At 33.4% G+C, this 144,179-nt stretch overlaps 4 protein-coding genes and 3 pseudogenes across 7 annotated transcripts; 3 read left to right on the forward strand and 4 right to left on the reverse strand.

Moving 5' to 3' along the window:
- Positions 1-49,915: 49,915 nt before the first annotated feature.
- LOC308658238 (ubiquitin carboxyl-terminal hydrolase isozyme L5-like) lies at positions 49,916-51,066 on the forward strand (annotated as a pseudogene). Its single transcript has 2 exons — positions 49,916-50,752; positions 50,922-51,066. The product of its transcript is annotated as a ubiquitin carboxyl-terminal hydrolase isozyme L5-like (transcript).
- Positions 51,067-53,746: 2,680 nt separating this feature from the next.
- On the reverse strand, positions 53,747-54,685 carry LOC308658830 (olfactory receptor 6C3-like; the record flags this gene model as incomplete). Its single annotated transcript, XM_081311749.1, has 1 exon — positions 53,747-54,685. The coding sequence occupies one exon, from the start codon at positions 54,683-54,685 to the stop codon at positions 53,747-53,749; it is 939 nt and encodes a 312-aa protein (XP_081167875.1).
- Positions 54,686-77,035: 22,350 nt separating this feature from the next.
- Positions 77,036-101,709, forward strand: LOC308658239 (olfactory receptor 6C6-like; the record flags this gene model as incomplete). The annotated part of the gene is made up of 2 exons (XM_081310833.1): positions 77,036-77,175; positions 100,905-101,709. 2 exons carry the CDS (start codon positions 77,036-77,038, stop codon positions 101,707-101,709), a joined length of 945 nt encoding a protein of 314 aa, XP_081166959.1.
- On the forward strand, positions 77,400-78,029 carry LOC308659038 (olfactory receptor 6C1-like; annotated as a pseudogene). Its single transcript has one exon. The product of its transcript is annotated as an olfactory receptor 6C1-like (transcript).
- Positions 101,710-110,544: 8,835 nt separating the features above from the next.
- On the reverse strand, positions 110,545-111,504 carry LOC308658806 (olfactory receptor 6C6-like; the record flags this gene model as incomplete). Its single annotated transcript, XM_081311728.1, has 1 exon — positions 110,545-111,504. One exon carries the CDS (start codon positions 111,502-111,504, stop codon positions 110,545-110,547), a length of 960 nt encoding a protein of 319 aa, XP_081167854.1.
- Positions 111,505-123,560: 12,056 nt separating this feature from the next.
- On the reverse strand, positions 123,561-124,533 carry LOC308658240 (olfactory receptor 6C3-like; annotated as a pseudogene). The gene has a single exon. The product of its transcript is annotated as an olfactory receptor 6C3-like (transcript).
- Positions 124,534-138,076: 13,543 nt separating this feature from the next.
- On the reverse strand, positions 138,077-139,015 carry LOC308658829 (olfactory receptor 6C3-like; the record flags this gene model as incomplete). Its single annotated transcript, XM_081311748.1, has 1 exon — positions 138,077-139,015. One exon carries the CDS (start codon positions 139,013-139,015, stop codon positions 138,077-138,079), a length of 939 nt encoding a protein of 312 aa, XP_081167874.1.
- Between the last annotated feature and the right edge of the window lie 5,164 nt (positions 139,016-144,179).

Here is a 144,179-nt window from a genome sequence, read left to right on the forward strand (position 1 = left end):
TCTACTTTTATTGTTTTTTTTGAAATATTCTCTACAATATAATATTTTATTAGTTTTATCAATTTTTTGTATTTTTTAAATTTAAGTGAATATTCCTTTACCAGCAATAGGAAAAAGATGATAAAATTGCATAAATTATATATATATATATATATATATATTTTTTTTTTTTTAAGGCTCATATTTTATTTTATTTTAGAAGAGAGAGAGAGAGAGAGAATTTTTTAGTGTTTATTTTTTTTTTTTAGTTCTCGGCAGACACAACATCTTTGTTTGTATGTGGTGCTGAGGATCGAACCCGGGCCGCACGCATGCGAGGCGAGCGTGCTACCGCTTGAGCCACATCCCCAGCCCCAAATTATATATTTTAATAAACAATATTTTGTCCTATTTTTAGACAATATTATTTATTTATTTATTTTTCAGTTGTAGTGGGACACAATATCTTTATTTTATTTATTTATTTTTATGTGGTGCTGTGGATTGGAACCCAGGGCCTCATATGTGCTAAGCGAGCGCTCTACTGCTGAGCCACAGCCACAGCCCTAGATAATCTTTTGAAACATCCTCTTTTACATATTTATATGATTTGGGCACTTTGTTTTACTTCCACCATATTATTTACAACACTTTTGAATATGAAGAAGAGAATAATATTTCTTAACCTTTTTACATATAGGAATTCTATTTAATTCTATATTATTCTATTCTTCTGTTTGATTAAATATGTCCATCTACTTTATTATATGCATCATTTGTAGACTTTTAAAAGAAATGGGTTACTAAAATCCTGTGTTTTATCTTTATTTTTTTTTGCCTTTGTTTTATTACTATTGCTTTTCTTTCCATGTATCAACATTGCTTTTCTTTTATAGACTAATATGGACAAAACACTAGTATTTTTCATGCATGATGTTATTTTCTGAAACAGATATTAATGAGTAGTTTTAATAATTTTTCATAAAAACTAAACACCTGTATTCTTCACCAACTAAGTGGTCACAGACTTTTACCAAAATATTGCATATTTCTGTCATTGCTATATCTAGGATTCCCATTTTTGCCCTGTTCTGATTTTCAAGCTTTTCTAGGAGTTAGTCCAATAATTTCTGAAACACGTTGGTCTAATAGAGTGTTCTAGATCCATGCCATGTCAAATTCTAAGGAAGAATTGCTCCATGTTTTTTCCTACATCACTTCATTCATTAAAAAGGTCAGAGAAAGAAAATAAAACAGAATCAACACTATGTGAATAAAATAGATATTACTTGTCAGTATATAAAGTTGGGAGTTAACCCTTATTCATTTGCTTTGCCTTCTGATTTTGAAAATAAGTTAAAATTATAGTGGACTTACCTTTATTGAGCTACAGTTCAGTTTGAGCTAAAATTCATTCCCTTCTGTGACAATTAAATTTGTTTATATAATAATATTTTATTATCCAATAAGATTTATTACCAATGATTTCTGTGGAAAGAAGCAAAGTAAAGAATTTCCACCTTTCCTCAAAATCACATGCATTTGGAAACTTGGGAGTTTGCTGCCAATAATTTTAAGAAGCACTTAGCTTCCCTTCCAGATATGCTGAACTTTTGAAATTTTGTTCTTATAATTGAGATTGCTATTATTCAAAACCTCAATTGGATACATGCTCTTTGAAATGAAATAAAAACTGGAAAATGAAATACAAAATCACTGTTGGAATATAAATAATTCTTCCAAGAAAGAGATACAAATGTTACAGTCACATCATTTTCTACTTACTACAAACTCCAGGGAATCTCTTAAAATAAAACAAAAACAAACTCTTCTCTGGGGACCAGTGTTACAAAAGTACTCATTATTGTCAATAAAATGCCCCCAGTAGTTTAAGTAAAAAATGAAGAGAAAGTATCCCTGAGGAGTATCATAAATGATTAGAAAAAATCAACAAAATATTTAACAGGAACACCAAAAATTCACTGTCTGGGGCAACTATGGAAAATCCCAAAGTAATTTACACATACAATTGAATGAAATACCCACAATTAAAAGCATGAATGGATCTTGAAACTAGTATACTGAATGAAAAAAAACAGACATAAATTAGTTTTATAATCATACAAATATAATTCCATTTATATTATTCTGGAAAAGACTGAACTATTAGGACAGAAATATAATTAGGGAGTAGTTCCTTGGGCTGAAGGTAGGAATTGTCTAGAAAAGTATCATGAAAGAACATCTTGAGGTGACAGAAATATTTTCTATTTTGATTTTGGCAGTGGTTGCATAATTTCATGTTTGTCAAAGTTCATCCAACCATATACCTACAAAAGATGAAACTTATCATTAATTCAAACTCAATCATCTTTCCAACAAAATCATTTATATGTAATATATCTCTTTATTTTATTTTATTTTATCTTATTTGTGATGCTAAGGACTGAACCCAGTGCCTCACACATGCTAGGCAAACACTCTGCCACTGAGCCACAACCCCAGCTCTTAATATGTCTTATTTTTAACCTGGTGTTTGAAAGACAACTTAGGACAATACTGCCTAGAAAATGAGCTACTAGCCATTTTTGGAAGGATATGTATTTTTAATTCAAGTTAAATATTCAGTTTCTAAGTCATACCAACGACATTTCAACTAATAAATATATACAGTAACAATAAAAATGTAATTGGAATTTTGATAGGGTTACATCAACTTTGTAAATCATGATGGCTTTGTATGGACATTTTAACTATAACAAATTAACTAATCCATGGACTTGGGATGTCTTCCATTTACTTATATTCCTAACTTTGTTTTATCAATGGTTTAAAGTTTTCAGTGCAAATGGCTATCAACTTTTATTCATTTTATTATTATGAATACATTTCTTTCTTAATTTCCTTTTCATATTTATCTTTTGTATTTTTATCCCAGCCCAAAGATATTTTTATTGAGAAATTTATTTACACTAGATTGCATAACATGATCAACATCATCAGATTAATTCATTTTTGATGTCTCATTGTAAAAGACAAAGATGCATGTTGTTAACTTTCCTTTTCTGTGACCAAAGTACCCTACACAAACAAATTACAGGAGGGAATTGTTTGAGGCTCATGGTTTCAGAAGCCTTGGACTACACATGGACAATTCCATTGCTCTCATAGGAGAAGAGCACAGGGGAGGAAAGTTTCTCAGATCATAACAGGGTTAGGAAGCAGGAGAGGGTTGCATAATGAAAATGCACACTTCCAAGGCCTGCCTCCAGTGACCCATCCTTTCCAGTCACACACAACCTGCCTACAATAGCCACCCAGTCCATTCAAACTAAGATTGTTACAGCTCTTACAATCCAATCATTTCACCTCTGAAAATTTCAGTAATTCCAATAATAAATGTTGAAATTATATCTTCTCAAATAATGAAAAATTAGCCATCCCTTTGAACATTTTTAGCTATATGTTTTTCATTGAGAAAATTAAATTTTGGAGAATCTAATGTTTAATTTATTACTGAATGATCTATGTTCAGGTTTAAGAGACAATATTACATGTTTTCATTCAAAGATAAGAATATTTTTATGTATTAAGTCTACTAATAATAACATCACCATTTTTATTTTAAAAAAAATAGTATATAAAAGATATGATCAAAATACTAAATGTTTTTTATTTAAAAACCCTATTTGAATATACGATTACAAGACAAGTGTAATTCTACATGACATATAGCCAGAAGAATGAGAAGTTATACTCCATTTATAGATGTTGTATCAAAATTCAATCTACTGGGGTTGGGATTGTGACTCATTGGCAGAGCGCTTGCCTCGCACTTATGAAGCACTGGGTTCGATTCTCAGCATCACATAAAAATAAATAAATAATAAAAGTATTGGGTTCATCTACAACTAAAAAAAAAAAACAATTAACAAGTGCAATCTACCATCATATATAACTAATTAGAACAAATTAATACTGAAATGATAGTAATCCATGAGTAAAAATGATCTCCTTGAGCATACAGGAATTTTATCAGGATGCCAGAGGACTATCATATTTTTAAATAGAATCCTTCCCTAGGTCTTGCATTTCGAACACACTCGCAGTTGTTGCCAATGCTGATGAGCTATACTACACTCCTGATAGCAAGTTTATTGGCAACACTTAAGAATTCCTGTAGGTCCATTTCTGATTAAAAAATTGACAATTTCTTTTATAGAAATCCTTGGAAATGAAAAATAAAACATACAAAATAAAAGTTAAATTTCTGTGGTGTTCAAACCCATAAGTGATTATTCACATATAGGGAACATTTTCTTCCAGTTATTTTTGTTTAGGTATAGTTAAATAAGTCAGTGAGTTAAACATCTTACTTGTTGCTTGCCAAAAACTATGGGCATTTTTACCATGTATCAATTACTTTTTCTAAATTTTTGAAAAAAAATATGTTTGATCAACATGTATTAATTGTGGGGTTCAGAATCATACTTTAACACATGCATGCAGTGTTTGCTAATCACAGCCGGACTCCTTTTCTCACTCTCCGTGTACACCAACCCTTGCCAGCCTCTGCTAATCACTGTTCTGCATTCAAGTTAACTTTCTTGATTTCTACATCTGAGAGAGAACATAACATCCATTATTTACATCCATTTTTCTGTAAAGCACAAGATTCCATCCTTTTTATGCCCAAGTAATATTTGATTATGAATATACCATGTTTTCTTTGTCTATTGATCACCTGATTAGCAACTTAGTTGATTCTATATCTTAGATATTGTGAGTAGTACCACAATAGACTTGGGAGTGTGCATGTCTCTTTCCTGTGCCAATTTTATTTCCTTTGAATACATAACCAGGAGTGTGAAGAAGTGTGACAACTGGACTGTATGGCAACATATTTTTAGTCTTTTTGAGGAAACCACCATGCTATTTTCTCAAATTGCTGTACTAATAATGTACAGCCTCACCAACAGTGTATAGGTTTCCCTTTCCTCCATCTTTAACAAAACTTTTTATCATTCATCTTTCATATGACAGGCATTCAAAATTTTGTGAGGTGATATCTTATTGCGGTTTTAACTTGAGTTTCCCTGATGTTTAGAGATGCTTAACATGTTTTCACAAACTTGTTTGCCCTTTGCTTTTCTTCCTTAAAGGAATGCCTGTTCTAATTCTTTGCGAATTTCTTAATCTTATTACTTTTTTTTTTTTTTTGCTCATGAGTTGATTTTGTTCCTTATATATTTCAGATATTCCTCCTTTGTCAAATGCATGATTTGCAGATATTTTCTCCCAGCCCATGGTTGTCTCTTCAGTATTAATTGTCTCCTTGACTAAACAGAATATGGTTAGCTTGTTGTCATCCCATTTGGTCTACTCTTGCTTGTTTTGCCTGTGTTTTGAGAGTCGTTTCCAATAACTCATTGTCCAAAGCAATGCCCTTGCTTTCCTCTAGCAACTCAACAGTTGTAGTTCTTATATTTAAGTCTTTTATCCATTTTGTATAGAGTTTTGTTTAGAAGCCCAACTTTACTGTGTGAGATGAAAATTCAACTTTGCCCTTCATTTTGTGAATATTCAGTGTCTTCAACAGTATTTATTAAAAAGAATGTTATTTCTCTGTTGTGTCTTCATGGAAAATTTGTTAAAAATAAACTGATTTGGGGTTTATATCTGAGCTTTTTATCCTCTTCCATTTGTTGCTGTGTCAGTTTATGTGCCAGTGCCATATTGCTTTGATTATAATAGCTTCATAATGCATTTTGAAATGAGGGAAGTTTAGGCCTCCAGCTTTGTTTGGCTTGTTCAAGATTGCTTTGGCTAGTCAGGCTCTTTTCTTAGTCCATAGGAAATTAAAATTAATTAAAATTAAAATTTAAAATTAATTGTTCTATTTCTGTGAAAAATGACAATAAAATTTTGTTAAGATAAGCATTGAATGTAAGGCAGATGCCTGCACTTTTGATCAGCTTTCTCACATTCAAGCTAGAGAGATGGTTGTCAAATGTTAAGTTCATGTTTTTATTCTCTTCATAGCTTGGGAGACTCAGGAATTCTGAACTCTATCAAATCCAAGAAGTCAGTGAGTTAGTAACCAATACATTGGGTGAACATTGAAAATTTGGAACACTAAGTGCTTGCAGAAACTACTTCCAGAGTGAGTTCAAAGATCTGGATTTATTGCTAGAGCAAGCGAGGGAAGAATAAGGTGGTGAGTACCCACTCGCCTGCCTAAATAAGCAGAGGTCTCACATCCTTCTTGTAAGGGGATGCTTCTGGTTTGTGCTTACTGCTAACGCAAACCAGAGAGGAAGGTGAACTTTGTCTTTTGGGAATGTTGAGGTCCCTCTGTCTCCTTTCAGTGAAAAAGTATAGGAATAAATCTCAGGAACAAGCCTGGATAGATAAAGACAGGGGGTACCCCCCTTCCTATTCTCTCTGAAAAAGAATCTCCATCCATGGAGAGATTATACGGCTGTTATTATTCCTGAAGGAAGAAAAAGAAGGAAATGCAGAAATCAAGCAGAAGTCTCACACTCTGGAAGGAAGGGGGGACTTGAGGTAGCACTTTATACTGAAGTAAGCCATGGAAGATGATGTATTGAGCGCCTCCTTTTTCTTTTGAGTCAGGGTAAAGGTACCCTAGTTAACTCTATTGAAAGATCACAAAAATTTATCCCCAGAGTAAGCCAGATTTGAAGGTATGGGAGTGCAATCCCTCCTGTTCTTGGTAGCAGCAGCACTCTCCAAATTCTTTCCATGGGGAGATTTTAGCACTGGAGTTAACATTGGAGAAATCCAGGGAAGAAAGTGCAGGGAGAGCCAAATGTCCCATTTGACTTTTCTTATGGTTTTAATATGAGGTTTCTCCTGAAAATTCCTGTGCTAATGTAGGGTTGTCTGTAGTTGTAATCATTAGATTGTGAGAGGTATAACCTAATCAGTCCATCCTAGTTTGAATAGACTGGTAATAACTGTATGCAGGTGGGGCAGGGCTGGGGGAGGTGGGTCACTGAGGGTATTCCCTGGAAGGATTGTTGTTCCTGTGGCTCTTTTTTCCCCTTCCTCTCTCAGATTCCTTGCAGCTGTGAATGGAAGAGCAGTTCTCCACCATGCTCTTCTGCCATGATGTTCCTCCTTACCTCAGACGCAGTAATGAACTCAGCTGACCATGGACTAAACCTCTGCAACCAAACTAAAGTATTCCTCCTCTAAATTATTCTCTTTTCAGGTATTTTGGTTACAGTAACAAAAAAACAAAGGGTCAAAAAGGCTTATTCTCTATTCACTATGTAGGTACCCAGATACTCCTTTATGAGAGTCCATAGCCACAGGGAACTACTAGATAAGGATGAAGCCAAACCTTTCTATGTTGTATTTGGAAACTGGGCTGATCCCAGAGGTATGGCTTCTAAGACTGCTTTCATGGTTCAGAACTTCTACTTTGTTCTTTTGGGTGTTATCAGAGCCCTCCACTTTTCTGTCCTTGCCATTCCGCAAGAGGGGTTATTTAGGAGCTGAGCTCTTTGGAAAGGACTGTTAGGTAGATAGTAAATGTGTGGTACAAGTCCTTCACTTCTTAGAAAGAAGCTGAGCTTTGGAATTTTCATCCCACTTGCAAGGTGACGTAGGTAAAAACACAAGATTATCTCTGCTTTTCCTACCTGTTTTTTGATATGGCTCTTTTCTCAGTTGTCTGTTCTGTAGGAGTTTTTCAACTGGATTCTGAACACCTGGATTCTTTCTCTTGAACAGAACAGACCTATGTGTAAGTGTTTGCTCAGTGTGTTTGTAGGAGGAGGGAGACACAGGGCCCACCTTTTCCATCATGCTGCTGCTGTCTTAGAGTCTTAGATTGCTTTTAGTGTTCAGAAACTCAAGTGCTTTTTGTATGTTGATTTGTAGCCTACAAATTTACATTTAGCAAAGTTGTGACAATTGTTCTTTTTTTGTTTTAAAATTTTTTGGAATATTTAGGATTTTCTATCTATAAGATTTTCTTATAATTAAACACAGATAATTTTGTTGGCCATGGTGGTCCATATCTGTAATCCCAGCTACTTGAGAGGCTGAGACAAAAGGATTATAAGCGGGGTAATTTAGAGAGACTCTGTCTCAAAATTAAAAAGAAAAAATGTCGTTCAGTAGGAATGTAGCTCAGAGAAAATTAAAAAGAATTTTATATTCTCATATCTGTATTGATTTCTTATTCTTGGCACTGGGTGCACCAGCTAGACTTTATAGTATTATGTCAAATAGATATGTTGATATTGGTGAGAAATTTATTATTCCTGATCTTAGAGAAAAATAAAATTTTTGTTTTTAATCATTAAGTATGATATCATCTGTACAATTCTAAATGTGGACTTTTATGTTGAACTAAATACCATCTGTTTGTATTACTTTAAAGTATTTATTATGAATGGGTTTGGGGGATCTCCATTGGGGAGATCCTGCAATTACATTTTTTCTTTAAGAGGAAGCAGAGAGATATTTGAAAAGAACAGAAGAGTAGATGGGATCCAACATGGCCGCCAGTGAGGAAGCAGCGATTCCAATGTCTCCACATTAACGGGATCAGAAAGACCCATTGGAACAGCGGCAGTCTACCTACTGAGGAACTTCTAGCAAAATTCCGTGAAGAGGGGACCTGCCGGGAATTGGTAGGTTTATTAGAAGTGTCAGTTTGTCTCAGACAAGTGGATCTTGGCCGGTCACGCGGGCGCGGAGGTCCAGTCCCGCAGCCACCAGCCGCTTCAGAAGGAGGCCCAAAGCGGCGCGGTCCGCCCGAACCCGCAGACGGCACCCGCCATCTCGCTGTCCCGGAAGGCCCCGTTCTCGCTCAGCGAACGGCCACTCCACCCGCCCGGATCTTAGCCACGCGGCGGCCTGGCGCAGAGAGAAGTGTCCCCGCCTGGCCCAGCAGACAGCCCGTGCCCTCCCGGCTCTACTAACAGCCCCGCCCCCCCGGCGAACGGCTCCCCACCAGATAGCGTGAAGGGAATCTAACCAACCCTTTACGAAATAGCGAACTGGGAACTAAAACCAGAGATTGTGTCAGACCAGAGACAAGCCAGTTCCACCCCTCCCTTCGGACACTCCGGCAAGGAGCCAGGGGCCCGCCATAGCAGAGAGGGGAAGTCACCAAAGTTCGGCCAAAGAGATTCCTTCCCAGCGGAATCTACTTTAGCAGGTGTGTGACTCCCACCCACACCAGATACAAACAACCGGGAAACTTCAAAATCTCTCCGTGGGCGTGACCGTAAGGGCCAAAGGACTCTCGACCCCCAACTCCCCCTACTGCCAGTGATGAGGGCATGACTGTAGGGGCAGAGGGAAGCAGAGAAGACTCCCCACCCCCAAATCCCCCAACCGCGAAGTGAGAGGATGTGACGGTAGGGGCAGAGGGAAACAGAGGACAATTCAGACCCCCAACTCCGCCTACCGCCAGCAGTGTGGTTGTGACTGTAGGGGCTGAGGGAAGTAGAGGGGATCCTTGACCCCCAACTCCTATTACCACCAGCAACGACACCAATGGTCTTAGCTGCCAGACTCCGAAGGTGTGCCCACCAAAGGGGTCCGGAAAAACTAAACAATTGACTCCCAGACTACAGCTCCACAGCACTGGGGCTTAGATGAATGACAGCGAGAGTGCTCAGTAGTTAGGGAAATAGAGCACTCAGTGGGGCTGAAAGTGTAACCAAATCCTTGGGGAACTGCCTCCGGTGAGCAGGACCTGGCTGGCTGGCAGGAGGAAGGGGAGGAGGGGCCGTAGAAGTGAAACGGCTCTGGAACAACAGGATTGAGAGACTCCCAGGAACCGCCTTACAGGAATTGCTGTTGACATATTGAGGGCAAAACTCAGCCCGGAGGGCACAGCTTTGCCTACAGGAAGAGAAGAAAATGGATCTCTAAGACCTAATTTTATTTCCTATTTCATTTTAATTTTTTCTCTCCCTTTTCCCTCTCTCTCTCCCCTTCCAAGTTTTACTACTCTTTCCATTCTCCTCTATGCTATATATCTCCATCTCCTTCTTTCTTTTCAAGAGCACCTACCTTCCCCTTCCCCCCAACTTTCATTCCCAAGCATTACGTCCTCCATTTCGCGTAACTGTCTAAATACAAATAGGTGTGCACCCTCCCCCCACGCCTGCAAGGTAGCCTGACCTGCAACCCACCAGCAGGTCAGGCCCAGCAACCTGGGAGTGGCAGAGCCGCCCCCACGCGCCTGCAAGGTAGGCGCACCTGCTACCAACCAGCAGAACAGGCCCAGCGGCCTGCCGATGTGGTAGGCACAGTGCCCCAATTGGAGGAGGAGCAGAGCCCCCGCCCGCTCCTGCGCAGGAGACTTTGCAACTATACAAGAGTAATACAAATATATAGGGGGAAAATTCAACAACACAACGTCTCAGTAAGCAGAAAGAAACGCGAACACTATGAAGAGACAAGGAAAGAAAGGACCACAAGCAATGCAGGTCAACTCAACGTTAGAAGAGGTAATATCTGCAGCAGATGGAATGTAAGATAAAGAATTCAGGAGATACATGCTGCAGATGATCTGGAGTCTCAAGGAAGACATTAGACAGCAAAATCAGACAATGAAAGATCTCTTCAACAATGAAATACATAAACAAATCAAGGAAGCAAAAGATCAACTATACAGGGAGATAGAAGTTATAAAAAACAAACAAACAGAAATCCTAGAAAGGCAGGAAGCAATAAACCAACTTAAAAACTCAATTGAGAATACTACCAGCAGAGTAGAACACTTAGAAGATAGAACATCAGACAATGAAGACAAAGTATTTCAACTTGAAAAGAACATAGACAGCTCAGCAAGACAGTTAAGAAACCATGAGCAGAACATCCAAGAGATATGGGATAACATAAAGAGACCAAACTTAAGAGTCATTGGGATACAGGAAGGCATGGAGGTCCATACCAAAGGAATAAACAATCTGTTCAATGAAATAATACGAGAAAACTTCCCAGACTTGAAGAATGAGACAGAATCCCAAATCCTAGAAGCCTACAGGACGCCGAATGTGCATAATCATAAGAGATCCACACCTAGACACATTATAATGAAGATGCCCAACATACAGAATAAGGAGAGAATTTTAAAAGCTACAAGAGAAAGGAAACAGATTACATTTAGGGGTAAACCAATCAGGATAACAGCTGATCTCGCAACACAGACTTTGAAAGCTAGAAGATCCTGGAATAACATATTTCAAACACTGAAAGAAAATGGGTTCCAACCAAGAATTGTGTATCCAGCAAAATTGAGCTTCAAGATGGAAGATGAAATTAAAACCTTCCATGATAAACAAAAGTTAAAAGAATTTGCAGCTAGAAAACCATCTCTCCAAAAAATCCTCAGCAAAACATTACAGGAAGAGGAAATGGAAAATAACAATGAAAACCAACAGTGGGAGGTAGGACAGTAAAGGGGGGAAAATAATCAAAGAGGAAAACAAACCATATTCAGTAACATAAATAAACAAATATGGCTGGAAGGATAACCCATATCTCAATAATAACCCTAAATGTTAATGGCTTAAACTCACCAATTAAGAGACACAGGCTAGTAGAATGGATCACAAAACATGACCCAACAATATGCTGCCTACAGGAGAAGCATTTGATAGGAAAAGACATACATAGACTGAAGGTGAAAGGTTGGGAAAAATCATATCACTCATATGGACTTCGGAAACAAGCAGGAGTGTCCATACTCACATCAAATAAAATACATTTCAAGCCAAAGTTAATCAAAAGGGATAAAGAGGGACACTACATACTGCTCAAGGGAACCATACACCAACAAGACATAACAATCATTAATATATATGCCCCAAACAATGGTGCAGCTATGTTCATCAAACAAACTCTTCTCAAGTTCAAGAGTCTAATAGACCACCATACAATAATCATGGGAGACTTCAACACACCTCTCTCACCACTGGACAGATCTTCCAAACAAAAGTTGAATAAGGAAACTATAGAACTCAATAACACAATTAACAACCTAGACTTAATTGACATATATAGAATATACCACCCAACATCAAGCAGTTACACTTTTTTCTCAGCAGCACATGGATCCTCCTCAAAAATAGATCATATATTATGTCACAGGGCAAGTCTTAGACAATATAAAGGAGTAGAGATAATACCATGCATCTTATCTGACCATAATGGAATGAAACTGAAAATCAACGATAAAAGAAGGAAGGAAAAATCATGCACCACGTGGAGAATGAACAACAGGTTACTGAATGATCAATGGGTTATAGAAGACATTAAGGAGGAAATTAAAAAATTCTTAGAGATAAATGAAAACACAGACACAACATATGGGAATCTATGGGACACATTGAAAGCAGTTCTAAGAGGAAAATTCATTGCATGGAGTTCATTCCTTAAAAAAAGAAAAAACCAACAAATAAATGATCTCATACTTCATCTCAAAATCCTAGAAAAAGAAGAGCAAAATAACAGCAAAAGAAGTAGAAGGCAAGAAATAATTAAAATCAGAGCTGAAATTAATGAAATCGAAACAAAAGAAACAATTGAAAAAATTGATAAAACTAAAAGTTGGTTCTTTGAAAAAATAAATAAGATCGACAGACCCTTAGCCATGATAACAAAGAGAAGAAGAGAGAGAACTCAAATTACTAGCATACAGGATGAAAAAGGCAATATCACAACAGACACTTCAGAAATACAGAAGATAATCAGAAATTATTTTGAATCCTTATACTCCAATAAAATATAAGATAGTGAAGGCATCGATAAATTTCTTAAGTCATATGCTCTGCCCAGATTGAGACAGGAGGATATAGACAACCTAAACAGACCAATATCAATTGAGGAAATAGAAGAAACCATCAAAAGATTACCAACTAAGAAAAGCCCAGGACCAGATGGGTATACAGCAGAGTTTTACAAAACCTTTAAAGAGGAACTAATACCAATACTTTTCAAGCTATTTCAGGAAATAGAAAAAGAGGGAGAACTTCCAAATTCATTCTACCAGGCCAACATCACACTGATTCCTAATCCAGACAAAGATACTTCAAAGAAAGAAAACTACAGACCTATATCTCTAATGAACCTAGACGCAAAAATCCTCAATAAAATTCTGGCGAATTGGATACAAAATCATATCAAAAAAATTGTACACCATGATCAAGTAGGATTCATCCCTGGGATGCAAGGCTCGTTCAATATACGGAAATCAATAAATGTTATCCACCACATCAATAGACTTAAAAATAAGAACCATATGATCATCTCGATAGATGCAGAAAAAGCATTCAACAAAGGACAGCATCCCATTTTGTTCAAAACTCTCGAAAAAATAGGGATAACAGGAACATACCTCAACATTGTAAAAGCAATCTACGCTAAGCCCCAGGCTAGCATCATTCTGAATGGAGAAAAGTTGAAGGCATTCCCTCTAAAATCTGGAACAAGACAGGGATGCCCTCTCTCACCACTTCTGTTCAACATAGTTCTCGAAACACTGGCCAGAGCAATTAGACAGACGAAAGAAATTAAAGGCATAAAAATAGGAAAAGAAGAACTTAAATTATCACTATTTGCAGATGACATGATTCTATACCTAGCAGACCCAAAAGGGTCTACAAAGAAACTATTAGAGCTAATAAATGAATTCAGCAAAGTGGCAGGATATAAAATCAACACGCATAAATCAAAGGCATTCCTGTATATCAGCGACAAACCCTCTGAAATGGAAATGAGGACAACCACTCCATTCACAATATCCTCAAAAACAATAAAATACGTGGGAATCAACCTAACAAAAGAGGTAAAAGACTTATACAATGAAAACTACAGAACCCTAAAGAGAGAAATTGAAGAAGATCTTAGAAGATGGAAAAATATACCCTGTTCATGGATAGGCAGAACTAACATCATCAAAATGGTGATATTACCAAAAGTTCTCTATAGGTTTAATGCAATGCCAATCAAAATCCCAAAGGTATTTCTTGTAGAAATAGATAAAGCAATCATGAAATTCATATGGAAAAATAAAAGACCCAGAATAGCAAAAGCAATTCTAAACAGGAAGTGTGAATCAGGCGGTATAGCGATACCAGATTTCAAACTATATTACAGAGCAATAGTGACAAAAACAGCATGGTACTGGTACCAAAACAGGCGGGGGGACCAATGGTTTAGAATAGAGGACACAGAGACTAATCCACAAAGTTACAACTATCTTATATTTGATAGAGGGGCTAAAAGCATGCAATGGAGGAAGGATAGCATCTTCAACAAATGGTGTTGGGAAAACTGGAAATCCATATGCAACAAAATGAAACTGAATCCCTTTCTCTCACCATGCACAAAAGTTAACTCAAAATGGATCAAGGAGCTTGATAACAAATCAGAGACTCTGCGTCTGACAGAAGAAAAAGTTGGCTCCGATCTACAGATTGTGGGGCCGGGCTCCAAATTCCTTAATAGGACACCCATAGCACAAGAGTTAATAACAAGAATCAACAAATGGGACTTACTTAAACTAAAAAGTTTTTTTCTCAGCAAGAGAAACAATAAGAGAGGTAAATAGGGAGCCTACATCCTGGGAACAAATTTTTACTCCTCACACTTCAGATAGAGCCCTAATATCCAGAGTATACAAAGAACTCAAAAAATTAGGCAATAAGATAACAAATAACCCAATCCACAAATGGGCCAAGGACCTGAACAGACACTTCTCAGAGGAGGATATACAATCAATCAACAAGTACATGAAAAAATGCTCACCATCTCTAGCAGTCAGAGAAATGCAAATCAAAACCACCTTAAGATACCATCTCACTCCAGTAAGATTGGCAGCCACTATGAAGTCAAACAACGACAAGTGCTGGCGAGGATGTGGAGAAAAGGGTACACTTGTACATTGCTGGTGGGACTGCAAATTGGTGCAGCCAATTTGGAAAGCAGTTTGGAGATTCCTGGGAAAGATGGGAATGGAACCACCATTTGACCCTGCTATTGCCCTTCTCACACTATTCCCTGAAGACCTTAAAAGAGCATGCTACAGGGATACTGCCACATCGATGTTCATAGCAGCACAATTCACAATAGCTAGACTGTGGAACCAACCCAGATGCCCTTCAATAGATGAATGGATAAAAAAAAATGTGGCATCTATACACAATGGAGTACTATGCAGCAATAAACAATGACAAAATCATAGAATTTGCAGGGAAATGGATGGCACTAGAGCAGATTATGCTTAGTGAAGCTAGCCAATCCCTAAAAAACAAGTACCAAATGTCTTCTTTGATATAATGAGAGCAACTATGAACAGAGCAGGGAGGAAGAGCAGGAAGAAAAGATTAACATTAAACAGAGACATGAGATGGGAGGGAAAGGGAGAGAAAAGGGAAATTGCATGGAAATGAAGGGAGACCCTCATTGCTATACAAAATTACACATAAGAGGTTGTGAGGGGAATGGGAAAATAAACAAGGAGAGAAATGAATTACAGTAGATGGGGGTAGAGAAAGAAGATGGGAGGGGAGGGGAGGGGGGGATAGTAGGGGATAGGAAAGGTAGCAGAATACAACAATTACTAATAGGGCATAATGTAAAGTTGTGGATGTGTAACCAAGGTGATTCTGCAATCTGCATTTGGGGTAAAATTGGGAGTTCATAACCCACTTCAATCTAATGTATGAAATATGATATATCAAGAGCTTTGTAATGTTGTGAACAACCAATAAAAAAAATAAAACCAGGAAAAAATAAATAAATAAATGTAAAAAAAAGATCTTATCCTTTCAAGAATGTGCAGGGTTATGACAGAGTTCACAGGAGACTTCAGCACAGTCCAAGTATGAAAAAAACAAAGTAACCTTGGATAATGTTGATATGCTGTGAATACTTAATTTGCTTAGGTGCAATAATCAAACGCTGGCCAAGGATGGGAGTAGTGTGTGCGTGTGTGTGTGTGTGTAGTGTTAGTATGGAGGAGGTACATAAAACATGGTTAGAGAGATAGCATAAAGTAGTGAGGGTATAAGAACAAAGAATCATGTACCTAAATGTGCTAGGTACTATACAATCAGGTAATTCCTATTCTAATAATGTTGTTGCTGTTCTTGTGTAATTCTCTTGTGATTAAATGTTTTTGTTACTTTTTTCTAAAATAGCCTGTGCCTCAGGACATCATCCTGATCGCAACAGTATTCAGCTCAGTGATTAGGTAACATTTTCTCCATAGGAATATGTGTATATGACTTCCATTAAATGTTAAGCATTTTTTCCAAATGTGTCACATATATTAACTTATTTAAATCTCACGATTATCAAATGAGATTGATTTGTATTTTAGATAAGTGTATTGAGCACGGAGGAGTAAGTGATTGTAAAACCTAAAAAGTGGACTGGATTCAAACCCAGACATTCCTCCTCTTTTGTATAGAAATATAGCAATAGAATTTAAACTTTACCTCTAAAAAATTAGAACATATTATTTTAAAAATGTATATCAAACTATTAAAGCAAGCTTTCTTGTGTTATGCTTATATAAAGCTTTATCTTAGGGCATCAGCAAATAGTAATAATGATTAATGATGAGGTTTATCATTTCAATTAGAAAGCAAAATAATATGACTATGAATAAAGATCATAAAAAAGATACAAGTAGACTGAAATATGAAATTTTGCAAGAGATTTACATGCAATAAACCTCAGAGTCAAACCTTCCAATGTATGTTGTTTTCTGTTTGTTTCTCCCCTCTATCCCTGACACCTGAGATTGCTCATGGCAATGACATCAGGATTTTTCAACTTCTGATAAGATAATAGCACAAGTTGGAAAAGCCAGTGAGTGGTAGTCAATGTTGGTAGATGGCTAAGGACAAAACAGCCAAATTTTAAAAATTATATGTCTTTACCATTTTTCACAATTCTCAGTGTAATTCAACTATTACAGAAATGGAAATGTCTATAGAGATTGGAGCAGTGTCTTATAGGTGATCCCACTTGGGCAGATATTTTACAGGCACGTATCTGAAAGGTAAGAAGTAACATTTGGAATTAGGTCTGGCTAAAGATCTTGACCCTACCATTTCAAGTTGTGTAATACTAAGTTATTTTCTTATTATTTTAAAATTTATTTTATGTTCATATATTAGTTGTACATGTTAATGAAATTCACTGTGATGTTTCCATAGATGTATATAGCATGCTTTGATCGTATTTAACCACTCTTCTTCTAACCTCCCTCAAACCCACCCCTGCACCATTCCTAATTACTGTTCTTCACTATTTTCTTTTTTAGTTTGTTTGTTTCCACATATGAGAGAGAACATGTGATACTTGTCTTCCTGTGTCTAGCATATTACACTGAAAACAATGCCCTTCATTTCATCCATTTTGCTGCAAGTGATTTCATTCTTCTTTATGGCTGAATAATACTCCGTTGTGTATACATACTATATTTTATTCACTATTCATCTTTTGAAGAGCAGCTAGGCCCTTACTATATTTCTGTGAATTATGCCATAATAAACATGGCATGCAGGTGTATCTTTGATACACTGATTTCACTTCTTTTGAATATATACCCAGTAGTAAGATGGTTGGATCTTTTGTTAGTTCTGTTTTTAGTTTTTGAGCACCTACATGCTATTCTTCATAGTGGCTGTAATAATTTACATTATTTTCAACAGTTTGTAAGTATTCTTTCTCCACATATTATCCTCAGCATTTCCTTGTGTGTGTGTGTATGTGTGTGTGTGTGTGTGTGTGTGTGTGTTTGACAATAACCATTTTAACAGGAGTGAGAAGGAATCACATTGTAGTTTTGACACTAAAGCAGTTTTTAATCTGCTTCAATTAAAGAGTTTTTCATTGTAAATGAGAAGAAATTAAAGGATCCTTGTCATTATCAGGTGGCTTTCCATTTCTCCTGAAGGTGGAAATGGCATATTTCAGCAAAATTCCAGATTTACACTGGGATATTTATTAATCCTCAACTCAAATCTTTTCTTTGTACTTCCTCTTATAAGTTTGAGATCAAGGAGGAGGTTAAAAAAATCCTTAGAGGTGAATGAGAACACAGATACAGCATATCAAAATCTCTGGGACACTATGAGGGCAGGACTAGAGGAAAGTCCATTGCATGGAGTTCATTCCTTAAAAGAAGAAAAAGTCAACATTTAAATGACCTCACACTAGATCTCAAAGTCCTAGATAAAGAAGAACAAATCAGCAGCAAATGCAGTAGAAATAATTAAAATCAGAGCTGAAATCAATGAAATTGAAACAAAAGAAATAACTGAAAAAATTGACAAAAATAAAAGTTAGTTTTCTGAAAAAATGAATTAGATTGACAGACTCTTAGCCATGCTAACAAAAAGAGGAAGAGAGAGAACCCAAATTACTAGCATACAGGATGAAAAAGGCAATATCACAACAGACACTACAGAAATACAGAAGATAATTAGAAATTATTTTGAAACCTTATACTCTAATAAAATAGAAGATTGTGAAGGCATTGATAAATTCCTTAAGTCATATGATCTGCCCAAATTGAGTCAGGAAGATATACACAACTTAAACAGACCAATATCAAGTGAGGAAATAAAGAAGCCATCAAAAGACTACCAACCAAGAAAATCCCAGGACTGAATGGGTATACAGCTGAGTTTTACAAGATCTTTAAAGAAGAACTAATACAAATACTCTCCAATCTATTCAGGAAATAGAAAAAGAAGGAGTACTTCCAAATTCATTCTCCGAGGCCAATATCACCTTGATTCCAAAACCAGACAAAGAAACACCTCAAAGAAAGAAAACTTCAGACCAATATCTCTAATGAATATAGATGCAAAAATACTGAATAAAATTCTGGCAAATCAGATACAAAACCATATAAAAATATCATGCACCATGATCAATTAGGATTCATCCCCAGGATGCAAGGTTGATTCAACATATGGAAATCAATAAATGTAATTCATCACATCAATAGACTTAAAGATACGAAGCATATGATCGTCTCCATAGATGCAGAAAGAACATTTGACAAAATACAGCACCACTTTATGTTCAAAACACTAGAAAATCTAGGGATAACAGGAACTTACCTCAACATTGTAAAACCTATCTATGCTAAGCCTCAGGCCAGCATCATTCTAAATGGAGAACAATTGAAGGTATTCCTTCTAACATCTGGAACAAGACAGGGATGCCCTCTCTCACCACTTCTATTCAACTTAACCTTGAAACACTAGCAATTGCAATTAGACAGTTGAATGAAATTAAAAGAAAAACTATAGGAAAAGAAGAACTTAAACTAGCCCTATTTGCTGATCATATGATTCTATACCTAGAAGACCCAAAAAATTCTACCAAGAAAGTTCTATAACTAGTAAATGAATTCAGCAAAGTGGCAGGATATAAAATCAATACCTACAAATCAAAGGCATTTCTGGATATCAGTGACAAATCCTCTGAAAAGAAAATGAGAAAAACTACCCCATTCACAATATCCTCAAAAAAAAAAAAAAAACAAAAACAAAAAACTTGGGAATCAACTTAACAAAAGAGGTGAAAGATCTATACAATGAATACTATAGAATCCTAAAAAGAGAAATAGAAGAAGACCTTAGACTTCCACGACCTATCTTGCTCATGGATAGGCAAAATTAATATTATTTAAATGACCATACTATCAAAAGCACTCTGCAGGTTCATTGCAATTCTGATCAAAATACCAATGGCATTCCTCATAGAAATAGAAAAAGTAATCATGAAATTCATCTGGAAAAATAAGAGACCCAGAATAGCTAAAGCAATTCTAAGCAGGAAGAGTGAAACAGGTGGTATTGCTATACCAGACCTTAAAGTAATCTACAGAGCAATAGTAACAAAAACAGCATGGTACTGGCACCAAAACAGGTTGGTAGACCAGAATAGAGGACACAGAGACTAACTCACAAAATTATAACTACCTTATATTAGACAAAGGTGCCAAAAGCATGCACTGGAGAAAGGATAGCATCTTCAATAAATGATTCTGGGAAAACTGGAAATCCATATACAACAAATTGAAATTGAATCCCTATCTCTCACAATGCACAAAAGTTAACTCAAAATAGAATTAAAACCAAGACTCTGCATCTAATAGAAGAGAAAGTAGGCCCTAATCTCCATCATGTGGGGCTAGGCCCCAACTTCCTTAATAAGACGCCTATAGCACAAGAATTAAAACCAAGAATCAACAAATGGGATGGATTTAAATTAAAAAGTTTTTTCTCAGCAAGAGAAATAATATGTGAGGTGAATAGGGAGTCTACATCCTGGGAACAAATTTTTCCCCCTCACAAATCAGATAGAGCTCTAATCTCTAGGGTATATAAAGAGCTCAACAAGATAAGCACCAAAAAAACAAATGATCCAATCAATAAATGGGCCAAGGACCTGAACAGACACTTCTTAGAAGAGGATATACAATCAATCAACAAATATATGAAAAAATGCCCATCATCTCTAGCAATCAGAGAAATGCAAATTAAAACTACTCTAAGATACCATCTCACTCCAGTAAGAGTTTCAGCCATTATGAAGACAAACAACAACAAGTGCTGGCGAGAATGCGGGGAAAAAGGTACACTCATACACTGCTGGTGGGACGCAAATTGGTGCAGCCAAGTTGGAAAGCAGTATGGAGATTCCTTGGAAAGCTGGGAATGGAACCACCATTTGACCCAGCTATCCCTCTCCTCTGTCTATACTCAAAGGACTTAAAAACAGCATATTACAGTGATACAGCCACATCAATGTTTATAGCACCACAATTTACAATAGCTAAACTGTGGAGCCAACCTAGATGTCCTTCAGTGGATGAATGGATAAAAAAATGCGGCATTTATACACAATGGATTGTTATTCAGCAAAAAAAAAAAAAAAAAAAAAGAGAATAAGATCATAGCATTTGCAGGGAAATGGATGACATTAGAGCAGATTATGCTAACTGAAGTTAGCCAATCCCCCCCCAAAAAACCAAATGCCGAATTATAGGGCATGATGTAACATGTGGGGCATGTTGTATCAAAAAGGAGGAAACCTAACTTGATGTAGGGCATGCAACATCTAGGGCATGTTGCATCAGAAAAGAGGAAACCTAACTTTCTGGCTGCTACCCACTTCCCAGTCCTGGCTAAGATAGCTCCTGGGGATCAGCAGAAGGCGTTGCCTGGGTTGTGATGAAAAATCAGACCACCTCTAGGATAGGCTCAGAACACTTTCACCCTTGTGGACAGCTCGTGTCTCCCATTACTGCTTGTAGGATGGGTGTACATGTGAATTCTCCCAAACCCTGCTGACCTTTATCCTGATTGACTCCTATACATTATATTAGCTGTGTGTGTTTTCTCATTAAAGGTGATCCTGCTTTGACTGGTCTCCCTGACATGTGTGATGTCCTCTGGCGAGGGAGGGCTGGGTGCTGGTGGTCAGTCGGCCCTTGTCCTGGTTGGGGCGTGCACTCCCCATCTCTCCCGCAGGTCAGGAGGGAACAAGGGCTAAAAACCTGGACACCAAATGTCTACTCTGATATAAGGGGGTGACTCAAAATGGGGTAGGGAGGAAGAGCATAGGAAGAAGATTACCTCTAGATAGGGAGGAGGGGAGGGAGAAAGGGAATTGTATGGATGGTGGAAGGAGACCCTCATCATTGTACAAAATACATGTATGAAGATGTGAATTTGGTGTCAACGTATCTTCTATATAGAGATATGATAAATTGTGGTATAAAGTTGTATTAAGAATTGTAATGCAATAATAATAATAATAATAATAATAATAATAATAATAATAGAGCTCATGTCAAAAATAAATAAAAATTAAAAAAAAGAAATACTTTGTTGACATGTAAATATTTTGATATTCTAATTATTTTCATTAGTTCAACAAATATCAAGATACTTCCTGGGTAAAAACAGAATCACAATTTGGAGATCATGGTGATAGAGAGGGTACCTAATATTGCTCCCCAAGGGTTACCTCTGTTGACTCATTTCTTTCTGCAGCCTGGTTCTGAGACAATCAGGAAGCTAGCTTTATAAGAATTCTCAAAGCTGCTTGGGTGATGGACCTTATTTGAGCCAAAGTCCCAGGAAACTGACATCTCACTCAAATTTTAATTTTACTCCATTGAAAAATTGTGTTTGCAATGTAGAAACCAGCTAACATTCTCAGTAATAGGATGAATTAGCATCAGGTACTTCCTGATATGAGGAACTGAGAAGAACACAACATGGCCTCTGTGATATTCCTGCACAAAGTATATGACCTCAATCCAACCACAAGGAAATGTCAGACAAACTCAAATTGAGAGTCAGGCTGCTACGTAACTGAACTATATACTCTTTTAAAAGATGTCAAAATGAAAAAGGACAAAGAAAAACTGTTCCAGACCAAAATGAACTAAAGATACATGACAACTGAATGTAATATGTGACTCTAGATTGATCCCTGAACATCGTCTTCCAAAATATTTTCATCTGGACAATTGATGGAATAAAGTCTGTAGATCAGATGTTAAAAAAAAGTCCTGTCCCACAGATATGCTGGTGAATATGAGAAGAAAGAAATCTTATAAATTTTAGGTGAGAATATAAATTAGTAATTCTTCTATGGAGAACAGCATGATGGTTCTCAAGAACTAAATTTAGAATTACTAGGTAGTCCAGCTCTCTCTCCTATGTATACGTTTAAATAAAATGAGGTCAGCATGCCAAAGAAATACCCACGTGCCCATATTTTTGTGGCACTGTTCACAAGAGTGAATATAGAATCAGCCTAGGTGTCTGCCTGTAGATGAATGGACAAAGAAAAATGTAGTATATTTATAATGGAGTACTATTCAGCCATAAAGAAAAATAAAATAATTTGCAGCAAAATAGATGGAACTGGAGAACATATGTTAACTGAAATAATATAGACACAGAAATTCATGTACCAAATGTACCCTCTTATATGTGGAAACTAAAAATGTGGACCTGAATGTAGAATACTGACTTCTAGTGACTGGGAGGGACAAAGGGTGAAGGATGGAAGGGGAGGGGAGGATGGAAGAAGGGTGGTTGATCAATGCAAACTATATGCATGTATATAAGATCATACTGAATCCCACTAATATGTATAATTAATATTTATGAATAAAATGTGTTTATAAAGGTAAGAAAAATGCTGGTACTACAAAGAGTGCAATGGTTGACAAGGGTTTGTAACCAGAGTTTTGTGATTCCAATTATTATATCTTACCTTTTAAAAATGTTCCTGCAACAGTTCTTTCCAAATAGAATCACCTTTGAGTCACTGCTCCAATCTGAGTAGACATCTCCTTTTCTAAAAGCATATCAATAATATAATCATCTCAATAATTGCAGAAAAGTTTTTTGATAAAATCCAGCACCCATTCATGTTTAAAATGCTGAAAACCTTGTAACGACTAGATATGGCAAACTCCAAGGCAACATTATACTTAAAGAATAAAAACAAAGAATTTCCTCTAAAATCAGAAACAAGTCAAGGCTCTTCACTCTCATCACTCCTATTCAATATAATCTTGAAACTCTTGTGAGAGCAATCAGGCAAGAAAAAGAAATTAAAGGGGTTCAAATAGGAAAAACAAAGTTAACTTATCTGTTTGCAGACAACATGATCCTATATCTGAAAACCCAAATAAATCTATGAAAAGAATTCTAGAGCTGATAAATCAATTTCCCAGGCAGTAGGATACAAGAACAACTTTCATAAATCAATAGCTTCTGTTTCTGTACTCCAATAGTGATTCTCTTGTGAAAGAAACCAAGAAAACTATCCCGTTTACAATAATTTAAAAACAAAACAAACACCCCCCCAAAAAAACTCAACCAATCCCCCCAAATAAATAAATAAAATAAACAAGCAACAACAATAACAAAAATTGGGATTAATCTAACTAAGGTGTTAGAAGAGGTGTACAATAAAAATTGTAGATCACTGAAGAAAAAAATTGAAGAAGACCTTAGAAAATGGAAAGATCTTCTATGTTCTTGGATAGGCAAAATTAATTTTTCTCAAATGGCCCTATTACCAAAAAGAATACACAGATTCAATGCAATCCCCATCAAAACATCCATGGCATTCTTCACAGAAAAAGAAAAACAGTCTTGACCTTCATTTGGAAGAATAGAGACTCAGAATAACCAAAGCAATCATTAGCACGAAAAGAGGGTGGCTAGAGGCATCACAATACCTGATCTCAAATGATACTCTAGAGCTATATTAATGAGAACATTATGGAATTGGCATAAAAATAAATATGAAGGCAAATGGAATTGACTTAAAGACACAGCAACAAACCTACATACTTACAACTGTGTGATACTTGACAAAGGTGCCCAAATACACAAGATGGAGAAAATAAATATAACCCGTTTCACAAATGGTGCTGGAATAATTGGGCATACATATGGAAAAGAATGAAACTAGATCCCAATCTTTCAAAGTGGATCAAAGACTTAATTTTGGAATTAGACCAAAAAATCTGCAATTACTATAAGAGAACATAGGGTTAATCCTCCAACATATTGTTGCAGCCACCAACTTCCTTAACAAAACACCTAAAACTAAAAAAAAAAAAAAGAAAAAAATTGATATGTGGAATTAAAAGCTTCTACATAGCAAAGGAAATGATTAAGATCATGAATAGAGAGCCTGAATGGGAGAAAATCTTTGCCAGCTTCTCCTGATTGGGGATTAATATCCAGAACATATAAAGAACTCAAAATATTTAACACCAGGAGGTTCTGGGATTGTTCATCATGGATGGCGCATTTGAGCATCTGGGGGGTTGCTCAACTTCTCTGTGTCTGGTCTCTCAACCAGTATGCTTTCTCCTCCACTCTCCCCACCAAACAGAGAAGAAAAGGCTGGGGGGGCGGGGGCGGTTGGTCTGGGAGTTGAGGTTCCAAAAGCTCCAACCAGCCAGGCCTCCAGCATCTAGGATGCGCCCAGGACAGGACCTGTGTGAGCTGCCCTGGATTGGGCCTTTGCTATTTAAAATGGCAGAACTCGTTAAAAGCTTTGGAGAACCATTATTCCAGCTGGTTCAGAGGGGCCTGGTGGTGGTCCAGAGTGGGCTCTTGCCTTATTACTATTCATCTGAACTGCTTTTCTGCTAGTGCCTTGGAGTTTGATTGTTATGGTGGGTAACATTCCAAGATCAACATATTTTCTTTTTTTAAAAATTAAATTATTTATTTATTCTGATTTGTTACACATGATGGCAGAATGCAATTCATTTCATACTACACGTATAGAGCACAATTTTTCAAGTCACTGATTATACACAAAGTATTTTCACACCATTCTTCTTTTCATACATGTACTTAAGGTAATGATGTCTAACTCACTCCATCATCATTTCTACTGCCTTGCCCCTTCTCTTCCCTCCCATTTTCCCTATCTAAAGTTCCTCCATTCCTTCCATGCTCCTCCCAACACCATTATGAGTCAGCATCCTTATATCAAAGAAAACATTCAGCCTTTGGTTTTGGGGGATTGGCTTACTTCACTTAGCATTATATTCTCCAACTCCATCCATTTACCTGCAAATGCCATGATTTTAATCTCTTTTAATGCTGAGTAATATTCCATTGTGTATATATACCACATTTTATTTATCCATTCATCTACTGAAGGGCATCTGGGTTGGTTCCACAATTTAGCTATTGTGAATTGTGCTCCTATAAACATTGATATGTCTGTATCCCTGTAGTATGCTGTTTTTAAGTCTTTTGGGTATAAACTGAGGAGTGAGACAGCTGGGTCAAATGGTAGTTCCACTCCAAGTTTTCCAAGGAATCTTTATACTGCTTTCCAGATTGGCTGCACCAGTTTGTAGTCCCTTCAGCAATGTATGAATGTGCCCCCCCCAATCCTCCCCAACACTTATTGTTGTTTGTATTTTTAATAGCTGCCATTCTGACTGGAGTGAGATGAAATCTTAGAGTAGGTTTGATTTGCATTTCTCTAATTGCTAGAGATGTTGAATATTTTTTCATGTTTGTTGATTAATTGTATATCTTCTTCTGAGAAGTGTCTGTTCAGTTCCTTGGCCCATTGATTGATTGGGTTATTTGTTTTGTGGAGTCTAGCTTTCTGAGTTTTTAATATACCCTAGAGATTAGTGCTTTATCTGATGAGCTTGTGGTAAACATTTGCTCCCATTCTGTAGGTTCTCTATTCACCTCACTGATTATTTATATTGCTAAGAAGAAGTTTTGTACTTTGTATCCATCCCATTTATTGATTCTTGGTTTTAATTCTTATGCTATAGGAGTATTATTTAAAAAGTTCAACATTTCTTTATTGACACTTCTTAAATTGTCTCTAGAAGAATGAAGCACAAAGCCAACTAATGACAGCTATGGATTATTTGCAGTTGTGATGCATAGTGGCATTACTATTAGTAGTGAGCATTACACCGCTTTTGTTAAAGTCACTTATCTTAATAGTTTCAAATTAAATAAGGAAAATTTTGTGGTTGACCAGACATGTGAAATAGGTAAGCCAGAACCAATGAATGAGGAGGAAGCAAGGGGTGCAGCTGAAAATTATGATGATGAAGAAGTGTCCATTAAAGTTGGTGGAAATACACAGCCAAGTTCTGAATGGAAAAAAATGTAGAAGGACAAAAGAGCAAAGAAGATTATGAGCTATATAGCAAAACATCTACTCCTGATAAGGTTTCAAGTACTGCATTTACTGAAAATAGAAATTCTGATACTAACAGCACTGATGGAACCTATGAATCTGATAGAGAAAGGGATCCAGTGACCAAGCAAGCATTAACATTAGTGGATTTCAGAACAAAATTTCATACATAGTGCAAAGTTTAAGGGAATATGAAGGGAAGTGGTTGCTTTTGATGATTCTGAAGTGAAAGGTATTGAAGAGAAGGATTTTTAAAATTCTCTTTCCCCTTCAACATCTACTTCTACTCCTTACTCACTATTTTATAAGAAGTTATAGAGTGAGTGTATTTTCCTTGTGTATATATTGACCTAGACAGACAAACAACAACAACAACAAAACATGTTGAACACTAAAAACAAATAACCTAATTAATAAATGGGCAAAAGAACTAGATGGACATTTCTCAAAAGAAGAAACACAAATGATCCACATACAAAAAAATATTTAAAAACTCTACCAATCAGGAAAAATGCAAATCAAAATTACAAGATTCCATATTATTCCTGACAAAATGGCAATTATCAATTATTCAAATAATAATAAATGTTGACAAAGATGTAGGAGAAAAGGTGCACTCACACATTTTTGGTGGGGCTGCAAATTAGTACAACCAATTTGGAGAGAAGTATGGGGATTTATCAAAAAAAAAAAAAAAAAACAGGATTGGAACCACCATGTAGCCACCACAGCTATCCCATTCCTTATTATTTATGCAAAAGAACTAAAATCAGCATACTAAAGCAATATAGTCACATCAAATTTTATACCAATGCAATTCACAATAGCCACATTATAGAAGCAGCCCAGGTCAATGAATGAATGAAGAAAATGTGGTGTATATATCCAATGAAGTTTTACTCAGCCATAAAAATAATGAAATTATGCCATTTTTCAGTAAATGGATGTAAATGGACAACATCATGCTAATTGAAATAAGCCAGACTCAGAAAATCAAGGGTTGGATGTTTCCTCATATGCAGAAGGTAGAGCAAAATAAGCGGGGAATGTAAGGGGTTATAAAGATACAGGAAAAACCAGTGGAGTACAGGAAGATGATTGAGAGAGAAGAGGAGGGATGGGAAAGGGGAGGAAATACTGAATGAATCTGACAAAATTACATTTTTGTAATTTACCACAGTGTATTTCACCTTTATGTGTATCTATAAAGCACAAATCAATAATAAATAAAAGAGTGAATGAAAGACCAGTAGAGTAGAGGAAGAAGAAGATGGGGAGGGAGGGAGTGAGGGACGGAGGAGAGGAGGGAAAGGAGGAGGGGGCACCAGGGAATGAAGGGAATAAATCCAATTCCTTGTAAATATGATTTTGTCAAAATGAACCCAACTATTATGTACAACTAATGAACTAATAAAAAATTCAAATTACTTTTAATTCAAATTCAAAATTCAAAATTCAAGTTACTTTGAATTATTAAAAATAGGAAATATACAAAATATATGTAATTTTTCTAAAGTGAGTGCTTTTTCCTTAGTTATCTATCAACTTTTACTACTACTCATTAGCTTTTCCACTCCTAATAGTAACCCACTGGAAGTCAGAATTACTGAAGCCATTGCCATGAACAACCTCAGGTGTCAGAGACAGAAGGGGAAAAGAAGTAGAAAACAATGTACCCTGGAAGCCTGGAGTTTGAAGTTTATATCAAGTTAATCTCTTCCAAATTTCATAATAGTTTGGTGGAACTGAGTATTGTTTTATGAACTTTGTGCCTATTCCACCTAGTTTATTTTCTAGTTAAAATAATAAATATTATCATTGCTAATATTTGAGGATGTCTTCACTTAAAGAGATAGACAAGCTAATCTTGAGAAAGCTTGTTTAAATGATTTCTTCTTTTAAAATGCCAAGTTTTTGTACTTTGATTTTTTTAGAAAAAGTTTTGGTCAGGTCCAAATCCAACCTCAGCAACTTAGCAAGACCCTGTCTCAAAAAATAAAATGTGGGAGGCTGGGGTTGTAGCTCAGCGGTAGAATCCTTGCTTGGTATGTATGAGGCCTGGGTTTGAATCTCAGCACCACATATAAATAAATAAAATAAAGGTCTATCAACAACTTAAAAAAATTGTTCCTTAAAAAAAATGGACTGGGACTGTGGCTCAATGGCTAATTACACCTGGGTTCAGTCCCCAGTACCAAAAAATAAAAAATAAACAAATAGGACTGGGGGTAGTTCAGGGATTATGACACTCCTGGGCTCAATCCACAGTACCAAAAAATAAAATAAAAAAAAATAAAGGTTAAATTCTATTGCCATAGATATTTCCATAGAAAATAATTAGGATATATAGTTTAAAATCCATTTCATTTTTTTTTTGGTCAGAAAATTACTTATTACTCTGTACTCAGTTTCCTTATCTAGAAAATTAGGGTTTTTTTCTTCTATATACAAGTCAGTCTCATAGGATGCGTGATTAAATTAGTTAATATATGTGAAGGATTTGGAAAAATATTTAACAATTAATAAAAGCTGCATAGACTTCATTCTATGGAGAAGATGTTCCCTAATCACTGAGCCAGAAACTTTGGCATATAGGCGGGTGTCCTGTACCAAAATCTTGGTCTTAGATAAATAGTAATAAATATATTTTACACCAAGAAGAATTCATAATAATTACAGAGTTGGAGTTACCTGATTACATAGGACCTATTACATTAGGTAAGGTATTTCTTACTCTTGTGGCATCATCAGTCAGTATTTGATCATAACTTTTTTTTATGACATGTCGATATTGTTACACATGGCCCAGTATGCTTCTCAGAGCCTAATTAACACTAATCTTTTTTAGAAGTGATTATAAAACTTGCAGGCAAATACACACACACACACACACACACACACACACAAGCACACATATATGAAAACACTATGTTTAGCATTTTGAGTAACATGTTGTAATGACACCCCACATCCCTCTTTTCATAACACTAGATATAATACTGATTGTATGCTTGTCATTAGAACCTTATACTCATTCTTCCCAACCCTTAGACTGTATTGAAATCTTTAGTGAATTCCATTACTCTGTGCATTCTTGAAAATTAGGAGAGAATTTTCAAGGCTATTTTTAACACTTTCTAGTGACTAGCTTAAGTATAGAAATTTAAAAGAAACATTCATCTAGTTAATTTAAAACAAACATTCATCTAGTTAATTAATGTTGAGTTTGTTGTTGAATCAAATGATGCCTTCAGGCGTTATGCTATATTCCACCCTGGATAGTACTTAGGTTTTATCTTTCTCTTACAAGAGGTATTTCTCAACATTTCTTACCTTATGTGGTATGCTTACATACTTGACCCAAATTCCTTATACTGAGCAAACTTAAAAGACATATAAAGGAAACTATGTTTCCGTGCTCTATAAATTGAATGTAAACTTATATTTTCCTAACATTTCTGTTATCCTTTCAGTCTACTTTAATCCTGTTCCTATAATGTCACTCTTACCTCATCAGAGTTTGTGATTATAAGCAAGAATTTTTAAAAAATATCCTGAAGTAACAAACTACCTTCTCATTAAAAGCAATTGCCATTCAAGACTTCTATATCCAACAAAGCTAACTTTTCATAATTGAATAAGAAATGAAAACTTTCTGTGATGAGAATAAACTAAAAGAATTCATAACCACTTAGCAAGCACTGCCAAAAGCACATATATATTACACAGAGAAATTCAGAATGAAAGCCTCAAACTCCCTCTAAAGAGCAACTAACTAAATGAAAATTAAAACCAAATTAAATATAGCAAACAGACCAAAATTGCAGGAAACAACAAATATCTAGCCATACAATGTAAACAGTTTCAACTCCCCAATTAAAACAAATTGGCAGAAAAGGATCAAACAACAAGACTTAACTAAATGCTTGCAAGATACTCATCTTATACGCAATGACATCCACAAGCTGATAGTAAAAGAGAAAAAATATATTCCATGCAAACGGAGTCCCACAACAAGCAATAGTAGTGATAATTGTATCTGACAAAGCAAAGATATACAAAAATTAATCAAAAGAGACAAAGAAGTCCACTACATAGTGGTGAAGGGAACAATCCAACAAGAAAATGTAATGATAGTAAATAATTATGCCACAAATATCAGTGCATCTAATTATGTAAAACAAATACTTCTTGACATTAAATCATAGTTAAACCCAAAGTTAAAAATGCTGGGTGATTTCAACCCCACCCCTTTCAACAATAGATAAGTTGTCCAGATATAAAATTAATAAAGATTGTTCCAACACAAATAATGTTATAAATCAAATGAACCCAACAGATATCAACAAAATATATCACAGAAAGAGAGCTTAATTCATTTTCTTTTCAGCAGCTCATATAACCTTTTCCAACAAATGACCGAATTCAAAGTCACAATGTAGATTTTAGCAAATACAAAATTTGGTATAATCCTATGTGTTTTATCAGATCATAATGCAATGAAATTATAATCCAACAACCAGAACAATTATAGAAACCACTTAAAAGCATGGAGATTGAACAATAATTGTTTAAATGGGGAATAGGTTATAAAAGAAATGAGATAAGAAATCAAGAGATAAAAATCTCTCAGAGAGTATGAAAGAAGTTTTAAGAACAAAATTATACCACTGAGTAATTACATTAAAAAAACAGAAAGTTTCCAATAAATAATTGAGTGATACAACTCAAGGCCTGCCGCAGTCTGGCTGGGCACAAAATAACCGAGCCACCACAAAAGCCTTGTAGATTCAAACAGCAACTCTTTATTCCCTAACTCTCACCGGCACTCTACATGCACATTCTGGGAAAAATACACTCCCTCCACTGGGCTCTGCGTACCAATTCTCTCAGAACCCCAGGAGAACTCCACGGGAACTCAAGGAGCAGGCACCCGAGGCAGAAGGACACGCCCTATTCCCAGCAGGATCCACCCTAAACCTGGAGCCACCCTAATCCCTGAGCAGGGTCACCTTTCAACCAAAAATGCCATACATAATTCTTACTTGGCTATGGCTCTCAGCAAAGGCCCTAGAAAATCCAGAAGAAATTAATTCTAAAATCAGTGAAAGATTTTGAAATTCTTCACAGATGTGAAGAATTTTTTTTTTATTGGAAAAATAAAAGGTCTAGAATAACAAAAGCAATGCTGACCAAGAACTGTGATCCTGGGTGCATCACAATAACTGATCTCAAATTATATTGTAGTGTTATAAAAACAAAACAGTATGATATTGGCAGCAAAACATAAAGACAAATGGAAAAGACTAGAAGGCACAGAGATAAACCCACACAGGTATAGTTATCTGATATTTGACAAAGTTGCCAAATCATATGTTGGAGAAAATCTAGCTTTTAAAAGAACTGATGCTGAGAAAAGTGAATTTAGATATATAATCTGAAAATAGGGTAATTCAAATTCTTCCTTTTCCATCTGTATTCTTTTTATTTCTTTCATACCTATAATTCATCTTTAAAAATATTAAATACTATAGGGACATAATAATTAAAAAAATACAAGCCTGAAACTGAAAACAAAACAAAACAAACAAACAAACAACAACAATAACAAAAAAATATAGACCAGTGGAATAGAATATCAGACAGAAAGACAAAACCAAAAACTATAGTCATTTGATTCTTGACAAAAGTGCCAAAAATATACATTAGGGAAAAGACAGACCCGTTAATAAATGTGGCTGGGAAAATTGGATATCTACATGCAAAAGAATGAAACTAGATTCTCATTACACACACACACACACACACACACACACACACACACACACACAGACACATTCACACACAGCTCCAAGTGAATCAAAGACCTAGGTGTATGACCCCCCAAATTGCAAATGCTATTAGAAAGAAAGAAAGAAAGAAAAAAGAAGAAAGAAAGAAAGAAAGAAAGAAAGAAAGAAAGAAAGAAAGAAAGAAAGAAAGAAAGAAAGAGAGAAATAAAGAGAGAGAGAAACATAGGGGAAGACTCCAACATGTAGGCACAGACTTCCTGAATGGGACTCCCATAGCTCTAAAAATACCAAAGATTGATAAATGCATGACATCAAATTAAAAATCTTTTGCACAGCAAATAAAACAACAGAGTGAAGAGACAGCCTATGAAATTGAGAAATTTTTTGCTCACTATTCTCTAGAGAGATTATCCATATATAGAACATATAAAGAACTCAAAAAACTCAACAAAAGCAACAAAAAACTTCCCCAAATAATGTATTAAGTGGGCAAATTAATTATACATATTTTTTTCAAGCCAAAAAGTACAAATGGCCAGTAATTTTATTAAAAAATTTAACATTTTCAGCCATCAGAAAAATGTGAATCAAAACTGCATCAAGATTTTAACTCACATCCATCAGAATTGGAATCATTAAGAATAACAATACTTGTATCAGAAAGAAGCTAGAATAACATTCAAATTATTTTCAAATTATGTAGTAGGAAGGAAAAAGTAAGAGTAAGAGCAGAAATATATGAAATTGAGAAGATATAATGCAGCTTAAATTTGATTAAAATCAAACAAATCTCATCAATAAAAAATCAAGAACACAAAAATCAATATCAATAGAAAGGGAGCTAGCAAAATAACCCTACAAATGCTAAAAATATATTAAGGTAATATGAACATTGTGTGCCATCACATGTGATAGGTCACATAACGTGGTCTATAATAGAGAATAATACATGTGTTGCTGAGAAGAAAGTGTATTCAGTCACTGATGGATGAAATAGTCTATATATGTCTGTTCAGTCTAAATTTTCAGCTATAATTTTTACTTCTATAACTTTTTAATGTAGTTTTTATTTGAAGGATAAATCCAGTGGTGACAGAGGCATGTTAAAATATACCCAGTATTATTGTGTTGTGCTTTATTTGATTCTTGAAATTGAGAAGGATTTGTTTGATGTACATAGATGCTCCATTGTTTGGGGCATAAATATTTAAAATTATCATGTCTTCTGATGTAATTCCCTTTATCAATATTAAATTGCTTTCTTTGTCCCTTCTGATTTACTTTGGCTTAAAGTTAACTTCTATGAGAATAGAAACCCCTGCATCTTTGTGTGTTTTATGTGAGTGATATGTTTTTCCCCATCAGTCTGTGGATATCTTTGCCTAAGTGTTGAGTCTCTTGGAGATAGCATATTGATGGCCTTATTTTTTAATCCAATCTGCCAGTCTATTTCTTTTAATCAATGAAGTTAGACCTTTAATGTTCAAGGCTATTATTGAGATATGATTTATATTCCCAGTCATTTTGGTTTAATTCTAGTTTTTAATTTGACTTAGTTTCTCCTTTGATTGACTATTCCTTTAGTGTATTTCCTCTCTTAGATGATTTTCACTTTTCTATTTTTTAATTTCATCTTGTTGGAATATTTTGTTGAGAATGTTCTGTTGTGCAGGGTTTCTAGTTGTGAATTTTTTAAGTTTTGTTTCTTATGGAAGGTTTTTATTTCACCTTCAAATCTAAAACTTAATTTTGAAGGATACAGAATTCTTATTTGTCATCCATTTTCTTTCAAAGTCTGGTATATGTTATTCTAGTACCTCCTATCTTTGAATGTCTGGGTTGAGAAATCAAATGAGATCCAAACTGGTTGTCCCCTGTATAGTTTTCTCTCACAGCCTTTAAAATTCTATCCTTATTTTTTTAGGCATTTTCATTATAATATGACTTGGTGTGGGTTGTTGTAATTTTGTACATTTGGGGTCCTTTAAGCCTTCAATATTTGATTTTCCACTTCATTCTTTAGGTTTGGGAAATTTTCTGATATTATTTCACTGAAAAGATTCTGCATTCCTTTGGTTTGTATCTCCACATCTTCATCTATCACAATAAATCTAAAATTTGTTTTTTTCATGTTATCGCATATTTCTAGGAAGTTCTGTCCATGTTTATTTATCTTCTCTCCATGGTCAACTCTTTTTTCAAAATAATATATTTTGTCTTCATTGCCTGAGGTTTTGTCTTCCAAGTGGCCTAGGGTGATGCTTTCTATTGAATTTTTAAATTGGTTTATTGTTTCCTTTATTTCAAAAATTTCCACTTTTTTTTGTTATTGTTGTTTTCAGAATCTCTGCTTCTTTTTTGATTTGTTCCTTTGCTTTTTCATTTTATTTCTGTGTCTACAAAAGATGGGGGCTCCTGCTTTCAGTGGTGGGGTGTCAGGTCGGGTAGGGGGAGCCTAGTGAAGGTGTTGGATGATGAGTTCAGTGATGAGCTCTGTGGCTTACAGTGTCTGCTTACTTCAGAGAGTGTGTGAAGTACCTGGGTGCAGGCAGGCTTCTGCGTTTAAGGGATTATGTCCGATGCTGCAGAGTTTCAAGATGGTGGTGACCAGCGGAGCCCCATGTTGGTAGATGGGGGTCCATACAGGGGTGGCAACCAGAGTCCCTACTCATGGGTAGCTGCTAGGTGTCCTCTGTGGGAGCAGCATCCATGATTTCTTCTCTGGTGGGTGGCCAAAATTTCATGGAAGGTGCTGCTACTGCTGCTGATGGTCTCACTCAGGTATCCAGTACTGCTGGGTGAGTAGTTGGAAGACCTACTCTGACACTGAGGCCTGGAGCCCTGGACAGGCATGGTGCCTCCTGCACAGGGGGGGCAGGAATATTGCCTGTAGAGAAGCCATAGTCTCACAACTTGAATCCCAGAATGCTGTCACCCTCTGGCCCACCATCTTGGTTCCACCCATTGTTTCTTTTTCTGTGAATAAGCTTTTAATTTGATGCCATTAAACTTATTGATTCTTGGTTTTATTTCTCATGCTTAGGAGTCTTTTTGATGATTTCAATGCCTTTGCTGATATGTTCAGGTGTTGAAGCTACATTTGCTTCCACTATTTGCAAGAGTTTCTGATCTAATTCCTGGGCCTTTGAATAACTTTGAGTTTACTTGTGTGCAGGATTACAAGGGTCAAGTTTCATTCTTCTCCATATGGATATTTGGTTTCTAACTACTATTTGCTAAAAGGCTATTTTTTTTTTCAATGTACATTCTGGCACCTTTGTCATGCATCACACGACTATGTCTCTGTGGATTTGTCTCTACTTTCTCTTGTGATCCAAAGGTATTCATGTCTGTTTTGGTGCCAATGCCATAATCCATTTATTACTATAACTCTATGATTTGAAGTCTAGCATTGGGATACCTCCAGCATTTCACTGAATCTTTATAATGCTTTTTGGTAGTATTACCATTTTGACAATATTAATTCTGCCTATCCAAGAATGGGAGGTCCTTCCATCTTCTATGGTCTTCTTCAAATTCTTTTTTCAGTGTTCTATTGTTTTAATTATACAGATCTTTCACTTCTTTGGTTAAATTTACTTTCAACTATTTTATTTTATTTTTGAAGTTATTATAAATATAATACTTTTCTTAATTTCTTTTTTGGCATATTTATTAATAAAGTATAGGAAAGTGATTGAGTTGTGTATGTTGACATTGTAGTCTACTACTTTGCTGAATTTATTTATCACCTCTAGAAGTCTTCTGGTAGAGCTTTATCTGGAAACTCTAAATATAAGACATGTCATTAACAAAACAGGGATAATTTGAATACTTTCCTTTTTTCAAACTTGTATCCCTTTAATTTCCTTCCTTTGCCTGATTGGTCTGGCTAGAATTTCAAGGACTATGTTGAATAGGAGTGGAGAAAATGGATATCTTTGACATTCCTTTTTTTCAGAGGATGTGCTTTCAGGTTTTTCTCTATTCTGTGTGATGTTATCCTTGAGTTTGTCATATATAGCTTTCATAATGTTGTGATAAGTTCCTCCTATCACTGGAGTCTCTAGTGTTTTAAACATGAATGGGTGCTGAACTGTGTCATATGCTTTTACTGCATATATTGAAATAATCATGTGATTCTAGTTTTTAATTATACTTACATGGGTAATAACTCTAATTGATTCACATATGTTGAACCAACCTTGCGTCCTTGGGCTGAAAGCTTCTTGATCATGGCACAGTGTCTCCTTAACACGTCTTTGAATGCAGTTTGACAATATTTTGCCAAGAAGTTTTATATCTATGTTCATTCAAGACATTGGCCTATTTTTTTCTTTCCTTGATGTGTCTTCTTGGTATCCCATAATATTGGCTTCATAGAATGAACATGTCAGGGCTTGGTGTAAATTATTCCCTCATTTTTTTTTAATTTTATGGAATTTGAGAAGGATTGGCTTTAGTTCTTTAAAAGTCTCATAGAACTCAGCTGAAAATATCTCCAGTCCTAGGTTTTTATTTGTTGGAAACTGTAAATAGCTGTTTCAAAGTAATTCCTTGATATTGGTATGTTTACATTTTTAATATCATCATTGTTTAATTTGGGTAGATTGTATGTCTTTAGGAATTTGTCAGTATCTTTGAGATTCCATAGCTTATTGAAGTATAAATTTTCAAAATAGTCTTTAATGATCTATTTGATTTTAGTAGTGTCTGTGGTGATATTGTCTTTTTCATGTTTAATTTCATTAATTTAAGATTCTTTGTTTTTTTTCATTAGTTTGGCCAAGGGTTCATTAATTTTGTCTGTCCTTTCAAAAAGCCAACTCTTTGTTTCATTGATCCTTTGTATTATTTTTTTATTCTCAATTTTGATGATTTTGGTTCTGATTTTAATTATTCCTGTCTTCTACTAATTTTCATCTTAGTTTCTTCATATTAATCTATGGCCATGAGGTGTAATGTTATATCATTTAATTTGTATCTTTCCAGTTTTTAACTGTAGGGACTCAGTCCTATGAATTTGTCTCTTAGAACTGCCTTCAATGATATTATAGAAAGATGCTTTCTTATTTCCTGCTATTTTGGTATAATTTCTAATGCTTAATTGAGACTTATTTTTAATGTTTACTTCTCATTTAATTTACTATTCTTCTAGACCAATTCTATTCCTATTTTATTTTATTTTTTATTTATTCTGCATGAAATATGTCATTGAATATATTCTGTAGTGCATGAAATCTTTCTGCTTAGCATTGAAGATTTTATCTTCAACTTCAATTTTGAAGGAAAGTTTTACTGGATATGTTAATACTGGGTGGCAACCATTTTATTTTAGTGCTTGGTATATGTTATTCCAAGACTTTCTAACTTTTAGTGTTTGGGTTGAGAATTCAGTTAAAATCCAAATGGGTTTACATATAAATGTGACCTGCTGGTTTTCTATTGTGGCTTTTAAAATTCTATCCTTATTCTGCATATTAGGCATTTTCATTATAATGTGTCTTGAAGAGGACTTCTTTTTAAACTTGACTATTTAGGGTTATAAATGCTTTTTCTATTTGAATTGCCATCTCATTTCTAAGATTTGGAAAACAGAGAATCTCATCATCAAGGACAGCCACAAGAAATTAAAGAATAACTATCGTAAAGAAAACAAAAGAAGACAGAAGTAAGGTACAGAGGTAGAATAAAGGCTGATCCCATACCAGCTGCCAGCTTTATTTATATCAACAGGTTACTTTAGGTCATTGGCATCATTAGTACATATTGTTTATTGTATCACTAGGCAGGTTACAGAGTTAGCAACATTATGCAGCTTATTCCTCAGTTACATACTAATTTGTAATGTGCAATATCAGGGGCTTTGTGTAGCTTTCAAGAAAGTTAATTGTATAAAGTTACTGTTATGTGGACAGGTTCAGGCTCAGTGGTTGCGGTTGTCTAACAAGACACTTCCTTTATTCCAGGATCTGAGTGTCTGATATCAAGATCAAGGCTGATAAGGCTCTCTAGCACAGAATTTCTTCATGGAGGGCATTACCACAGTAGCTAGGCATTGCATATGTATTAGTTATCCTACTAGTTCTTGGGAGAAACTGCAGAATATTCCAACTGTGGAAAACAAAATGCCTGTTATTCCTCAGGATTTTTCTCACTAGAGGAAATTTGCTCTCTTGTACACTTCCACAGCTAGAAACTTACAAACTTATGGTTGCCATCCATATATCAGTGAGAACATTCAGCCTTTATTCTTTGAGACTGGCTTATTTCACTTAGCATGATTTTATCCAGTTTCATGCATTTACTGGCAAAGTAATATTCCATTCTGTATACATACCACATTTTCTTCATTTATTCATCTTTTGAAGAGAATAGAAGACAGTAGAATGACGCTGACATAATTTTCCTATGCTCATATATGAAAACATGACGAGTGTAACTCCACATCATGTTCAATCATAAGAATGGGATCAAAATTGTAAGAGGTGGAACTCCATTAATATATAATATGTTAAAATACACACTATGTAGTGTATATATATAAATAAAATAAAATAACTACAGTTAAAAAATAACTATAGGTAAATGGCAGAAAAATAAGTAGAGAGAAGAGAGCAGGGAGTGTGGAAAAGGAAAGAGAAGGAAAGGTACTGGAGTCTGCACTAGAACATGATATATTTCATGCTTTTATAATTATGTCAAAATTAATTCTACTGTCATGCATAATTCAAAATTCCAATAAAAAAGAAAAAATATGCAATCTGTTAGTATGTATTTTGGAGCCTTCATATATCCCACTGATTCTTAAATTTGATCTCTTCATGTTATCCCAGATTTCTTGAATATTCTGATCATGGTCTCAACAGGTTTTATTTATTATTGACTCTATTTTCAATATTATATACTTTGATTTCAAGACCTGAATATCTATCTTCAAAGTGTCTAATTATGAAGCTTCTTATTGAGTTTTTAATTTTATTATTTGAGTCTTTTATTTTTAGGATATTCATTGGGTTATTTTACAGTCTCTATCTCTTCTTTGAAATGATACTTCACTTTCCATATTTTTCTCTAAGTTCATTTCTTACATCTACTTAAGCTCATCAAACATTTTAGCTATAAACTTTCTAAATTATTTTTCTGATATTTCCTCCATTCAGGTGTCAATGAGATCAATTATTGAACTGATGTGGGCTGTTTAGGTGGTTTGTTCCCTTTTTTTATTCATACTGTTTACTTTTCTATTGGTATGATTATATTTTCCTGTTGAGGGGAAAGGGATACCAAGGATTGAACTCAGGGACAGTCATCCACTAAGCCACATTCCCAGCCCTATTTTGTATTTTGTAAAGAGACAGGTCTAACTTAGTTACTTAGCACCTCATTTTTGCTGAGGCTGGTTTTGAACTTGTGATTTTCCTGCTTCAGCTTCCTGAGGATTACATGCTGGAATTACAGGTGTGAACCACCATGCTAGTCAATTATTTCTTCATTGCTTAGTGAATGCCTTGTTTTAAGAGTCCCAGACTGGGCAAATCTCAGGTATTGATATTTTTATTCATTGCGTGTATCAGTATCACATTGACAAAAGACATTAAACCCTATTTATTACAATCACTGCAGAGTAAAGTCACATACTAATCAATCTTGGGAAAAACAAAAAGTTGTTGTTAGTGTTCTACATAGTTACATAATCCACCTGTAAACTTGTAGTAATGTTCTGGAATACATTTCAAACTTTGTTATTTAAGGTACTAAAATTGCTATTATATAAGGGCTGAAAAGAGCAGGAGAGAAAAATTGCAGAGATAAGATCATTAAAAAAGGTAAAAAAAAGGTAGGAAAAACTAATACACACCAAGGTAAAAGAAGAAATACATGGATGAGGGTATTCAAGGCAGGAGCAGCTAATGAAAAACGGAAAAGGTTGTAGGAGGAGCAAGTATAAAACTTATTTTCTTATTTTGTAAAATGTTTACAATAAAATGCAAGAAAACTATGATCCTTGATAAACTGAAATGTTAAAGAGTAAAAATGAATATATATACACTACTTCTGTAATTTGATTTCTCTCTGGTTGTATATATTGAGAAGTAATTCTATTTTTAAAAGGTAGGACTTAAAATACAGCCACATCAATGTTTATACCAGTTCAATTCATAATAGCTAACATATGGAATCAACCTAGTTGTCCTCCAATAGATGTACAGATAAATAAAATGTGATATATATGTACATAATTAAATATTACTTAGCCACAAATAAGAAAGAAAGTATGGTATTTGCTGGCAAATGGATGGAACTGAAGAATATCATGCTAAGTGAAATAAGCCAGTCCCAAAAAAATCAAAGTCTGGAAGTTCTCTCTGATATGTGGATACTAACTCACAACAAGAAATGGTGGAGAAGGGAAGACTAAAAATCCATTGGATTAGACAAAAGGAAACAAAGGAAAGGGAAGAAATAGGAAGTAGAGTAGAATTAATTGGACATAACTTTTACAGCTTTCTATTTGAATGCACAAAGAGGGTTATACCACATCATGTAGAATCATAAGAATAGGATCCTAATTATAATAAGTTACACTCCCTGTGTGTATATATGTCAAAATACATTATACTGTCATGTGTATCTAAAAATAATAATAATAATAATAATAATAATAATAATAATATTTTAAGGCAGAGTAATTGAGTGGCAAAACACGTGTTTAGGAACCTTGGCTCAACTTGAGTTGTAAAACTGATACTGCAAGACAGGTTTATGAGAGAGTCATATTTTGGGCTATCCAATGGAAATTTTCTTCAGGAGATTGCTTGATGAAATTGATCATGATTTCAGGAGGATGGAGGAAAAGCTCTGTGGAAACTCATGAGATGGTCAGACATCAATTAAAAATGTTATCAAGTAAATATAATAAGCTAAATAATTTCTCATGAGTAAGAGTTGAATAGATATATCTTTGAATAAGAGGTAGATGGTATAGCCACAAAGTATGTTATTTTATGACATAATTAAAGGCTCCTATAATATTTTGTACTTTTAGAAGATAGGATGAGGAGTCAGGGTTTTAAAACCTTTTTATTTTGTGATATTTTATGTATAGATAAGAGTCGTAAGAATAATACTGAGTTTCTGTATATATTTCAATCAACTTCTACTAATTGAATAAGCTAATTATGAAATTAAGAAATTAAATTTGATGCAATATTGTTAGCTAAAATATAAATTTTATTTAAATGTCATTGATGTTGTCACTATTTATTTATTTGGTAATGGGGATTGAACCAAGGGGTGCTTAACCACTGAACCCACATCCCCAGCATTTTTATTTATTTATTTATTTAATTTATTTTGAGACAGAGTCTTGCAAGTTGCTCAGGGCATTGCTAAGTTGCCGAGTCTGACTTTGTGCTCTCAGCCCTCCTTTCTCAGCTTCCAGTGCTGCTGGGATTACAGGTGTGCACCACTGGACCCAGGACTAATTTTAATATTTAAAGATCAAATCCAAAATCCACTTTTTGTTTACATGGCAGCTTCCTCATTTTTCTCCAAATGAAAAATTTCCCCATTTTTTTGGAGGAGATAGCTTGATAATACACAATCCACCTTTTCCTTAAAATGTGACCAACTAACTTTAGCATTCTGTAGTGATCTTGCTTGCCTCAGTTATTATCGTGATTTTCAAATGTTTTTGTATTTCCCTCATTTCTTCTGTGTTTATTAATTGGTGTTCTTCTTGAGAAGAAACTATCTTTTTATCTTTTTAAATAGTGGTTAAATAATATATTTATAACAATATAAACTAGAAAAAGTTAATCTTAATTTTTTTCAGTTTATAGTCCAAATTATTTTGTTTCTCAAGTTCTGCAGCTTTGGTCATTGGCTGTTCTTTCAGCTTGACTCCTGGGTTCTTGCAATCTGACTCTATTAATTTACGTCTTCTCAGAGCATGTTATTGGACAGAGATAGAAAATCTATGTATGCATACTAATTCATACATCCATGTGGATGTATGAGAATTAATGTCTTAATAGTTTGTCTATGCATATGTATGTATATAAACTTGTAGGAAGAGTTGATCTTTATTATTCGTGGCAGTTATATTCCAGTAGTTTCTGCACACACTGAAGCAGCAAAACTGAGTACTTACTTCTAGGGAAAATCCATAGGGCTACATTCCTATAAGCCTCTGGTCACAATAATTTCATTAAGAACATTTGTTTTTTTTCAGATTATGCATAATTTCTGTTCTATAGGTTACTTTTCCAATGTCCCTATAAAGCACAATAGTCTCAGTAATCCTGAAAATGTACTCTTCTATATCACCCTTTTTTGTTTGTTTGTTTGACATGTTTTAGGTATTTAGCATTTTTTTCATAAATGCTGATCCTGCCTCACCTCAAGTTTTACATTTTCCATACCTTATCATCTTTTGAAATATGGAAGGCAGCAAGTACTAGCTCTAGCTTTTAACATCTTCCTATTCCTGAACAAATTTTTCTTAAGTTTCAGCCTCTCAAAAATGGTACCAGTATGCTTTTTTCAAAAAATCCACTAATTTAGCTGTTTCTCTTCTTTTCTACAGATTCATATGTACAAAAGATTTTACTTTATCATATTTAGGGTAAGCCTCTTTCTTTTTCTGGATGTGTAGTGTTGTTTATTCAACATTGAACTCATGGACAACAGACTCATGCCTGAACTATGGATATTTAAAAGAGTATTTTCTCCATATGTCATATTACCACCTTCTTATTTTTAAAAATAGTACTTTATTGCATTGCTTGGAGACCACTTGAAGCACCAAAATCAATTAAAAACACAAAAATGGAAAAATGTGGCACTGAGTATACCATGAAAAGGGCACTTGTTTAAGAGATAAGATGCAAAGCAAGAAGCAGAACATCATCTTGTTTAATCTCCCCTTGGAATGTGCATGATGCAAAATTCAATGTATTTTTTTCCTGCTCTGAGCAGCTACCCAAATGACTGAAAATGACCAAAGTGTTCATTTGAGGATTTTAAATACACTTTAGTCAATTGGCAAATTTTCAAGTATAAAGTCAATCAACAATGAAGATTGATTTTATGTAAAATAAATCCAAGTTTGTAATAATACTTAGAACTTCAGTTCTCACATGTGGAGTTCAGCCTAGCATTCCTCATTTATTTAGTTATAATTTCTTTCCTTGGTAGGGAGGAACTTTGCTATGGTTATGAAAATATATTCACTTTGTCTAAATCTCATGAACATTGAGTAATTCAGAACTGCTAATGTATATGCCTGTGAGAAGCAAGTTTTCCACTCATAATAAAGAACAGCTGATGATTTTTTTCTTCAGTATTAGTTGCCTCATCTCTCAAAGTCTCTCATGCAGCCCCTTTTTGGACAACCTGCATGGGCTCACTCTAGTCCAACTAGAAGGTCCATGGAACAGGGTAGAGGAGAGTGTGGTTGTAGAATCACTGATCAAGACCTCTGGAGACTAAGCAGGAAGCAGGTCTGATTTTATCGTGCAGTTACCATGTACATATACTCAGGCAGTTGCTAAGCAGATTATAGGCAACCACCAATGCAATTTCTTGCTAACTATCCTTGCAGCAACCAATCGAGGAGCAGGCATCGGAGCAAGCACAGGGACTGCAACAACATGGCTTCATGCCTCCGTTTGCCACTCACATACCTAGCACAGGGGAGTGGCCTGCCACTCAAATGCTCTTAACATATGCCATGTATGCAGTACTCCATGCACTTGTCCCCACAACAACCCATGTACCCTCTCAATTCTGACCACAAATGATTTGTTTTCTATCTATGGTTTTTGTACATTAGAATGTCATACGAGTGGAATCATATAAAACACAGACTTTGGGTTTGCATTCATTTACTTAGTATAATTGTGTTTTATTCATGTCAATTGTGAATCCATGTAATATTCCATGAAATATACCACTTTTGTGTTTCCATTCACTTTCTGAGGAACATTAAGATGATCACTATAGCAACTATGACTAAAGATATTATGTGAATTAACAGAGATGTGTTTGTGTAAATATGTTTTCATTTAACTAGGAGTGGGATGGCTGTTTTCATCTCTCTTTTTCTTGTTGTTGTTGTTGTTACATGTACATTTAACACCACAAGAAAGTGTCAGGCTGCACCATTTTATACTCTATTATCCATGTGTGAGAGTCTCTTTCTCTGGCTTCATCTTTTTTCAAGTTTTAGGCTTTTTTGTTTGTTTGTTTGTTTGTGTGTTTATAGCTTTAGTCATTCTAATAGATACATGGTAGGATTTCACTGATTTTTTAATTTTTGTCTTCCTTAAGACCAATAAGAACTTCAGTTCTCACATCTGCAGTTCAATACTATTGAGCAACATTCATATTTTTTGACATTTGACATTTTTGTATTTTCAGTAAAGTTTGTATTCAGATATTTAGTCATTTTTTTTTAGTGAGAGAGGAGAGAGAGAGAGAGAGAGAGAGAGAGAGAGAGAGAGAGAGAGAGAATTTTTAATATTTATTTTTTAGTTCTCGGCGGACACAACATCTTTGTTGGTATGTGGTGCTGAGGATCGAACCCGGGCCGCACGCATGCCAGGCGAGCGCGCTACCGCTTGAGCCACATCCCCAGCCCCAGATATTTAGTCATTTTTAAAAACTTGTTTTCAGTTTTTTGTGTTTTAAGGATTATTTATATGTTCTGGATATATCATTTTATTTGTTAGTGTGGACTACCAGTGCTTCATTGTTTGATAGAAGCATTGATTTCACATCAAATCAAGTTAATTAAGTGGTCACAGATTTTCTTTTTTCTGTGAGTCTGTTTTGTGAGTATACTTTTTATATCAAGGGATATTTGAAGAGAATAGAATTTACTCTATGTAACTAAATACAAAATTTTATTTTATTTTTTTCATCTCTTCATTGTCTTTTTTTTTATTGGTTGTTCAAAACATTACAAAGCTCTTGACATATGATGTTTCATACATTAGATTCAAGTTGGTTATGAACTCCCAATTTTACCCCATATACAGATTGCAGAATGTAGAGTGACAATGGCTTAAGGAATTATCAGGACATTTGAGGAAAGATTTTAAAATAAGCTTTTTGAATCAACCTCAAAGTCATTTTACAAAATTGAGTCTCCATGAAAGCTGCTCCTCAGCAATCAAGACAAATAAGAATATTTGAAGGTTGGGGGAAGATGCAAAATAAGCAAAAACATAAAATGCTTTAAAATTTTATTTCTTGAAATGTAATCCACATGAATAAATTAAATAAAATTTATTATAATCTCTAATTTAGAGATGAGAAACCTGGGATATTGCAACTGTGATTAAGGAGAACCACATTAGGTGCTATATAAGAACAGTTGTCCTATTAACACTACAGGCCTTCAAACAACAGAATATTTTTGAGTAATTGTATGTGAATGGTTGTATGCTATTACATTATTACTGATGTAGTTTAAGATAATATTAATAGTTATACTTTATTAAGTACTAGGAAAGTTACTGGCATGTTTGGAATAAATTTTTAAGTTTCATTTTATTAAATATTCAAAACTACCCTCTGAGAAAATTACTGTTCCTAATTTCCATGTGGGAAAATTGGTGCTTGAGAGTTGAGCCCACTTGCCCAAGGTCACCATGGAAACAGACAGTGTTTCCTAAGATCATATAGAGTAATCCAGAAGTGAGACAGAACTTCCCTAAGTTAAATGTATTGTTGAGTGTCGTTATGATAGTTCATTATCATCTAAGGACATATTTCAAGTTAAGAAAACAACAACAAAAGTGTGATAACTGGGAGAATCTAATCAGAATAGTACAACTGGTAGTAGTGGAGAGCAATCCAGCTGTGACAACTGTGACACTCTGAGCTGACTTGGGGAGGCATTTCCTAGCTGTGATTAACTGCTAACAATAAGATGGGACTGCAACTTACATAGACCCTACCCACCATAAGAAGCAGAGATTCTGATTTTGTTTTGAACCCTGGTTTCAATATTACAATAAAGACTTTGGGAGACAATAATGAACAAATGTTTTTATTACTGAACAGTGATAGATATCCTGTTACCAGGGATAGGTAAGAAAAATGGGATCTCAGGACATTGTAAAAATTACTCTCATATTGATAAGACTTCTGCATTGTTCCCACACATTTATGTGATCCTATGTAACCAAATCAATATATCCATCTATGTATAGCAATATAACCAATGATATAGATGAAGTAAAAAAGAAGTGGCTTAGGCTTGGGAATTGACACACAGGAGACTAAAAGTAGACAAATAGATATTCTAGAGGAAACTTAGGAGAAAGAAAATTCTGGAGATAATCATCAGAAAGAGATGTCAGGCATGATGGAGAATGACCAAGTAATAGCCATGGGGGAGATAATGAATTATGAACCACACCTTCTATGTATACAGCTGAGGTTCTTGATGTGGAGAATTCAGTGTTCAATACAAACATGACAGAGTCTTGCCCACAAGCCAAAGGAAAGTAGAATATACTGAAAGTGTGCCAAGTTATCATGTAGACATAGATTATATCTGACCTTAGCAACAGAAGAATCAGGGGATCCTGAGTTTCTTTGACAGAAATAATTTTATGTGTTGTCCAAGAGATTTAACTTTAATTCCAAAGGAACAATTTTCTTCAGAATATTTAATTGTCTAGTGTATCATAATTTGAAAAGAAATCCCCATAATTAAGTGTGGTGTTTTGGATGTGTTTACTTTGCAGAGTTTCTCCCCTTCCCGAGGAGTTGCTGGGGCAAACTCTTGACTCAAATTATTGTTATGATTTGTATTGGCCACATAATATATGTTGATATGTATTGGCCATATGTAGTTACCTGTTTCCTGTGGCTCTCTACATTCTTTAAAGGGAATAGAAAAAATATCCACCTAAGGGACTATTATAATGTTTGAAGGATCAGTAAAGTCTTAACACAGTTCAAAATGTAATATTCACCTAAAGAGAGTGAGTATTGGTTTCATGGCCTTAATGTGTTTCTCATAATAGATTGACTCAATAAAAAGAGCTCTCGTGCCTGTAATGCTAACAGCTGAAGAGGCTGAAGCAGAAGGATTTCAAGTTCAAAACCAGCCCCAGCAACGTAGCAAGGCCCTATGCACCTTAATGAGATCTTGTCTCAAAGTAAAAAAATTTAATAAGGGCTGAGCATGTGGCTCAGTGGTTAAGCATCCCTGCGTTCAATCACTAGTAACCTCCCACAAAGTAGCTCTTTCTTCGAAAACATAAATAGGAAGTAATTGATATTTTCTGCTTTCTAATCATTTCCTCATGATTGACCATATGCTTTATTCCTTATTTTTACAATTGTGTTATTTATAATCATGGTTCTCTTTGCCCAGAATATCCATTTCATTACATTTGTATTTACTTATACTCCCTCCTGGATAATGCAGATATTCTGAACAATCCCCTCCTTTACATTGATATAGCACTTGGTATGTTTTTATAAAACTTAATTCTATAGATAAATGTCTAGCATATTGAGTAGAGTGGAAATGGTCTTATCTACCTAAATAACTGGCACATACTTGCAGTCCTGTTGTTTAAAAAATATATTTAGATAATGTTTGAATTATCACAATTGTTTAAAAAATTAGGAAGAACAAAGAAGATTCTTATTCTGGTTATATAATACTGTTAACATCCATATGTAGATGTTGAGGTATGAATACATAGTGTATGCATGCATAATCACCTATTATATTATTTATGAGACATTATCTCAGATATTTTACATGTATTATTTCACTGTTTTCTTGTTTTGTGCATGAACCTCAGTCAAAAAGTAAACCCCAATGTTTCCTGTATACAAAATGAAAAGCACTTGAAATAGTTTGACATGGTCTAGAAATCTAGGGTAGAGTTGTTGCTATAATTTTTTTTCTTCAAATAAAACTGGGAGACTAATATACATGGGTTGGTACACTGGATAAACTAAGTAGAAGATGAGTTCATGATTCATGATATGTGTTGAAGCCAGAGAGAGCAATTGGGAAGAGTTTTGCCACTGCTTTGAGAACTTTATAATCTTATTATCGCTATATATTGAAGAAACACTGGGGTTTATTACTTGATTCAGTCAGTCCATGCAAAAAGCAAACAGGAAAACTGTGCAATTCATACATGTTAATACTCTGGGCTAATGTCTTGTAAATCTTTAATCAAGAAATAATGTGATTCTTTATAATGTAAACTATGAGATGATAAGAATGAAAACTAAAGTGACAGCAAAAGAAGACAAGGTATATCAAAGCCTTAGGACAAAAATGAGCTCACATTTAACAATTATTGTGGGGTTGACCATAATATAAGGTAAACAGCAGAAAATTCAACCTCTATCATCATCAATGATAACATTGCCTGTACTATTTCTCCCCATGAGAATTTTAGAACATTTAGGGAAGAATCACCCTTTTTCATTACAATATTCTCCAAACTTGTCATAACAAAATTAAGTAGAATGTGAATAATCATAATAAATTAATATAAAGTTCTCTAACAACAGTCATTTTTTATCAGAAACATCTAAAACACTATCTCAAATGAAAGTAAATTAGTATATTGTAAATACATGACTCTGATTTGTGATATTGGAGAAGTAGACATATCCCATAATTGCCACCCATAATCTCCAAAATACTGAATTCTCAAAACATCTATTTCACTTTGTTCATTTACTATAAATTAGAAATAATACTACTTATTGCATATGGCTTGCTTAATACAAAATAGAGTATTTAGAATAGTATCACAGATGTTATTTCTTGTCCCTACTGTTAAAATCTCCAAAGTCATTTGTAGAAGTCACTTTCAGTTCTCCATAAAGTTAAACTCTTACCAGTTCATTGTAATTTTAATCATTTTTCATGTGTAAGTTTCTTTTATTGGTGCATATTAAGTATAAGAATGATGGGTTTCATTGTGGTACTTTGTACATGCTTATAACATGATTTAATCAAATTGAATTCATTTTTCTTGGCAAATTTTACATTTTCTGCTCTCTCTTTCTCATATGTATATAATTTTGGCAGTTATTTAATAGACCTAAGGAAAAATAAATCTGACTAATGGTGAATATTAATTATACATACCTCATAAAATAGTTGAGAGGATTAAATGAGCCCCTAGGTTTAAATTTAAACAGTCATATGAACACCTACACTCTAGATTTGTAGGTGGTGTCCAACTGTTTCAATAATTATTCTACCAGACAAGCTCTGCAACAGGTTTGCTCAGATCTATGGCCATGTGCAGCTGGTGCTGGGGACTAAGGAGAATGCAAGGTGGAGTGTGTGTGTGTGTATGGGGGGGGCAGGGCCAATGACTGGAAATGCCAGGGAATGGTGCCTCATGGAAAGTGACCCAAGGTCTTTCCTGAGCTCATTAAAGGATTCAATTGCCATGGGTCCCAAGTAGAAGAAATATGGAGTTTAGAGCCTGAGAATTTTGAAAAGTTAAAGCTAGTTCATGGCTTAATTTTTAAAGTGGCATCCAGAAGAACCAGCAGGCACTGTTATTCAGGATTTCAGACTTGACATGATGTTTTTTTGTGAAGCAGGTAATTAACAATGCATGTGCTACTCAAGCCATTGCAAGTGTGTTATTGAAATGTACCCATCGAGATGACCTTTTAGGAGAGACATTATGAGATTTTAAAGAATTGTCACAGAGTTTTGATGCAGCTATGAAGGATTTGGCCCTCCCTGAGGAATTCAAATGTGATTTGACAGGTACACCACAGTTTTGCCAGACAGCAAATGTTTGAATTTAATGCAAAGACGTCAGCCAAAGAAGATGTTTTTCATTTTGTCAGTTATATTCCTGTTAATGGAAGACTGTATGAAGTAGATGGTTTAAAAGAAGGACCAATTGATTTAGGTGCATGCAATCTAGATGACAAGATCAGCAAAGTATGGGCAGACATAGAAAAATTTATACAAATGTACAGTGAAGTTGAAATTCAATTTAATTTGATGGTCATGTGTCTTACAGAAAACTGATATATGAGCAGAAGATAGCAGAGGTTCAAAGACAACTTTCAGAGGAACCTGTGAATACAGATCAGGGTAGCAATATGTTAAATGCTATTTTATCAGAAGTTGCCAAAACTCAGACACTTATTGAAGAAGTACAAATTTTAAAAAAGGATACAAGATTGTGGCTGGGGTTTGGTTTATCTGTAGAGAGCTTGCCTAGCACGTTTGATCCTCAGCACCACATAAAAATAAATGAAATAAAGGTATTGTGTCCATATATAACTAAACAATATATATGTGTGTGTATTTTAAATCTTGTATCTATATCTATACTTTTGATATAGATATAGATACAAGATTTAAAATATCAGAAGGGAGCATGATTATCTGCCTTTCATTATGGAATTGTTGGAGACTTTAGCAGAACATCAGCAGTTAATACCTCTTGTAGAAAAGGCGAAAGAAAAACAGTGCAAAGAAAGCTTAGGAAATTAATTGAAGAGGATACTTTCTTCTTTTACACTTATTTTTATGGCAGTACTTAGTATAAGGAACTTTGAGCAACATCCTGACTCAGTGCACTTTTGGCAACACTACCAGTCTGTCTTTTCAATACATGATTAATAAAATTTTTCACTACCTGCATCATGTGCATGCAGTGTGTATTAAATAAAAGTGATACTGAGAGTGCTTGCCCAAATTCCATTGTTTGATATTGAATCTGAGAACTCTTGTTGGTATTCTGGATATAATATATAACTACAGTAAAGAACCCAGAAAACACACAAATTATATTCTTTACCTCTAATTGTTCTAATTAATTGATCGGTTCCTTAGCTTAAGTACTTTAGATTTTTAAATGTCAGATCTTAATTAAATTGGATGATCTGTTTCTTCTTATGATTAATGAAAAAAATCAATATTTATGTTTTTGATATATGATTAATGAAAAAAATCAATATTTATGTTTTTGATATATGTTTTGAGGATATTAAAACTGAATTTTTCCTCTTCTACCACTTAATTTATTTTAATGCAGATCCTTTGAAAAGAGCATAACTACAGTTTCTAGTAATTTCCATTACTGCCAATAGAAAAGGGATGGTTATATATTGTAATTTCATTTTAGCAAACTTTCTTCAAGTGTTTGTGTTACTTTGGAGAACATATTATAGAATTATTGTAGGAAGATCTGAATATAATGCCTCAGAACAAATTTCCAAGAACAAATTTCAATGCTTAAAGAGTTTGGTGTTATTCTCAATTTGGCAAACATTTCAAGCTGTTCAGGTGTTTGTAATGAAAAATTTGAGCATTGACAATTAAGATTATCTGCTTTAAAAAACAATGGCAGTTGTGATAGAGTCCTTCTGTGATAATTGGAACAAAATTAATATAGGTCAGTTTCCAAGAGCCCTGTAATATACAATGTACTCACAGAGGATTTTTTTTTTTGTGAGCAGGGGAAGGTCATATTGGTTTTTATTTTATAAAATACCACTGAACTGTATTCATGCTTCTGGTTTTCTTTTCCAAGGTAAATGCTAAAGAATATTTATAAAACTTCTGTTTATAAAAGAAATAAACAAATTTTTCTTTACCAAGTACCAAATTTTACCAAAATTTGTATGTGACTTTTTAGCATTTTATAATTTATTACTATTACTTTATTATTTATTATTTATTATTTTAATATAATTTATTTTATTAGGGGGAATACATACCTATTATTCAACTCCAGCACATGAATTTTTTGATTGTCTTAAATCTGATTAATTGTGGTATTATTAATTAACTTATAACTTATGAGGAGAGGCTTGTGGTAAAATTGAGTAGAAAAATTAATGAAATATTTTTCATATATAATTTCACTTGGAGGCACTACAAAATATGTGTGTTTTTACTTATTTGTGGGTATATAGATATTTTGTAGTTTTGGAGAGTTTCAAAGCTCTGTTACAATTTTTAAAAATGTTTTCCTAAGGATGTTCTTAGGCTCATCTTGATCTCATTCATTCACTTCAGATTAATTTCCATATTTTCTTTTATTGAGGCTTAAATTTTGTAAAGCAATGCTAGGATTATTGTACAAAGTATCAATAATCACATAAATCAGTGGAATAGAAGACAGGACCTACAAACATTTATTTTTCATCTAATCACTTAACTTTTAAGAAAGGTGTCAAAGCAATCAAACAGGGAAGGAGAGTCTTCAACAAATGGAGGCAGGATAGTGGAGCTGAATACCCACTTGGAAGAAATGAATCACAAGCCCCCTACTTCACAAAAATAAATTTAAGTTGAATCATAGACATAAATGTAATTGCTAAAAAAATATAAACTTTTTTTCAAGAACACTTTAGTGAATATATTTGTGACTTGAGAGTAGTCAAAGATTTCTTGGGTCATAGAAAGCATTAACCATAAAAGATCTAGAATTAAGGTTCATAAAAATTAAAAGCTTACTTTTGAATGACACTTTAACAAGAGTAGCTTGTATAGAATGACGTTTTTAAAATATCTTAATAAATTCAAGTTAATAGATATAAGGATTTTTTCCTTAGATTTAATTCTTACAAAAATCCATTGTAGAATTTTCCATAGTTTAAGATAGTTCATCTGATTCTTCTTTGATCATCGCAAATGCATTGTGATACCATTAATTTGTTCTGCTTGTGAACAAAGAAGTATAATTCTAAAAAAAAAACACCCAAATTAGTTGACCATATAATAATACTGAAAAACTTTTATTGTATCTTCTGCTCTCATCCTCTTATTACTTCTCCTCATTATTGTCACACTTATTATTAGTATTAACCTTTATTTAATTACCAGGTAAGAATGAAAATTTTGAAGTTCCCATCCATTCCAACCCTCTTTTCATCAAACTTAATGACATTTGTCTATTCCAAAGCAAACTACTTCTATTTAAAATCATAGTCATTAACCCAGGTCTTCTTCTTTGCTCAAATATATTTGGCTAAAATATTTGAAATGTCAGAAAATTCTGCAGCAATATTTAGCTTTATCAAATTTATTAAGAACACCATGACAGAAAGCAATGAAATGCTAAAGGAAAAAGCAACTAACAATAATATGAAGGAAATGTGTTGAGAGGTTGTTCATAATAGAAAACACTTATAAGAACTTTATTTTTCTATCATTACTAACACTTTCATTTACCAGAGAGATGCATCACTTTCTGGATGGTGTCCTTAAAGGCTTGCTTCACTTGCTGATTCCTCAGAGAGTATATAAATGGATTCATCATGGGAGCAACAGAGGTATTGAGAATAGTGACTCTTTTGGTCATTGATGATGTTTCTCTTGCAGAGGGATTAAGATAAATGAATATGCAACTTCCATAAGAGATGGAAATGACAATCATGTGAGAGGAACAGGTAGAAAATGCCTTTTTTCTCTGACTGGCAGAAGGGAGTTTCAAAATTGTCCTTATGATGAACATGTAGGATAGAATTATTAATGCCAAAGTGAAAAGCAGAATCATTATTGCAGAGTAAACTCCGACCACTTGTAGGAGCCATTTGTCTGAGCAGGATAAGTTCAATAAGGCAAAGTAGTCACAAGCAAAGTGATCAATGACATTGGAGCCACAGTAATCTAACTGGTGAAAAAGAATAACTAGTGGGAAGATGTTTAAGAATCCTGCCAGCCAAGCACAAAACACAAGCAATATGCAGACTCTCTTGTTCATGATGGTGGTATAATGCAGGGGTTTGCAGATGGCTACATAGCGATCATAGGACATGGTCGTTAGAAGGTAAAATTCAGTTGTACCCAGGAAGATGGAGAAAAACAACTGAGCCATGCAATCATCATATGAAATTGATTTGTCCTTAGTAATAATTGCGCCCAGGAATCTAGGGGTACAGACAGTTGTAAAGGTGATTTCTAATATAGAGAAGTTTCTGAGGAAGAAATACATAGGAGTCTGTAGATGTGAGTCCACCAATGTGAGAGTGATGATTGTCAGATTTCCAGCAACACTCAATACATATGTGATAATTAAACAGATGAAAATCACAACCTGAAGCTCTGGGTCATCTGTTAGCCCTAGTAGAATGAATTCTTTGGGTACAGTGTGATTTCTCATTGTCAATCCTTTTTTCCCTCCGTTTTAGAACATAAAGTGTATGTTCTCCTATAGTATAAAAAAATATTAGAATGAAATCGAAGATAGGGCAAAACACTTTAAAATACTCATAGAGATTAGTTTTATGTGAAGTAAATTAAAACATTGTGTTCACCAGTATCCCTCTCCAAATTGCATGCTATCTTACATCCAAATAACTTGTATTACCAGGAGTCAAATATTGATCTCTCTTCTTTGAAAATCCACAGTTACAGGCCATGGCCAAAAGGTTCTCATGTGAGAGGAACAGGTAGAAAATGACTTTTTTCCTCTGACTGGCAGAAGGGATCTGTGATAACATTTAAATAGAATCTATTTCTTCCAGTATTTTTTAAAAATCAAGTTACTAATTATTTGAAAAATATTTACTTTATAAAAACATGAAAATATTGTAATTTATTTTTTCCTTTCCTCAATATTACAAAACTAATCTAGAATACAACATAATCAAAATAAGAGTTTGAAAGTTTTCAAAGTTTGCTTAGGCTTACCTTCAGATATTAGATTTTGAGAAACTCAGCCCCTTGTAGCTTAGGCAACTTTCACAAGTTTAACAGCCAGTCACTGTAATAATCACCTCACTTGAGAAACTTCATGTTTATTCATGGAAATGTGTTTACATCTTCTCATAAATTTACTACTTTCAAGTTTGGCTAATGCAATTACTCTTCTTGCCTCATTTACTTTTCTAGTAAAAAGACCAAAAGGACAAGAAAGGGAAACTTCTTTTCTCAAAACAAATCATTGCCTAGAAATATTTACATTTATAAAATGCATGATTCAATCATTTTTACAATATGGTTGTAGCAAATGAACAATTGGATGATGAAAATAACAATTACTGGGAAGAAGATATTCCTTTCAGATAAAGAATGCCCTCTTTAAATCCTATATCCAGCCCAGCATAGCATTTAAGCATAGGGAAAAATAATAAAAAGAACAATCCAGGCCTGTTGTCTTGGGACCCCTTCATGATATTCCCAGCAATAAATAACAAGTGAGCTTGTTATTCTCTAACATAATATATATTCCATTTCATTTATATGTTTCAAATTACAATTGGCACATATAATTGTAGATTTATAAACCTTTTAATATTGAAAATTAAATAATAGAAGAATAAGAAACTTACTTTCTGGTCTTTCTTGATGATTAAGCTAAATTCTAACACCTGGGTTTCTTAAATAGTCATATTTCACAGCTGGCCAATTGGTTCAGCAAATTTATTTGATTTCCTTGATACTCTCAAAAGAAATGGAGTGATTTAACTTTTTCATGAAAATCTCTAATTAAATTCATCCAATTTAATTAGAGACCAGTAATATTTGACCAACAAAATTATGATTTTTTTTTACAGTAAACTTGTTGGAACATTTTATATTAAAATCAATCCTACTTTTTTCTCTCACACAGGATCTATGTGTAAACAGAGTTAAGATTAATTTGACTAAAGTATTCTCTCATTACTCACTAAAACCTTTTTCTTTGCATTTCACAGAAGTTTTAAATAAATATTTTGCAAACCTATAATCCTACACACAGATAATATTTTCCTTAAACATATGAGAATATTACATTTTCCTGCAAATTCTAATTTGCACAACATAAAATGAGGGCTATTTCAATCTATGTATGTGATACAAGTGGAGTTGGATTTATTTTTATCTGTCTCTTATAACCTTGGGAATTCATTAAGTAAATGAAGATTGCCAAGCAGAGTCATCATTAAATGATACAGATGAATAATTGGTATCGGGGTTTTTTATTAACATTGATAAGAAAAATATAAACTATATTGATGTTAATAAGACTTGTATATGAATAACATGTGATATTGAGTGTATAAAATTTTGATTTAGAATTTGATTCTCCTATTGTTGTTTGAATTCATACTTTTTTCTTTGAGAAATTCTGGACCTATCTTCAGGAATGTTAGCATGTTTGTAATCCTTTAAATTTTGGCAACATGGTCAAATCTTCCTCCCAATAACACAGGGAAATGGTAGAAAATGCTGTATGAGTTTCTAGTCTGATTTAAGTGTCTTCCAAAATGGCCAGTGTTAATGATTTCTGATGAGTGTTATCACTCTATCATCATTTACATTTAGGAAGAGCCTCCCTATATCCACAACTAATGTTATAGCAATGTTTGCTAAAAGTTGCATTTACTTCCCTTCATTGTATTGTATACTTTAACTGAACTGTTCCTTATGGTAATACATATGACATCCTCTTACAGCAAGAATAGTTATGAACCAAGAAAATAAATATTTAGAAATATGGCATTAAATATTTAAACTTATGTATGTAAAATTGTTCTACATAGAGAGATGTAAATTTATAACCAGATAATTTTAGTGCTCATATGCTATAGATAAGCTTATATGTAACATACATTTTCCTATCTAACAATTTCTTCTTAGTTTTTAACATATAACAAATGCACAAAGCATGTGTGTATTAAATTTCAGAAGTGCAATCATTGATGAATGGAAGACAAGAGTCTCTGAACATGGGAGAGATGAGAGAAAAATAAATAAAGATGAGTAGGAGACACTAGTTAAATCATAGAAAAATTCAATGGCACTGAGTTGTGTTGAATTTATAATTGATACACTTTATTTTAGGCATTGAAATGACTGATTCACCATATTTATGTAGAAATGATAACAACTATTTCCTAATTCTGAAAAGTATATTCGATTGCCTTTGTTTTTAAATACAAGTAGAGATTGTTTTCCTATTTTTCTCTCTAAAACCTTTAACAGTAATAAATATTGCAATCATTGTTTGAGATTTATTGATTATCAAGCATTGACTAAATATTTGGCTCATCTCATTTTTTTTCTAAACAGAGAAAAAACCATATGAGGCAGCTTATATAAAAGCTTGAGGAAGAAAGAAGTTAAGAAGTTAAATATCCAATCTCCCTCATTTGTGCATTTGTCAGCCATGTAAACTTCCTAATATTTTTAGAAGAAAAGAAAGATGAATCTCTATTAGACAAAGCATAGAATTTTATTTAAATGTCCTATTATATAAACTTCTTTAAAATCTTTTCTCAAAATCTAAATTAATGAAAGCCTTGACTCTCTTCTTCCTCAACCACTTGCTCATTTTTCTTTTCTATCTCTACTTCTTTGTTTTTAGCTTCTGTTACCTTAATAGTTTTTCTCCTGATCTCTTAATATTTTACTTTTCATTTAACTGATCTATTTATTACACTTCTACCCAAAAGCTAAAAGGACACTTACTTTTTAATAATACGAATAATATGACCCCTTAATTCTAAGGTGTTCTGAGGATGATTAGTGCTAGATTTAACCCAATGAAACATATTTCAGCTACCAGGTCTCACCACTGCTTTGAAAGGTGAGTGGAATTTTTTGAATGGCAGAGCTAGATGGTGGAATAAGACTCACTAGCCATCATTGCTCTATAATTTGTGCAACTATACTCACATGCAATAAGCTCCATAACAGCTAAGGAACCAGGTGAAACATCAATAGAACCTGGTTGTAGGATAAGAATAAAAATTGACACATCAAAGAGGGTAGAATGGATAGTTTCATGCTATCTTTGTCACCTCTCCCCAACCCCAGGCAGCACAGTGTGGAGAAAGACACCATCTACTTGGGGAAAGGAGAGGTACATGAGCATAGGATTTAGCCATTAGACCCCAATGTCAGACCCACCATGGTAAACACTGCGCCAGCTACACTATTGACTTAAGATTTTATCCATGGACTGAGCTTCTAGACTCATGCTGGCAAAAGAGAAACCACAAGTCCTTTAAGATGTACTCATTTTCTTGTTCTCAAAACCACCAGCCAAGTGTAATAGACCTGGATTTTGGACAAATCTCTTGGATAAAAGATCATAGCAGTTGTGGGATTCAAATCCCCGAAGCACTGCGCAAGGCTCAATGGTCACAGAATTACATTCCAGTTTTGAGCTACTCTGGGCAGCCCAAGATTATAAGGCCAAAGAAATATATAACAGGTTGCCACTGTGGCTATCCTGTGGCAATGGCTGCAGTGTTTATAGGCTTAGAGATCATGCCAGGTGATCTATCCAGAATCTCTGAATAAGCTTACCTTTAAAAGATGTTCCTTAACAAAGTGAGACTGGAAAGGCTGGAACAAATGCATACATTTTCAACAAATGCATACATTTCAACAATAGACATGAATGCATGACCACAGGAATTAAGAACAACTGAGGAAGCATGATGTCACCAAGTAAAAAAAATAAGGCACCAACGACTGGCTCTTAAGAGATAGAGATGCCTAACCCACTTAACAAAGAATTTAAAATAGCTGTTTCAAGGAGTTCAGCGAACTTCAAGAAAATTCAGAGAAACAATTCAGAAATGTTTTAGATAAATTGAACACAGAGGTTGTGATAACAGGCAAATCAAATAAATATTTTAAAATATGATGACAAAATGCAATTCAGAGCATTAATATCAGAGCGGATCAAAAAGAGAACCTGTCAAAAACTGCAGTAAGAGAATATTTTCAAATGAATATATTTGAGAAAAGAAATATGTTAGATGAAGAAACTAAAAATAATGAAAAAGTTCATAGAATTTATAGAACAGTGACAAAAATGAAGAAATGTATAAGTCATTAGCATTCAAAAGAGAGTTGAGAAAGATAAATTTGTAGAAAGATTATTTCAGAAAAGGATAGCAGAAAACATTACAAACCTTGAGAATGATATGAATATTCAGGGTTAAAGAGTAAAGCTCCCCAATAGGGATCAATTCAAATAAGACTATCCCAGAATGTATTGTAACCACACTATCAAAGATGAAAGAAAAAGAGAGAATCTTGAAAAGAGCAAGAGAAAAGAAGCAAATAATAAGGGAGATTAAGTAAGGGAGATTAAGTACACCTACAAAAGACCTCTCAGCAGAAATTTTAGGAGATGCAGTAGGATTATGAATTCAAACAGCTGAAAGAAAACAAAACAATAGCAACAGAAAACTCCTACCAACCAATAATATTGTACCCAGTAAAGTTTTCTTTCAAAAGTAAAGACAACATAGGGCTGGCATTGTAGCTCAGTTGTTGAGCACTTGTCTAGCATGCATGAGGCAATAGGTTCGATCCTCAGCACCACAAATAAATAAATAAATAGATAGATAGATAGATACATAAATAAAACAAAAATATTTTAAGAAGACAAAAAGGAAAAGAAATAAATGCAAGACAAACTTTCCCCCACAATGAAAGTGTCCATGTGTTTTTTTTAAATTAAATTTATTATGAAATATACATAAAACATAAATATTATATGATAATGAAGTACCATGGACAGTGTTGATACATGCGTATATTATGTAATATGTAAATTGGGTTAAACATATCTGGTGTAAGACACCAGTATTATTTCCTTTTGGTGAAATCATTGAAAATATTCTGTTCTAATATTTTGATATACACAGTACATATTGTTTTTTGTAGTCATCCTGTTGTGCTATACCACACCAAAACTTTGGGCTCCTATTTAACCGAAACTTAGTACATATTGGTCACCATTTCCCTGTTGTTCCTTTCTTCCTATTCTCCCCAGTCTCACCTCTGGTAACTACCATTCTACTCACCTATGAAATCAACCTACTGTCTTTGTATGTATTTTTTTCACATAGGTGTGAGATCATGCATTATTGTCTCTTTGTTTCTAACTTATTTCATTGAATGTAATGATCTGCAGTTCTACTCATGTTGTTGCAAATAATCGAATTTCATTTATTTTCCTGTGTCTAAAGAATACTTCATTATGTACCACATTTTCTTTCTTTGTCAGTTGAGAGATTGTCTTCGTTTCTTGGCTCTTGTGAATATTGCTACAATAAAAATGAAAATGTGAATGTCTCTTCAACACACTTTTTTACTTCCTCTGGATATATAGCTAGTAGTGGGATTTCTGGATCACATGGCATTTGTATTTCTGAGTCTTTGAGGAACCTCCATTAAGTGCTACATTAATCCCAATACCAGTGTGGAAACAGTCACGTTTCTCCAAATCCTCACCAATACTTATCAGATATCTTTCTGATAGTAATCATTCTTATGGGAGTGAGGTGATAGCGCATTGAGGTTCTGATTTGCATTTCCCTGATATTAATCTTACAATAAGAAAATAACCTCCTAACTTTAGTATTGCCTTTGAAGCTCTAGTGTATATAATTTTCGTACAATTATATTGAATATAAGTTAAGAACAAATATGATTACTCAAGAGTCCAACAAATGTTCCTCCACACATTTATCAAAAAGAAACTTGCTATACTGATTATAATGTGTTGGGTGATAATAGATATGAAGCCAACAAAGTAAAACTCAAGTGTTTAAATGGACAAACAAAAATATAAACAAACAATTTTTTTGGTACAGTTTATCAAACCAAAATTGTACTTAAAAAATGTTTTTGTGTTTACTGGGTTTGATCAGAAGCACAGCTTTTGTTTTGACAGGGCAGTTCAAGTTAAAAGCATTTAACCACTCATATTATTCTTAGTGAAAGCATTAAGTCATTATTCACTGGCAGAACTATTACCACAAATGCCATTTAAGAGTTTGCAAAGACAGAATTAAGTTTATGTGCTTAGTAATAAGCACACACATGCCTTTTATGGAATGATATAAACATTGTCTTTAAACAGAATTAAACATGTCTTTAAACAGAATTAAAACTATTTACATATCATGGACTATGTTTTTTTTTACAAGAAAACTCTATACTGGAAAATTTAAGCATACTTTTACATAAATTGTTAAGCAATATGTTGGATGTACTTGGGTGTGGAAGTGGAAGAAATGGAACAGGAAAATCTCAAATTAACTGTAACATGGCATTTAAAGAAATTATTAGAGAACTAGGATACTTAATAAAGACATTTATGACTTTCAAGATTTTACTGAGTTGCTTTTTATAGTGTCCCTTTTTTTTTTTTGATAAATTTTCTTTCATTTATTTGTAGAAAACCCTGCCCTGTGGAGCACATCCTTTGGGGCTTGCTTTACTTGCTGGTTCCTCAGGGTGTAGATGAAAGGGTTCAGTATGGGGGCAACGGAGGAGTTGAGAATAGCTACTCCTTTAGTCAGTGATGCCTTTTCTTTGGCAGATGGATTGGCATACATGAATATACAAATTCCATAAGAAATAGAGATGACAATCATGTGAGAGGAACAGGTGGAGAAAGCCTGAATGGCAGATGGAATTCTCAAAACTGTCCTGATAATGTACATGTCAGAAAAAAACAAACCACTAATGCTGGCAGATACCACTGCCACAGATATCTTGAGGTCTTTTCTTCAATCCGCTGCCACCTAAACAGCTACCGCCAATGTCTCTGCCTCTGATACCACTGCTGCCATCCCATGGTCACCTGGAGCTCTTTTTTTCTGGGTGCTGTTGCCAACACAACTACAGCCACCTGCTGCTGCCACTGCAGACATGTCTATCCCTGATGCAGCTATTGCCTACACTGCTGTTGACACAGATGCTACCCCCAGAGATCACCTGGGTGACATTGCCCTCACAGTCAAAATTGCAGATGCTGCTGCAGCCACCACTAACATTGTTTCACTGCAGAGACTGTTGACTTGTTCCCTGTTGCCACCAACCACTTCCACTGCTGCTGATACCACTGCCCAGAGGTTTGCTGCTGGGGAGACTCTAGGTTTGGTTGCATATGGCTGCACCCATCTTGGGTTGCTGTTAGGGCCTGGAGGCCAGGATTTACGACAACTGCCTCTTTTGGGGGACTCCAGCAGAGACCTGGAGGTCCACTGTGGGAGTGCTTGTGTGTTTGGTGGCCCCTAGGGTCTTCTGCGGGAGTATTGATGGCTGTCATCTTGCTTCTGTTTCTCAGGTCCCTCCTTTGTATAAGCATATCCCTGGTGGCCTCTTTGCAAGTTGCAGCATTGGGATCCTGAGAATGCAGTGAGGCTGAAACTGGGGTATCTGAAGCCCAGATTGGTGGGATAGTGACTGGGTCTTTGAGAGCTGATCTGGGACAGGGACTCTGTCGGACACCAAAGATAGGGCTGAGAAGCTTCTGAATGCTGATGGAGACAGTTTGACTTTCCATTGAGATTCATTTCATTTTATTTTATTTTTCTGTTTGCTACCATCTCAACTATATTTGGAACAGAGTGTATTTTATGCATTGATGTGTGGAGGATGATGATATATGATTGCTATTTTGCATTTTTATTGTATTCTTATATCTTTAATTTTTTCTCTTTGTTCATATTCTTCCTCTCACTTGTATTTTTCCTTGGATTTTCTTTCCTCCTTTTCTCCAACCAACAGCCCACCTCTGTCGGCTCTGCCTCCACTCTTCCTGTGAATTTTTGCTTCTAGCCTCTCTCTTCCTCTCCCATGAACATCTTGTAGTAAATTCTGTCCTCTGACATTTGAAATTATAAGTTATTTTATCAAATTTCCTGTTCAATCTATAGATAGTTTTGAACTTATATTTTGGTCTAATGTGAGAAAGTAGTATAAGTTTTGTGGGAGCTATTATGTTTAAGGCTCTATATTTTTAATACTGAGTACTGTGTTATTGGTCTCACCATTAAAGGTGAGGTACTGAAAAGATTCAGGAACACCATTGATCTGCAGGGTAAAATTTGTGCTGCCTTAGAGCCATACTTCTAGGTAAGAAAACACACAGACAATATTAAAACCAAAAGAATAAAATGCCAAAAAAAGATCTTCTGATAGAAGAATTGACTGACAACACATTACAAAAACAATGTCCAAGAAGGAGTATTGAACGTGAAAAATTAAATTGACTTGTGAAGTAAAGGATAGTATAAGGAAATCAAACAAAAAATACAGGCAGTGAAAGATCACTTTAATAAAGAGTTAGAGATTATGAAAAATAAGCCAAGCAGAAATCCTTGAAATAAAGGAATCAATAAATCAAATTGAAAATTCAATAGAAAAATATCACCAAAAAATTAGAACACTCGGAAAACATAACCTCAGACAATGAAGACAAAATATATAATCTTGAAAATAGAGTTGACCAGGCAGAGAATATGGTAGCAAACCACGAAGATAACATCCAAGAATTATGGATAACATAAAAAGACCAAATTAAAGAGTTACTACAATGGATGAAGGAGCAGAAATGCAAACCAAAGATTGCACAATGCTTTCAATGATATACTATCAGAAAAATTTCCAGACCTAAAGAATGGAATGGGAAATCAAATACAAGAGGCTTAAAGGACCCCAAATATTAAAAAAAAATTACAGCAGGTGCCCACCAAGACACATTATAATCAGAACTACTATCAACAGAGAATAAAGATAAAATCCTAAAGGCCATGAGAGAAAAAAATCAAGTTACATATAGGGGAAATCCAATTTGGATTTCAACTGATTTCTTAACCCAGACTCTGAAAGTAGGAGGTCCTGGAATAATATTTTTCAAGCTCTGAAAAAAAAAAGTGGATACCAACTAAAAGTTTTATATCAAGCAAAATTAAGTTTCAGATTTGAAAATGAAATTAAAACCTTCTATTATTAACAAAAAGTAAAAGAATTCACAACTAGAAAGCCTATACTACAGAATATTCTCAACAAAATATTCCATGAGGATGAAATGAACAGAAAAAATAAAAAACATCAAAGAGAAGAACTATCCTAAGGGAATATTCAACCAAAGGAAAAACTAAGTCAAATTAAAATCCAGAAATAAATCAAAATGACAGGTAATACAAATCATATCTCAAAAATAATCTTGAATATAAATGACTCAAACTTATCAATCAAAAGACACAGGCTGGCCAATTGGGTTAGAAAGCAAGACCCAATAATATGCTGTCTTCAAGAGACTCACCTCATGGGCAAAGATATCCATTGGCTAAAGGTGAAAGTGATGGGAATAAAAATATATCACTTTCCTGGACTGCATAAACAGAAGGGGTTTTCAACCCCATTTCAGATAAAGTAGATTTCAAGCCAAAATTAATCAGAAGAGACAAAGTGAGACATTTCATACTTATTAAGAGAAGTATATATCAGCAAGACATAACAATTGTAAATTTTCATACTCCAAACAATGGAGCATCTATGCATATCAAACTAGCCCTTTACAATTTCAAGAATCAAATAGACCACAACACAATAATACTGGGTAACTATAATACACCTCTCTCTCTAATAGACAGTGCTTCCAAACAAAAACTAAATAAATAAACTATAGACCTAAATAATGCAACCAATAATTTAGGCTTAACAGACATATATTGAATATTTCACCCATCAATTAGCAAATATACTTTCTTCTCAGCAGCTCATGGCTCCTTCTCTAAAATGGACCATATCTTATACCACAAAGCAATTCTTAGTAAATTTTAAAAAATATATAATACCCTGCATTCTATCAAACCACAATGAAATGAAATTTAGAAATCAACAATTAAATAAAAAATAGAAGCAACTCTAAAAAATGGAGACTAAATAATGCACTATTGAATGATGAATAAATAAATGAAGATATTAAAGATGAAATTAAAAAAATTCTTAGAGGCAAATGAGAACACTGATACAATATCAAAATCTTGGGGGCACTATGAAAGCAGTACTAAGAAGAAAGTTTATTGCACTGAGTGCATTTATTAAAAGAATAAAAGTCAACAAATAAGTGACCTAACACTACATCTCAAAGACCTAGAAAAAGAAAAATAAATTAACACCAAAAGCAGTAGAATATAGGAAATAATTAAAATTAGAGATAAAATCAATGAAATTAAAACAAAAGAAGCAATTGAGAAAATTGACAAATCATAAAGTTGGTTCTTTGAAAAAAGAAATACAATAGAGAAATCCCTAGCTATGCTAATGAAGAGAAAAAGAGAGAAAACTCAAATTACTAAATTGTGAATGAAGAAGGAATTATCACAATGGACATGTCTGAAATACAGAAGATAATTAAACACTATTTTGAAAATTTATACTCCAATAAATTAGAAAATATTGAAGACATTGACAAATTTCTAGAGACATATGACCTACCCACACTGAATGAGGTCATACAAGATGTAAACAAATCAATTTCAAGTAATGAATAGAAAATGCTATCAAAAACCTACCAACTAAGAAAAGCCCAGGACCAGATGGATTCTCAGCCGAGTGTTATAAGACTTTTAAATAAGAATTAACACCAAAACTCCTCAAAGTATTCTATAAATATACTTATAGAATTCCTAGAAAAGAAGGTAACCCTTCCAAACTCATTCTCTGAAGCTAATATCACTCTGATACCAAAACCGACAAAGACACATCAAGGAGAGAAACCTTCAGACCAATATCCCTGATGAATATAGATGCAAAAATGCTCAATAAACTGGCAAATCACAGACAAAAACATATTTAAAAAAATGGCACACCATGATCAAGTAGGGTTTGTCCCAGGGATGCAATATAGGTTCAACACATGTAAATCATTAAACCTAATTCATTGCATCAATAGATTAAAATAGGAATCTTATAATTATGTCAAAAAATTCAGACAAAGCATTTGACAAAATACAGCACACCTCCATGTATAAAATAATATAAATACTAGGGATAGTACAAACATAACTCAACATTGTAAAAGCTGTATATGCTAAACCGAAGGCCAGCATCATTCTAAATTGAGAAAAATTGAAAGTATTTCCTCTAAAAACTAGAAGAAGACAAGGATGTCCTCTTTCAGACCTTGTATTCATCATCATTCTTGAAAATCTAGTCAGAGCAACTATATAGAAGAAAGAAATTAAAAGGATACAAATAGGTAAAAAATAACTCAAACTATCACTGTTTCTTGATGATATGATTCAATATATAGAAGATCCAAAGTGTTAAACCAGAAAATTTTTAAAACTAATAAATGAATTTAGCAAAGCAGCAAGATATAAAACCAATACCCATAAATTAAATGCATTCCTATACATCAGCAATGAATCTTCTGAAAGAGAAATTGGGAAAACTACCCCATTCATGATAGTCTGAAAAATAAAAAAATACCTGGGAATCAATCTAGCAAAAGAAGTGAAAGACCTCTACACTGAAAACTACAGAACACTGAAGAAAGAAATTAAAAAAAAACCCAGAAGATAAATATCATCCATGTTCCTGGATAGACAGAATTTATACTGTCAAAATGGCCATACTATAAAAAATACTATACAGGTTTAATGTAATTCCTATTAAAATTTCAATAAGATTCTTCATAGATATAGAAAAGCAATCATGAAATTCATTTCAAAAAATACAAGTCTCTGAATAGCCAAAGCAATCCTTAGCAAGAAAAATGAAGCAAGAGGCATCATAATCCCAGACCTTAAACTGTACTACAGAATCATAATAACCAAAATGGCATGATATGGGCACCAAATCAAACATGTAGACAAACGGAAAAGAATAGACTACCCAGAGAAAACCACACATCAATATAGTTATCTCATACTAGACAAAGGCACCAAAAACAATCACTGTAGAAAACTTAGCCTCTTCAGCAGATGGTGCTGAGAAACCTGGAAATCTGTATGTAGCAAAATGAAATAAGAGCTCTATCACACATTCTGTACAAAACTCAGCTCAAAATAGATCAAAGACTTATGAAGTAGAACAGAGATCATGATCCTGATAGAAGAAAAAGTAGGATGAAGTTTTCAGCATGTTGGCCTAGAATTTGACTTCCTTACAGACTCCTAAAGCACAAGAAATAAAATCAAGAATCAATAAATCTAATGAATTCAAACTAAGAGGCTGCTTCTGAACAAAGAAAACAGTCAATAACATGAAGAGAGAGCCTACAGAATGGCAGAAAATCTTTACCATCTGAATATCAGATAGAGCATTAATCTTCAGGACATATAAATAATTCAAAAAACTTAAAACCAAAAAACAAATAACCCAATAAATAAACAGGTAAGGAACTGAACAGACACTTAACAGAAGAAGAAAATACACTTGATCAACAAGTATATAAAAAAATGTTCAACATCACTAGCAATTAGGAAAATGAAAATTAAAACTACTATAAGATTTTATCTCTCTCCTGCTAGAATGGAAATTATCAAGAATACAAGCATTTATTATTATAAATAGTGGTGAGGATTTGAGGAAAAGGGTATGCTTACATATTATTGGTGGGACTACAAATTGGTGCAACCACTATAGAAAGAAGTACTGAGATTCCTCAGAATACTTGGAATGGAACTACCATTTGACCCAGCTATGCTACTCCTTGGTTTATACCCAAAGGACTTAAAATCAGCATATACAGTGACACAGTCACATCAATGTTTATAGCAGCTCAACTTACAATAGCTAAACTATGGAACCAACCCAGGTATCCTTCAACAGATGAATGGATAAAAAAAATGTGGCATATAAACAGAATAAAAAATCTCTTATCCTTAAAGAACAATAAAATTATGCCATTTGCTAAATGAATGGGGCTGGAGAATATTATGCTAAGTGAAATAAAATAATTTCATAAAACCAAAGGACAAATGTTTTCTCAGATTGTGGATACTAATTCAAAATAAGGGGGATTTCTGGGGAAGAATAGAGTAATTTTGGATTAGGTAGAAGGGAATGAAGGAAGGGGAGGAAGTATGGGGTATAAGGATAGGAGAATGGATCCACCATTTGACCCAGCTATCGCACTTCTCGGACTATTCCCTGAGGACCTTAAAAGAGCGCTCTATAGGGATACGGCTGCATCAATGATTATAGCAGCACAATTCACAATAGCTAGACTGTGGAACCAATCTAGATGCCCCTCAATAGATGAATAGATAAAAAAAAATGTGGCATCTATACACAATGGAGTATTATGCAGCACTAAGAAATGACAAAATCATAGAATTTGCAGGGAAATGGATGGCATTAGAGCAGATTATGCTAAGCGAAGCTAGCCAAGCCCTAAAAAACAAATGCCAAATGTCTGCTTTGATATAAATAGAACAACTAAGAACAGAACAGGAAGGAAGAGCATGAGGAAAAGTCTACAGTAAACAAAGATGAACGGGGGGAGAGAAACGGAGAGAGAAGGGAAAGCATATGGAAATGGTAGGAGACCTTCAATGACACATAAAATTATAAGAGGTTATGAGGGGCAAGGGGGAGGGGAAAAAAAGGGAGAGAATTGAACAATAGCAGGGGAGGTAGAGAGGGAAGATGGGAAGGGAGGGGAGGGGAGGGGGGATAGTAGGGGATAGGAAAGGTAGCAGAATACAACAGTCACTAATATGGCATTATGTAAAAATGTGAATATGTAACAGATGTGATTCTGCAATCTGTATTTGGGGTGAAAATGGGAGTTCAAAACACAATTTGAGTCAAATGTATGAAAGATGATATATCATAAGCTATGTAATGCTTTAAATAATAAATAAAAAATTAAAAAAAATACTTATCACCTGCTGAGTCATCCTGTTCATGCTAAAGAGAAAAAGTAATACAAAAAATATAGTTGAGAACTTCCATCACAGACATGATGCTGACGGCTGGGGAGACAGAGAACAAGACAGATAGAGGGCCAATCTGTTATATTGTAGAGATTGTGATTTCCACAAAGTTATTATTACAAAAAAAATTCATTTATTCTGATTGTTTAGCCTTGAGAAGAGGACACAATGCCATTTTTTGGCATCAGAAAACATCTTATGATTTCTCTCTTGTCCTCATGCAAGTTGGAGAATAAAAGGACAAAGTGAATATAATGAAAATTTAAAACTTGGTTGTTAATTACGTAATGGGCATAAAATGATATAAAAGCATTAGATGCTTGTAGATCTATATATATTATTGAGCTCTACCTCTATGTTAACAAATTCCTCTGGCCTCTGGTTTTCTTCCCATGAATTTAGATTTTTTTTTTTTTTTTTTTACAATCAAGGTGACTATAGGCTTATATTTCTGTGATTGATACTTATTTATTCCCATGGTTATATTTAAAGGTATATATATTGAGAATAAGAATAATCATAACAGTTAGTTAAGTTTAGCAACTGTGACTAATTTACCAATTCATAACAATCAATTTTCTAAGTTTCTAAATGGCATAAGAATTAAACTAAAAATTAGCTAATTCAATCCTAAAAGTATATAATCTTGGGAGCTGGAAGACAATGTCTCAATTTTTAAACTACAAAAGTATTAGATAATTATGATTGTAGAAATCTGTAATTTAAAGGTGTACTGCACATACAAAAATTTTGAAAATACTTCAAGCTTTGATGTAAATTTACTGATGAGGGGACTTAAAACATATCTGTGATCCATATTTGATTTCACCTGAAGATGTGTGTATGTTTCCTGCTTTAATAGGAATGAGTGGGTATTGCAAAAATTCTTACAAGAAAAACATCATTAGAAATATCAATATCACATTTAAATTTTCAATACTTAAATATCAAACTTTTCTATATATTTGCTGTGTTTTTCACCAATAGACTTTGTTGGAAGAAAAATAATTCAGAATGAGAAACCACACAAGGATTAAAGACTTTGTACTCCTGGGCATAGCAGACAACCCAGAGCTGTTCTCCTTGTTTATTCATATATTTGTCCATTGAAATGTATATATAAAGTTGAATATTATGTAACCATGATTGCTTATATGCCACCTGCAAATCTGATTGAAATTTCATTAAAAATAACTACTCTATGCCTTTTGGGACTAGTAGTTATAGCCTGTGCCTTATCTTTTTACTCACCAAAGCTATATGGGAAAATAGACATTTTTTAATACTATGAATAAACTAATGCTTAGAAAAGTTGAGTAACTTGACTAAGTTCCTTGTGCAATAGTAGCCAATATAAGAGCCTGAAATAAAATGCAAACAAGCTAAAACACTAGTATTTGCTCTATTTTTACATTTTGTATTGTTTTTTTATAAGGATCTGAACAAAGTTTTGGCTCTTTTCCATCACTATCCCTCATGTGGGCATGCTTATATAATAATAGTTTTATCCAGGATGATACTAACTCCAAGATATTTTATTTGACATATAAATCACACAATTAATCCATCAAAACAAGAAACTCTTCAACTTAAGTGCTGTTAATCAAAAGAATGAGCATGAAAAAATGTTCATAGTGTGAACAATATTATGTTAGTAAAAATTATTATAGGAAGGCAGACTAACAATGGAAATAATGGAGGCCTTTAGTATAATGTATTAGATTCCCAGTTTGAAAATTGTCATGGAACATTGGGTAGAGTTCCTCATTAGGAATTTTGATTCTGTATTTGGTTGCTATCTTCATCTCAGAAAATGACATTAAAGGAAAGAATCTTTACATTTAGTGTTTTTATTTATTTTTTGTCATTTTTTTTCTCTGTATTATCAGACACTGTCTCCGAAGCTTCCTTTTAGAACCTAAATAGTAGTGTGTAATATATTTATATTCCATTGAGTTTTGTTTATGTTTCTCTTCTGTCAATTTTCATTCACTGAATTGGTCCCTTGAGCCAATGACAAAGAAAATGGATAAAGATATACATAAAATTTATGTAGAAACCATGACAAAGCATTTTAAAGCACTTATGATACTGTTTCTATGTTATATTTTTGCTTCTTCCTCACAATTTATAGTCAAATAAATATATCTGCTCTGGATAAAATGGTTTTCCATTTTTGCCATTAAGGAAAAAATGTTGCCATTTTATTTAAGTGATATAAAACCTACAACAATTTAAAACAAAGCATACTACTTCAGTGGAAGAGAGTATTTTTAGAAACACTGGTTTTCCTGGATTACAACAAAGGCATTGTCTAATTTTTTATTATTCCAATCACTCTGGGTATTATGAAAGCTGGAGGTAAGTTGGACATAGAGAGGGCAGAGTAAGACTCTCAAATCTCAACATTGATTCAATACTTAACAGCTCAATTTTTAATCAAGGTTAAATAGAACATACTTGGACATATTTTGAAACTTGTTATATATATAAAAGGTCATAGAAAATTATTAGTATGTTTTGCTTTATTTAGTCTATTCATTTTCTAGTTATTAAAAGCAGGAAATTATTTTCCATATCTCTATAATTTAATTGAATACTGACTTGTAGTACTGTGCTTAGGGGAACAGACTTTAGTTATACATAGTCTGAGAGTGTATTCCACATTTGCTAGCTGTATGGATTAATGAAAATTATACAATATCTGAGTCTTAATGCTTTTTTAGGAATAGTAAGAACAATTTCACACTTGTGGTTATAAATACTGAGATAAAATAAAAGTTATCAGTCACTGGAATAAACTTGTGTTTAGTAAACCACAATTACAAATAGTTACCTTCCCTGAGTTGAAAATTATTTCTACCCAAAAGAAAAATAATTAACACAACTATTCTTAAAACCTAAGAGTCACATGATTTATGGAGTACATTTGTTTACATGATTATATTGAATTCTCAAAAACACTCTTGAAATTCCAACTGCATTTAAAGCAGAGACTGAAAGTCAATTAACATATCCAAAGTCACCAATCCATTGCATGACACATTTATGTCTTTAATCTACATCAAACAGGTAAGCCCATCCGTAATGTAAGAAATAATAAATTAATCATGTTTTGAGATAGTAATTTTTTATTAAGTCACTTCCTCTTTCTTTGTTGTTTAAATATAGATTACTAGTTAATGGAATAAAAGTATAAACTCTTAATAGGCATGAGTGTTAGTATATATGCAATGATCAACAGATATGATTCAATGATCTCTCTTTTACCTTGATTTGCTTCTATATAAGCTAGTATGATTACAGAGAATTGAATCTGTCCATTATTACTAAAATTAATAACTATAAATTATTCTTATTACTTTTAGGGAAAAGTCTTCTAAAATAATTATAAGAAACAGTGAAAACATATTCTCATAAAAAAGTGTCTTAACCATTCAGTCAGTTCTCCTGAAGAGTCTTTGCTTTATTCATGCTGACCGATGTTTTCAGGAACCACACCCCATGTCATGGTCCAGAGCCTGGAATGCCTGAGAAGTGTAAAAATGCATTTTAGTGTGGTTACAGAGCTGAGCTAGAGATTGTCCACATGTTGAATTCAATAATTAGCCTGTTCTCTAATGTGCTAACCTGGACTCTGAACAGATCCTGAAATTTATAAAGTAGAAAGAAAGAGTGTGATACGGGCAGATGCTCTGTGAAATTTTTTCTGATGATTTCCACTGGGGTTTAATTGAAGAAGAGAGAATTGAGCAAAGAAAATGTTGAAAAATTAGATTCTCAGTTATTGCATTACCAAGTAAGATTTCAACCGGTGCAAAATTAAAAAAAAAAAAATTACAAATAACCCAGAGAGAAAGGGGTAGGGGTATCAGAAGTCAAATGGAACAAAATCTCTTATCTCAGTCTATAAGAAACATCCTTTGATCCTTCAAACCTAATTTATCTTTTAGTATAGTGTTTCTTTTTCACATTGGACATCAAATATATTGCCAACATCTTATCTTCTTTGTTTATATGGTCATTGTTAATATTCATTACCTCTTAATTAATTCATTTCCTCTTCCTTTATTGTTGAAATTATAGACCACAAGTTAATGGAATGAAAGTACAAACTCTTAATAGACATGAGCGGTTGGTATATGTGAAATGATCATCAATATTCATTTGGTGGTAGAGACTTGGAAAGTGCAAATTTTATTTAACAAATTGTAAATATCACTATTAAATTTCATTTTAAATGACTCAAAGAATTTGTCTCAGATTCGTTAGAAAGAAAATAAGAAGTAATTTTGATGCAATGTATAAAATGAAATGAGAACTTAATAACCTAAGACCTATTTTTCCAGGAGAAAACATGGGTCTGTATGCACAAATAAGAAAGTAAAATCATGAGTTATATCTCTGCAGATACCCATCATCCTACACATAGACATATCTTTAGAATAGTTTAAGGCTCAAGTAATAATATCTACCTTATTCAATATTTAATTATTCTTCACAGGAATATGAATATTCTAATTTATCATGCTCATTTTATGTTAGCAAATTTAAACAATCCATTGAATTTTTATAAATTTTATTGGTATTAGATCTCCTGTTAGAGTTTTTAAGTCTGTTTCTTTGGTCTTTGGAAACTTTCTATACAAATGTTCATTTTTTGTGTGTGTGTGCAATGTGCTCATAAAACCTTCCTCTATTTAAATATATCATCCTTCACAGGTTCTCCTACATTTCTTCAGCACTTTAATCAGTAGTGAAAAAATAGTGAGTCATGTTATTATTAATATTCACTAAAAATGTTAAAAGTTAACCAAGATTAGGAAGAAAAATAGGTATTCAATAAAGTTGGAAACAACGATAAATATAGTACATTAATACATTTTCACTATGAAATAGTAATAATGTAAATGCATTTTAAAAAATATGAGTCTCCAATATCAGTAAGAACTTTAAAATTGAGACTGTCACCAAATCTTGTCTATTTGATGGGAAAGTAGTTTTTTATTTCAAGGTGTTATGAGAAGCTCTTGATTTTAATAAAAATAAACACTGATAAGGTAAGAGTGCTATTACTGGAGGAGGAATAAAGGGAATTGAAAGGGTGAATTATTTAAAAAAAATATAAAAAGTAATTTAAAAAATAATGTTTAATGAAGTTTTTTTAAAATTTATGTATTAATAAAATGTGATTTCCCTTACATATCTTTTGTTTTATATTTATTCAATATAGGGAATTTGGGTCAAGTGTTTAAGCATATTTTGTAAGGTAATGTGAGAAAATGCATCTTATTAAAAAAAAATAAGATGTATGTACTGTCTAGGTTAGAATAGAGCATAAAGTAAAGAACTGTGCCTGATGGCAGCATTTGTTTCAACAACAAACTCAGCATTAACCAGATAAATGTTTCTTTTTGCTTTGAAGATAAGATTCTGTCCTTTCAAGAATGTATAGGGTAAGCACAGATTTCACAGGAGACTTCAGCTCAGTCCAAGTGGGTGGGTTGGGAGGAATGACTAGGGGTTCTTATGACATGTATACAATGGATACTCCTCCTGTGATGGAAAGAGTTGATTTGGGATGTTATTACAATGTGCCACTCACAATGCTAGTTATAATTTACTGCAAACTTCAAATCACTTCCAGAAAAATTATTACTGATGTGTATCAGAAAAATAAACTAGCCATGGATAATGTTAATATGCTGTCTGTGCTTAATTTGCTTAGGTACAATGATCAAATCATGGCCAGATATGGGAGTCCTGTGTGTGTGTGTGTGTGTGTGTGTGTGTGTGTGTGTATGCATGTGTGTGTGCATGTGTGTGTGTGTGTGTGTGTGTGTGCATGTAGTGTTAGCTTGGAGGAGGTAGATAAAACATGGTTAGAAAGGTCAGTATAAAGTAGTTAGGGTGGAAGAACAAAGCTAAGGATCACTTTCCTAAATGTAATAGGCACTGTACAATCAGGTAATTCCTACTCTATTATTGTTGTTGTTCTTGTGTAATTCTCTTTGGATTAAATGTATTTGTTATTATTTAACTAAAATAGCCTTTGGCTCAGGACATCATCCTAATCCCAAAAGTATTCAGCTCAGTGGTTAGGGAGCATGTTCTCCATAGAAAAATGTCTATACCACTTCCATTAAATGTGCATTTTTCCAAATGCTTCACATATATTAATTTATTTAAATCTCACCATTATAAAATGAAACTGATTTGTATTATAAATAAGGAAACTGAACACAGACAAGTGAGTGATTTTAAGAACTAAAAAGTAGATTGGATTCAAACCAGACTTTCTCATTCTTTCCTGTGGAAATATATTTGGCAATAGCATTTAAACTTTACCTCTAAAAAAGCATTAGAACTTGTTATTTTTTTTTAAATAAAAATAAAACTATTAAAGAAAGCTTCCTTTGGGACATGTTTATCTATCTCTTTAATGGAAGGAATCCTCAAATATTAATAACAATAACATAATGCACTTCATTCCATCCATTTTTAATTTCAATTAACAAAATAAATTGTCTAGGAATCAAAATCATAAAATGACACACAACTGAACTAAAAAACCATGAAATTTTGCAAATGATTTACATGATGAGTGTTAAAAAATGCTGGTAGATGGCTATGGATAAAACAACCACATTTTAAAATTATGTCTTTCCCATTTTTGCTAATTTGCAATGAAATTAAACTTTTACCTAAAGGGAAATGTCTATAGAGATTGGAGCAGTGTCTCAAAGGAAGATATTTTGCAGACACATATATGAAAGATAATAAGTAACATTTGGAATATGAAAAGTCTGACTAAAAATCTTAGTCCTACCATTTCAAGCTCTATAATATCAAATTATTTTCATTATCTTTAAATGTATTTTATGCACACATATTAATTGTCATGTTAATGACATTCATTGTGATATTTTCATAGATGTATACAGCATTCACTGATCATATTCAACCATCCTTCTTCCACTGTCCCACCAACCCACCCTCTAAACTTCCTAATTTCTGCTAATCACGATTCTACCTGTTCTTTATTCAGTTTCCACATATGAGAGAGAACAAGTGATACTTGTCTTCCTGAGTTTAACATATGTCACTAAACATAATGCACTTCATTCCATCCATTTTGCTGCAAAATATTTTATTCCTCTTCGTGGTTGAATAATACTCCTTTGAGTACACATACTATGTTTTATGCATCCATTCACCTGTTGAAGAGCACTTAGGCCCTTACTATTTTTTACAGCTGTGAGTTGTGCCACAATAAACATGGGCATGCAGGTATACCTTTAGTATAATGACTTCATTTCTTTTTTATATATACCCTGTAGTAGCATGGCTGCATCATTTGGTAGTTCTGTTTTTAGTTTTTGAGCACCTATGTGCTATCCTTCATAGTGGCTGTACTAATTTACATTCTTACCCACAATTTATAAGAATTCCTTGTCCACACATTATCCTCAGTATTTCCTCGTGTGTGTGTGTTTGTGTGTGTGTGTGCGTGAGAGAGAGTGTGTGTGTGTTTGACAATAACCATTCTAACAGCAGTGAGAAGGCACCTCATTAGAGTTTTGTTACTAAAGCAGCTTTTAATATACCTTAACTAAGAGGTTTTCATTGTAAAAGAGTGGAAATTAAAGGATTATTGTCATTATCAGTGGCTTTCCATTTCCCCTGAAGGTGGAAATGACATAATATTTCAAAAAATTCCAGCTTCACGATTGGATATTTATTGTCAACCCAAGTTTTTTCTTTGTGTTTTCTCCTATAGGTTTAGCAAGAGAAAAAATAAATGACTGAAAAAACAGATGAGAAACCACACAGAATTAAGAGAGTTTATCATCCTAGGACTGTCAGATGATTCAAGGCTCCAGGTGGTAATATTCATCTTTCTCTTCCTCACCTACATGCTCAGCATCACTGGGAATGTGACCATCATCACCCTTACCCCGATCTGATCCCCATCTTTAGAGTCCCATGTATGTTTTCTTTAGGAATTTCCCCTATTAGAAATTTCATTCACAACTGTCAGTATACCTAAGTTCCTAGGAACATTATTTCAGGAGATAAAACCGTTTCCTTTAATGACTGTATAGCTAATTTTTGTTTGTTTGTTTGTTTGTTTTTTTGTTTGTTTGTTTGTTTTGTTGGTGGTGGTGGTGGATATTTTTTTTCATTCTCTTGGAAGTCACTGAATTTTATCTTCTGGCTGCCATGTCCTCTGAGCGACACATTGCCATCTGCAAGCCTCTGAATTACATGAGCATCATGAATCAAGAAGTCTGCAAAATGCTTGTTTTTGCTTGATGGCTGGTCTCATTCTTCCATTGTCTTCCCTTTGCTCATGTTGCTGCTACACCTTGATTACTGTAGGTCCTAAATCATTGACCATTTTACCTGCGATTATTCCCCCTACTCCAACTTTCTTGTTCAGACACTAAATTCCTAGAGATAATGGAGTTTTCCTATGCTGTGTTTACTCTGATATTCACTTTGGCACTAATATTTATGTACTAATATTTATGCTACTCAGAGGACAAAGACCTTTTCTATGTGTTCTTCCCACATTATTGGCATCTCCATCCCTTATGGCAGCTGCATTTTTATGTAGCAAGAGAAAGAGTGTCAGCAAGAGAGAGAGTGTCTCTGAGCAAGAGAGTGGCTGTGCTAAACACCTCAGTGGCTTCTCTGCTCAAGCTCTTTATTTACAGCCTGAGAAATCAGCAGGTCAAGAAAGCCTTCATGAACACGGCAAGGAAGATTGTGTTTTTCACCAGTTCACAAAAAGATGGGATGCGTTGAGGTAAAGGCACATTGATGAGTAATAAAAAGTACAAAAGAATGAAATTTCAGCAGCTAATTCAAATCAGTATTGCCCTCCTAGTAATTGTTCATTCACTGTTTTCTTTTTCTTTCCTAACAGGTTTATTGACATATTTGTTTAACATGTCTCACCAAACTGAAATCATTTTCTTATGCCTTCTGATAACATGTTTTTCTGGTACTTGTTTATAACAATGTCTCAAACAATAATTATTTTACAAAGAAAATTGCAATTTCAGTTTTGTTCAGGTAAATAAAATATCCCCATAAACAGGAGACAAAAATTATAAATATTGATACATTTTACTTTGTGCACATAAAAATATAAATCGTGATTCTATTTGTATTTTACAGAAATTCCCTTGACTTTTCTTGCATTCTTTGAGATGTCTTAAATACTACACAAGTGAATGAAAAATGTATTTTTTTTAAAAATTAAAAACCAAGAAATAGTTTGGGGGTTGTAGCACCATGGTAGAGCACTTTCCTAGCATGTGCAATGTTCTAGGTTTAGTCCCCAAGCAATAATAATAATAATAATAATAATAATAATAATAATTTAAAAGTTAAAAATTTAAAAAAAACCAAGAAATGTTATTTGTCTATTCACAAATTATAATGGACCATTAATAATACATCTCTAGATTTAAGTGCCAGATAGACTTTCATATTTCTAAATCCTACAATCTCTCAGTAGATGTGTAGGTAGACACACACACACACACATTCACACATACATCACATATATATATACACATACACACACAGGTTATTTTTTTTCAATTTATTTTTTTTATTTATTTTATTTTATTTTATTTTTTTATTGGTTGTTCACAACAGTACAAAGCTCTTGATATATCATATTTCATACATTAGATTGAAGTGGGTTATGAACTCCCAATTTTACCCCAAATGCAGATTGCAGAATCACGTCGGTTACACATCCACAATTTTACATAATGCCCTATTAGTAATTGTTGTATTCTGCTACCTTTACTATCCCCTACTATCTCCCCTCCCCTTCCCTCACATCTTCTCTCTCTATCCCATCTACTGCAATTCATTTCTCTCCTTGTTTATTTTCCCATTCCCCTCACAACCTCTTATATGTAATTTTGTATAGCAATGAGGGTCTCCCTTCATTTCCATGCAATTTCCCTTTTCTCTCCCTTTCCCTCCCATCTCATGTCTCTGTTTAATGTTAATCTTTTCTTCCTGCTCTTTCTCCCTGCTCTGTTCATAGTTGCTCTCATTATATCAAAGAAGACATTTGGTATTTGTTTTTTAGGGATTGGCTAGCTTCAGTAAGCATAATCTGCTCTAGTGCCATCCATTTCCCTGCAAATTCCATGATTTTGTCAGTTTTTAGTGCTGCGTAATATTCCATGGTATATAAATGCCACATTTTTTTATCCATTCATCTATTGAAGGGCATCTGGGTTGGTTCCACAGACTAGCTACTGTGAATTGTGCTGCTATGAACATCGATGTGGCAGTCTCCCTGTAGCATGCTCTTTTAAGGTCATCAGGGAATAGTCCAAGAAGGGCAATAGCAGGGTCAAATGGTGGTTCCATTCCCAGCTTTCCCAGGAATCTCCATACTGCTTTCCAAATTGGCCACACCAATTTGCAGTCCCACCAGCAATGTACAAGTGTACCCTTTCTCCACATCCTCGCCAGCACTTGTTGTTTGCCTTCATAGAGGCTGCCAATCTTACTGGAGTGAGATGGTATCTTAGGGTGGTTTTGATTTGCATTTCTCTGACTGCTAGAGATGGTGAGCATTTTTTCATATACTTGTTGATTGATTGTATATCCTCCTCTGGGAAGTGTCTGTTCAGGTCTTTGGCCCATTTGTTGATTGGGTTATTTGTTATCTTATTGTCTAATTTTTTGAGTTCTTTGTATACTCTGGATATTAGGGCTCTATCTGAAGTGTGAGGAGTAAAAATTTGTTCCCAGGATGTAGGCTCCCTATTTACCTCTCTTATTGTTTCTCTTGCTGAGAAAAAATTTTTTAGTTTAAGTAAGTCCCATTTGTTGATTCTTGTTATTAACTCTTCTGCTATGGGTGTCCTATTAAGGAATTTGGAGCCTGACCCCACAATATGTAGATCAGAGCCAACTTTTTCTTCTATCAGACGCAGAGTCTCTGATTTGATATCAAGCTCCTTGATCCATTTTGAGTTAACTTTTGTGCATGGCAAGAGAAAGGGATTCAGTTTCATTTTGTTGCATATGGATTTCCAGTTGTCCCAACACCATTTGTTGAAGATGGTATCCTTCCTCCATTGCATGCTTTTAGCCCCTTTATCAAATATAAGATAGTTGTAATTTTGTGTATTAGTCTCTGTGTCCTCTATTCTATACCATTGGTCCATCCGCCTGTTTTGGTACCAGTACCATGCTGTTTTTGTCACTATTGCTCTGTAATATAGTTTGAAATCTGGTATCGCTATACCGCCTGATTCACACTTCCTGCTTAGAATTGCTTTTGCTATTCTGGGTCTTTTATTTTTCCATATGAATTTCATGATTGCTTTATCTATTTCTACAAGAAATACCTTTGGGATTTTGATTGGCATTGCATTAAACCTATAGAGAACTTTTGGTAATATCGCCATTTTGATAATGTTAGTTCTGCCTATCCATGAACAGGGTATATTTTTCCATCTTCTAAGATCTTCTTCTACTTCTCTCTTTAGGGTTCTGTAGTTTTCATTGTATAAATCTTTCACCTCTTTTGTTAGGTTGATTCCCAAATATTTTATTTTATTTGAGGATATTGTGAATGGAGTGTTTCAGAAGTTTTGTCGCTGATATACAGAAATGCCTTTGATTTATGCGCATTGATTTTATATCCTGACACTTTGCTGAATTCATTTATTAGTTCTAGTAGTTTCTTTGTAGATCCTTTTAGGTCTTCTAGGTATAGAATCATGTCGTCCGCAAATAGTGATAATTTAAGTTCTTCTTCTCCTATTTTTATGCCTTTAATTTCTTTTGTCTGTCTAATTGCTCTGGCTAGTATTTCAAGGAGTAAATTAAATAGAAGTGGTGAGAGAGGGCATCCCTGTCTTGTTCCAGATTTTTTTTTTTAGAGAGAGTGAGAGAGGAGAGAGAGAGAGAGAGAGAGAGAGAGAGAGAGAGAGAGAGAGAGAGAGAGAATTTTCAATATTTATTTCTAATTCTCGGCAGACACAACATCTTTGTTGGTATGTGGTGCTGAGGATCGAACCCGGGCCGCACGCATGCCAGGTGAGCGCGCTACCGCTTGAGCCACATCCCCAGCCCTTGTTCCAGATTTTAGAGGGATTGCCTTCAACTTTTCTCCATTCAGAAGGATGCTAGCCTGAGGCTTAGCATAGATAGCTTTTACAATGTCAAGGTAAGTTCCTGTTATCCCTAGTTTTTCTAATGTTTTGAACATAAAGGGATGCTGTACTTTGTCGAATGCTTTCTCTGCATCCATCGAGATGATCATATGGTTCTTATCTTTAAGCCTATTGATGTGGTGAATAACATTTATTGATTTCCGTATATTGAACCATCCTTGCATACCAGGGATGAATCCTACTTGGTCATGGTGCACAATTTTTTTGATGTGTTTTTATATTCGATTCACCAGAATTTTATTGAGGATTTTTGCATCTAGGTTCATTGGAGATATTGGTCTGTAGTTTTCTTTCTTTGAGGTGTCTTTGTCTGGTTTCGGAATCAGGGTGATGTTGGCCTCATAGAATGAATTTGGAAGTTCTCCCTCTTTTTCTATTTCCTGAAATAACTTGAAAAGTATTGGTATTAATTCTTCTTTAAAGGTTTTGTAAAACTCCGCTGTATACCCATCCAGTCCTGGCCTTTTCTTGGTTGGTAGTCTTTTGATGGCTTCTTCAATTTCATCCATTGATATTGGTCTGTTCAAATTGTGTGTATCCTCCTGACTCAGTCTGGACAAATCATATGACTTAAGAAATTTATCGATGTCTTCACTATCTTCTATTTTATTGGAATATAGGTTTTCAAAATAATTTCTAATTGTCTTCTGTATTTCTGTAGCATCTGTTGTGATATTGCCTTTTTCATCCCGTATGTTAGTAATTTGAGTTCTCTCTCTTCTTCTCTTTGTTAACATGGCTAAAGGTCTGTCGATCTTATTTATTTTTTCAAAGAACCAACTTTTAGTTTTGTTAATTTTTTCAATAGTTTCTTTTGTTTCAATTTCATTGATTTCCGCTCTGATTTTAATTATTTCTTGCCTTATGCTACATTTGCTGTTGTTTTGCTCTTCCTTTTCTAGGGCTTTGAGATGAAGTGTGAGCTCATTTATTTGTTGGTTTTTTTCTTTTTTTGAGGAATGACCTCCAAGCGATGAATTTCCCTCTTAAAACTGCTTTCATTATGTCGCATAGATTCCGATATATTGTGCCTGTATTTTCATTTATCTCTAAGAATTTTTTTTATTTCCTCCTTTATGTTTTCTGTAACCCATTGATCATTCAGTAACATATTGTTCATTTTCCATGTGATGTAGGATTTTCCTTCCTTCTTTTATCATTGATTTCCAGTTTCATTCCATTATGATCTGATAAAATGCATGGTATTATCTCCACCCCTTTATATTTACTGAGGGTTGCCCTATGGCATAATATATGATCTATTTTTCAGAAGGATCCATGTGCTGCTGAGAAAAAAGTATATCCATTTGATGATGGTTGATATATTGTATATATGTCAGTTAAGTCTAGGTTATTGATTGTGGTATTGAGTTCTATAGTTTCTTTATTCAACTTTTGTTTGGAGGATCTGTCCAATGGTGAGAGAGGTGTGTTGAAGTCACCAATAATAATTGTGTTGTGGTCTATTTGATTCTTGAACTTGAGGAGAATTTGTTTTATGAATGTCGTAGCACCGTTATTTGGTGCATAAATATTGATAATTGTTATGTCTTGTTGGTGAATGTTTCCTTTTAACAGTATATAATGTCCTTCCTTATCTCTTTTGATTACCTTAGTCTTGAAGTCGATTTTATTTGATATGAGGATGGCCACCCCTGCTTGCTTACGAGGACCGTGTGCGTGGTATATTTTTTCCCATCCTTTCACCTTCAGCCTGTGTATGTCTTTTCCAATCAGATGTGTCTCCTGGAGGCAGCATATTGTTGGATTTGTTTTTTTAATCCATGATACCAGCTTATGTCGCTTTATTGGAGAGTTTAAGCCATTAACATTTAGAGTTACTATTGATATATGGATTGTACTTCCAGCCATGTTTGATTATTTATCCTTTTTTAAAAAAATTTAGTTTGTTTCTCCATGATTATCTTTCCCCTTGCCCTCTGTCTTTACCGAGGCACTTCCCACTGATGGTTTTGGTTATTGTTTTTCATTTCTTCCTCGTGTAGTGTTTTGCTTAAAATGCTTTGCAATGCTGGTTTTCTGGCTGCAAATTCTTTTAACTTTTGTTTATCATGAAAGATTTTTATTTTGTTGTCATACCTGAAGCTTAATTTTGCTGAATACAGAATTCTTGGTTGGCATCCATTGTCTTTCAGTGTTTGAAATACATTGTTCCATGACCTTCTTGCTTTCAGCATCTGTGATGAAAAATCCGTTGTCAACCTTATTGGTTTACCCCTGAATGTAATCTGCCTCCTTTCTCTTGTAGCTTTTAATGTTTTCTCTTTGTTCTGTATATTGGATATCTTCATAACAATGTGTCTTGGCATTGGTCTACTGTGATTTTGTGTGCTCGGTGTCCTGTATGCATCTTCAATTTGAATATATGTTTCCTTTTTTATTTCTGGATAGTTTTCTGTAATTATTTCATTCAGAAGGTTACTCATTCCCTTTGTTTGAATCTCTGTACCTTCTTCTATCCCGATGACTCGTAAGTTTGGTTTTTTTATGTTATCCCATAACTCTTGGATGTTTTTCTCATGAGTTTTTACCAGCCTTTCTGAGTTGGCTAGACTCTTTTCAAGATGATATATTTTGTCTTCATTATCTGACGTTCTGGCTTCTACTTGCTCCACCCTGTTAGTGATACTCTCAATTGAGTTTTTAATTTGGTTTATCGTTTCCTTAATTTCTAGAATTATTGTTTGATTATTTTTATAGTCTCTATCTCCTGATAAAGATGCTTAACTTCTTCTTTTATCTCTTTATGTAATTCATTCTCAATGTGTTCTTTCGCTGCTTGAATTTGCTGTCTCATATCGTCTTTAAGGTTCCATTCCATCTGTCTAAGGTGTTCCTTGAATTCTTTATATGACCATTTTTCTGATGACTCTAGGTCCTCCTGAATATTTAGGCTGCCCTGCATTGTTTGTACTCCTTTTCTTCCTTGCTTTTTCAAGCTGCTCATGTTACTTCTTGTTCTGTTTGACTGCTGAGTTACTGTTTACTCCTATAAATTGATTTGATGCTTGGGAGGAAAGGTATTATAAGGGAAGGGAAGAAATCACTAAAGAGAATGAGAGTAAGCAGGTAGAATTCAAGGAAGGGGGAGTAAGAAAATTGAAAAGAAATGAAAAGACAAAAGAAGAAAAAAATAGGAAATAAAAAAAGAAAAAAATTTAAATAATAATAATAATAATAATAAAAATAAAAATTAGAAGAAAAAAAATTTAAAAAAAATTGAAAAAAAATTTAAAAAACAAGAAAAATGAAAATGAAAGAAAAAACCCAAATCAAAAAAAAAAAAAACTAATAAATGCAGTCTTAGAGTTTGATTAACTTCCCTTCCAGTAGGTGGTGCTGTGCACACCAGGCCAAGTTTCTCCTGTCAATACGTGGGAACCAATCACTGTGCAGCAGCTCCTCCTCCCAGACTGGGCGAGTCTCCAATCCTGAGTGCCTACGGCCTCCTCTTGTGTCTAGTCACTTCCCCACTTTTCCTCTAGCCAGGCCCCTCTCAAGGGTGCCGCTCACCACAATACTGGTTACATGCCAGGTCTGCTGCTCCCGGGAGCCCTGTTTTCATGAACGACTGGGTCCACTCTCCCTGTTTGCCATTCCCTTGGACCCTAAATTTGTAGATCTTGGGGCTGAGAATCCTCAGCGAATTTTACTTGCCCTCCGGTAGCCACGCCCCCGGTAGCTGGTGCAAGAGACCTCAGTTGTCAGCACTGATGGGAGCGGTAGCCGGGAGTTCCGCGCCGCGGGTCCCTCGCCACGTCTGATTCCCTTGGTCTGGCTATCGCGCTCATGGGAGAGCTGGGAGGGGCCCTTACGGGAGAACTGGTAGGGGCCCTTAAGGTTTCCCCAATGTGTGGAGAGGGAAGGCTAGGGAATTACACACCTGTAGCCGTAGGTTTCAATGAAGTTATCTCCTCCGCCACAGTCTGGTGACGTCAGTCCTCTGCCATGGTGGTATCTCTTTCAAATGGCGACAGTTCGTTTCCCTTTGCCGGGTGACCAATGCAACGGGTGGGTCCTTACTGTCTCTCCCAAGCCCCGTTTCAAACCTGTGGCCACTACGTATGAAGGCTCAGTTGGCATTTACCTCCGTAGGATCAGAAGGGCTGACCAGTTGTTTCAGCTGGATGGATTAGTGCTGAGTCACAGCTGTTTGTCTGTGGGAAGCAGGCGAACGGGAGCTTGAATTCAGCCAATCCTGGCTCAGTGTGTGTTCTGTGAGGCCCAGACTGTTCGCCCCAGATCCACATCAGCTCATCATTGCCTAGTGATCCTGAGCAAACAGAATTTAGATTGTTTACGACTCCCTATGCCCACACAGCTGAAGAGGTCAGAGACTTGATCTCTCTGCGCCCGCCGCCATGTTGGAATCCCGAAGTACATTTTTTTGATAGACCTTTATTTTATTTATTTATATGCAGTGCTGAGAATAGAATCCAGAGCCTCACACATGTCAAGCAAGTATGTTACCACTGAGCCAAAGCCCCAGACCCAATGGAAGTTACACTTTAAATGGTATAATCAATTGAGAGACTAAGTATTAAATTTATTGAGATAGATAAAAAGCAATAGAAAACCTTAAAGGGGACCCTAATTTTTGAAGGAAAATTGTATATGACTTGTAAATTACAGTTCTTCCAAATGAATTGCAATTTTTATGTTTGTTAAGAAGTGAATAGTTGAAAAACCTTAGATTTCTATAACCTCAAAGTACATATTTCCCCACCAAAAAATAAAGAATATTATCAAATAAATGAAGCATAAATAACTTATTATGAGGATGAAAGCAAATCTGTAGAGCATATAGAATAATCATCTATATTGTTGACCCATCAGTAATTATTATAGTTCTCTCTAGATTCAACTGATAGACTTTGAACACTTTCAGATAAAATTTGTTATTAGAGTAAGAACAACTGACTTGAGATCTAACTACATTGATTAAATAGAAACACAATATTGTTCAGAAGATCTCTAGAATTTATTCATTTTGCATAAGGGAAATTCTATATACCCCTTGAAAAGTTACTCCTATTTCCTCTTCTGCCAATCCTGTATAAACTATCATTCTACTCCCTGATTCTATGAGTCTACTTTAGATACTTTATATAGGTAAAATTGTTCATTGTTTGTCCTCTCATGACTGGCTTATGTAACTAAGTATATTGTCCTTCAGGTTCATTCCCACTGTACATTAGGGCAAGGTTAGTTTTTTTTTTAAAATGTGTGTGTGTGTGTGTGTGTGTGTGTGTGTGTGCGTGTGTGTGTTTACAATTTCTGTATTTCAGTTGTTTTTTTAAAGGAGCCTCAGTGCCATTTTCTGTGGTGGCTGCACCATTTTATATTCTCATTAACCAGGCACAAGTGTTCCAATTTCTCCACATCTTCTCCAATAGTTGTTATATTTTGTCTCTTGGATAATAACTCTCCTAACAGAAGTGACATGATATCTCATTGTAGTTTTGATTTAATTTTCCCTAATGATCATTAACATTGAGGCTCTTTCCATATACTTGTTGGTCCCTTGTATGCCCTATTGGAGAAACATCTATTCAAAATCATGCCCATTTTATATTGGGTAATTTCTCTTTCTTTTCTATGTAGTTGTTCAAGTTTCATATGTATTTTAGACATTACTCCCTTATCTGATATTGATAATGAAGTCAGACATAAATCAGTGCCATCACTGATATGTCCATAAAAAGGACCTTTTGAAATCTAGATTTGATTTTTTATTAATTCTAATAGGAAAATACACTGTTTAGCACAATTGCATATTCTGTTTCCTCGGGGAAAACAAACTGTCTTAAATGGTTATAAATCAAAAGTATAATTCTGATGGAGTCTTCTATATAAGGCTTTTGTTCTTGTAACAAGTTGCAAATATTTTTAAAATGAGTTCATATTCTGGCTACCGCCCCTCAGATATCTACTGAGAGTTTTTCCAATAAAGTGCTAAATGCATAATTTCTTACAGGCATGTTTGGATGATTTTCCAGTCCAAAAGTCTACATAAATTTTTCTTCTCAATCTCTAGAGAAAGTTTGTGATATGAAATTAGGACACAAACTCATGTATGTTGTAAACTTATCCATCAATTATTAGAGTAGTTAAGAGAAGATGTTATTGGGAAAGAAGATTGCCATACACATGGAAATGTTAAGGTTAACCTCACCCTTAACCTGAATTAAACCTCTAAATCTTAATATTTACAATGGAAAATTTATTTAAATTGAATCATTTTTATTATATAATATGTATTAATAGTTTATATACTTATATATGTCAATTTTCTAATGTTATGATTTTGATATGAAAGTTCCCCCAGTATATTCATGTAACACATATGAAGGAATGTTCAGAGTTTAAATGATCAAATGATGATAACTGGAATTTCATCAGTGGACTAATACATTTGATGGATTAATAATTTAATATAATACTGAGCAGTCACTACAGGCAGGTAGGATTGGAATAGAGGAAGTAATTCACTGGGAACATGACCCCTAAGGACTTATATTTCCCCCCCAGCTGCTCCTCCTCCTCCTCCTCCTCCTCCTCTTCTTCCTCCTCCTCCTCCTCCTCCTCCTCCTCTTCCTCTTCTTCTTCCTCTTCCTCTTCTTCTTCTTTCTTCTTTCTTATTTCTTTCTTCTTCTTCCTCTCTCACTTTCTTTTCCTTCCTGGCTTGCATGAGGTAAGAAATTCTACTCCACCATTACCCTTTCAGCATGATATTCTGCCTCACTGGGCCCCAGAGAAATGGAGTCCACTGATCATGAACTGAACCTCTGAAACTATAAACATAAAATTAATGTTTCTCCTTTAAGTTGGTCTTGTCAGGAATTTGATCACAGCGATGAAAAATTGTCTAACATATGATTTTATATTTTTATTGTAAAAATATTTGAAAAGCATGAAAAACATGAAAGAAAATAAATGGGTATAATCCACTAACCAGAATTTCATATAAACAAACTTTTATCATTTCATCATTATTTATTATTAAAATGATGATAAATAAAGGTAAAACCAAGATGAATAGGAAGATGAGAGAAGTTGATATGGCAATTAAATATTGTAGTTTGTAATGAGGATAAAATTAAAGTATGTAATAACATTTTTTAAATTATAAGAAAAAATATGTGCATTATAAAAGTTATTCTTTAACTTACTATTATAAAATAATCCTTAATTTACAAGTGAACAACATCTAACAAAGGTAAAGTATTAATGATCAAAAATGCATATGTAAAAACTTTTTATATTTTAAAAATATAATTAAATACCATTTTGGTTAGGGGTTTAGGTTTTGTAACAAAGTCCATTTCATAGCTATTTTTATTGCTTGTGAAATATTACATAATAATAAAATATCATATAGATTCAATTAATGGAAATAATAGTTTGTAGAAGACAGCATTGTAGATTCTCTGTGGAATACAAAAAGGAATGTAACCATTCTCAAGGGAGATCCACAATAAAGAAGTGATAAGAAGCTACTGAGAAATGGGAGAATGGCTACTGGAAGTCCCTCAGGATCTATAAGATAGCAGACATGTGGCCTGGCCTTTGTCTTGTTCCCAGGAGATCATACCTTTGGAAAGCAAAACAAGTAGACTTGATATATTTGATATATTTGAGATATAAAGTACAACCAGGATTCTGATTTAAGAATCTATACTCATAATGCCCAATAATGTCATATCTTTTTCTGTTCTTTCTTAAATTTCTAGATCAAATTAGTGAAGGGGACATAGTGTATTGTCATATTTTCTGAAGGCTGTGACATTACATTTTTGTTTCCTAAAATATTTTCCTTCAGTTATCCTAAAATAAAGAAAATATAAAATCAAATTTGATTAATGTGAATTTTTCTAGTATCTGGCAGAAAAACAATGATTTTACATTCTGTGCTTCAAAGCAGAAATTTGACTATCTAAAAGTGAAAAAGGCAGCTGTCAGGACTTAGCAGACAAAATCCACCAAATAGCATATTCAAGACAGTATGAAGATCTGGGGACTAACTGAATAGGTTAAGGTGAATGGGAGAGGTTTTCCTGTATATTTCTAGATGTCCTGGTAGATAAGTGGACCCAGTGAATGACTGCCCCATGTGGGAAATAATGACTAAGGAAGAAATTTTTTCCATAAAACTTAACAGATAAGGAAGGATGATGTTCAAATGGAAAATATAATGTGCTATAATCCAAGTGACAGAACTGCTAAGGTCTAAAGAAAGTAGTTATTTGGAATTTATTCTTTAAAGCAAATTGAAAAACAAATACATGTTGCTTAAAGCTGAAAAATGAAAAATGTCTTGATACTGATTATGACTTATTCTGATTATGCCTAAATAAGTGTGTGCATATATATGCACATACATGTGTACATATATTTCAAACAAATCATCAAAGATATCAAACATTAAATATTTTGGTAGAATTATAAGATAAATCAACAAGTGAACATATTTCCTAGTTACTACATGAAATGTCACATTATTTATCGTATATTAAATGTATATTTATAATGTGTATAATATTTTTATGTTATCTTGATAGTTAGTCCAAATTTTTAATATTAATAATAAAATTAATAAATTAAATAAAAAATTATATTTTTAAAATGTATTTTATTTTTTAACAAAATAATTAGTTGATTTTTTTATATCATGAAGGGAATAATGAGTTGTTACTTTAGCCTCCCAATTTTTACTTTTCCCTTTTGATGAGATCAAGATAATATATTTTTGTTGTTAGATTGTAGTATTATCTAATGCATTCACCAGGAGTAAGCATGTTTTATGTGATTGTTTCAACAAAAATGTAATAGATTGGATACAAGATAAGAATTATTGATTTTATTTGCCATTCCTCAATGATGTGGCTTACTATAAAAAATTTCCTAAATACTGTTGCTGGATTTAAAATAAAAGAACCAGTAGCAAACAAGCTGGACTTACAAATATGAATTAAAATATAATGCAAAGAAGATAATCAAAATAAAATTGATACATATTATAAAAGATATTTTAGAATGTTATAATTAAGGACTATATTAATCATAATAAATTATATTTTTCTTTCTCTCTAAAATTTTTTTCTACCCTCAATAACCTTAAAAGAGAAAAAAGGAGAGACCAAGAGACAGGTACAAAGAGAAAGAGAGAGAGATGAATCACACAGTGATTACAGAATTTGTGCTCTGAAGCCTTTCTGATGATCCTAAACTTCAGGTTGTATGATCCTATTTTTATTTATCACTTACATATTAAGTGTCTTGGAAATCTGACTATCATTACTCTAACCTTGGTGGACTCCCACCTACAGATGCCTATGTATTTCTTCCTCCAGAACTTCTCTTTCTTTTTTTTTAAATTTTTAAATCAGTTATGCATGATAGTAGAATGCATTTATGCACTTTAATATATCATACATAGATAATATGTGATTTCTTATTTTTCTGAGTGGACATGTTGTAGAATTACATTGGTCATGCAGTCATATGAGTACATAAGGTAGTAAGGTCTGTTTTATTCCATTGTCTTTCCTATCTCCATATACCTTCTCCTCTTCTCCCTTCACTTCTCTCTACCTAATGTAAGGTAACTCTATTCTTCTATTCTTCTCTAATACCCCACTTTCTCATTTTTATAAATCACATTTATAAGTGCATGTATCCCTAGGTTTCTAGGTGCTATTATCACCCAGAATGAGACCATTTCCTATAACAGCTGTGTAGCTCAACTCTTTTTGCTCTATCTTCTTGGGGATGACTGAATTTTACATTCTCACTGCCATGTCCTATGACTATAATGTTGCCATTTGCAAGCCCCTTCATTACACTACCATTATGAACAGGAAATGCTGCACCTTGCTTGGGCTATGTACCTGGCTGGGTGGGTTTCTGACCACTTTCCTACCCCTCATGCTTCTGCTCCAGATGGATTACTGTGCTTACAATGTCATTGATCACTTTGTATGTGATTATTTTCCCCTGTTACAACTGTCTTGTCAATGTGGTGCTGATAAAGCAGAATATGCACATTGAATAAAAGTATCAATACCTGAGATTGCTCTGTCTGGGGCTCTTAAATGAAGGCATTCACTAAGCAGTAAAGCAATAATTGCCTGGCATGGTCATGCACACCTGTAATCCCAGCATGTAATCCACAGGAAGCTGAAGCAGGAGAATCACATGTTCAAAGCCAGCCTCAGCAAAAATGAAGTGCTAAGTAACTAAGATAGACCTGTCTTTAAATAAAATACAAAATAGGGCTGGCGATATGGCTTAGTGGATGACTGTCTCTGAGTTCAATCCTTGGTACCCCCTCCCCAAATAAGAAACAATAATTATCCCAATAGAAAGGTAGACAGTATAAATAAGAAAGGGAACAAACCACCTAAACAGCCCACAACAGTTCAATAATTAATCTCATTGACACCTGAGTGGAGGAAATGTCAGAGAAATAATTTAGAAAGTATATAGCTAAAATGTTTAATGAGTTTAAAGTAGATGTAAGAAATGAACTTAGAGAAAAAAATATGGGAAGTGAAGTATCATTTAAAAAAAATAGATACTGTTAAAAGAACCAAATGAATATCTTAGAAACAAAAGACTCAAAAAATCAAATTAAATACTCAACTGTAGACATCTTAATAAGAGCTATTAGGTTAATTGTATAATTTTTGCATTGGGTACTGTTAATATTGATCTCCCCCTTAAAGGCAAGGTACAGGAAACATTCAGGAATACTATAAGTCTACTGGGTAGAATCTGTATTGCCTCAGATCCATAGTGTTAGATGTGAAAAAACACAAACAACATGGTAAAACAAGGAAAAAAGCACCCCAAACAAGCCAAGATGCTCTAATAATAAAATCCATTGACAACACATAGAAGAAATGTCAGAGGAGTTTAGAATGCACATTGTTAAACTGATCTGTGAATTAAAGATTTGTTTACAGAGTGAAATCAGAAAGAAAATATATGAAGGGAAAGACCACTTCAATAAAAACACATACATTCTGGCAAAAAAAAAAAAAAAAAAAAAACAAGCAGAAATTCTCAAAATGAAGAATCAATAAACCAAATTAAAAATTCAATAGAAAGCATCACCAACAGACTAGACCACTTGGAAAACAGAAACTCAGACAATGAAGATAAAATATATAATCTTGAAATAACGTTGACTATGTACAAAAAATGATAAGAAACCATAAATAGAACTTCCAATAATTATGGGATAATGTGAAAAGACAAAATTCAAGATTTATCATGATAGATGGAGTAGCGATTCAAACCAAAGGAAAGCATTATATTTTCAATGAAATAATATCAGAAAAATTTCCAAAACCTAAAGAATGAAATGGAAAATCAATTACAAGAGGCTTATAGAGAACCAAATATGCAAAATCACAACAAACCCACACCAAAGCATATTGTAATGAGAATGACTAACATACAGAAATAGGACAGAACCTTAAAGGTCATGAGAGAAAAATATCTCATTTCATAGTGGGGGAAACCAATTCAGATCTTAGCAGATTTCTCAACCCAGACCCTCATAGCTAGGAAGTCCTGGAATAGAATATTTCAAGCACTCAAAGAAAATGCATGCCAACAAAGAATCCTATATCCAGCAAAATTAGGTTTCAGATTTGAAGATGAAATAAAAACCTTTCAGGATAAAAAATAAAATTAAAAGAATTCACCACTAGAAAACCTGCATTATTGAACATTCTCAACAAAATATTCCATGAGAATGAAGTGGAAAAAAATGTGAAAGCAAAAAAAAAGGGGAGAAACTACACTAAAGGGATATTCCATGGAGAAACTAAATCAAATTTAAAACTAGAAATAAACCAAAATGACCAGGAATACAAATCACATCTCAATAATAACCTTGAATGTTAAAGGCCTAAACTTATCAATGAAAAGACATACACTGGCAGATTGGATTTTTTTATAAAAAGCCCCAGCAATATGCTGTCTCCAAGAGACACCTCATAGGCAAAGACATCTACAGACTACAGGTTAGAGGATGGGGAAAAATGTATATATTATTCACATGGACTGCATATTCAAGCAGGGTTTTCCATCCTCATAGAAGATACAGTGAACTTCAAATCAAAGTTAATCAGAACAGACAAAGAAGGACAGTTCTCGCTGTTTAAGGGAATTATACCTCAGCAAGACATAACAATCATAAATATTTATGTTCCAAACAATGGAGAATCTATGTATATCAAACAAACCTTTCTCAATTTCAAGAATCAAATAGACATGATAATAGTGGGTGACATTAACACACCTTTCTCACTACTGGACAGATCTTCCAAACAAAAACTAAACAAAGAAATTATAGAACTAAATAATACAAATAATAAAAATTAAGACTTAACAGTTATATGAAATATTTCATTCATCAATGAGCAAACTCACTTTCTTCTCAGCAGTACACAAAGCATTGTCTAAAATAGACCATATCTTAGGCCACAAAACGACTCTTAAGAAATACAAAAAAAAAGGGGGGGGGGGTAAAGCCCTGCATTCTATCAGATCATAATGGAATAAAATTAGAAATCCATGATAAAATGAAAAATAGAAACTACTCTAACACCTGGAGACTTAATAATACACTATTGAATGAATGGATAGCAGAAGAAATCACAGATGAAAAAAATACTTAGAGGTAAATGAGAATAACAATAAAACATGTCAAAATTTCTGGGACACTCTGAAGGTTATTTTTTTTCAATTTATTTATTTTATTTTATTTTATTTTATTTTATTTTTTTATTGGTTGTTCACAACAGTACAAAGCTCTTGACATATCATATTTCATACATTAGATTGAAGTGGGTTATGAACTCCCAATTTTACCCCAAATGCAGATTGCAGAATCACGTCGGTTACACATCCACAATTTTACATAATGCCCTATTAGTAATTGTTGTATTCTGCTACCTTTACTATCCCCTACTATCTCCCCTCCCCTTCCCTCACATCTTCTCTCTCTATCCCATCTACTGTAATTCATTTCTCTCCTTGTTTATTTTCCCATTCCCCTCACAACCTCTTATATGTAATTTTGTATAGCAATGAGGGTCTCCCTTCATTTCCATGCAATTTCCCTTTTCTCTCCCTTTCCCTCCCATCTCATGTCTCTGTTTAATGTTAATCTTTTCTTCCTGCTCTTCCTCCCTGCTCTGTTCATAGTTGCTCTCATTATATCAAAGAAGACATTTGGTATTTGTTTTTTAGGGATTGGCTAGCTTCACTAAGCATAATCTGCTCTAGTGCCATCCATTTCCCTGCAAATTCCATGATTTTGTCAGTTTTTAGTGCTGCGTAATATTCCATGGTGTATAAATGCCACGTTTTTTAATCCATTCATCTATTGAAGTGCATCTAGGTTGGTTCCACAGTCTAGCTATTGTGAATTGTGCTGCTATGAACATCGATGTGGCAGTCTCCCTGTAGCATGCTCTTTTAAGGTCTTCAGGGAATAGTCCAAGAAGGGCAATAGCAGGGTCAAATGGTGGTTCCATTCCCAGCTTTCCCAGGAATCTCCATACTGCTTTCCAAATTGGCTGCACCAATTTGCAGTCCCACCAACAATGTACAAGTGTACCCTTTTCTCCACATCCTCGCCAGCACTTGTTGTTGTTTGCCTTCATAGTGGCTGCCAATCTTACTGGAGTGAGATGGTATCTTAGGGTGGTTTTGATTTGCATTTCTCTGACTGCTAGAGATGGTGAGCATTTTTTCATATACTTGTTGATTGATTGTATATCCTCCTCTGAGAAGTGTCTGTTCAGGTCTTTGGCCCATTTGTTGATTGGGTTATTTGTTATCTTATTGTCTAATTTTTTGAGTTCTTTGTATACTCTGGATATTAGGGCTCTATCTGAAGTGTGAGGAGTAAAAATTTGTTCCCAGGATGTAGGCTCCCTATTTACCTCTCTTATTGTTTCTCTTGCTGAGAAAAAAACTTTTTAGTTTAAGTAAGTCCCATTTGTTGATTCTTGTTATTAACTCTTCTGCTATAGGTGTCCTATTAAGGAATTTGGAGCCTGACCCCACAATATGTAGATCGGAGCCAACTTTTTCTTCTATCAGACGCAGAGTCTCTGATTTGATATCAAGCTCCTTGATCCATTTTGAGTTAACTTTTGTGCATGGCAAGAGAAAGGGATTCAGTTTCGCTTTGTTGCATATGAATTTTCAGTTTTCCCAACACCATTTGTTGAAGATGCTATCCTTCCTCCATTGCAATTTAGTCCTTCAAATACTAGCCAGAGCAATTAAACAGACAAAAGAAATTAAAGGCATAAAAATAGGAAAAGAAGAACTTAAATTATCACTATTTGTGGACGACATGATTCTATACCTAGAAGACCCAAAAGGGTCTACAAAGAAACTACTAGAACTAATAAATGAATTCAGCAAAGTAGCAGGATATAAAATCAACACGCATAAATCAAAGGCATTTCTGTATATCAGTGACAAAACTTCTGAAACGGAAATGAGGAAAAACACTCCATTCACAATATCCTCAAATAAAATAAAATACTTGGGAATCAACCTAACAAAAGAGGTGAAAGATTTATACAATGAAAACTACAGAACCCTAAAGAGAGAAGTAGAAGAAGATCTTAGAAGATGGAAAAATATACCCTGTTCATGGATAGGCAGAACTAACATTATCAAAATGGCGATATTACCAAAAGTTCTCTATAGGTTTAATGCAATGCCAATCAAAATCCCAATGGCATTTCTTGTAGAAATAGATAAAGCAATCATGAAATTCATATGGAAAAATAAAAGACCCAGAATAGCAAAAGCAATTCTAAGCAGGAAGTGTGAATCAGGCGGTATAGCGATACCAGATTTCAAACTATATTACAGAGCAATAGTGACAAAAACAGCATGGTACTGGTACCAAAACAGGCGGGTGGACCAATGGTATAGAATAGAGGACACAGAGACTAATCCACAAAGTCACTCTGAAGGTTATTAAGAGGAAAATTCACTGCATTGAGGTCATTCATCAAAAAAAAAAAATCAATGATAAATGACCTAACATTACATTTCAAAGCTCTAGAAAAAGAAGAACAAATCAACACCAAAAGCAGTAGAAGACAGGAAATAATTAAAATCTGAGCTGAAATCAATGAGAAACAAAAGAAACAATTCAAATAAACAACAAAAAAAGGAGTTGGTTGCTTGCACAAATAAATAAAATAGATAAACCCTTTTCCATGCTAATGAAGAGAAAAGGAAAACTCCAATTACTAAAATATCTGATGAAAAACAAAATATCACAATGCATACTACAGAAATACAGAAGATAATTTAAAACTATTTTGAAAATTTTAACTCCAATAAAATAGAAAATCTTGAAGAAATCAACTAATTTCTAGAAACGTATGAACTACCCAAACTAATATTGGCTTCTTAAACTTGCATATAATTCATTCAGTAAGAAATGAAACATCAGATTCAACAAAATCTAATTTTCTCAGTGAAAAAAATTTATAGCTGAAAATGTTCAAAGGATTCATTAATTATTTATTATTTGAGAAGCCAGATATCAAATGATTGGATTATGAGCTGTGGCCTAATCAGTCCATCCTAGGTTGAATATACTGGATGGCAATTGTAGGCAATTGGGACATGACTGGAAGAGATAGGTCACTGAGGGCAAGCCCTGGAAGTGTCCATCTTCCCAATGCACCCCTCTCCTGCTTCCTAACCCTGCTATGATCTGAGAAGCTTTCCTCCCCTGGTCCCTTCTCCTATGATGTGCTGCTTCACTGTAGGCACAGAGCAATGGAGTTCTCTGACTCCTCTGAAACCATGAGCCCCAAACAATTCCCTCCTATATTTTGTTCTTTGGTTACAGCAATGAAAAGTTAACTAAAACAGACATGCATCCTTGTGTTTTACAGTGAGTCATCAAAAATGAATTAATCTCATGATATTAATCAACATGTTATACAATATAGTCTAGCTAAAATTTCTCAAGCAAAATATCTTATGGTAGGGACAAAAATGCAAAAGATAAATAAAAAGGAAATTAAAAAAACATTATTCATGATAAAATTAAAACAAATAAACCAAGAAGATATTATTTAAGGAGTTGATAGCTTTGTGCATTGAAAACTATAAAACATTGATAAAAAAATTTAGGAATATATAAGTTTTCCCAATAAGTAAATAAGTAAATGGAAGACATCCATGTCCATGGATTAGTTAATTTGTTACTGATAAAATGTCCATACTAATCCATCATGATTTACAGAGACAATGTAAACACTATCAAAATTCCAATTACATTTTTATTGGCAAAATTACATTTTATTGCCTATTGTATCTATTTAGAAGTTCAAATGGGGTTACTATGGCTGAGAAACTTAATATTTAATTTGGATTAAAATATAAATCAGGGGCTAGGATTGTGGCTCAGCAGTAGAGTGCTCACCTAGCACATGGGAGGCCCTGAGTTTAATCTTCAGCACCACATAAAAAAATAAATAAATAAAGTGATTGTGTTCAGTTACAAACAACAAATAAATACTAAAAATCTTTAAAAATTATATAAATAATATCATATTTATATTTATTGAATATTTAACAGGAACATCAACAATTTACTGTATGAAGCAGCAATGGAAAATCCTAAAGTGATTATATTTATATTCAGTAAATATAAATATGGCTAATAGTTATTTTATTAAGCAATATTGTCCTAAGTTGTCTTCTAAACAGCTGGTTAAGAAATATATTATATACAAATGATTTTGTTGGAAAGATGATTGAGGTTGGGTTTAATGACAAGGTTCATCTTTTGTGGGTATACACTTAGATGAACTTGAAAAATACATGAAATTATGCAACCACTGTCTAAATGAAAATATGAAATATTTCTGTCACCTGAAAATTTTCTCTCATGATACTTCTCTAACCAATCTCTGCTTCAGCCCAGGGAACCTCTCACTGATTATATTTCTGTCTCAATAGTTCAGTCTTTTCAAGAGTTATATAAATGATATTATACAATATTTTTGTTTGATTATGAAACCAATTTATATCTGCTTTTTTCAGCCAGTATATAGTCATTAAGATTTATTTGTGTTTTGTACATATTGGTATTTCATTGTATGTGTAAATCACTTTGGAATTTTGCATTGTTGCCCAGACAGTGAATTGTTGATGTTTCTGTTAAATATTTTATTGATTTTTTTTCCCTAATCATTTATTATACCCCTCAGGGATACTTTCTGTTCAATTTTGACTTAAACTACTTAAAATACTATTATTGCTAATAATTAGTACTTTTGTAACACTTGTCCCCAGAGAAGAGTTTGTTATTATTTTATTTCAACAGATTCCCTGGAGTTGGAACTAAGTAGAAAATGATGAGACTGCAGGATTTATAAGTATAGAGCTGGCTATGTGGTATCTCTTTCTTAGAAAAGTTATTTATGTTTCAATAGTGATTTTTTACTTTATTTCCCAGTTTTTATTTTATTTTAAAGGGCATGTATCTAACTGAGGTTTTGAATAATAGTGATCTCAATTATAAAAACAAAATTTCAAAGGTTCATCATATCTGGAATGGAAGCTAAGTGCTTATTAAAATTTTGGACATTAAAGTCCCAAGTTTCAAAATGCATATGAATTTGAGTAAAGGTAGAAATTCTTTACTTTGACTGTCTCCACAAAAATCATGGGTAATAATTCTTCTTATTAATAAAATATTATTTTATAAACAAGTGAAATTTTCACAGAGGAGAATAAATTATAGCTCAAAAAAGGTAAGTGCACTATAATTTTAACTTATTTTCTAAATGAGAAACCAAGGCAAATGAACAAGGAGTAACTCCCAATCCCATATAATAACAAGTAATGTAATGTTTTTTTATTTACATACTGTTGAATCTGTTCCGTTTGTTTTGTTTCCTCTGATACTTTTAATGAATATTGGCATGAGTGAAGTGATGTAGAAAAAAATACCGACAAATTCTTTCCTAGAATTTGAGATAGCATGGTTCTAGAACAATCTGTTAGACCCACATGTTTCAGAATTTGTTGGACTAACTTCTAGAAAAACTTGAAAATCAGAACAGAGAAAAAATGGGAGTTTTTGACACAACAATGATGAAAATGTGCCAAAGTTTGTGACCACTTAGTAACTTAAGACTGTAGGTGTTCAGTTTTATTTAAAAATATTAAAACTTCTCACTAATATTTATTTTGGGAAATCACATTTTGTATGAAAAATGCTAGTGTTTTTTCCTCATTAGATTATAAAAGAAAAGCAATATTAATACATGGAAAGGAAAGCAATGTTAATAAAATAAAGGCAAAAGAATAAAGACAATGCACAGGAATTTAGTAACCCATTACTTTTAAGAGTTCACAGTAATGCATATAATGAAGCATATGGACTCTTTTAATCTAACAGAGGAATGGTATAATATGGAAGTAAATATTATTCCTATATGTAGAAAAGTTAGAAAATAATATTCTCTCCTGCATATTCAATAGTTTTGTAAATAATATGGTGGCAATAAAACAAAGTGCCAAAATCATATAAATATATAATAGGATATGTTTCAAAAATATCATCTAAAAAATGACAAAATATTGTATATTAAAATACATAATTTATGCAACATTATCATTCTTTGTTTTGTTTGTCATCTATGCTGGTAAATAGATATTTAATTGAATTTAATAATACAAGAAAATTGATAACAGTGATAGTACTTTGTTAGTACAGAGAATATTTCAAAAAAATTAAGAGTAGAATTTTCAACTATAAGAAATCTATAGTACCTTAGTCACTAACACAGTAACTGTAATATAATCCTGATTTTCAAACATCACTGATACTCATTCTAAAAGAAAAACTTAGAACTACTAGGGTAGTTTGATAAAAGTACTATAAAATAAATTTTAAATAATTAATACATAATTTATATGTGCAGATAGGAGATTATTTGTAAGTGATAAGCTTAAGTGCATATTAACAAAAATATGTATTATTCAAATTTTGGGGAAAATTAATTAAAGAAAGAGTAGGGGGAATTTGAATTAACCTATACCATTTAATTTCATGTCATTTGATATTTTGGGCTAGAAAATAATATTTCAAATGAATAAATTTGAGAATTTATATCCATCTCTGCTTTTGTGTATGTGTGTGTTGTGTGTGTATTCTAATGCACATGTATTTATTTTTTTTCCTTTTCCTATACAGATTTGATAAGTTTCACAAGAAAGAAATGAAGAACCAATCAATGGAAATGGACTTCATTCTATTAGGACTGACAGATGATCCACAATTGCAAATTGTGATTTTTCTGTTTTTATTTCTGAACTACTCATTGAGCCTAACGGGGAACTTAATAATTATCCTTCTCACTCTACTGGATTCCCGCCTCAAGACTCCCATGTATTTCTTTCTCCGTAATTTCTCCTTTTTGGAAATCATATTCACAACAGTTTGTATTCCCAGATTCTTGATAACCATTGTGAATGGAGACAAAACCATTTCTTACAATAACTGTGCAGCGCAATTATTTTTTATTCTTTTACTAGGAGTTACTGAGTTTTATCTCTTGACTGCCATGTCCTATGACCGCTATGTTGCCATCTGCAAACCCCTGCATTACCCAGTCATTATGAACAGCAGAGTATGTTACCTACTGGTGCTCAGCTCCTGGGCAACTGGATTCTTAATCATCTTTCCCCCTTTGGTCATGGGACTCAAGCTGGATTTCTGTGCTTCCAGAATCATTGATCACTTTATGTGTGAAACATCTCCTATCCTACAGATCTCTTGCACAGACACACATGTCCTTGAAATGATGTCTTTAGTCTTAGCTGTGCTGACACTTGCGATCACGTTGGTATTAGTGATTCTCTCTTATGCTTGCATCGTTAGGACCATTCTGAAATTCCCTTCTGCACAGCAAAGGACCAAAGCTTTCTCCACCTGTACTTCCCACATGATTGTGGTCTCCATGACATATGGTAGCTGTATCTTTATGTATATAAAGCCATCAGCAAAAGAAAGAGTGACTGTATCCAAAGGTGTAGCTTTGCTGTATACCTCAATTGCCCCTTTACTAAATCCCTTTATCTATACTCTAAGGAATCAGCAGGTGAAAGAAGTCTTCTGGGATGTATTACACAAGATTTTGTGTTTTTCAAAGAATAAAAATTAACATGATAAAAATTACAAACTTACTTTTGAAAACCAGTTTCGTTCATTTGTTATGATCATGTTTTTCTATCTCATAGTTCCATCATGAAGAAGAGTCTCTAGAAAATTCTTAACTCTGTATTCCACTTTTCATTTTATTCCTTCTCAAGAAGCTTTTCACTCTATGTGGTAACATCCTACAATTTTCAAATCTGAATTGCCATTAACATCTTATAAAGTAGTAGGTTCCCCCAAACAATACTTTAAACTTTGTATAAGTGTAACTTATGTATATAATTCACTAATTAATTCAATGTGTATTTATTGAATAGCTATCTGGTTCCAGACATTGAATAAAGTACAATCCTTAGTTTTAATAATTTTTTTCATTTCCCAAAGGTCACAAACACAGTGTGTAATTAGTGTTATAATAAAGGTCTACAAAAATATTATGGCATAGATAAGACTACTTCTGTGGAATTTAAAAGACAAGGAATAACTTCCAGGAGAAAGTAATTTTTCTGCTTAAACTAAAAAGTATATGTAAGAAGACTGAGGTGTAATTATGTGCCAATAACATAGGGTTGTTTGGTAACTATATGCATTTGTGGACAGTAAGACTAATGTTTTGAATAGGATTTTGAGATACTTAATTTGGTTCAGTAAATGTTTTACCAAACACTCTCTGGGACACTGCATAGAACATGGAAACTTTTCTTGCCTTTGTTTCTCCATATGTAATGTAGGAGAAATGAAAACATTTCTCTAATTCAGTAAATATATGCTATTGGAGCAGTTTACCACTCAGTAAAGGATAACACTTGAATTTGTGAAGAATTTAAGAATGTGCTACGTGATATGTTGATGCAGGTAGAGACAACAATAATTAAAGAGGTGGAAAGATTAAAACATAAAAGGGACTATTAGCCAGAATACTGTTTTGGAATTATACCTAATGAATCAGTAATTTCCAAATATTTTATAGAGACCACCTAGATATATTTAAATGTTAATTCCCTTTTGATTTTCAACTGATGCATAAAAATTGTACATATTCATGGTGTACAGCATGATAGTCAATACATGTACCCATATTGTAATACTTAAATCACGATATTTAGTATATCCACGACCTCATGCATTCATCAGTTCTTTATGGTGTATCAAGTCTTTATTCTTTGGGCTTTCTGTTAAAATGTTACATATAGTCAATATATCCTTTATTTAATAAGCACCTCATGTATTTTGAGAACATAGACTTTCTTGACACTTCCAATTAAAGTCATTGAAAGAATATGTAAGATAAAAATTTCAATATGCAATTTTTTTTTTTAGGGAGTACAGCCTTGGAAATAAAATTGAGCATGGGGTGTTTTAGAATTAGGGTACAATTGAGGAACCATTGTTTTAAACTATTTATAAATTTTGAGATATAGTATATTAATGTGACAGTGGGTCTAGAAATCAAGGAATAGAGTGAGAAGCATATATCTATTTGACTATTTTCATGAACCAAAGTTTAATTAAGTCTTTAATTCTTTTTTCCTAAAAAGACTTAACTTTTAGTTTGTATGATAGTCAATACATGATATTATTGTGAAAAAAATCAAATGGGTATAATTAGATTTAATTCACCATTTTCACTCCCTAAAAATACACATTAAATGATTTTAAGAAAGTTGTTTATTATTATCTAACAAAATGTTTCAGGCACAAAGAAATTACCTAAATGAGTAGTTCTCCAAAGAATCAGATCCCTTGATCAAATAAGGACTCAGGTGAATCAAGATTAAAAAAAGATAAAGATATTTTAGGGTATTTTACTAGGATTTTAATTATATTCTGTTGCCTTTCTGACATGATGAATATTAATCTATAGCTTGGGTTCTATACTTATTTATTTCTAATTTTAGACCTTTAATTCATCCACTTACCCCACAGAAAAAATGTTGTAACATTATGTTTTCCCCCTCAATTTTCACATCCCTTTCCTTATAGGCTCTCCTCATCCCTCTCTAAGGTCAAGGTTTCCTAGGGTCCTTGTTTACTATAATACCTATAGAAGCAATACTTTCGAATATTTGCCTAACTTTATATATATTTGTGTATGTGTGTGTGTGTGTATTTTATTCATATTTACAGATGAAAACATTTAAATATATATATATATATATATTTACTTCTCATAAAGTAAAAACAACTTTTAGCTAAGCTTTAGGAATCATCTTACAGGTTTTTAATCATAACTAATTGCAAATATCTAGTTTATTCATTTGGAATATTTTATATATATATATATATATATATATATATATATATATATATATATATATATATTAATATACATAAAGTAATTCACAGGACTTCTTGTCCTACTATCTAGACTTTGAAAGTTTTTCTCCACAAGACAGAATACTCACTCTGTTTAGCGTGAATTAATGTGCTAATGTGCTCATATATCAGGCCCTGGGACTTAACTCACTCACATTCCCTGTAACTATATCAAGTAATATTTTCAGGTAAATCTATTAGGAGAATCATATTCTCCTATCCTTGGTAAACTTACTTCCTATTGTACGTCTTCAGTTAGATCGCCCAGGACTTCCTTGCAAGTGTAAAAGTAGAGTGCATGTGATCTCAGATCAATCATTCCTTGTGCCTCAATCACTTTATTCTAAAGCATACAGAAATTCTAGCAATGACTACTTTGTTTTTGAATTATGACAATTTTCATGTCATCTAGAGAAGAGATTTTCCTCCAAATTCTAATTTTATATAAATTTTATATAAATCCCATTGCAGTTTACATCTTCATAGTATAAAATGATAATATTTTATTTTCAGTATGAAAATATTCTTTTCCATATTTATCTCTACTCTGAGGTAGCTCATACCCCATGATCTCAGATAACTTTTTACCCTGTAAGTGGTAACTTGTATTATCAGTACCATCAACATGTCTTCATTTTTTTCACCATGCTCATCTGGTTGACATCATCATATTTCAAAGACATGTGAATGCATGAACAAAACTAATTTGAGTTTTATTGACATGTGAATGTTACCATCACTTCTCTTTATTCATTCTCTAAGTTTATGCTTTATGGACAGTAGCAGAGAAATCTTCTTGTTTACCATAGTACTTTATTAAGTTATAAATTTCAATCAAAGTCTTTACTGCTAAGTTTTAAGCAAGTTTTTTAGCAAATTATGAAATAATATTTATGATAACAGTAGGCATACATGTGATGGTATTTGATAAATTAATTTTTGTTATTTTCTCTCAATTATAGACTCATAGAATACACACCTTGAAAAATAGAGAGACATGAAATTCAGTAGCAATCTTTTAAAAAATTCTGAGCAAAGTTTTTCTTTTCTAACTAAATATTGGTTTTGAGAAGGAATGGTCATTCTACAATATCATAATTACTGGAAAGGAAATACTTGAATAGATCTGTAGCTCTACCTTTAGTGATGCCACAGATAGTTTAGTTTTAGATCAGATCTCCTTGTACATGTTTAGTTAAAACCGTAACTAGTTGAAAGACAACCAAGTATAGAAGGGTTTTATAGATGATAACATTATGTAGGTTTGAAAGTTCTTTCCATAAGAAATAAAAAATAGTATGTACAGATTAGAGTTGCTTTAAACTTGGAACTATTAACATTTTCAACTTGATAATTACTCTCTATGTCTGTCGTTCAACAAATGATATCTGAAAAAATGACTATCCATATGCAAAAATATCAACCATGATCAATAACTAATATATAAATACTATGTATAAAACATAACTCAAATAACTCATAGCTATAAAAAAGGTATAAAACTTTCAGATAAAACATAATAAAAATGCATGTGATCTTGGGTAAGATCAAAACATGATTCATAAAGGAAAATAATTGATACATTGAAATAATTGATATTATATGCTTTTAAAAACACATTTCTGTGAATTAAAATACAAAACACAACATTGGAGATATATATGTATATAATTTTCACATATATATGAAAATTGTATATCTGAAAAAGGATTTGTATCTATAATGCATAAAGTATCCCAAAATGGAATAATAGTGATAAAAAATTTAAAATGGGCACATATTTTAAAAAGTGATTTTATCAAAGGAATTATATAAATGGAAGATAAGCATAAAAATGATGATCAGCATCACTAGCCTTTAGAGAAATAATAATTACAATGAGATACAGCTATATGACTTTTGGAATGGTTAAATATAAAAGCAGATTTGCAAAAACAAGTGTTGGTAAAATGTGGAGTTAATGAAACCCTCACACACTGCTGATGGAATGTAAAATTATATTACTATATAATATACTATTTTAGAAAATAGTATGGTACTTTCTTTAAAAACCAAACATTTACCTACCATATAGCCAAGCCATTACAGTCACGGATATTTACTATGGAAAAAAATAAAAAGAAAAACCATATCTCCATGAAATTTGGTTGTCAAGTATTCATAGTAGATTTATTTATTGTAACCAACAACAGGACACAACCCTAATACCTATCAATAAATATTATGAATAAATAAGTTGGAGTACAGCAATGAAATGGAATCCTGGAGAGAAATCAAAGATAAACTTATCTATATATGGAATATCATGAATGAATATTTAAATAATCAGAGTGTGTGAAAGAAGAACAGTTAAAATGAAAACTATATTATTTCATTGTACCATATACCAGAAATTGAAAAGCAATCTATAGAGACATAAACTGGATAAACCATTGTAGAAGAAAGCTGAGAAAGACATAGTAAGAGGGATTGAAAAACTGCATTAGGAATCTTTTGGTAGTGATGGCAATGTTTATATAATTCTTAAAAATATAAAATGTTCTATACATTAAAGATTATTGTGTGCCTTAAACATAAATAAGAACTTTACTGTGCAGTAGAGCTTAATAAGGCTTTTAAAAAGGTATTGACAAAAAATGAACCATCATGGTGAATAAATACAGCATGTAAATATGGGGTTTTGCTCACACAATTTAACCGGGTTTCTAAAATTGTACTATTAACCCAAAAAACCTCATATTTTGTATGAAAACAGTGTCAATTAAACTGATATAAAGTTTATTTCTCAAAATACAGTCTTCTCTCAATTCCAGTTCCTTTACTGCATAATTTTATATATATATATATATATATATATATATATATATATATATATACACACACACACACTAAATAATTATATATATATATATATATACACACACACATTAAATAATTCTGTTCTGCTGGTAAAACAAATAGACTCTTATCAGATAGCACCACTGTGGGTCTGTACATTTAATATTTTAGCCAGCTTCCATCCAGAAAATATACATTTTCTAGTACACATATTTTATCCATTATCTTGCTTTTGGGAAGGTGATGAAACCACTTCATTTCTCCAATCCACTTTCTTTGTTTATAAAATTAATTTTCCACATCTTTGATGACTATTTTTAGAATCTGATAAGCTATGGCCTGTATTTTGAACCCCTATAGCCATTCATGAAGAACTTGAAGTTCTCATTTAATATTCAACTTTGTTGAATAATAATTTTTTTTATTACCAAAAATGTGATTACCATCATTATCATTGAATGACTCTGAGAATCTTCTCAGACTGCTAAATTTTGGGCACCAGCCACCTATTCCTAGAGTTCCATTTTCAATTTCTTCTGAAAGTTTCATCTTTGGGTATTTTAATTCCATAGAAAAAAAAAGATTGTGAAGATCATTTAAAAATAACCCATTTAATTCATTTATAAGTAAAAACTATTACAATTAGTGTTATTACATAGAATATAACAGATTCTATCTAGAGTTTGTGAAGCCATAGAGCATAGACAAGAAACATTTGCACAGAGAGATATTCCCTTGGTCCTAATGTCATGGGAAGGCCAGGAATATTACAAAACAAAGTGTGTCCCTTGTTTCTTGTGTCCTGATCAGGATATGGCCTAATCTTTCTCTCTCACATGGCTGCACAGGTCAAAGTTTTATTGAAATAAAAGTATATTTAATACAGACATGGAAAGGTCCAACTGTAGAGTGAGAGAGAACAACACCTGTGTTCCCTGGGAGTACTGTCCATAAACCCTTTTAGTTCATTGTTTTGTCATGTCTGCAGACCTAATTAAGAACAACCATGGTATTGTGTTGATAGGGCCCTTTTCAAGTGCTCAGTTTGCATGGGGATATTTAATGATTGGTTTATGTTTTAAGGCCTGAATTCCATGTGGGAACAGAGGCAGTCCTTGTTCTGCCTTTGTGATTTGTGGGCCCCTTGGAGATCAGGGCAGAGACATCCTGTACTCTAGAGATAGCCAACTACACATCCTCTCTGCCTGTGAAAGCTGATTTTATTGCACACTGTGACTGTGTTCCTGTGATATCCCATTATTCCTGTGTATCCCTATCTATCCTATCCATCACTCACAATTCTAGTAGTTGAAACTTAAAGCCCTTATAGTTAATGGACTTTGGCTTGTGTAGGTAACAAGTAAGCAGAAGAAAATTTATTAAAAAACAAAAACAAAAATATATCACTCCTTACCCTCTAAATACTTAGAAATCTCTCACATATGTTTTAATATACAAATATAAATCTTGTACTGTGACATTTTATTTTACAGGCCTCACTCTACTATCAATGAAACTATCAACATTCAATTTCCAGGAGCATGCCTATTTTGTTTAGTATGATACAAGTTCTTAAATAGTTGAATGAAAGAATGAGCATAGTTTTCTTCCCAGGTTTTGTGATATGATGACTGAAGGCATCTACTATGCCCTCTACAACCACACTCACCAACCTCAAAGGACATCAAAGATACCTGAAATAACAGGAGTAGATTTCATGAATGTAAGCATTCGTCATGGCCAGGAACTTCAAACAGTCTTATATAATGGGGTTAAATTGAAGAAGAACATGAAAAATGCATCTCATCACTCCCAACTTTGTCCACAACACTGACACCACTCTTTGAGTAGAGCCACTGATAAAAGCAGTGACTTGCAATCTCTAATAGCATGGCTTTGGTTTTCATACATTCTGCATTGAATTATATGTAGCTGAGTCAACATCAGACACAACCCTTCCTAGTTGTTCTCTAAGAGCAGAGGACTGGGTGGCCATTTCCCAGGGTTTCCTTCTCAGTATGGTAAATTAAAAACAGAAGGAGACTTTGTTCAAAACATCAAAGTGGGAAGAGAAGCAAAGTTTATTGTTTCCCAGAGGTGTTTGTAGTCAGGTTGCTGACCTAACATGACATCCAGAGGATCTTCTCAATAAGTATTTAAAAATTACCTACTTTACTGCTAAAGATTTGGTAAACACTCCCTCAGAATTTACTGGAATGCATTGCCATTTCCCATTCACACTTCCTGTGCCTTCTCTGAAGGGCTCCAACCTGAAATCTTCAGTTTGAGTTTCCTCAACATTCTGTCATCAACACTCAAACTTTGGCTTTTGACTCCCTCAGGTTTTTAAAAACAAGATGAGTCTTGGAGTCTGTTGAATTACAAAAAACAAGTGATCGAGTTTATTTTCAGCTGAAGGGGGCCTAGAAAGAGAGCAACAAAATATGGAATATATTCCTCTATAGTTATCCTTCTTGTTTCCATAATGGGATAATTTCTTAAGCTTCTCTTGAGGAGTGGAATCAGCAAGACATAAGGAGAGAATCCGTTTGTATTGAATCCCCTTTGAGATATTTTACTTCAAAAGGGCATATGGAAAGAAATGATCCACTTTTGTGGAGCGATTCCTCAGAAAATAAAATACCAAAATATTGGAATAAGGGAGGAAAACCTGGCTATTTCCAGAGGACAGGAGAAATGATGCTTTATCACATCAGCATATGGAAGAAGCTATGGATGCATGCAATAGCATGGGTAAACTTAGCTATGTTGAATAAAAGACAACATGAAATTTAAATGGTGTAGTTTCTTTCATATGAAATTTCAGAACAGGAATGACTAATCTGCAGTGACTAAAGATCATCAGTGTATCCTTTAATGCAATGGCAGATGGAGGTGTTTTTATACAGATGCTTTAAATGTATAAATATTTCCCAAACCAGATATAAGTGAATTTTTGGTCAAATTCTTTCATGAATTAGTATCACTTGTAGTGCTCAGAGACTATAAAGTTATAACCAAAGCCAATAGATTAATTATTTTTATCCCAAATGACAACTATTTAGATTTACATATAATTTATTCTTAATTGTTCCAATTCTACAGGAGAAACATTTCCATAGAATACCAATTCCTTTCATATGTGATAGCTCTCCTCCCAACACCCTTGGACTTTTATTTTCCTTACTCATCTTTCTAGGTTCATAATCAGTGCTGATTCTTCTTGGAAGTTTACTTTAAAGTTTAAAATTGCTTAGATTTTCTATTTCTTTTCTATCACAACATCAATTACATTACCTAATAAATGATCATGTTGTGTGTCTATGAAAATTTTAGCAATGCAAAATAGTTAAGAGCAGATGCAGTGCTTAGTAATTAACACACATATCAAAATATTTAACTAAGTATTTCTAGCACGGTTTGCTTGCAAAAATCATTCAGTATATAAAACTACCCTTTATGAGAATAGACATTTTAAGGTAAAGAAAGAAATTAATACTTGGGGTTGACAAATGCAGCTTATTTCTAGAGATTAGGAAGATCTACTCAGAAAGATGAATATATTGGTGTGCAGATAGACTTAGTAAACCTAGTAAGATCTAAATAGTCAAGGGAAGAAACATCATAGATTTAAACTAATATAATAGATGACCATATTGAATTTTCTCATTTAGGTTCCAATAGTGTGTTACTTATGTCTAAACTCTGTCTTGTTGTTTTCAAAAGAACAAAACCTTTGAAGCATATACTTGAGAGCTTCTTTCACCTGCTGGTTCCTCAGGGTGTAAATGAAAGGGTTAAGTAAAGGGGCAACAGAGGTATTGAGCACAGCTACACCTTTAGTTAAAGTCACCCTTTCTTTTGCTGATGGCTTCATATACATGAATATACAACTTCCATAAGTGATAGAGACAACTACCATGTGTGAGGAGCAGGTGGAAAAAGCCTTCATTCGTTGTTGACCAGAGGGAAATTTGAGAATGGTTTTGATGATGAATGTGTAGGAGAGGATCACTAATAACAATGTGATGACAAGTGTCAACACAGCTAAGACAAAAGCCATCAATTCTATGAAACGTGTATCTGTGCAAGAGATCTGCAGGACAGGGGAAACATCACACAGGAAATGATTAATCATCTTGGAAGCACAAAAGTCCAGTTTAAGTACCAAGAGCAAAGGGGGGAAAATGATTAAGAATCCAGCTGCCCAGGAGCTGAGCACCAGTAGGTAGCACACTCTGCTGTTCATAATGACTGGGTAATGCAGAGGTTTGCAGATGGCGACATAGCGGTCATAGGACATGGCAGCCAGGAGGTAAAACTCTGTAGCCCCTAATAGGAAAAAAAAGAATAACTGAGTTGCACAACCACTGTAGGAAATTGTTTTGTCTCCAATGAGAATGCTTATCAGGAACCGTGGAATGCAGACTGTTGTGAAGGAAATTTCCAAGAAGGAAAAATTTCGGAGGAAGAAATACATTGGAGTCTTGAGGCGGGGATCCAACAGGGTGAGGATGATGATGATTAAGTTCCCCATCAGGCTCAAGATATAATTGAAAAATAGAAACAAGAAAATCACAATCTGCAGCACAGGGTCATCTGTCAGTCCAAGCAAAGTGAATTCTATCTCAAGTGATTGATTCTTCATTTCTTTTTTTGTCCTATCAAAGTTACAGAAAATAAAAACTAATTTATCACAAGTAAGAAGGTATTTCTTCCTCTTTAGCTATATAAGATTTCATTTTCAGAAACTTACCAATTCACAAATATTTCTAAAATCAGTTTAGTTTATCACAATGAATATATCCTCCACTTCATTCGTCATTTTTATGAGAACATTGGGAGATCTTTCCTTTGTTTAGAGCTGAGTAAATCCTACTTACCAGTTTATAGGACACTTAATAGTCATTTGAAATGTAGTTCTTCAACTTGATAGTGTTAATCTATGACCAATCTTTCAAATGCTTTACCACAGTAAGCTATGCAAAAAAATTGATTTTTTTTTTTTTTTTGGTCTCGGGCACTGAACCACGAGCCACATACCCAGCCCCTTTTTATATTTTATTTAGAAACAGAATCTCACTGAGTTGCTTAGGGTCTCATTAGGTTGCTGAGGCTGGCTCTGAACTCAGAATCCTCCTGGATCAGCCTCTTGGGCTGCCGGAATTATAGGACTTCCCAACCAAGCCTGGCTTGATGCATTTTTGATTTCTGAATTTACCTAATATTTCAAGCAAATTGTCATTGAAGTGACAATGGTTACAGGAATTAGTTTTCTTTTCTGTAGCACATAATAGTATAGGATATATACATACACACACATAATAGTATAGGATATATATCCAAGAAGGAAATATTTATAAGGATCTAGTGAGTATCCAGTAGGTTGAGTGCAGAAATTATCAAATCAAAACAGTGTTTAGCAAATAATTGAGAAGCATGAAAACAAATTACACAACTTTCAAATATGGGTCATCATTTGAACCCACTATGATAAACACTGTCAATACTATATGGTTTCCCATTACCATCCTCTTTCTTTTATCAGGTCTGAATGATTAGGGTTATGGAGGAATATCTATCAAATAACAGTTGGGATATGTTATGAGAAGGAAATGCAATGTGAGGAGAAAGAAAGTGTCATAAAAACCTAAAGAAGTGTTATATTTTTTAAAAGTTAGGGGAATAAGCTTATGGAAAAATTGAAAGGTTAAAATAAGAAAGTTAGGGGCTGGGGTTGTGGCTCAGGGTAGAGCGTTTGCCTAGCATGCATGAGGCACTGGGTTTGATCTTCAGCACCACATACAAATAAAAAATAAAGATATCGTGTACACCTATAACTAAACAACTAATAAATATTTTTTAAAAATTAAGAAATGTAATATTATATAAACAGTAAGGAAGTAATAAGGAAGAAATTTTAAAACTAAATATGCTTCTATTATTAAAACAAATCTCTTTGCTGATTCCATAAAGTGTAGAATACAATGATGAGTATACTTTAAGTCAGCATGATCTAGATGGGGGAGAAAAGTGACAACTGGATTGTAGTTCAGACAAATTTTGGATAGCAGGTACAGCCTTCTTAACATAGATTTCCAAATGTCAGACAAACAGGCTACTAGGACAATAACTATAATCTTGTGCCTATTGAGAACTCTATATGCCACAATTACTATTCTTGGTGATCTGTATGTGTTATGTGGGACAAAAGAGATTAAACATTTAAAAACTGTTTTCAGGCTTGCATTTAGAGAAAGGGGTCAGATAAATAGAGGTTATTTTCAGAAGTCCTGACATTAAGATTGCACAGTTTTCTAAAAGCTTGTACTCAAGGTTTTATAAGATTTTACTAAAAGATGAATTATGTGAACACTACTTCTAAAAAGATTTAGTGACACCCATACAAAAATATTATTTCTCAGGTGTTTCTGTGATCACAACAAAATAATTAAAACTATTTTAAATAGTTGCTATGGAAAATCTTGTGTTTTGCATTGAGGATATTAACAGAATTATTTTCAACCTCTAAAGCATAATTTATTCTTGAGACAAAAAATGCATATAAAAACAAACATATTAAAAGAGCCAAAAGCCAAACAAAAAATGAGAGGTCTTCCCAATGTGTACTACAAGAATTTAAAGAAGATATCTGAGTATTTGGATCTTTAGATGGGCCTTAGAAAGGATGAAGAGATGAGACAAGATATACTAGGCAGAAGAAGCAGGATAAGCCAAAGAAAAGCAATGGCTCCAACACAATTTGGTTGCAAACAGAATTTATAGTTCCCTTTTTAATCATCTGTAATAAATGCATAAACCAGTGGAAACAGCAGTTGGCCCATGTCCAGAGTTCTTTACCACATTCAGATGACTATGAAATTACTTATTATAAAATTATCTCCTTTACACAAACCATCCAAATGGAAACTCTGAAAGAAATGTTAAATTATGTAATAACCTAGAATTTTTTTTTCATATCAAACTGTTGATTTATCCTGATTCAACCACCACATGTACATGCTGTAGATGTATCTGTACAACACATTCTGTGAGGGAACGTAATATAAGATCATGTGAACACAGGCCAATAACTGCAATTATATGCAGTTTTGCTGAAAATTGTGAATATCACATAAAAATTAAAACTTAAAAGGCTTGTCAGTGTTAAATCATTATTCATCTTATGTATAATCTTTCACAAGTATCTACAACCTGAAGTATAGATAGTAGTTAAAACACTAGTGATTTAGTAGTTAACACATTTTTGTATACACTTATTTGGGCCAACCTTCTGCACTTCCATACTTAACTCATCATCCTACTAAGTAAAGAGCACTGAAGATTCATTATTCTCCCTAAGCATGATTGATTTAAATGTTATTTTAGAAATCTTAATTTTGACCGATTTATTACATGTTCTTAGAAAATTTATCAAATTACCTTCTTTTCTAAAATTTACTATAACCACTTATCTGAAGTATTGGTACTCCTTGCTAAATATGATGTGCAAGAAAATATGAAAGTTAACCTTCCCTTGATATCATGAAGGATTTATGTCTTTTGTCTTACAGGAAAAGATCTAACAAGAACTAAGAATTATCAGGGTAAATGAGATCCCAGAACATCATTTCCTAAGGGATTGTGAATTACAGAAGTATTTTCTACAAATACACACACACACAAACACACACACTCACACACATTTTTATATATTCTAACTGTGCATCCAAATAATTTTTTATATGTTGATATACTAGTTGATCATCTACACTCACCAAGTCCCAGATAGATAATTTAGGGTTTAGAAAGAGAAAGAAGAACGTTTTTAGGTTGATATAAAAAGTGAGAATATGAGAAGGAAAAATATAGCCTCTTGCAGACCAATTGACTTCAGGCTAAATATATTATACTACAAGTACCTTGTTTCCTTTTGATTTATTCAATAAACAACAACATCCTATCAAAAACACCACATCAACTCATGGAAATATTTCAAATTTGTTAATGGTTGCATATACCTTCTTTGTAATCATGAATCAAAGTTGCTTTAATTGTTTTCATATTTTGTCTAAGAGATTGCTCCAATTTTGACAATTAGAGTACACCAATGAATAAAATTATGTATATATATTTTCATAAGTTTTTTTAATAAAAACACAAATTACATATTACATATAAATTCCTAAAATTGGGATTTCTAAACCAAGAGCAAATACCATTCATTTTCAGTTACAATGTTAAGTCATTTTCTGCACACAATATTTCAGTTCCCAACAACAGTGTATTATTAGGGTTTTAGTTTCTCATCAACCTTAATAATGGGGTATGTTTTATAGTAACAAAATGTTTTCTACCTTATGGGTTAGGCATAGTAACTCAGGATAAAGTTATGTTGAATTTGTGTAATTATTTGTGGATTTAATATTATTTCACAAATATTATTTCATAAATCAAATAGTCATTTCCTATATAATTATGAATTGCCTATATATATATATATATATATATATATATATATATTCAGCTAATTTTGTCTATCAATTTTTTATTTTATTACCCTTAAAGAGTTCTTTATATATCATTAATATCATTTTTACATTTGAATTGTACAAACATTTCCTCCTAATTTGCCTGTGACTTGATTTCATGAGGTTGTGTCTATGTAGGTGTCCTAAAAAAAGTTTATTTTTGTGTATTCAAATGTGTCAATAATTTTTATTTTGCTTAAATTTGATTAACAGCAAGAAACTCTTTTCTTATATCAAAGATGTAAAATAATTCACCATATTGACTGTTTCCTATGTTGAATAGCTTTGTGTTTAATATAATTCCATTCACATATTTTGCTTTTGTGTCCTGTGTTTTTGGGGTCTCATCCAAAAATCCTTGCCCATTTCAATGACTTAAAAATCCCACCTATATTTTCTTCTAGTATTTTTATTGTTTCAGGTTTCACATTTAAGTATTTCCTTCTTTTTGTGTAAGTTCCTGGAACTGGTGAGAGATGGGAACTTAGCTTCATTTCTCTGTGTTTGTATATTGAATCTCACCAGACCTATTTATTGAAAAAGACTATTTTTTCTCCAATTCATGTTCTTAGCTTCTTTATCATAAATCAGTGGCTGTAGGCACGTGGGTTTGCTTCTAGGCTTTCTATTCTGTTCCTCTGACCCATAACCTGATATAGTTATGGGCAATGAAGCTTAATAGATATCTCTGAAAAGAAAACAAATCACCAACACAAATAGGAAAACATTTTCAGCATGACTAGTTATCGGGAAATTGAAAACCAAAACCACAATATTACCTCACTAAGATAAGAATGACTGTAATCAAAAATACAAAAGATACCAAGTGCAAGTGAAGATGTGGAGAAAACATTACCCATGCACATGTTGGTGGGAATCTGTATTATGACCAACATGGAAAACAGTATGGAGATTCCTCAAAAATTAGAAATGAAAGTGTCATATATTCCAGGAATCCCACTGCTGGGCACATATTCAGAGGAAATGAAATCAGTATGTCAGAGGAAAATCTGTACTCCTATGTTTCTTGTAGATTATTCACATTAGCTAAGAAATGAAAACAACCCAAATGTTCATCAACTGATGAATAATAAAGAAAACATGGTCCATGCATACACTAGAATAATATTCAACCATGGGGGAAGGAGAATGAAATCCTGTCATTTGAAAAGCACAGATGGAATTGGAGATCATTATGTTAAGTGTAAAAAGCAAGACACAGAAAGACAAGTACTATATGATATCACTTGTATGGAATCTAAAAACCTTTATTTCATAAAAACCTATAGTAGAATGATAGTTAAAAGAACTATAAAAATAAGACAGAAGGAGAGATGAGGACTGGTTTATCATTAGGAATTAAAATACATTTAGATAGGAGTAAGAAGTCCTTTGCATGGCAAGGTGAACATAGATAACAAAAATCAAACTGTATATTTCAAAAATGTGAAAGAAAGGCTATTGAATGTTTTAGCCATGAATAAATAAAAAATATTTGAGGAGATATATGTCTTTACCTTACTTAAATATTTCATAATGTACATATCAAAACTTTATGTTCTGTGTATCAGTTAAAAATTCAGAAAGAAATCCACAATTTCTTTTAATATTATTTATTTTCATTTTTTACATTTAGATCTCTAAGGCAATAAAAGTCAATTTTTGTGTATGGTGTAAGAAATGAGCTAATTTTCCATCATTCCAAATTGCTTTTCAATTTGCCCAGTAATATGTATTTAAAAGTTTATAGTTTTTCCTGTGATTTTCCACCTTTATTGTATGCAAAATTTTATATATAATATAGTATATATCAATGTTTTAAGTTTTTTCAACTTATCTAATTATTAATACTTCTACAACTTGACATTTTCATTAAATATTCAATGCCTGATAATTGTAATTATAGATTTTGTTTTCCTAATAAATTCTTTTTTTGCTTTATTTTTTATGTATTTTAACTATATCTCCTAAGCTAAATATTGCTGGTATTTTTATTGATGTTTTATATACTTTAAAAAAATGAGAACTTTCATCATTTTATAAAGAATAATTATATCTAATCAAAAAGAAGAATTTGTCCTTTCCACCTTAAGGGAGTGTGTATAATTTTCCACTTTCTCCAAATAAGAGTTATTTTCTTTCAAAATACAAAATCAATAAATCCTATGTGGGTCTAACTGAGAATAAAAGGAGAGAAAACTAAAATAATAAAATTAGAAATGAAAAAGTAAACATTATGGTGGATGTTTCAGAAATAAAAGAATCATAATGGACTATTATTAAAAATTTCATGCCAAAAATATTGAATAACCTAGAAAAAATGGAAAGATGCCTATAAATATATATCCTAGCAAAACTGAATCAAGAATAGCCTAAACAGACTAATTACAATTAAAGAAATGGAAGTAGTAAACAAAACTGTCCCCAAGAAAAGAAACCCCCCCCCCCAAAAAAAAAAATGGTCTGAAGATGATTTCTACAAAAAAACAAGGAAGAATTATTTCCAATTCATGAACTCTTTGGAAAAAAAATAGAAATGCAGGGAATAGTTGCAAATTCACTGACATCACTCTTTGAGTAGAGCCTTCAACAGAAGCAGTGATTTGCACTCTCTGATACCATGGCTTTGGTTTTCATACCATTGAATTAAACATAGCTGAGTTAACATCACACATGACTTTCTAGGATCAGCTAGTAGGCCATTTCTCACAGTTTCTTTCTTAGTGTGGTAAATTAAAACCATGAGAGGAGCTGTGAAAAACTTGGAAGTGAAAAGAGAAGTAATAATAATTCTCCAGAGGTGTTTTTAGTCAGGCTGCTGAACTAATATGTACCCTCCCAGAGTATTTTCTCACTAAGTGTTTGAGAATTACCTACTTTGCTGCTAATGTTTTGGTAAACACTCTCTAAGAAATTACTGAAATTCATTGCCATTTCCCATTCACATTTTCTGCACCTTCCCTGCATGGCTCCAACCTGAAATCTTTTTGGGATGACGGGGATGGGTTACCAATGATTGAACTCAGCAGCACTGGACCACTGTGCCACATCTCTAGCCTTATCTCCTATTTTATTCAGAGACAGGGTCTCACTGAGCTGCTAGTGCCTTGCTTTTCCTGATGCTGGCATTGAACTTGAGTTTCTATAATTATTTCTGGGATTTAATATTATTTCACAAATCAAATATCCATTTCCTATACAATTATAAATTTTCTGCATAAATATTTAGCTAAGTTTCTCTAACAAGTTTTTATTTACTTACACCATTTAAGAGATTTTCTTATATAATTATTATCATCTTTTCATTCTAATTAATTATACATGACAGCAGAATACACTTCAAATCATTGTGCACATATGGAGCATAACTTCTCATTTCTCTGGCTGTAAATGATGCAGAGTCACACCATTTGGGCAAATCATATGTGTACATAAGGTAATAATGTCTGTCTCATTCCAACATCCTCTCATCCACACATCCTCTCTCCTACCCTCACTCCCCTCTGGCCAGTACAAAGTTCCTCCATTCTTCCCTAGCCCCACCCTCTAATATGGTTCAGCATCCACATAGCAGAGAAAACATTTGGCCTTTGATTTTGGGGGATTGGCTTATTTTGCTTAGCATGACAGTTCCATCTATTTATCAGAAAATGCCAAAATTATTCTTCATTAAGACTGAGTAATGTTCCATTGTATATATATACCACATTTTCTTTATCCATTCATTTGTTGAAGGACATCTAGGTTGGTTCAATAGTTCAGCTATTGTGAGTTGAGCTGCTATAAACTTTGATATGGCTGCATCACTGTACCATGTTGATTTTTAAGTTCTTTGGATATATCCCAAAGAGTTTGATAACTGGGTCAAATGGTGGTTCCATTCCAAGTTTACTGAGGAATCTCCATACTACTGTCTAGAGTGATTAAACCCAGTTGCGGTCCCACCAGCAATGTATGAGTGTATCTTTTTCCACACAACCTCACCAACATTTATTGTTATTTGTATTACTGACAATTGCCATTCTGATGGGATTAAGATGAAACTTAGAGTAGTTTTGATTTGCAATTCTCTAATTGCTAGAGTTGTTGAACATTTTCATATATTTGTTGATTGATTGTGTATCATCTTCTGAGTGGTGTCTATTCACTTCCTTGACCTATTATTGATTAGGTTTTTTTTTTTTTTTTTTTTTTTTTTTTTAGTTCTTTACATATCCTGGAGATTAGTGCTCCATTTGGGGTTCATTTTCTCCCATTGTGAAGGCTCTCTCTTCATTTAATTGAAGGTTTCCTTTGTTGAGAAGAAGCTTTTAAGTTTTATGCCACCCCATTTATTGATTCTTGATTTTACTTCTTGTGCTTTATAAATTTTATTAAGGAAGTCAGTTCCTTAGCTAAAATGATGAAAATTTGGGCCTGTTTTTCTTCCGTTAAGCACAAGGACTCTTGTGTAATTCCTAGGCTCTTGATCCACTATGAGTTGAGTATTGTGCAGGGTGTAAGATAGGGTTTTAATTTCATTTTGCTATATATGGATATTCAGTTTTCCCAGCACCATTTGTCAAAAGACGTTATCTTTTCTACAATGTATGTTTTTGGCATCTTTGTCTAGTATGAGATAACTTATTTGTGTGGGTTCTCTCTGTGTCTTCTATTCTATACCATTGATGTACATATCTGTTTTGATGTCAATACCATGCTGTTTTTGTTTCTACAGCTCTGTAGTATAGTTTAAGTTTTGGTATTGTGATGCATCCTAATTTACTCTTCTTGCTAAGGGCTGCTTTGACTCTTCTAGGTCTCTTATTCTTCCAAATGAATTTTATGATTGCTTTCCGTATTTCTATGAAAAATAACATTGGGATTTTAATAGAAATTCCATTAAATCTACATAATGGTTTGGTAGTATAGCCATTCTGACAATTCTGTTGGAATTCAATAGTTTCTTTGCTTCTCTTCTCATCTGATATGTGGGGTTGTCCAGAGTGTGCTGGCATCTCTATCCTCAGGAAAGTAAGGGTTGCTAGGGTGTGAGGGTTTCCAGTCTCTGTTGGAAGAATGCACCCTAGGAATATCATTTGGAGTCCTCTCGTGTGATACAGAGTGATCTTAGCCCCTTATGTCACATAGGGACCCCACAATTCCTGGTCTTTAATTTAGTCTCTAAACTATCTCTCCTGCCCCTACCCTTTTGTAAGGATTCTGGCTGTGGAAATACACCTGGCAGCATTCCTCTGAGAGGATATTCCTGGGGGGTGATAGGCACCCTGTGGGAAAAAAAAAATGTCAAAGAAGGAGTTTAGAATGTACATATTTAAACAGATTTGATAAGAAAAGGACAACATCTCTAGTAATTAGAGAAATGCAAATCAAAGCTACTTTTAAAATTTCATCTCACTTCAGGCAGAATGGCAGCTATTAAGAATACAAACAACAATAAGTATTGGTGAGGATGTGGGGGGAAAAGGCACAGTCATACATTGCTGGTGGGACTGCAAATTGGTGTAGCTAATGTGGAAAGCAGTGTGGAGAATCCTTGGAAAACTGGGAATGGAACCACAATTCGACCCAGCTATCCCACTCCTCTGTTTATACCCAAAGGACTTAAAAACAACATACTACAGGGACACAGCCACTTCAATGTTTACAGCAGCACAATTCACAATAGCTAAACTGTGGAACCAACATAGATGCCCTTCAGTAGATGAATGGATAAAGAAAATGTGGTCTATATACATGACAGAATATAGATCAGCATTAAAAGAGAATACAATCATAGCATTTGCAAGTAAATGGATGGAGCTGGAGAATAAAATGCTAAGTGAAATTAACTAATCTCAAAAAAACAAATGCCTAATGATTTCTCAGATTTAAGGATGCTGATCCATAATATGCTGCAGAGGGTGGGGGTGGGGGAGGATTAAATAATCTCTAGACAGGGGCAAAGGGGAAAGGGAGAGGGAGTGGAAGGGAGGGGGCATAAGAGTAGGAAAGATGGTGGAATGTGATGGTCATTATTACCCTAAGTACATGTATGAAGACACAAAGGATGTGTACAACCAGAGATATAAAAAATTGGCTCTATAGGTGTAATATGAATTGTAATGCATTCTGTTGTCATATATAGGAAAATAAATTTTTTAAAAAATGAAAAAAATACCAGTAAGAAGTAGCTAAAATAAATAAATAAATAAAAATATTTTGTGTCCATCTAAAACTTAAAAAAAAATTTACAAATGCTCTTCCACACATTCATCTAAAGAGAAACATGTGCCATATTGCTTATAATTTGTTGGGTAATAATAGGTCTGAATTTACCAAAAGAAAATTCAGTATTTGAATGGATATGCAAATACATATACATAGAACTTTTTTCTTTATTTTTATTAGAATTTGACAGACCAAAGTGTAATTAAGAAAACAATTCTTTGTGTACTGAGTTTGATCAGCACAGCTTTTGTTTTGACAGGGCAGTTTAGTTTAAAAGCATTTAACCACTCACACTATTGGCAAAACTATTTCTGCAAATGTCATAGAGTTGCAAAGACATAATTAAGTTCATACAGTTAGTAATATGTCTGACAATTTGAAGTATTAAGAAAATATTTGTTATTAGTGGCATATTTACCTAAGGCTTTGAGATATTTTATTTATTTATTTTTTTACTTGTTATGCATATCATGGCTATTATCCTGGAACAAGAAACAAAAATAATAAACATCCTAACTTTCTATTGGTACAATTATGTAAATTGTTAGTGTTATGAGCAAACCTATTATTATTTATATCTCAATATATTTGTAACTACGTACACTTATAGAGGCCAGGGTTGTGGCTCAGTGGTAGAGCACTTGCCTAGCATGTGTGAAATACTGAGTTCAATCCTCAGCACCACATAAAAATAAATAAATAAATAAAAGGTATTGTGTACATCTATAACTAAGAATTGTTTTTTTTCGAAATATGTACAATACATTCCTCATAGAGATATAACACACCAATTACAATGTGATCACCTATTTACTTATTTTATTCTATTACTTAGTTCTACATGAGAATAAGAATAAAATTTTTAATCACTGAATCGTTTCTTTAGTGGATATATTTTTTAATGAATAAATCTAATACCACAGTGAAAGTTCCTTGGAAATATTAAATTCAAAAAACTATTGGAAGACATTTAATTGAAAGGCACATGTTCATCTTTAAGTCACAAAAATTCCTGAAGATTGAATTTCTCAGAGAGGCATTACCATTATAATTTCTTGTATTGGAATCTTTTGATTTCCAGATTTTTGCAGACAGTTGAGATTGTAAGGACTAAGCATATTTTTGAAATGTATTAAAATCTGTATAATGACTTTTATTTTATGAATATGTACAACCATTTTACATTTTACTTTGTAAATTACAGTAGTCTGCAAATTTATAAATAAAATATATTAGTCTTAAAGTTTTTTTAATCAATATTACTTGGGAAAAAATTTAAGAAAATAAAACAATTGAAGTTGAAATTCTCTTGTGGTCTAACTATTAACTGATAATTCAAGCCAAAAGTATAATTATTGAATTGATGCTCATCTGATTAACATAATTATAATGAATACTAAATTTATTTTTTATATTAAGTGAGGAACTGGGTTTACAGAGAAAATGAAAGTTGTTCCCTTCTAATTTCATGAAGTATAGAGCTCTACATTTAAAATACGATTCAATAGAACATATTACCTGCAGGGAGAGGGACAGAATTTAATAAAACAAGATACAGAACATCTAAAATCTAAATCATTCTGGCATTATCAATATATACCTAGAACACATGGGAGAAATTACACAAAGTTTAGAGCTCTACATCTGAAGTACAACATAGTGATATGTATTCCATTTATGTAATAATATAAATAGAATTAAAACTATTTACCACATTATAGAGTATGTTTTAAATAAACATATACCATTTTAAGAAAACTCAGTAGGGTAAAATGATAGAATACTTTTAAAACTGAGTAAACAATATGTTGGATATACTTGAGTGTGGGAGTGGAAGAATGGACTGAGAAAATCTGCAATTAAATACATTGGGGCATATAAAGAAACCATTAGAGAACAAGGATACTTAATAAAGATATGTATGAATTTCAAGATTTTACTGATTTGCTTGTTATAGTGTCCCTTATTTATTTATTTTTTTACAAATTTTCTTTAATTTATTTGTAGAATACCCTGCCCTATGGAACACATCCTTGAAAGCTTGCTTTACTTGCTGGTTCCTCAGGGTGTAAATGAAAGGGTTAAGCATGGGGGCAACAGAGGTGTTGAGAATAGCCACTCCTTTAGTCAGTGATGCCTTTAGTCTTTGGCAGATGGATTAGCATACATGAATATACAACTTCCATAAGAAGTAGAAATGATAATCATGTGAGATAAACAAGTGGAGGAACCTTTTTTCTCTGAATGAGAGATGGAATTCTCAAAATTGTCCTAATAATGTACATGTAAGATAAAATTACTAATGCCAAAGTGAATAGCAAAGTAACCAGCGCAGAGTAGAAACCAATGACTTCTAGAAGCCATGTATCTGAGCAAGACAGTTGTAAGAGGGGAAATAATCACAAGCATGATCAACGATATTGGAAGCACAGTAATCCAGGTAGAGCAGAAGCATCAGGGATGGGAATATGGTCAAAAACCCACCCACCCAGGCACTAGGTACAAGCAGGGTGCAGAGTTTCCTGTTCATGATGGTTGTGTAATGAAGGAGCATGCAGATGGCATAGAGGTCATAGGACATGGCAGTGAGAATGTAAAATTCTGTCACTCCCATGAAGATAGAGAAAAAGAGTTGAGCTTCACAGTTGTTATAGAGAATGGTCTTATCCTGGGTGACAATAGCATCTAGAAACCTAGGGATACACACTGTTGTAAATGAGATTTCTAAGAAAGAGAAGTTCTGGAGGAAGAAACACATAGTAGTCTGTAGATGGGAGTCCACCAAAGTTAGAGTGGTGATAGTCAGATTCCCAGTGACACTTAATATGTACGTGAGAAACACAAAGAGGAAAATTACAATCTGAAGTTCAGGGATCATCCGAAATGCCTAGGAGCACAATTTCTGTGATCACTGTGTGGTTCTGTGGTTCATCTCTCTCTCTCTCTCTCTCTGTGTCTCTCTCTCTTTGTCCCTATCTCCTGGTCTCCCCTTTTTCCTCCTTTAAAGATATTGCGGGTCAAGGAGAATTAAAGAGAGAAGAAAGACATCAGTTATTATGATTAATATAGACCTTATTTATACAATTCTAAAATATCAACCACAATGTTAACAATTTTATTTTGATTATCATCTTTGTATTATATTTTAATTCTTACTAAGTCCAGCTTGCTTGCTACTAGTTCTTTTATTATAAATCGAGTGGCAGTATTTAGGAAATTTTTATACAGTAGGCCACATCACTGAGAGATGTCGAATAAAATCAATAATTCTTATACTGTGTCCATTTATGAAAAATATTATTACTTTTTTTGTTAAAACAATCACATGAAACATGCATTTCTCTTTCTTTTCCCCTGGGGAATGCATCAGATAATACTACAACCTGAAAACAAAAATAGATTATCTTGATTTTATCAAAAGGCAAAACTAAACATTTTACTCCTTTTGTGATAAAAGAAATAAACTAATGATTTTGTTAAAAAATAAAATACATTTTAAAAATATAAATTATTTGATTTAATTATTAATTGTATTTTAATATTAATGTTTTATAGTAATTACTAAGATAACATATGAACATTTTATACATATTATGTATGCATATTTACTATAAATTAAATAATGTGATTATTTCATGTAGTATCCAGGGAATATATTCACTTATTGATTTTTCTTTTAATTATATCAAGATCATTAATGTTTGAAAACTTTGATGATTTGTTAAAAATATATGTATATATCTGCATATATATGTATATGTGTGTGAGTGTGCGCACACAGTAGTCAAACATTTTTCATTGCTGCGCTAAAAGTAACATGTATTTATTTTTCATTTTGTTTTGAAGCATATATTTGAAAGTAACTACTTGCCTTAGATCTTAGAAACTCTGTCACTTGGATTGTGGCACAGTATATTTTTCATTTCAACATCAACCTTCCTTCTCTGTTAAGTTTTATGGAAAAATATTTTCTTCCTTAATCAGTTTGTCCCACATGAGACACTCATTCCATGGATCCATTCATCCACCAGGACATCTAGAAATGTACAGGAAAACCTCTCTCATTCACCTTAACCCACTCAGTTAGTTCCCAGATCTTCAAACACTGCCCTGTTTTTGTATGCTATTCTGTGGATTTGGTCTGCTAAATCCTGATAGCTGTCTTTTCCATATAATATTTTAGTTGGTCAAATTTCTGTTGGGAAGAACACAATGTAAAATCATTGCTTTTCAACCAGACATTAGCAAAGTTCACACTAATCAAATTTGATTTTATAGTTTCTTTATTTTACGGTGACCGAAGGGAAGTATTTTAGGAAATAAAAATGTAATGTTAGAAACCTTCAGAAAACATAACAATACACTATATTCCCCTTTATTAATTTGATCTGGAAGTTTAAGAAAGTAATATTTAAAGAAAGAAGAGAGAGAGATATGACCTCATTGGGTAGAGTGACTATATACTTAAACCAGAATCCTGCTTCCAACTGGTTGTACATTCTATTTCAAATATTTCAAGTCTAGTTGTTTTATTTTCCAAATATTTGATCTGCTGGGAAAAAGACAAAGGCCAGGCCACATCTCTGCTATCTTATATACCTTGAGGGATTTCGATTAGTCACCCTTCAGTTTTTTCAGTAGCCTCCTTACTCTTCTCTATTGTAGATCTCCCTTGAGAATGGTTATATTCATTTTTTGTATCCCACAGAGAATGTACAATGCTGTCTTCTACAACTATTTATTTCCTTTAATTGGAATTACTTTATATTTTATTATTATGTAATATTTAATGAAAATAAAAATAACTATGAAACATACTTTGTTACAAAACATGAAGCTTTAATTGATATTTAATTATATTTTTAAAATATAAAAATTTCTACATACTTCTTTTTGATTGTTAATACTTTGTTTTTGTTAGATGCTGGTCACCTGTAAACTAAGGGTTATTCTGTAATAATAAGATAAAGAATTACTACTACAATGAACATATTGTTCTTATAATTTAAAAAAGAATTACATACTATAACTAATTTCATCCTCATTAAAAGCACAATATTTAATTGCCATGTTAACTTCCCTCATCTTACTATTCATCTTGGCTTTACCCTTATTTTTCATCACCTCAACATTTTTAAAAATTTTTTAATTTGTTTTAATTATTTACACATGACAGTACAGTGATCTGACATATCTTAAGTTTGAATCAGGTGGGGTATAATTTCTCATTTTTCTGAGTGTACAGGTTGCAGAATCACATTGGTTATGCAGTCACCTATCTACCCACAGCAATAATAATGTCTATTTTATTCTGCTGTCCTTCTTTTCCCCCCATCCCTTCACCTCCCATCCCATCACTTCTCTCTACCCAATCTAATGTGACACACTTCTTTATTTTTTTTCTTTTTCCTCACATCGTTATATATGTATTCTGTATAACGATGAAGGTCTCCTTCCATCTACTTTGTAATTCCCCTTCTCCCTCTCTTTCCCTCCCACCTCTTTTCCCTATTTAGTAATAATTTTCTCATGCTCTTCCTCCCTACCCCATTTTGAGTCCCCACCCCCTTATACCAGAGAAGACACTAGGCATTTGTTTTTTGGGATTGGCTAACTTCACTTAGCATAATCTACTCTAATGCCATTCATTTCCCTGCAAATGCCATGATCTTGTTATTTTTTAGCGCTGAGTAATATTCCACTGTGTATATATGCCACATTTTTTTTTATCCATTCATCCACTGAAGGGTATCTAGGTTGGTTCCACAATCTAACTATTGTGAATTGTGCTGCTATAAACATTGATGTGGCTGTGTCCCTGTAGTATGCTGTTTTTAGGTCTTTTGGTTATAGTCTGAGAAGAGGAATAGCTGGGTCAAATGGTGGTTCTATTCCCAACTTTCCAAGGAATCTCCATACTGCTTTCCAAATTGGCTGCAGCAATTTGCAGTCCCACCAGCAATATTTGAGTGTACCTTTTTCCCTGCATTCTGGCCAGCACTTGTTGTTGTTTGACTTCATAATGGCTGCCAATCTTACTGGAGTGATATGGTATCTTAGGGTAGTTTTAATTTGCATTTCTCTGACTGCTAGAGATGGTGAGCATTTTTTCATGTATTTGTTGATTAATTGTATATCCTCTTCTGAGAAGTGTCTGTTCAGGTCCTTGGCCCATTTGTTGATTGGGTTATTATTTTTTTGTTGTTGTTGTTGTTTAACTTTTTTAGTTCTTTGTATATCCTAGAGATTAGTGCTCTATCTGATGTGTGAGGGGTAAAATTTTGTTCCCAGGATGTAGGCTCCCTATTCACCTCACATATTATTTCTATTGCTGAGAAAAAAAAAAAACTTTTTAGTTTGAATTCATCCCATTTGTTGATTCTTGGTTTTAACTCTTGTGCTATACGTGTCTTATTAAGGAATTTGGGGCCTGACCCCACATCATGGAGATTAGGGTCAACTTTTTCTTCTATTAAACACAGAGTCTCTGGTTTGATTCCTAGATCCTTGATCCACTTTGATTTAACTTTTGTGCATGGTGAGAGAAAGGGATTCAATTTCATTTTGTTGCATATGGATTTCCAATTTTCCCAGCACCATTTGTTAAAGATGCTATCCTTTCTCCATTGCATGCTTTTAGCACTTTTGTCTAATATAAGGTAGTTGTAATTTTATGAGTTGGTCTTTGTGTCCTCTATTCTGTACCATTGGTCTACTAGCCTGTTTTGGTGCCAGTATCATGCTGTTTTTGTTACAATTGCTCTGTAGTATAGTTTAAGCTCTGGTATAGCGATAACACCTGTTTCACTTTTCCTGCTTAGAATTTATTTAGCTATTCTGGGTCTCTTATTTTTCAGGTGAATTTCATAATTGCTTTTTCTATTTCTGCAAGGAATGCCATGGGATTTTGATTGGAATCACATTGAATCTGTAAAGTGCTTTCGGTAATATGGTCATTTTAATAATATTAATTTTGCCTATCCATGAGCAATGTATATCTTTCCATCTTCTGAGGTCTTCTTCTATTTCTCTTTTTAGGGTTCTGTAGTTTTCATTGTACAGATCTTTCACCTCTTTTGTTAAGTTGATTCCTAAGTATTTTTTTTTGAGGATATTGTGAATGGGGTAGTTTTCATCATTTTCATTTCAGAGGATTTGTCACTGATATACAGAAATGTCTTTGATTTATGGGTGTTGATTTTATATCCTGCCACTTTGCTGAATTCATTTACTAGTTCTAGAAGTTTCTTGTTAGAGTTTTTTGGGTCTTCTAGGTATAGAATCATATCATCAGCAAATAGTGCTAGTTTAAGTTCTTCTTTTCGTATAGTTATTCCTTTAATTTCTTTCATCAGTCTAATTGCTCTGGCCAGTGTTTCAAAAACTATGTTGAATTGAATTTATGAGAGAGGTCATCCCTGTCTTGTTCCAGATTTTAGAGGGAATGCCTTCAGTTTATCTCCATTTAGAATGATGCTGGCTTGAGGCTTAGCATAAATAGGTTTTACAATGTTAAGGTAAGTTCCTATTATCCCTAGTTTTTCTAGTGTTTTGAACATAAAGGGGTTCTGTATTTTGTCAAACGCTTTCTCTGAGTCTATGGAGATGATCGTATGGTTCTTATCTTTAAGTCTATTGATGTGATAAATTACATTTATTGATTTCCATATGTTGAACCAACCTTATATCCTAGGGATGAATCCCAATTGATCATGATTCATGATCTTTTTGATATGGTTTTGTATCTGATTTGCCAGAATTTTATTCAGTATTTTTGCATCTATATTCATTAGAGATATTGGTCTGAAGTTTTCTTTCTTTGATGTGTTTCTTTGTCTGGTTTTGGAATCAGGGTGATATTGGCCTCGGAGAATGAATTTGGAAGTACTCCTTCTTTTTCTATTTCCTGAATAGATTGGAGAGTATTTGTATTAGTTCTTCTTTAAAGATCTTGTAAAACTAAGCTGTATACCCATTCAGTCCTGGGATTTTCTTGGTTGGTAGTCTTTTGATGGCTTCTTTATTTCCTCACTTGATATTGGTCTGTTTAAGTTGTGTGTATCTTCCTGACTCAATTTGGGCAGATCATATGACTTAAGGAATTTGGCGATGCCTTCACTATCTTCTATTTTTTTAGAGTAAAAGGTTTCAAAATAATTTCTAATTATCTTCTGTATTTCTGAGTGTCTGTTGTGATATTGCCTTTTTCATCCTGTATGCTAGTAATTTGGGTTCTCTCTCCACTTTGTTAGCATGGCTAAGGGTCTGTCAATCTAATTTATTTTTTCAAAGAACCAACTTTTCATTTTGTCAGTTTTTTCAATTATTTCTTTTGTTTCGATTTCATTTATTTCAGCTCTGATTTTAATTATTTCATTCCTCTACTGCATTTGCTGCTGATTTGTTCTTCTTTTTCTAGGATTTGAGATGTAGTGTGAGGTCATTTATATGTTGACTTTTTCTTCTTTTAAGGAATGAACTCCATGCAAAGGACTTTCCTCTAGTCCTGCCCTCATATTGTCCCAGAGATGTTGATATGCTGTATCTGTGTTCTCATTCACCACTAAGGATTTTTTAATCTCCTCCTTGATCTCAAACTTATAGGAGAAAGTACAAAGAAAAGATTTGAGTTGAGGAGTAATAAAATATCCCAGTGTAAATCTGGAATTTTGCTGAAATATGCCATTTCCACCTTTAGGAGAAATGGAAAGCCACCTGATAATGACAATGATTCTTTAATTTCTTCTCATTTACAGTGAAAAACTCTTTAACTAAAGCAGATTAAAAACTGCTTTAGTGTCAAAACTACAATGTGATTCCTTCTCACCCCTTTAAAAATGGTTATTGTCAAACACACACACAAACAAACAAGGAAATGCTGAGGATAATATGTGGAGAAAAAATTCTTACAAACTGTTGAAAATAATGTAAATTATTACAGCCACTATGAAGAATAGCATGTAGGTGCTCAAAAACTAAAAACAGAACTAACAAATGATCCAACCATCTTACTACTGGGTATATATTCAAAAGAAATGAAATCAGCATAACGAAGATATACCTGCATGCCCATGTTTATTATGGCATAATTCACAGATGGAAATATAGTAAGGGCCTAGGTGCTCTTCAAAAGATGAATAGTGAATAAAATATAGTATGTATACACAAAGGAGTATTATTCATCCATAAAGAAGAATGAAATCATTTGCAGCAAAATGGATGAAATGAAGGGCATTATGTTTAGTGTAATATGCTAGACACAGGAAGACAAGTATCACATGTTCTCTCTCATATGTGGAAACAAACAAAAAGAATAGTGAAGAACAGTGATTAGGAATGGTGCAAGGATGGGTTTGAGGGAGGTTAGAAGAAGAGTGGTTAAATACGATCAAAGCATGCTATATACATCTATGGAAACATCACAGTGAATTTCATTAACATGTACAACTAATATATGAATATAAAATAACTTTTAAAATAATAAGAAAATAACAGTATTACCCAAATTGAAATGGTAGAGCCAAGTTCTTTAACCAGACCTAATTTCAAATGTTACTTCTTACCTTTCAGATATGTGCCTGTAAAATATCTTCCCAAATAGGATCAACTTTAAGATACTGCTCCAATCTCTATAGACATTTCCATTTCCATAATAGTTTAATTACACTGAGAATTGTGAAAAATGGAAAATACATATAATTTTTTAAATTTGGCTGTTTTGTCCTTAGCCATCTACCAACATTGACTACCACTCACTGGCTTTTCCAACTTGTGCTATTATCTTATCAGAAGTTGAAAATCCTGATGTCATTGCCATGCGCAATCTCAGGTGTCAGGGATAGAGGGGAGAAACAAACAGAAAACAACATACATTGGAAGCTTTGACTCTGAGGTTTATTGCATGTAAATCTCTTGCAAAATTTCATATTTCAGTCTACTTGTATCATTTTTATGATCTTTATTCATAGTCTTATTATTTTGCTTTCTAATTGAAATGATAAACCTCATCATTAATCATTATTACTATTTGCTGATGCCCTAAGATAAAGATATAGATACACATAACCCAGGAAAGCTTAAGTTAATATTTTTATTTACATTTTAAAAATAATAAGTTCTAATGCTTTTTTAGAGGTAAAGTTTAAGTGCTATTGCTATATTTCCATACAAAAGAGGGGGAATGTCTTGTTTTCAATCCAATCCACTTTTTAGGTCTTACAATCACTTACTCCTTCGTGCTCAATTTCATGATCTACAATACAAATCAATCTCATTTGATAATCATGAGATTTAAATAAGTTAATATATGTGACACATTTGGAAAAATGCTTAACATTTAACGGAAGTTATACAGACATTTTCCTATGGAGAAAATGTTCTCTAATCACTGGTTGGATCAGGATGATGTCCTGAGCCAAAGGCTATTTTATAAAAAAGTAATCCCAAGAGAATTACACAAGTACAGCAACAATAATAGAGTAGGAATTACCTGATTGTGTAAGACCTATCACATTTAGGCATGTGATTCTTAGCTTTGTTCTTCTACCCTCACTACTTTATGCTGACCTCTCTAACCTGTTTTATGTACCTCCTCCATGCTAAAACTACACACACACACACACACACACACACACACACTCCCTCTCTCTACTCCCACCCTTGACCAGGATTTGATTATTGCACATGAGCCAATTAAGTATTCACAGCATATCAACATTATCCATGGCTAGTTTTTTTTTTTTTTCTCATGCTCATTAGTAATAAACTTTCTGGAAGTGATTGTGAAGTTTGAAGTAAAGTATAACTGGCATTGTGAGTGGCTTATTGTAATGACTCCCCCAAATCACCTCTTTCCATCACAGGAGGAGTATCCATTATGTAATGTCACAAGAACCCCTTAGTCATCCCTCCCAACCCACCCACTTGGACTGAGCTGAAGTCTCCTGTGAACTCTGTCATTACCCTGCACATTCTTGAAAGGACACGATCTTATCTTCAAAGATGTTTCAAAATTTGTACTAACTAGTATAGTTATAGTGGTTTAAAAGGAAAATTCTTCTAGTTAATTAATGTTGAGTTTGTGTTGAATCAAATGCTGTCATCAGGCACAGCTCCCATTTTATGCTCTATTCTAACCTGGAAAGTATTTATGTCTTATTTTTCTCTCATAAGATGCATTTTCCCACATTACTTACCTTACAAAATATGCTTAAACACTTGATCCAAATTCCCTATACTGAATGTAAAGGAAACTACATTTTATTGATACATAAATTTTAAGACCCTTTATTAAACATTATTTCTAAATTACTTTTTAACATTTCTTTATACTCCATCTTTTCAGTTCACTGTACTCTTCTTCAGTAATATCACTCTTACCTTACCAGGGTTTGTTGTTATTAAAATCAAGATTTTTTAATTAATACCTTGAAGTAACAAACTAATGTCCCATCTCACAGACCAAATTTGGTGTCAGTCTCAAACTTAAAGTTCTTGTAATCACTTACTCATATTGTGTGAACATCTAGAGCGTTCTGGTCCCTGGGTAAGGGTCACGAAATAACCGGGACACAGGGGATGCAGAGCAAAGGCAGCAGTTGCAACTGCATGCTGAGGTTTATTTGCAAGTTCCTTTTATATTTTTCTTCTAACAAAGCAAGCAATTAACACTTTACCCACATTGCCCAAATGTCATGCCTCAGCGGGTACACAGAGCTAAATTCAGATCGTTCCTGTTTATTTGATAAGTACCCTCCCAAAGTTCTTTGTAGACATTATCTAATCCCCTGAAGATGCATTTGTTTCTTTAGAATGTACTATTCCCAGGACAAGTATGCAGGAAGCTTCTTCCTCTTGGCCAAACCATGCAGAACTTGTGACTTGCGATAAGGGGAAGATAACTTTTTCTCCTCCTAACTGAGGTTTGCCTCAGCTGACCTAAATCACAGCCACAGCTCTTGCAACCTGTCAGGCCTGAGGGAGCTAAACTCTGCACACTTGAACCCCAACAATATTGGAAACTCATATTTGTTAAAATATATTTTATTATTATTTCATAGTGGAAAATGTATGAGTGCACTGTATTTATTTTAAACTTGTTTGCAACTTTATTGGCTATCTAATTTCCTTCCTAATCTTTGTTAATTTTAACTTTTTTTCTGAACAGTAACAATATCATTGCTATTTTTTTGTTACTGATTAAATTTCTAAAGAAATAAAGGAGGAGTTGTGAGTGAATATATCAAAAAATAGACAGGATTCATAAGTGCATCATGAAAACAATGAACATTTCTATAGAAAGTTTCCAAATATCAAAGACAGAAAGTTCAATGGATTATTTTCATTTGGTAACATTAAATGACCATGTTAAAATTGAGTATTTATATTCCTTTAAAAGAATAATTAAATATTGAATAAAGTATACATGATTCCTAGAGCCTTAAACTATTTTCAGGATGTGTTTGTGTGGGTATCTGCAAAGCTTTAACTCATCATTTCAGTGTGTAATTTGTTGCAGATACATATTTTCTCCTGGAAGAACTTATCTTAGATATTAAGATCTCATTTCCTTTTGCCCAATTTATCAAAATTACTTCTTATTTTCTTTTCAAATAATCTGGGACAGGTTCCTTATGCCATTCAAAATGAAAAATATTAGAAATATTTATTACTTGTTAAATATAATTTGTATTTTCCAAATACCTACCACCAAATGAATATTAATAACGACCACCTAAACAAATCAGATAAGATATTGGCAATATATTTGAGGTCCAAGGTGAAAAAGAAACACTATACTAAATGATATATTAAGTTTGAAGGATCAATGGATATTCCTTAGATAATGATAAAAGAGTTTGGTTCCATGTGATTTCTAATCAATCTCTCTCTCTCTCTCTCTCTCTCTCTCTCTCTCTCTCTCTCTCTCTCTCCCCCAAAACATAATATGTTTTATGTTGCACTGGGTGGAATTCTTCCTTAGTAATGAAATAACTTTGAGAATCTAGTTTTTTTTTTTTAACATTCTGTATGCTCAATTCTTTCTTCTTCAATTAAACCCAAGTAGAAATCATTAGAAAAATTTCAAAAAGCACCTTCTTTCCACTTTACAAATTTCAAGATCTGTTCAGAGTCTAGGTTAGTACACTAAAGAACAGGCTAATCATTGATTTCAACATTTGGGCAATCTCTAGCTCAGCTTTGTAACCACATAAAATGCCCTTTTGACACTCCTCAGGCATTCCTGGCTCTGGGCCATGCCATGGGGGTTGGTTCCTTTGAGAAAGTCTGTCAGCATGAATAAAGCAGATTCTTCAGGAGAGTTGACTGAGTGGTTAGAAGTCTTGTTTTATGATCATATATATTTACAGTTTCACACAATTATTTTAGAAGACTTTTCCCTAAAAGAATAATAGGAATAAGAATAATTTGTATGTATTAATTTCAATAATGATGGGAAGGTTCAATTCTCTGCATCCATACCAATGTGTATAGAAACAAATCAAAGGAACGTAAATATCATTGAATCACATTTGATGATAATTTCATAAATACTAATTCTCCTGTCTTTAAGGGTTTATACTTTCATTCCATTAACTGGTTATCTATAATTTAAACAAGAAAGGAATAAGAAATGAATTAATAGTAAAATTATCATATCAAATCCTGATTAATTTTTTATTTATTCCATAAGGTATGGGCTTAGCTATTTGATGTAAATTAAAAAATACAAATGTGCAATGTAATGGATTTGTGACTTTGGATGCATTACTTAATTTCAATAAGGTTCAGTCTCTCTGCCTAAAATACAGATGGAATTTCAAGAGTGTTTTTGAATATTGAATAAGATTATGTAAACAAGTGTACTCTGTAAATCATGTGACTTTTAGATTTTGAGAATAGTTGTGTTAATTATTTTTCTTTTGTTTAGAATTAATTCTTAACTATGGGAATAGTATGAATAGTAGTTGTGGTTTACTAAACTTAGTTTATTCCTGTGACTGAAACCTTTTACATTTTATCTCATCTTTATAACACAAGTGTGAAATTGTTCTTCCTATTTCTAAAATATTGAGACTCAGAGATCCTGTAACTTTCATCAATTCACACAGCTAGCAAATGTGGAATACAATCTCAGAGTACCTACAACTAAATTCCATTCCCTTAAAAACAATTCTACAAATTGGTATAAAATTTAAAATATAGGGATATAGATAGTAACTTCCTGATTTTAGAAAATACAAAATGAATAGATAATATAAAACATACGAACCATTTTAAATGACTTTTAATTATGTTCTGTTTCAAAATATACCCAGTATATTCTATTTAACATTGATTAAAAGTTGTGCTGTTAAGTATTGTAACAATGCTGAGATTTGAATGTCTTCCTCTGGCCTCCATACGTCCAACTTAACTCTGATTTTCATCCACTTTTACTAACACCCAGGATGACTGGAATAATAAAAATTATACAATGCCTTCATTGTAATCCAGAGAAACATACTCCCTCTTTCTTCCTTTGAACTAGTATGCTACTTTTAAATTGCTGTAGGTTTTGTATCACTTAAAGTAGAAGTCATTTTTATATTGTCAAAAAATTTTTGCCTTCATTTTTCCATTTTACCCAGGGCAGATTTACTTTTCTGACTATAAATTATGAGGAAGAAGCAAAAATATAACATAGAAACAATATCAGAAGTGCTTTAAAATGATTTGGCATGGTTTCTATGTAAATTTTATGTACCATGAACTACTTAATATTTTTATCCATTTTATCTGGCACTGGCTCAAGGGACCAATTCAGTGAATGAAAATTGACAGAAGAGAAATATAGAAAAAATGCAAAGGAATATAAATATAAAACATTACTATTGAAGTTCTAAAAGGAAGCTTGGGGGACAGTGTCCAATAAGACAGAGCTAAAATAAAAAAGAAATAACAATACTAAGTGTAAAAATTTTTGTCCTTTGATGTCATTTTCTGGGTGAAGATACCAACCAAATACAGAATCACAATTCCTAATGCAGACTTCTACTCAATGCTCCATGAAATGTTTCAAACTTGAAATCTACTGCATTATACTGAAGGCCTTCATTATTTTTATTATTAGTCTGCCATCATTTAGTAATTTTACTACCATAATTCTGTTCACACTGTGAAGCTTTTTTCATGCTCATTCTTTTGCTCAACAGAACTGCAGTTGAAGAATTTTTTTGTTTTGATTGATTAGTGTTATAATTATATATTAAGTAAAATATTTGAAGTTAGTGTCTTCCTTGATCAAACTCTAATTATGTAACCATGCCCAAATGAGGTGATCGAAAAAAGCCAAAAATTTATTCAGATCCTTAGTAAAAACAAAAATTATATATAAAAATAGAGCAAAGACTAGTGTTTCTGTTTGTTTGTTTTATTTGAGATTCTAATATTGGCTGTTTTTGCAACATGAACTTATTGAAGTTACTCAACTTTTATAAGCATCAACTTACCCATTTATAAAACAAATTCATAACCATGCCTATTTTGCCATATAGCTGTGATGATTAAATAAGATATGATACAGAATATACCTAGTCCAAAAGAAGGCTTGAAATAGTGCTCTCAGTATAAATGCAATTTTTTAAAGAAATTTTTAACAGACTTGCAGGTTGCAAAATAGCAATGGCAGTTACCTAAAAATGCATCTTTATATATATACACACATATATATGTATATTTTTCAAAGAATAAATATATGGATAAACAAAGAGAACATATAAAGCCACATAGAATACATAATTTAACCAAAACAAGAAAATAGAGCATTTTCAATTACTTCTACTTGGAAAAAAATATACACAAGTCCATTGGAGACTAGGAAGAATTGAACAGTTACCGCAAACAGCATGCAAAATAGTGTGTGGCTGACATTATTTTATTTCAAAGTGCATGCATTTTTAGAAAGGAAAGTGTATGGTAGTGACAAAGTAGAGAAAATTTAAGATTATTAAAACATCAATTGGGTGCAAAATATTTTCATTATTAAGAATAACTAATCGGGCTGGGGATGTGGCTCAAGTGGTAGCGCGCTTGCCTGGCATGTGTGCGGCCCGGGTTTGATCCTCAGCAATACATACAAACAAAGATGTTGTGTCTGCCGAGAACTAAAAAATAAATATTAAAAAATTCTCTCTCTTTCCCTCTCTCTCTCTCACTCTCTCTTTAAAAAAAAGAATAACTAATAACTAACAAAGTGATTTCAGTTCTATAGACACTGGTTTTCTAATCAGGATTGTAAATCAGTGATTACATGGAATTTACAGATAGCTTCAAAGAACAACACAACATGGTTAGTTGCAGGTTAAAAAGCAAGCTGAAGCCAAGGAGCTCAGCAGTGCAGGTAGCTGGGCTTTAGATACAGAAGTATAGAGGAGAAGTAAAGTTTCATTTCCCTGGTTGAATCTTCACCATGGCACTCATTCAGGTCAATGCATACATTCATTTGCTTCTGTAAAATACTACCTTATGAACCAAGTGTTTAAAGCTTTGTTTTACTTGCTGGTTCCTCAAAGTGTAAATAAAAGGGTTCAACATGAGAGCAATAGTAGTGTTGAGGAGAGCTACTCCTTTGGTCAGTGATGCTCTTTCTTTTGCTGAAGGCTTGACATACATGAATATGCAGCTTCCATAAGAGATGGAGATGACAATCATGTGAGAGGAGCAAGTGGAGAAAGCCTTTTTCCTCTGACTGGCAGATGGGATTCTCAGAATGGTGCTAATGATGATTATGTAGGACAGAATCACCAATGCCAATGTGAAGAGAAGAGTAACAAAGGCAAAGTAAAAGCCAATTTGTTCTAAAAGCCATGTATCTGTGCACGAGAGTTCCAGGATGGGGAAGTAGTCACAAGAGAAGTGATTGATAACATTGGAAGCACAGAAATCTAACCTGAGGATAAGCATAAGTGGTGGGAAGATGGTCAGAAATCCTGCCAGCCATGAACCAAAGACAAGAAGGGAGCAGACTTTCTTATTCATGATGGTGTTGTAATGCAGTGGCTTGCAGATGGCGACATAGCGATCATAGCACATAGCAGTCAAAAGGAAAAATTCAGACACACCCATGGAGATGAAGAAATATAATTGAGCTAAACAGTTGTTATAGGAAATGGTCTTGACTTTAGTAATTATTGACCCCAAAAATCTGGGGATGGAAACACTGGTGAATGCAATTTCCAAGAAGGAGAAATTCCGGAGGAAGAAATACATAGGGGTCTTTAGATGTGAGTCCAGCAAGGTGAGAATGATGATGGTTAGGTTTCCAGTGATGCTTAATAAATAAGTTACGAATAAAAAGATAAAAATTACAACCTGAAGCTCTGGGTTGTCTGATATGCCCAAGAGTACAAACTCTTTAATCATTGTGTGGTTTCTCATTTTCATTTCTTTTTTTTCCAACAAAGTCTATTGGTGAAAAACAAAGCAAATATATTGAAAAGTATGATATTAAAGTATTGAAAATTTAAATTGATATTAATATCTCCATTGACATTTTTCTTATAAGAATTTTGTGATATTCACTCATTCCTATTAATACAGACAATATACACATATCTTCAGTTGAAATCAAATGTGGATCACTGACATATTTTAAGTGCCTTCCTCAATAAATTTACATCAAACCTCAAAGTATTTTCAAATTTTCTGTATGTGTAGTATGCCTTGGAATTACTGATTTCTACAATAACATTTATCAAGTACATTTGTATTTGACAATTGAGGCACTGTATCCAGTTTCCAAGATTATGTAGTTTTAGGACTGAATTATTTAATTTTGGGGATAATTCTGATTCCTTTTATAAACTTAGAAAATTGATTGGTGGGAATTGGTGACCTAATCACAGTCACTAAAATAAATAGCTTTTATAATTATTTTTATTCTCAATATATATATATATATATATATATATATATATATATATATATATATATATATATATACTTTTAAATATAACCATGGGATTAAAGGAGTTTCAATCACAGAAATATAGAACTAGAGTTACCTTGGTTGTAAACAAAAGTTTTAAATTTTGGGGAAGAAAAACAGAGGCCATAGAAATTGGTGAAGATAGAGCTAGAGCTCAATGATACGCATAGATTTACAATCTACTAATACTTAATTTAAATTAGCAACTGAATTTTAAATTTTATTATAATGGCTTTGTCCTTTTGCTCTTCAACTTTCCTGAGGAGACAACAGAAATTTTAAGGAGTTTCCTGATTCCAAAATATGGCATTGCCTCCTCTCTGCAAGGCTAAACAATCAGAATAAATAAAGAAAATTATAATTTCCTTACTTTATAGAAATTACATTCTTCACAAAATAACCTATAGGATTTCTATATGTCCTGTTCTCTGTCTCCCTAGCAGTCAGCATCATGTCTGTGATGGAAGTTTTCATATATTTGTTGTAATTCTTTCTCTCTGTAACATACATGGGACAACTCAGCAGGTGATAAGTATTAAAGTTGACGTTGTGCATTTTTGTCTTCATTTGATTTTGTTTTTCTGAAAATCAGTATTCTTTTCCCTTGATAATTTGCATATAGTTGTCATGAATATATCAGCAAAACTAGCAACTCAAAGGAAGAAATTATTACTGTGGTTTGAATAAAGGTTGAAATATATTAAAATGTAAAATGAACAATAACATTTATGTTAAAGTGGTAATTTCAGCATTCTTGTTATTTATTCTAATAAAATAAGCTTTCATACTAGAGAAAAAAATAAATTTATTTAAAAATATGGAACATACTTTCTGATGTGTCTGATGATACTACTCAGAAACAAAAACCAAATTTTTATTGATTTTCTTAAAATTCAAAATTTAATGCATTTATAACACACTTCAGGTTTTTTTTTTTTGTTTGTTTGTTTTTGTTTTTTGCTCACCCTTTCCTCTGTAACACAAAAGCCTCTCACACAGAGAGTTTAGGCTGAATCTCATGTAAGTTTTCTGTCAGCCTCAAGTATAAGTTGAAAAAAATGAGTTTCTCTTTTATATCCTTTATGTTTCCACATAAACTGAAATATTTCTCTGACCTGAACTCCAAAACCTACTCCTGCAATCCAGAAGGTTCTCTATTTAAATTTTCACAGATTACTGCTTCAACATACTTTATGGCAAAACATTTCAAAGTTCTCTACATAAGATAAACATTGAGTATCACACAGAATAACTCCACTTTACCTTCTCTGTGCACTGTATGATCCCTTGAGAGGCTAGATTGAAGAACAGAAGCATTCAAGTTGAGATAAAGTGGTGTCATGGTGTACCTTTCTGGAGAGTCAAGCCATAGAGCAAAAGAGTTCTAGACAGCTGGTAAAACCAACCTGGTTTCCCTTTGGCTGTACCTACTTTTCTTAATATGCACGTGGACTTAGGCTACCCTCAGGAGATAATGTATTCTCAATTCCTTTGGGGTTAGCTAAATCCAGGACTAAGGAACTCCACAGTGGATGGTACCACTATTGTATTCATTGATATATCTGTGCCAGCATAGAGCAGAATGAATGACTAAAGAAAGGATTTTAAATTCTCTAAAAATCAGAAAAGTGGGGCTGGGGTTGGGGCTTAGTGGTATAGCACTTACCTAGCATGTGTGAGACCCTGATTCGATACTCAGAGCCACAAAAATAAATAAATAAAGTTATTATGTCCACCTACAACAGAAGAGTACTTCAACTTTAGCTTTTAATTTTAATGTTTAAGTTAATACATGGTTAATTATGAGAATCAATTGTCACCATACTATAAAGTAACCTGTGGAATGGTACATACATTTGCAAACAAGCTTTCATTTCTTTCAAATCTATGAATTAACCAGCAAAAATAATATTTTATACATTTTGTTTTTTGTATCATATTAAAAACACAGCCACATTTACACTCATAGAATTTTTTTCTTTATACACTAATGCAGTTTTACTACACAGTATATTCTTATTCTGCAACTTTCCTAGTTTTTTTTTTTTTAGTTAATAATGTTTACAGGAAATTATTCCTAATCAAATTATCCAGAGAGAACTTATCCTTCTGTAACAATTGGATAGAACAGCAGAGGGGACTTATTTATAATGTAATAATTTAATTGATGGCTTAAAAATAGGGGTTATGTTGTCATTAATTTTATAACATTAGTTATGATTCTACAGTACATTCTTACACGTTCTTCTGCATCTGTACAAATATTGGTATAACTTTTTGATACTTCATCATTTCTCCACTACAGGAAAGAATGAATCGTTTTCATTGCATCCTAACCAACACTGGATGTTATAAATCACTTATGTTTCACAAGCGGACAAAAAAAGATACTCTAATTAATTCAAAGATAAAGGTAATATCATATGGACCAGATCACAGTGCCTGGATGGTTTTGAAGTTAAAGAGATCCATTTTCTTAGCAAACTTGCAAAATTTATTTGACCTGTCTTTTTTTTTTTTATTTTAAGCGTGTGAGTGTATATATATATAACTCAGGGGCACTCAACCATTGAGCCACATCCCCAGCACTTTTTCGTACTTTATTGAGAGACAAGGTCTCACTGAATTACTTAGAGCCTCACTTTTGCTGAGGCTGGCTGGCTTTGAAGTCACAATCCTCCTGCCTCAGCCTCCCAAGCTTGCGCCACCACACCCTACTATTTGACCTTTCTTAGTATCAGTTTTCCTATGCATAAAATGAAAAGATTGGTAGTTTTAACTCATAAGATACTGTAATAATTAAATGAGAGATGCATGAAAGTGCTTAGCAGAGTATAAAAGGTATATAAATGTTTAGTATATAAGTGTTATATATTTAAAAAATTGTACATTTCCAACTGATAGAGACTGAATATTTTAAATATTTGTTTTTCTTGTCCATGAATTAGGTATTTTGTATTCATTTTTTATTGAGCTTATTGTTTTATTAGTAGAAGGTATATATGTATAATGTTGTGTTTCATCTTTTGCAACATGTTTTCAGAGCCCATGTTATGTTTTGACTTTTTTACAGTGCATTTGGACTAAAAAAAGATTAGGCAATTGATTAATTAATTAGGCAATTAAAACATATAGTTAGATTCACAGATTCTTGGTGGTATATTTTTCTAAGGACATCCTTTGTACATACCTCAAATTTACATAAAAAATTATATTCATATAAATTTAATACAAAGGGTTTTGACATCCATACCTTTAATCCAGCCAAGACCCTTTTTTTCCCCCTTTTTCTATATCAGTGCTGGGGATCGACCCTACGATCTTACACATGCTAGGCAAGTGCTCTATAACTGATCATCACTCTCAGCCCCAGAACTTATTCCTCTGTGATATATGGATCTATTTTTGTTTTCTTTTCAATGGACAGCCAACTTCCCTAACAACTTGAAGGTCTATATAAACAATACTAGAGTCTGGACAGTGAGTTATCAAGAGCACCAAAGGCACTTGTATCTTCTGTTAGCAACACTTTTACCCCAAAATTTTCACTAATACGATCCATATAAAATCTTACAGGTGAAGATGGAACTGGATAAGTTGAAATATAAAATGGATCTGAGATACTTAAACTTCTTACTTTTCTGGGGAGAAAATTTCTTTTTTGCAAGGGCCTGTTGTCCTCCTGCCATTTCAGACTCACTTCATACCATCTACCCTCTCTCCTCACTTTTTCCGTTCCAGAAGATCTGCTCTTGTTATTATTATTATTTTTTTATTAAGAAGCAGATACCTTCTCTTTTCCCTCTGAATGTTCACACACGCCATGCCTGCCTTCATTCACTACTACTCATCCATCAATTCTACTCTAATTTTACTGTCTTTATAGCTATATTTTGTCCTTTGAGTTTCTCAAAACTCTGGTAAATTTCTATAATGCCCTGTGCTTTATAATTGCAGTTCTAACTATAAATTGATTGATAAGCAGATGTCATCCTTTCTGTGTAAATTGTACAGTGTAAGTTGCAGGTGTTATAATTTAAATTAAAATATGAGTTAATTAAAATTAATTTGGATGCAAATTCAATTCTTCTGTTTTGTTAATTATATTTCAAGTTCTCAATAGTCAAATGTGGGTAGTGGGTAATGCATTGGAAAACCCAGATTATGGGGCATTTCCCTTTAATGCAGTGAATTTTTTTGGACAGCATTGGGGAATCAATATTTTCTCCCTTATTACTCTTAAAGAATTAACTAAGAACCTTGACTCTTTACTTTGCCCATCACATTTTCACTATTTCTTGTCATTGTGAGGTATTTCCTGCTGCCCACACACACTTTTTTCTTTTCTTTTTTTTTTAAATTTACTGCAAATACCAGGTTATCCTCAAAATTTTCTATGATGCCTTGAGTAGTTGATCAAGATTTTTTATTAAGGAAATTTGAAAATAAAAAATACTTTGTAAGATTATAATAAGTAAGCAGAAATGAAAACTGAAAATCATGAGTGTGGAAAAAACAATATAGCAATGTTGAGTAAATACATGTAAACTGTAGTTAGATGATACAGATTAGAAAAAGAAAGTAAGGGAAAATTGACCATATTGACTAACAAAA

The sequence above is a fragment of the Spermophilus citellus genome, assembly GCF_964194105.1.
Source record: "Spermophilus citellus genome assembly, chromosome: 10".
Classification (NCBI taxonomy): Eukaryota; Metazoa; Chordata; class Mammalia; order Rodentia; family Sciuridae; genus Spermophilus; species Spermophilus citellus.